The sequence below is a fragment of the Biomphalaria glabrata genome, chromosome 17 (assembly GCF_947242115.1).
Source record: "Biomphalaria glabrata chromosome 17, xgBioGlab47.1, whole genome shotgun sequence".
Lineage (NCBI taxonomy): Eukaryota > Metazoa > Mollusca > Gastropoda > Planorbidae > Biomphalaria > Biomphalaria glabrata.
The window spans coordinates 3,181,898-3,314,358 of record NC_074727.1 but is presented as its reverse complement, the minus strand read 5'-3'; the positions used below and the strand labels follow the sequence as shown (position 1 = coordinate 3,314,358).

Genomic DNA, 132,461 nt, shown 5'->3' with positions numbered 1-132,461 from the left:
AAACCTTGCTTTTTAGCTGCCTGAGTGAATCACTTCAGGGAGCCGATTCTGAGTGTTTCCACACAAACTATCTGCAAATTTGTCGATTTTGTTTCTAGCCACATCAAACTCTGGTGATTTAATAATAATAATAATATAATAATTGTTAATTATGATCTAGGTTCACAGTCAGCAATAAACAAACAACAACCATTAGTGTCATGGCGGAGAATGATACTTTATTATATTGAACGCGTGCACCTTTGCGCACCATATCAACATCCCCTTTTCTTTAAAAAAAAAATAAAAAAAATAAAACATTTCGGGGAGTATCATAGAAAAAAAAAATCATAAAAAAAAAAAATAAAAACAAAACCACAACATAAACAACTAAACATAACATACATGTATACGCTTCAATCAATATGAAACATATCACATTTAAAAATCAACATTCATTAGTTCATTAAGACACATAGTCATTGAATCTTGTCGGTTTCTTCAACTGATCCCTTGGTCGCAGGGAATGATGAGTTGATGAGTGGCGAACGTGTTGATCCTGAGTTCTATTGTCCTGTATGTTGTTATCAGTATCGGGAAATATATCTTCTTCTGTCTGAGACAGAAAGCTAAACTAAAGGGAGCTAGGTTAAAGCGCTACAACGAAACCACCAAAAGAAAGGAGCATAACGCTTTATTTCAGCACACGAGAAAACAGTTCTTCCGTAAACTAGCTGATAATGGTGCTGACAAAATTCAAACCATTGATAGCACTAAACACGGCTCCTTTACCGACTACTGGGCGGCGCTTTGGTCCGACCCGCTACATTACAATGTGCAGGCTGACTGGATTGAGGAAATCCAAACTAAAAACAACCTAATACCAGAAATGCCTGATGAGGATTTCACAGCTGAGGAAGTCTCCGCAGCTATTTCAAAAACCCACAACTGGACTGCTCCTGGACCGGACAATATACACAACTTTTGGCTGAAAAAACTTACAGCCGTACATGCACCACTAACATCAAGTTTTAACGAGCTAATTTCAGAACCGTCTTCAATGCTGTTAGAACTCACTGAAGGGAGAACATCTCTCCTCCCCAAAAAAGGGGATCCGAACCAACCATCAAACTATCGCCCTATCACTTGTCTGTCAGTGGTGTATAAACTATTAACTTCACTTTTAAAAAGTAAAATGTATAAATTTTGTTCTGCCCATAAGCTACTAGCAGATGAACAACAAGGTTGCATTGAAGAGTCGATGGGCTGTAAAGTACAGCTAACTATAGATGGTATTATATTGCATCAAGCTAATAGAAGAAAGAGAAATTTATACATGTGTTACATCGACTACAAAAAAGCTTTCGATTCAGTTCCGCATGATTGGATATTAAAAACCCTGGACATCCATAGAATCAACTCAAGAATAAAACAACTATTAAAAGTCTGTATGAATAATTGGAAGATAAACCTGCACCTAAATCGTGATAAACTAGGTTCTGTGCACATAAGAAGAGGTATATACCAGGGTGACTCACTATCTCCACTCTGGTTCTGCCTAGCGATTAATCCTCTATCTACATTACTCCAAGACTCTACAAACGGTTTTAGGGTTGACACTAAATGTACAAAATGTGTGTCCCACTTATTATACATGGATGATCTAAAGCTATATGCAGAAACCGAGCAAAAATTACACACCTTAATCAAAACGGTAAAATGCTTTAGTGACGATATCTGTATGTCTTTTGGCCTTGATAAGTGTGGCATCATAAGCATTAAAAAGGGCAAGGCAACGAACACCAACATTGCATTTGAAGGCATCGAGGAATTGAACTCCGCCTCTATTTATAAATATCTTGGAATAAACCAGAATGCCAAGATAAACCATAAGAAATTAAAAGAGGACTTTCTTGGCAAATATAGGCAAAGAGTTAATAAAATCCTCAACACCAAACTGTCTGGCAGTAATCTCATCACTGCAATTAACAGCTGGGCCGTCCCTGTGCTCCTTTACACGTTCGGTGTGATCAAATGGACTGACACCGACCTACATGACATTGACAGACTCACTAGAAAATTACTAACCAAGTTTCGATGCCTACACCCCAAGTCCTCCACCATAAGGTTATACCTGCCCAGGAAGGATGGGGGTCGTGGATTGCAGAACATCTTCAAATTGTGTAAGATGCAAGTTTTAAAAATACGATCAAAACTGCTCGCCTCCAGCAACAAATTAGTTTCCTTCCTACGGAAATACGACTCCGATGCAACCCCTCTGAACCTACACAATGCTGATGTCAATATCGGTTTGGACGACGTAGGGCATGAGATTCGCCAATGGGAAGAAAAAACACTCCACGGAAAATTTCCGGCTTCATTACATGGGGACAACATCGACAAGGCTGCTTCCTTAACATGGCTCAAAGCAGGTCATCTCTACCCTGAAACAGAAGGCTTTGTTACAGCAATACAGGACAGAGTAATCAGGACAAAAATTTACGAGAAGCATATCCTGAAACTCAATGTTGTCGACAAATGCCGAAAATGTGGAAATGTGGGCGAGTCGATTGAACACATTATGGCAGGATGTCCAGCCCTATCAGAATCAGCCTACCTAGGTCGCCATAACCAAGTTGCAAAGTTAATACACCAACACCTGGCTTTGACTTACAAATTGATCGATAAGGACACTCCCCCTTATTATAAATACTCTCCGCAAGAGGTTCTCGAGTCTACTGAACATCTGCTGTACTGGGATAGGCCTATTCTGACCGACAAAACGGTAGATTTCAATCGCCCGGATCTGCTGTTCATCGATAAAAAAGAAAAAACCGCTACCATTATCGATATCGCCGTACCACTGTCTCATAATTTAAGAAAAACTGAGATAGAAAAACAAAGAAAATATGGGAACCTAGGCTTGGAGATTAAGCGTCTATGGAAATTGTCCAAAATAACAATATACCCCATTGTTATATCAACCGAGGGGATAATAACAACTGACCTCACAGACACCTTCAAGGCCCTTAACATTCCTAGGAACATCTTCGTTGCCTGTCAGAGGGCGGTACTGCTGCAGACCTGCCACATCACCAGAAAATTCCTCAGTGGAAACTGTTAAAGGGACTACGATGAATTTTGTTTCTCTTTAGCGAAACTCGACCCTGGCAGCGCCAGAGAATGACTACTCGTTCATTTCTAACATAATAATAATCTTTATTATCCGTAAGGAAATTTGTCTTACAATTTGTGCATTACACCAAACAAAAAACATTATAACTATAAGAAACCAAAGTGTGTGTTGTTTGAATTTTTACAAGATGCTATGTGTCAACCAACCCCAGTGTAACATCATTTCACAACCTTTAGGCCTACACAAACACATTTTTAAAAAAATTTTGAACTTAGATTAAATGAAGATATTCAGTTTATTTCATTTGTTCCACATGACGTTTGAATTTGAGTTCGATTTGTGAAGTCAGTTAAAGAATCTTATTATTTTAAATAGGCAAAACTGTGTGTAAGAGCCCGGCCACCTTCACTTACTTGTAATTAACTTATAGGCCAAATGAAAGGCCCTCCTTCAAAGAAGGAATAATTGCGTCCTACGACCAAGTATTCATGTGCTAATCTAGTTGTGCATCCTAATTAAAGTCTACTAAGTCATTGGTTTTCCTGGCTGATTCAGGAAACCCATTCCATGCTATAATGGCACAAGGGAAGAAGGAGCGCTTGTATGTATTTGTCATAGTAAATGGAATAAGAAATGTACCTTCATCTGGAGGTCACTCACAAAGGCCGCGGGATACACATTTGAGACCAAAAGAAAATCCGCTGCCGAGGACAGACGCTGTCGGCGAAAAGAAAATCTAAATCGACCACCTGCAGACAATGGTTATGCTTGCTGGGGCTGCGCAGCCACGGGAAATACTGCATTCTTCACTAATCATTGGACTCGAAGACAAGCCTTATTATTATTAGGCTATTTTGGGTGTCTTACTAGGTTGTGTTTTATTGTAATTGGGGGATATCGTATGCCAAAAGTAGTCTTTTTTGGTGAGATGAAAGGTGGTCGACGTAACAAACGCTTTAAAGACCAGCTTAGGAACCAACTTGCTTTAATAGACATAGAAGAGAGAAACTGCATGGTTGCATCCGGCTTCAGAACGAGACAGCTGGAGGTCACTCACGAAGGCCGCGGGATACACATTTGAGACCCAAAAAAAATCCGCTGCCGAGGACAGACGTAGACGACGAAAGGAAAATCTAAATCGATCACCGGCGGACAGTGGTTATGCATGCGCTGGATATGGCAAAATATGTAGGTCCCAGCTGGGACTAAGTAGCAAAGGGAAATAATGCATTCCTAATTAATCTTCGGACTCGTAGACAAGTGTTATTATCATTTCCCTTTTTTTCTTATATTTAATGTGTAATTTGTTAATAAATTATATGTTTGAAATGTGGACAGTGTATGTCCCAAAACGAGCCTGGCCCTGCCACTAGCGGATCCAGAACTTTGGAGTGGGGGGGGCGATTTTTTTCCAAACCCTAACCCTAACGCCCAGTAAACCCTAACCCTATGCATAAACTTGTGTACAGAACACACACACATACAGACACACACACACACACACACATATATATATATATATATATATATATATATATATATATAAGCAGCATTTCTCAACCCCTAGTGGGGTTTGGGGCAAAGCCCCGACGACAAAAGCATATTCTTGTATTCTACACTGCAGAAACGCATTCTCCTGACATCTAAAGCTTATTATTCATCAATGAAGTTCGGGGCGAAGCCCCGACGACAAAAGCCTTTTCTTGCATTCTTCACTGCAGAAACGCATTCTCCTGACATCTACAGCTCATCATTCATCAATGAAGTTCGGGGCGAAGCCCCGACGCCAAAAGCGTTTTCTTGCATTCTTCACTGCAGAAACGCATTCTCCTGACATCTACAGCTCATCATTCATCAATGAAGTTCGGGGCGAAGCCCCGACGACAAAAGCATTTTCTTGTATTCTACACTGCAGAAACACATTCTCCTGACATCTACGCTTATTATACATCAATGGAGTTCGGGGCGAAGCCCCGACGACAAAAGAGTTTTCTTGCATTCTTCACTGCAAAAACGCATTCTCCTGACCTAAAGCCCCGACGACAAAAGCATATTCTTGTATTCTACACTGCAGAAACGCATTCTCCTGACATCTAAAGCTTATTATTCATCAATGAAGTTCGGGGCGAAGCCCCGACGACAAAAGCATTTTCTTGTATTCTACACTGCAGAAACACATTCTCCTGACATCTACGCTTATTATACATCAATGGAGTTCGGGGCGAAGCCCCGACGACAAAAGAGTTTTCTTGCATTCTTCACTGCAAAAACGCATTCTCCTGACCTAAAGCCCCGACGACAAAAGCATATTCTTGTATTCTACACTGCAGAAACGCATTCTCCTGACATCTAAAGCTTATTATTCATCAATGAAGTTCGGGGCGAAGCCCCGACGCTAAAAACATTTTTTTGTATTCTTTTATGCAGAAACGCATTCTCTTGACATCTACGCTTATTATTCATCAATGGAGTTACAGAAATACAGAAACGCATTCTCCTGACATCTACAGCTCATCATTCATCAATGAAGTTCGGGGCGAACCCCCGACGACAAAAGCATTTTCTTGTATTCTACACTGCAGAAACGCATTCTCCTGACATCTACGCTTATTATTCATCAATGGAGTTCGGGGCGAAGCCCCGACGACAAAAGAGTTTTCTTGCATTCTTCACTGCAGAAACGCATTCTCCTGACCTAAAGCTCACTATTCATAATATTTAAAAAAAAGGACCTTTTGAATAATATTGTACTTGAAAGATATTCTAATATGAATTTATAGGCCCTTAAAACATTGCAAATAAAACCGATTTGTTCCTTGAAAAGATAAGATACCCCACATATTTAGATTTTGTCTTTGAGGATCGCCGCCGAAAAAAAAATTATTCGATAAATAATATTCAATAACATTGTAGTATAAGTTGTGAGTTATAGTCCCAAATTTATTTAACTAGAAAAATATCCGATTGAGTAAAGGTTGGGAAAAGGCGACTATAAATGTATTTTTTTCGGTTTAGAACTCATCTCAATCATGATTCTTATACTGAAAAATAAATTTCGTTTGAATTCTAACTTTTCCAATGCAAAGTCTTTCTTAAAATAATTATGATAAATTCATGTGAAATTACATAAACTCTGGAAATGGGAGGGGCGGTAGAATGAAAACGATTAATCCTCGCTCCTTTAATAATTTCTGCTAAAGATTGCATTTGGCATTAAAGAATAAAAAAAAAAAAGTAGGGCGACTCGATATAAGAATTTAATTTATAGTATATATAAATTATATTAGTGGCAGATTTTTTACATTTTGTAATTTCCAAACTATAATACTAAAAGAAAAAGTATTGGTTTGTCCGATGGGGGAAATGCAATTGCATATATCGCCCTTCCCACCTATTGCAACCTTTTCATTTAAATTTACTAATGATACAATTTGAGATTAGAGTATGGTACGACATAATATACAATGGGTTCACATATCAATACGTAGTTTATATTATATAGATATTCAACTAATTTTGTTCACAAACTATGATTCTCCATAAAAATAGGACCGCCCCCCCCCCCACTCAGAGGGCTAGAGTGGGAAGGGCAGTACTTGCAATCGCCCTCCCCCCAACCCCACCGAATCGACCAAGATACCAGAAAGGGAGCGACATAATATAAAATTTATAGATTAATTCAACTAATTTTGTTCACAAACTATGATTTCTCCATAAAAGTAGGACCGCCCCCCCCCCCACTCAAATGGTTTAGGTGGGAAGGGCAGTAGAGGTATTCGCCCCCCCCCCCCAAACGGTAAACAGGGAACGACATAATATAAAGATCGGTTAAAATATCAATAACAAGTTTTAATCATATAGATATTTAATTGATTCTGTTAGCAAGCTGTGATTTCTACAAATAAATTGGACCGCCCCCCCCACTCGAAAGTGTATGGTGGGGGGTGCGGGATTGATACCATTGCCCCCTCCCGACCCCACCAAATCGGTCAACATACTAGAGGAGGGGGCGAAATAATAAAAAAATAGGTTGAAATATAAATAATTAGTATATATTATTAACATAAGTAATAAATTTGTATACAAATTGTGTGAATTCTATACTAAAATTCGTCCGCCCCCCCCCTTCGGGGGGGGGGTCGTCCGAGTGGGGGGGGCGATCGCCCCTACCGCCCCCCCCCCCTGGATCCGCCAGTGGGCCCTGCTTTAAGACATACACTGGGTCATTGTAAAAGAAATAAGCCTACTAGATGAAACTACATGCATGAAAAAAAAAAAAAAATATGCTGGTATAGGTAGGCCTATATATAGGCCCTATTTTTATATTCTTTGATCTACGAGCCTGGCCGATATTCTCTTTAACGAGCACCCACTGAGAGTGTTTATAGCTCCTAGCTCTAAATATTGTAATGTAATGCAGACCTGCCAAACGTTTTAACAAATGATCAGGGAAAGGAAAAAGTGCTACCAAAGTATTTATCATGAGCAGACATATTTGAGTAATGCCTGTATGCTCTCAATTCTGGACACGCCCTGGCCTATATAGCTTGAGAAATTACTTCCTTGGGATATTAATGTTATGCCGGAAAACAGTAGCCTACATCGGGCTAGATTTATCATTTACCTGCAGGTTTTTAATATATTAGCACGTGACGAGATTTAATGAGAGTTGAAATATATATTTGATTTCTTTTAGTCTCTTAATGTAATGACACTTGGGATTCTTCTAATACCGGTACTAGCCTACTCTGAAGTGACACTTTATCCATACCACGTTCCAGATAGAGTCACAGAAAACGATTATAAATCCAACGATGAAATAGGTTACAGTGAAAAACTAGTATAAACTTTACAAAAACCAATATTAAGATAGCAGGACAATACAAGTAATGACCAACAATGACCCTAATAGCTTGTCCCGGCTTCCTTTAATTTCTTATGTAGGACCCTCTAGAAACTGCATTGATGTTTCACTCTTTCTTTGAATATACATTGTTTGCTGCTCAACAGATTATTTTATAACAACATGTGTTGAAGGTCTCGATGCTTTGATGGACATCTAGAATGCAACTTAAAAACAATATTCGGACGTATTTAACCAGTTTACTGGTCAAAATATGCGGCTGAGTGTGACATAGCACATCATTACATATATGCATTGTATACGCGTCTTTACTGTCAAGTAGGCCTATTTTTGATATTTTGGTTTTTTTTGGCACATCGGCACAATTTAGGCCATGTCGTGTCCTTTACTGTCAAGTAGGCCTATATTTGATTTTTTTTTTTTTTGGCACATCGGCATAATTTAGGCCATGTTGTGTCCTTTACTGCTTGGAGAGATGTGTGGGGCTAAAAATAAGTCAATTTGTGAATTTATTCATGACAAAACTTTATCCACTTTATGACACCTCCCCGTTTCTTTTATTCATACAATTAACTAACAATGTTTCCCGTTATCTCAAAATGACCCTAATATCTTGTCACTAAATAACGGAACATAGGATTTAAACAAGTTTCAACCATTTCAGAAAAATGAATGAATTTGTATATTTCTGGACTAGCTTGCAGCTTATTTTATACTTCTATGCTTTGAAAAGTTTTACACTCGGGCTACATTTTGACAAAGTATGCTGTCCACAAAAATAGTTCATTTTGTCCTTATTGAAAAAAATCTTTAAAAGCTTTAAGCCTAGTGCTTGACAAAAAAAAAATTTGAATAGTAAACACAAACTAATAGTTTTATAATGAGGACAACAAATTTAAGTAAAAACTGTAACAAGTTTGTCAAGTTTTTAAATGTATTAATATAAATCTATACAGGAACAGTCAAAGTGTCAAAACTAGCTGTTTGCATTTTGACTTTTATGCTAATCACATATATAAGATATGTATATACTAATTACATATACAAGAACACAGGATGTTTACATTTGTACTGCAACATATAAATAATCATAATGACTTCATAACATAACTATAACACAATGTTATAAATCTGATACAAACTCCTATTTAGTAAACATACAAATTGAAAATGAAAATCTGGCACATAAAACTTGGCATTTCTATAAAATATAACTACATTTATTGAATAGTTAAAGTGTTCTGTAAATCTTAAGTACATTTGCATCAACAGAATGTAATCATGAATTAACAAGTGAAACACTAAGAATTAATAGAATATTTAAATATTTAACGCAAGATTTCTCACAAGATTTCAGTTTTTGATTTTATTATCATTTTACCAAAAAAATTTCACAAAGCACCAATGTATATTTTTGTTAAATGTCAAAAAAAAAAAAAAAAAAAAAAAAACACTTTTACTTTGGTACACCCTGGGCATCCCTATGGTTCTTCATGGCCCAAGCCATCCAGTCCAACTGTTTTAGCAAGGTATCTGCTCCTTTATCTAAGTGGTCGTTCAGAGGTTTGCCATTCTCATCTAGGGCCTTGTGTACTTCAGGAATGCCAAAGATGTTGGAGACGCTCAGTGTGCCCAGTTCACTGAGGAAAGCCCTCAGTTGCATGGCTGCCCTCATGCCGCCATAGATACCTGGAAAATAATGGGAAAATAAGAAACAAAACTCAAAGTAAAAAAATTTAAAATATAAACTGTATAGTTCTCCCTTTCAGACATTGCGATTTATGGGGCAGATGATGTAAGGTCAACTGTTTCTTTGGACAAAGGTTAACAAGCAGGGTGTTATGTGGCCAGCACAATGACCAACCACCTTTACTTTCCCAATCCTGTTATGTTGCCAGCATTTTGACCAACCACCTTTACTTTGCTTAACTAAGGTCAGGTACGCATTAGAGTTGGGTGGACTTAGGAGCATCCTAAAAATCTCAAATTAAAAATCCCATCCTTTGCAGAGATTCTAACCCAGGACCTCTCAGTTCAGAAGCCAAGCATTTTACCACCCAGCCACCATGCCCCTTACTCAAATAAATAGATGATCTAAATAGACAAGCTAACTTAATCTACATTAAATTTCATTTAATCTTGTTAACAAGATGGAGGGGGGAATGATATACCCCGACAAAAAGAATAAAGGGAGACAAGTAAATAATTGTTACAAGCCAATTAGGCAAGTGCTAGAGCCATGGTACTAAACTTTGTGTTTACAGAGACATTTTTTAACAAGTATCATGTCATTTACCCCATTTTCTCATGTGCTCGCTGTTCTATTTGTTTTTTGTGGAGGACAGCCAAAACAGATTTTTAAAAATTGTGTATATTTCCATAATTAGCCTCAAAATTGTGAATGGAAAAATAGTATCAAGAAGGAAGAAAAATGGTTTGGGGCGCATTTCCTTGGCACGAGTGGGACTATAGATTGAATTTTGTAATGCAAAGACAACTGTACTTTTTAAATTACTTCAAGTGTTTGAGTTGGTCAATTTAAACATGTTAATGTGCTTTGTTCTTTAAGGATTTATATTAAGCTTGTGTGAAAAAAAATCCAATAGATCCATTCATATCATCATAATTAATATCTATGCAACATGTTTGAAAATTAAAAATTGTAATACATCAGTTAAAACATTCTACACATTCAATCAAATTTCAATAGATTTAAAATAAAAATATTTGATTTATCTATTTCATCACGCTTGCTTTTTTAAAAAATTTTAATTTTATTTTCTTTACGAAAAAGAAAAGCCTTAAACATGTTTTGAAACTTTGAGACTGAAAATGGAGAAATTCCTCATCAGAAGCAAAGATCTACACCATTGAAACAGTAAAGTGACCTTTATGTTTATTGAAAAAAGCTATCATATTTAAACATAAAATGTTCATAACTCTTGTTAGATTTCATAATTTACAGATTCCTAACATAACATGCTCTTTACTTGTCTTTTCATTTCCTTAACCCTTAAAGTGCTGAGCTGTTGTACAATGAGTTCATCCAAAATGGAATTATACTTCTGATATTTAGAGGCTAAACTATCACACGCGTTTTAAGGGTTAGCCTAAGATACTATCATTTTGTGTTCTTTACAACCTTTTAAATGAGCACTCGTTCCACCAAAATATGACAGTACTGTGCAGTTCAATGTTGCCTGCCCAAAAGGCTTAACAAACAGTGATAACCTGCGTTATGTGTGGACAGAATGCCTCTACCAGCATATGAAAAGTGTTCTACAAAATGAACCGTAGTTCTTTTATGACTGAAGGAAGCCAACATTCTGCACATTCTTTCAAGTTTTATGGATTTTTATTAGAGTAATGTTTTATCATAGTATAGTACATTGAGGCTAATTAGTGAGTACTCTAAATAGCTTCATTATTATTATTAATTAGACCTGTTGAGGATTGACTTGCTTTGCTTGTATTGATCACCAATATTCAATCAGACTTACCCATAGAATAGGTCACTATTGCACTTGGCTTGTAGCTAAAGATGCTGCCAGGGAAGTGGTTCAGCATGTTGCTGAGGGCTGGTGGGATGCTGTGATTGTACTCTGCAGACACAACTACGTAAGCATCTGCAGCCTTTATCTTTTCTTCACACTCCAACAGCCACTTGGGAATTTTGCTCCTGTCTTGGTAAAAGTGAGTTGGCTTTTCCAACATAGGAAACTTCAAGACTACAGGGTCTGTAACAAAAATTTTTTTTAATAAGGTACATTTTTTTTTCTTATTTTAAAATTCCCATTATCTTTGAGCAACATAAAGGATGAGTAGCTCATATTGTTTGGCTGCCTAACAAGGGGGCCTGAGTTTGAATCCAGATTCAAGCTGTGTTTGAGTTGTTTTGCTTGGTGCCTAAACCTCCCAGATATTCCCCCATAGGTCCACGAGGATATAGGAGAATGTATAGTTTGAAAGAAGTGTGTGATATAAAATAAATTTTAAAGAATTGATAATGCATACTGTGTCTTATTTTAAATGTGTGGATTAGAAACCTACCAAGGTATTTAAAGTCACATAAAACAAATATATTAAAATAAGGCTTTCATTTGAGACCAACAGGTGTCATGGCACTGGTGAATTCTTAACTTTTTTTTTTTACATATGAAATCCTCTGGTTCATTAAAGCTAAAATAACTTACAAAATCCATAAAACCATGATAATAAAAAAAAAAATTAAAATTGTTTAAATCTTCTGCCTAACAGATGGCTGCCAAAAATGAATAGAACTAGAATGCTAAAAGAACTTGAACAAAATCAATAAAGCAATGTAAATAAAAGGCATCTAAAAAAATATATCCGATGGATGTCAAAAGTGAATAGAATTAGAATTATTCCATACATACGAGGTGAAAAGTTTTTGAATAAAAAAAGATGCCATAATTTCGGCATTATCAATAGTTTTCTGTTAATGAATAGGACAAAGCAGGATTAGATAAGTTATAAAAGAAAAATTAGAACCAAAATCATAGCTGAAATGTCAACTCATCAACTATGCCTGTAGGGATGGCCAAGGCACGACTCCAGGGTACGGTACCTCTAAAAGAGTAACTTTATGTAAAACTAGCAGGTTGGGCTATACCATGAGAAGTGTTATGACTGCATAGTGCTATTAGAGCATGGAATGGGTTGCCTGAACCAGCCAGGAAAACAAGTGACTTGGCAGAATTTTAGTCATTGGTTAACATGCATGACAAGATGCATGACACGTAGGACGTAATCATCTTTTTTGAAGTAATGTCTGTATTGTATAAGAGATAATTATAGTAATAATAATCTTAATTATCTTAGATTAAAAACTACAATAATTATCCATGAATTGTTTTACAATTGTACATTACACATAATACAATTGATGATAACAACAAAAAAATAAAACATGTTCACACAACAGTTTCTCTTAAACATACAATTACATCTGAAATTTACGACAGTTAAGGAACATCTGAAATTTTCATGATAAATATTAAGCAGTTATCTCTTCTTTATTAGATTTATTTAAAATTGGCTTATAAACATTATTTAGGCAATAAATTTTAGTAACAGAGGAAAAAAATGGAGCAATATAGAGGAATGTGGGTAACCTGAAGAGAAACATACGAAATTAAGATTGGGAGAGCTTTGGAAATGGATAAATTTAATGTCTGATAAGCTTTATCTAGACTATATTGTAATATCACTGTTGCCAAACTTAAAAGAATGTAGAGATTTATTTTTTTTCAGAGCTAAATAGTGGATATATATTAAAAAAATAGCATATATCATGTTTAAAAATACTAAGCTTATCAATACTTGTATTCTGTAAACCAGAAATCCCAAAATAGCTCTCAAATAGTTATCCATCATTAATGTAAAATCTCCAATCCAGTGCAATAGTAGGCTGCAGTTTTATTGCAGATGAAACCTTAAATTTATCTCTCAACTCATTTTAAAGAGGATTAAATTATAAAAAAAAAAAGTTGTCCCTGCTTTGCTAGCTGATATAAATAGTAATATACTTATTACTATAAAATAACTAAAAAATCATAATATACTATACTAAGTAAGTATACTATTATAGGTCTAAATTTAGACTAATACATTAATAAAAATCTAGACTTATCTAGCAAAATGTAGACCTAGATTCCAATTCTAATCTTTCTATTTAATGAGTAGATAGATCTATTATAATCTATATGATATAGATTCTAGGCATAGGATTGATTGGTAAATACTAAGACAAAGAGGTCTGACTTTTGGCTGAAACCACTGTCACTGTGTGGGTATACTATACTACTATAGTCTATAGGTAATAGGGGTGTAGCCTATGGCTATGCCTATTGAATTGTAGCATGTAGAACTAATTTAGGTGTAGAAATTAATACATACCAAATAATTCAACTTGATAATTCCTAGCTTCGAGTTGCTTTTGAACGAATTTGGCTACTCTCAGGCCAAATCGCCCCTCTCTCGTTGATCCAAGAAATAGGACAACGTTTAATTTCTTAGCTGCTTTGCCTGCCATCTCCTGTTCTGTGTATCTCCGATACATGCAATGGATAGAACCCTTTATATTAACTCTCGTTTAATTGAACGCTCGTCCGAATCGATGTTGCATGAGTCGGCAAAATAAATATAACGCGCTGATCCGATAACAGTGTTGTTAGCGGTATGCCGGCAAACTTAGTTTTGAAAGTAGATCGCCCCTCTCCTCGGATTTTTTTTTTTTATGTTCACCAAGCTGTATCCACGAGAAACACGGGTCAAGATGCTGTAAAATGTGGAATGTAACAGCGCAAATTTTTTAACGGAACAAACTTGTGTGTTAAAATTGTACGTGTCAGAATGACTAAGCAGTTTCAAATTAACGCACGGCTGATTCCTAAGGAAGTAGAAAGAGATCTAGAGATCTAAATTTAGATTTGATCTGATCACCCGAAGCATAAATATGTGGATATTTTGAACTGGCTTTCATTTAGATATTTAGATCTACCTCCTACCTACACTAATAGGCCTATATAGGCCTATATTGATACTTGATAATGATCAACATGCTCGCTTTCCCCTCGTAGCATATTGGATTGTAGGGATACGGACCTCTCTTCAAACCGTTTTACAACATATAGGCATACAATGGGAATGACTATGAAATATGTTAGTTAATATAATTGTGGATCTGAAGATCAATGCACAAATCAAAATAAATGTTGTTTTTGAAATTGTCCAGCTACTTTTGGGCTACCATGTAGGCCTATATTCGTACTGACACATACTAACAGCTACCTAAGATCTTTTTTATACTAGTGTCGCTCCAGGCTTCAGCTAAAAAAAACAACATGATAACACTAATAGGTGGGGGCTTTTCTACTTGACTGCCTCTTTTCTAAACAATGTACCAAAAAAAAAATGGGGACACAGCATAGAAGTCGTTATGGGAGAGTAGCAATGAGAATTTAACCCGTATCACAGAAAATAAGCCTGTTTAGCCTTCAATCGCTTGGAAAATAGAAATTTATTTAGCAGAATTTGGAATTTTTTTCGAAAATGTAAAAATGAGATAATATAAATGTGATTTGACAGCAAATATTCAGATCTTTGTTAGACATTTCCTCTTTACTAATGAGATTTAAGATTTAGAGGCACAGTTTTCTATAACTTTCCTCTCATTTTTTATTACAAATGCTAGAACAAATTTCATATGCGGGCTCCCCCCCCCCTTTTCAATGTTACGGGGTGCCTGAATCAGCCAGGAAAGCCAATGACTAAGCAGAGTTTAAGTCTCTAATTAACATGCATGACTAGATGAACAGTTGATATGTAATAACCATTTTTGAGTATCGTCTTTAGCAACAGACATTTTTACAAAGCTTACATCAACTCAATCTGTCTGGTACAATTTCTGTACAGTAGCCTACACGCTATTTCTCCCACACCCTTTCTCGGATCAAGTTCAATTTACACACATTATTAGTTGTAGGCCCTACCTTACAAAACATGAATAAATAAATAATAATAAAAAAAAGAACCAATTAATAAATAATTGGTAACTAGCTATTTTGATTGTTCGTGGGAAGCGTGGTTGAAAGGCTTAGTACGCTTGAACTTGGCTTGTCTTGGCTGCCTATGAAGGGGGCTCGAGGTTCGACACCCGACTCGAGCAGAGTTGTGTTTACTGAGCGCCTAAAGGTAACACGGAAAAACCTTCTCCCAGATACCCCCTTCCCCCCACCGGTCCACAAATGAGATTGGACCATAGCGCTCTGAGCATACAATAAGCATGAAAGTAGCGCGATATAAAAGCTATTATTTATTTATCAAAATGAGAAATAAAAGGTACTTGTAGAAATGTGTCTCTATATGCGGAGTTATTTTCCTTCTTACAATTTGTACACGTTTTTTTTTTTATCCCTTCTCCCTTTTTCCACGCTCGGATCGAGTTGAAATTTTGCACTATTTTTCACAGTCGATGACAATACACGAATCAATTTTTAAAAAATAACCGATTAGCAAGTAATTAATTAATTTTGTTTTATATAAAAATGGAGCTTAGTCCTGCAATATTGAGATATGTAACAGTTCTTCCCCTAAGATAAGTTATGTTTAATTTAAAAAAAAAAATTGCTTGTTTAATGTTGCTTAGTCAACAAACTCATTGTGTGAAGCGAAGAGGCACTAGGCCTAATAGTGACATAAACAGATAGTTCTGTGAACACCTAAAATATATTTTAAAATAAACAAAAAGTCAAGTAGTTGCATAGAAACAGAGATTGATAAAAGAGAAGGTAACCGTGTATACTTCGTTCTATCTTCCAACTAGCTACACCAGTTCCGGAATCTACTGATAACGAATACAGAATTATTGAATCCTCTTTCTCGATAGTAAGGCCTAAAACCTGCGTTTAATTTTTAAATAAAAAAAGAAAATCAATATAAAAAAAATGGGGGTATATGCTTTAGTATCACGTGTTAGGCCTAATTGTTTGGGAATGTATTTTTTTAAACATGTTTTATTACCCAAACAGGTGACATTCGGTGGCTTCCATGAGGGACCTATGTTTGTTCATCCATGACCAGTTATGCTAAAGTACAGTGACCTTGCCGTACTCATAGGACTATATGTGTTAAAAAAAAAAGAGTAAAATATGTTTTTCTTGACACCGTGTATAATGCCAGGTGTAACATAGACATTGGTACACTTGCGAACCCATCTATTTCTCTTGTTAGACATGGGGACCGAATATCTAAATTATCAAATTCCAAGTAAAAGGAAAAATGTTGTATTAATTATTTCATAACAATGCTCTATCAGTGTTCTTAGTTAAATATCCACCAACTGAATTTCTTTTAAATTCCAGAGTTTGTAGATAGAAATGATTGTTTTACATAATCCCTACCATGCACACACACCTACTTTCTACAATCACGACAAAGATTCCTGTTAATTAATTAATTATCTGTTGCATTACCAGGGCCGGGCTTAAGCATTTGCAAACGAGGCAGCCGCCTAGGGCCTCCAATTGGTGTGGGGGGAGGGGGGCCTCGCACAGGACTTTAAAAAAATTGAGTAACTTGGATCAGATCTCAAACATAACAGAGCATTATGATTGTCTCTGCTACGGAAATTGCGATACATGAATTTCAATTATTTGCCAATTTAGAAATAAACAGTTTTTTAAGGCAGGTTTTTAAAATAAATTACATTTTTTTTCGCTGTTTCTTTTTAATTTAAAGAAATCATTTGTGGCCACCAAATTCACTTCACCCAGGGCCTCCGCAATTATCCAAAGCCTGCCTTGTCATCCATGGCGCGAAGGAGTTCAATGAACTCGGGCCCACGACACAGCCAGTGGCATAGAAGCAGTGGTGCGAAAGGGTTCATTGCGCTTGGGCCCATGACTCATGACTAGTTGGGGCTCACACAAGAGCTTAGGATGACACCAAAGACACTTTTAAATCGTTAATTCTATTATGAAATTTGACAAACGTTTAAGGCATTATTAGTGGTTGTCCTAACTGAATCAAACGATATGACATTGTTACTTATAAAAAGATACACTACTTGCACAGGAATGTCTTTTAGTAAATGTACTTTCAGATTACTCAAAATTGTTTAATTAATTTGTCAGACACTACAACAAATTCCTTTCATTTGTGAAGGGGGGGGGGGGGGAGGGCACCAAGAAATTCTTGAACCCGGGCCCACGGGTACCTTGCTTACGCCATTGATTACCTATCGTGTGTTATATCTACACAGTGACAGAATTAGAAAATAGTTATATTTTGTGGGTATCAATCTTGGAACCAAATGAGTTGCTAAGGTTTGACAGGAAATGACGTCAGTTTAGGTTAGAGACTATTAGGAAAGTAACATCACAAACTGAATAAGAACAAGACACAAGATGGATGACATTGTCATTCATAGATTTTGATGGGTCGTCCGAAGAAAAGCTGGTTGGACAATGTAAAAGAATGGACCTGCCTCTCTCTTGAAACCCTACTAAGATCAGCTGCTGACAGGGAAAAATGGAGGGATTTGATTACGCGAACTGTCACAGTCAAGGGACAGACGATTATGATGATAGTTTTTAAAAAGAACGCCTTCTCTAGTTTCTTGTGTGTTCGAACAGATGTGAGGGACTTTCATGAGCTTGAAGTCTTCTTCAGATCATAACATCCATCCATCCATCCATCCCAGTGGCGCTACAGCCCATGGAGGGCTCTGGCCTGCTTTAACACATCCTTCCATTCAGATCTCTCCTGGGCCTTTCGTCTCCACGCCCTAACCCCAAGCTGCTTCAGATCTGCTTCCACATCATCTATCCCTTCAGATCATAACACTTCAAAGGAAACGCTTGCCCTCAGTTGCTAAGCTCACGTATATGTATTTAGTCTTTGCACAAAGATAACAAATGGCTAACGACGCGCACGGCTGATCAATGTCTTTAAATGAGAAGCCTAATTATAAGAACACGTCTAATCCTACCCTTTTGAAGCGCGGACCTAAATGACTTATGATCAAGTACATCGCAGCTAGAGATAAAAGATCACGCTTCAGTGATTTGACCCCCCCCCCCCCCAAAAAAAAAAAAGGACTCAAAACGGAATGAATAGCTACCTAAAAGTATACTATAAATCTACACATGACTGACTTGTACTATATCGCCACTTGTCGAAAAAACTATAGGTTAAATGCTACTAAGAGGTAGCGATTTCTACTATTTGACAAGAGAGTACCAAACAAGCTTTTGTTCATGTTTATACGATTTGAAGCACGCAACTGATCGCCGACAATTGTTGGCCGATTTAAGTTCACAAGATAATTAATCGTTGTCAAAATTTATAAAGATATCTGAATTTCATTTTTTTTTTCTAAATAATTGGCAAACATAGCCGGCCTTAGGCCGATTGCTCCAAATTGGGCGCCGCAATTTACATTTAGCATATCAGTCATGGCTCTTGTCACATGCGAAGATGTAAAACTCAAAAGGGTTAACTATAGTACGATTGGCGTAATTTTAATTAAGCCACTGGCGCCTATTACGTTTCAATGGCTTCCTATAAATGATATTCTAATTCAGTGGTTCCCAAAATGTTTCCTTCACGGGACAATTCGCACATTCTGAGTATTTAGCGGAACAGTTTGCTATTTTTTTTTAGAGAGGTTGATTCGCGTGGTGGCCAACTATTCCAGTAGTTCGTGAAACACCTATTCAGGCCTCGTGGAACACTAGAGTTCCGTTTTGGGAAACACTGATCTAATTAATAGCAATAGTTGTTATTTTAAAAAAAATTTGAAGAGGGACCTCGCAAGCCGCTGTTAAATTGGGCCCCGCAATTTGTAAGGCCGGCCCTGCTAAGCATATAGTAATAGGAAAAACAACAACACTGTAATCTTTCACCTAGATAATGAGGGAGAAGCCGATTTTTCTGTATGAATAGCTTGTCTTCGAGTCCGAAGATTAAGGACGAGTGATTTTTTTTTTTTTTGGCATGGCCATGCAGACTCGTTGTGACCTACTTATTTTGCCTTACCGATGCAGACAAAGCCAGTGTCAGCCGGGGTTGATTCAATTTATCTTTACGACATCTTTTCCTGTCTTCAGCGGTCTTCAATTTGGTCTTACGCGGTCTTTGTAAGAGTTCTTCAGCTGTTTCTTTGCTGGCAGGTGTTCTGCTGTTAAGACAATCTGGCGCCTGGGTTGGTCTTTAAAGTGTTACCTCGCACATCCTCTGCTACGCTAACCTTTTTTAAAGCTCCTTTCTCGCTGCAACAAATCATTATCTGGACGAACAACAAAACAGACAAACTTCTTGAAAACAACGATTCAAATTATTTCAAATACTGCAACAAGAGGAGAGTGATACGTGCGTTGTTCTATAATAATAAAATGGAAACCATTGTTTTGATAGCGAGGACTAGGGAACCCCTAAGCAATTAAACCTTCAGGACAGGTGAAATTGAATTCATAAATATGTCCATTTTCCCTTAAGTAGTCTACTGTCGGTCCATAAGGGTATAATGTGTGCCTAAATATTTGACCAGGTTTCATCCCAAATAAGGCAAGCATTGTTAACAATTTTAAGCTTTCCTTCCCCTATGCATGACTGGATTCTCATGTACACAAATTCATAATTTCCATGTTCTCCCTCTCTTCTCTTTCTATTAATAACATGTTTATTTCAGTTTCAGTCTTCAAGTCCACGAGCATGGTATCACCAACACTGGGGCTTCTATGGGTCTTTAGCTTTACCCACAAAGCATGTGTTGGTAGCTAGCGAAGAATCTTTCTGACAACTTAACCCATCAGAACCAAGAGCCGATCCAGATCTGTTTTGTTAAAGCATTTGTTTTCTTTTTTTTTTTTATCGACTGGTAAGTACTTTCGTCTCCTTTAAATTCTGCTTTATAATTAAAGAAAACAACAACGAAACAAAATATATTTTAAAATATAACACCTGTTGATAAATTAAAAAGTAAGATCTCTTTCTATTAGTTTTTTTTTATATAAAAAATCTATTAACATTTTTGGAAATTGATCACAGATTAAAAAAAACAAACTATCTACTTATTCATTTATTAGGTGTGCCGTAAGTGTCTCGGTGGTTTTTCAAGGCCCATGCCGTCCAGGTCAACTGGTTAAGCAAAACGTCTGCCCCTTTCTCCATGTGATCGTTCAGAGGTTGACCGTTTTCATCCAAGGCCTTGTCGACTTCCGGAATGCAGAACATATTGGAGACGCTGAGTGTGCCCAGTTCGCTGAGGAAAGGCCTCAACTGCATGGCCGCACTGACACCACCGTAGATACCTACAGGCAGGAAGCAGAAAAAAAAAACCTTAACGACCAATATAGAGTAGTATTAGCAGGACTTAGGAAAAGTGGAGGACTTTGTAATAATGTAAGCTACCACAGTGCCCATACGATGAAAGTCAAAGGACATAGGCAGAGGCGTAGTGAGCAAAACGTGTGCCCGGTGCAAGGTACATTATTGGCGCCCCCCCCCCATTTTCCATGAACATCAAATAGTAATATAGGTTGCGTGTGGCACCCCCCCCCCCCTGAAGGTGGCACCCGGGGCATCGTGCTTCCCTCCCCCCCCCCTTTACTACGCCTCTGGACAGACGATCGTTATGATTTTCGATAGATTAAATGACGAATGTGCGTCCCATCCCTTTAAAAAAATATAAGATGTATACAAGGTCTAGGGCGACGGGCCTAAAAAGACATGGAAACGTCTTCCGGTTTAATAGCGACATTCACTTATTCAGTCCTCTCGTGGACAACCTTAATTCGAAATCATGTCTCATGCCTCCTCAAGCCGACATACTTGCCACTTTGCTAGTGAGGTGCTTATGACTATAGAAGATTGTATAGTTATGTATTGTTTGTTTCAAACTCACTAGTTTACCTTTACTTATAAAGGGGACTAATTCAGCTTATACATTACTTCAGTCAAGTAGCCTACATTTCTTTATCTTGTTTGAGATACCAAACAAAAATAATGAATTACCGATAGTTAATTAGCTAATTGTTTTTTTTTCCTTGATTCTTGTGTTGTCAGGCAAAAGAAATAATTGTGCAAAACTTCAGCTTGATCCGAGATTGGGTGTTGGAGAAATAACGTGTACAAACTTATTACTAGACAGACAGACTGAGTTGATATAAACTTTGTAAAAAAGCAATTTCTTACCAAGAGAGTAAGCCACAATTGCACTGGGTTTATAGCTGAAAATAGATGGCGGGAAGTGGTCCAACATATTGCTGAGGGCTGGCGGGATACTGCGGTAGTATTCAGCAGAAACAAGGACATATGCGTCTGCTGACTTGATCTTCTCTTCACATTCCAATATCCATGGGGGGATGGCCGTTCTGTCTTGGTAGAAATGGGTGGGGTTTTGTAGCAGAGGAAATTTCAGGACTAGGGGATCTATAGGAAAACAAAGAAAACGCTTAGTTGACCTTTAATAGCTATGGTGTTGTGTGTCCAGAACAAAAATGTTGCTCAGCCCAGGAAATATCATAACACTAAGACTCCATAACAACGCTCACAGCGTTGATTTGACCAGGTCTTAATGTGCGTTATCAACGCTGGCAACGAAGAATTATTTCGCTCTTGGAAAGGGCGAAAATATTAATTCCGTCTAAATTTGAAAGACGATTCCGGAGTCAAAGAGTTATATCGCTAGAACTAAATCTATGGCTTCTTTCAATCGCGAACCGACTATGGGTCATCTCATAGAAATAATGAAATTAAAACCTGGGTATTGGCTATGGTCGGAACGATGTCGCCCACACAACAGTCCCTGTTCTCCACGCAGGAACGGCTGGTGCAGATACAATTTGGAATCAGCGGCGTCGCACGTTCTGCAAACTACGTAAGGGTCGCCGGCTCCTGATTTTTTCCTCAGGGTTGACTCCCGATGCCTCTCCCATGTTTTGGTATAGCTGTAAGGCAGCAGATGTTTGGATTTAGAATTTCCCTGGATAGCCAGCAAACGCTAAAAAGCCCCCTTATGCTTGAAGCTTTTTTAGGCGCCAGTTGCTTGTCGTTTCCCATTTTTATGTCAGTGATAACAGTTCTGCCGGAACCAATTTCTAAGCCACATGTGAAGGTCATGAGTTGGACTTGTTGTCAGACGCTATTCGATACGCATGCCATTGGAAGCGTAGTAGTTTAACCATTACCACTTCCGTCAATAAAAGACTTACGGAATCTAAACCAAATACTATCTAGTTAATAGACCAAGAAAAACCCAACAAAACCCAAGTACAAATTCCACCGTCTTCTTGAGTTCTCAAACTGCTATGAAGTGCTCTGTTTATTTTGGGGTGTATCTGTGTGTGTGTGTGTGGGGGGGGGTGCGAATGAAGTGAAGCGTGATGAAAAGGTTTTGATAGTTCAGTGAATACAGCAGAGGGTGACAAACCTTTTTAAGTCTGACGTCTATATGCACTTCCGACACGTGTCACAGGCCGCAGTACTGAATAATAATACAATGTTGAGGCCAATAGAACTGATTCTCTACGACTTCACTAGAGGCAGAAGTTCCCTTAGGGCACAAGTTACGTAGGGGTAGAACTTACGTGGGGTTAGACGTTTGCGGGAGAGGGGGGGGGTAAACGTTGCGTGGGGGTAGAATTTGCGTGGGGTAAGAGGTTCTCACTCAGAAGTTCCATGGGGGGGGGGGCAGAATTTTCGGGAGGGAGGGGGCAGAAGTTCTCACGCATAAGTTCCGTGGAGAGGAAAAGATCCAAGAGGTCAGAAATTCCGTGGGGCCAGACAGCACAGCGTCACGGGCCATAGTTTAGGCAAATAAAAAAAAAAAGTTTACCACTGCATCGCTTTTCATCCAATTTAATTTGAGAGAAATTAAGGAAACTGGAAGAAACAATAATAGTCGATGTCTAATTTTTGCTTAGTTTTTGATTATATGAAATCCTGAATGAATATTCAAATTAGAAAGATTCCAATAGCAGGGCCGGCTTTAGGCAGCCGACTATGGCCTCCGATAGATGGGAGCCTCGCACAGGAGACGAAATAGCGACACCCATGTCCCCAATGGTATTGTTGGAGTACACTAAGTGTCACAGTCTCAGTTGGCATTGCCTGATTTAATGTTCACCTCAGGTTAAGGCGTTGAAAAGACTCGTGAATTCCTGATGTAGAAAACAGGAAGTAGAATTAATAAATTTGACTTGCAGTTCAGGCAGCGCAGTCAGAAAGAGTCCTCTGAACGAGGTAGTTATGTATTATCCTAGTAGTAGCGACTTTGTTAGTCGAGTGGTAACATTGAGTCAAGTAGTATCTTTTGGTCCAGTACGGACTTAAGTATTTTGATAGTTTTTCTCTGGATTTAGAGAGTCAAGTAGTAACTGTGAAGTTTATTGTTACCCTCTGTGTTGCGGTGCGGACGTTACTTGTGATTTAGTCTGTAACTAATCCTCTTGGATATTCAATACCGCTGTCATACGGATGTAATTATGTTTCACATCGGAAGTCTTGATGTAACTGCCAATAAGGTGCAGTATTGTTATTATCGCCAATAAATAAACATTATATTTGTCTGCCAAAGAGAACTTGAGTCAATCTGTAATGTCTGCGTCTGTCACGTGTCAAGTGTGACTCCAGGAAGCACGAACCCAGCAGTCTACGCATTCGCGACACACTAATAGTAACCAGCCTCATGTGTGATATTATACTACTACGTCAACGCACATATAACCTTTACAAGAGGTTTTAAATAAATTGCGTTTTTTTTCGCTGTTTATTTTTTATTTTTCTATTTCATTTGGGAACACCAAATTAATTTCGCTTAAGGCCTCCGTATACCATCCGATTATCTAAGTCCGGCCCTGCTAATAGGCCTAATTAGGCGTTTTGAGAGTGGTTCACTTCACATATTAACATTAAAATAGTTATTCAAAAAAACTTGAAGAATTTAGTTTAGTTTAGAACATGCAGTAAACAAATAAAGTAATTGATGTCAAGCAGGACTTTAGTCCAGTGATCATAAAATAAATAGAACGCATCTTATCTTATCTTATATAATACAGACGTTACTTCAAAAAAGAAGATGATTACGTCCTACGCGTCATGCATTTAGTCATGCATATTAACCAATGACTTAAATTCTGCCAATTCTTAAGTTCTGTAAGTACTGCATCACAATGTTATTGTGTGGACTCTAGTTATAATTTTCGTCTAACTTTCATTCTGATTAACCAAGAAGTTTTAGTAAAGGATAGAACTATAGATAGATAGATCTACGAACTCATTCATTAAAAGCTGACATTAAATTTCTTCTTTTTTTTCTTCAAATATCGATAGAAGGTCAACCACTATTCTAGTTTGGCTTAGAAAAGCTTTTACTTTAGTTTAACAACGGTTCTAGCTTAGCGTGAGACTTGTTTCGACGATTCTTTAAACATTTATAATTAAATAAGCTTAAAAAAAAAAGACAGGGGATACATTCTTCAATTTTCTGACACTTGGCGAGTAACTTTAAATTTGTATGCGGTCAATGATAAAAATCGAATCCCAAAGAATGAAGTCAATAAATATTAATTTTAAAAATGCGAGAAGTCTGAGAGTTTTTAGTTGTTGTTTTTTTTAAACCACATCTGACGTCTAGAAAAAAATAAAAAAAAATATACTCATTGTGTAATATAATTAGCGAAAAACGTGTGATAATGTCGTAATTTAATAAACACTACTTTTAAATAAATATAACGAGACGACTTTATAAATGTTTTAAGGATCCCATAAGCTCACAGCTCAGCAGCAATAAAGCTGGCTAGAAGAGGAAGAAGAAGAAGGATCCCATCTCAAAGCTATCTCTCAGAACAAGCGGTGTTAAAAAAAAATAGTCAATAACTCAATACATAAACATTAAACCACAAGGGCTTTAAAAAAATGAAAACAAATAAAAATAAGACTAAGTCTGCTTTATTGATCCTTATTAGAAATTCGCTTTGTTACAAGGACTTTTTTTTTTAAATAAAAAAAAAATCCACAAAAAAGAACAAACGCATGACACAAGTCACAAAGAAATTCATTGAATGTCTACACACAGCCGTCTTGATCGCTTTCACGTTCCCTAGGTAACGAGCAGCCGCGTTTAAAATAAACAAGAAACTTACCAAATAATTCCACGTTGTAATTCCTAACTTCCAGTTGCTTCTGCATGAATCTGGCCACTCGAGTTCCCATTCTTCCATCGCGCGTGGACCCCAAAAACAGGATCACTTTCAGTTTCTTCTCCGCTTTCCCGGACATTTCTTGCTCAGTAAATCTGCGATACATGGAAATATTAAAAGACCAATTCACGTGTTAAAATATTTTCGGCTCGGACAGCGCCAGGTTTTTGGTGTCCGAGGAAAAGAAAACTTTTTCTGCTCTTTTAATTGCCTGATAAGCTTACCCCCTGCTGCTGTACGTCTGGCAACGATCTGTTGCAGCGGATGACTTAACAAGCTATTTCTTAATACTGTATAAAATGTATTTATAAATCAGGCAGTCAATCTACTTATAATCCAAGGAGTCTCACAGTGTGGTAAAAGCGTTTTCCTTTTTTTTTTAAGCTATGTTTCAAAATATTTCAAATTCTCTGATAAGCATAAAAACGCCACATTGCTACAAATGTACCGGTACATCAAGTGTTGGAAATTATTGGAGATTTTCAAGATAAACTTAACAAGCTATTTCTTAATATATAAAATACATTTATAAATCTGGAAGTCAATTTACTTACAATCCAGGGAGTCTCACATTGTGTTTTAAGCGCTTTCCTTTTTTCATTTTTTTTCCATTTTTTTTCAAGCTATGTTTCAGATTCTCTGATCAGCACAAAAACGCCACAATGGGCACCAATTGTTGGGAAACTGGAGATCTTCACGATAAACTAAACAAAGTCAAGACATTGCTGCCAACTTAGTTAAAAAAGAATTGTGCTATAAGTTTGACAGTTTCTCAATGCGTAGAAGTTGATATTCGAATCAAAACTCCATAACTGCCGCTAGCTCTTAGTCCATTTGTTTTAAATATCTTTTAACTCTTTCTCTCCTAACTGACGATACCAGCGTTGATTCCACCAGAATGTGGTAAATAATTACGGAGAGAAAGAGTTAAGTCATTGATTGAAAGTCTGAGGAGTTCCTCCATATTAAAATTATTTTGTGCGGAATTTAGAACACTTTATTTTGCAGTGATAAAAAAACATCTCACAAAGTTTGTTTTACATAATTCGGATGTTCCTTCAGAGTTGAAGATAGTTTACTTCCTAGTCCAAACCTCCCGCAGGACGACGGGGGATGGGAGCGGGCAGGGTTTGAACCCTCGACCGTCGATAAATCCGAACGACAGTCCAGCGAGCAAACCGCACGACCAAGTTATCCTATACCTCTTTTAAAACATACATTTATTTTTTTACACCGGATACACACAAAAAAAAGCTATTTATAGTTTTTTTCCCGCCATATTTGAAAATCTCCAATAGTTTTAATGACACTATTGTGTCATGACACAAAATTAAGTTGTTGTTTTTTCTCTTGTAAGAATGGGTTTATTTCTTCGGCTAAAAAAAAGATTCTTGTTACAAAGTGCGGTAATCATTGGGAAGAAAAGTTTACTCGATCGAGACCAACGATACATAATAGTCAATCACTAAATTAGAAATCTTCGACAGCTTGTACTTTTAATCCTAACAACGAATAGGTACCCGCGTGTTGCTATTAAGGACAACACGTGACCCGCGAGCCACTCGTTAAGAAACCCTGACCTCTTAACTGAAATACATTCGTGCCCTCTCACTTCACGCACTGAATATTTTACCATACGTCTGCCAGGGTGTAACCTATACAGAGTTGCCACTCCTTGTATTATTACAGGCCTATTATATATAAAGATACTATAACTAAAAACACATTACTGCTTCAAATAAAAATATTAAATTATACACTTATCAATATCATAATGATGTTCTTGATATGTTTTGTTAATCAGAAATATAGCAGTAGGCCTATATACTATAAATTGCGCAATCTTCCGCCCCCCTCCCCGCCCCGCCTAGACGCCGTTCGTGACTCTATTATCACTTCTGAGAACTCATTGAAACGAGAGTAATGTCAAGCCAGACTGTGACTATCACCAAGGACAGCTTACAAAAAGTTTTCCAGTGCAAACATGGGTCAGACTAGGCTGTTAGTTGTCACCATTTCTCTACCAAAAGTCACAGGAATGGAATACAACGGCCATTATGGAACCAGCTCGAGGATCTTAGACCTTGCAGACGACAATGCACTTCTTTCCCACAGCCAACAGCAGATGCAGGAAAAGACTCCAAGGATGAACAGGTTACAATGGACCTCATTCAGCAATCGTAAACCAGCAACATTTAGCCACGTGGTGCTCTATCTCTTCTATATAATTTACGATCTCATGTTTGATTCATGATGGTTGTCACGTGACCGTTTTTGTCGTTGTTTTATCAATAAGATCACGTGACTAAATGTTGTTTATTTACGATTGGTGAATGAGGTCCATTGCTAGGTACAGAACGGGACATTGTCAAGTCGGAGCTTATTTTGCTAAATTTAAAGCTTACTTCGATTCACGTTGTAAAGACAATGCGGTTAAACGGTTAACCACCTGCTTTACGAGTGCTCGATAGTACACCCCAAAAAATGGCTTTTTGAGTGAGAAAAAAAAACAACTGGAACGCATGACGAGTTTGCTCTGTACGGAGACAGGGCAACTCTGCAACGAACTGCTGCTTTCCTTATCCGTGTTATCAGAGAATAGTGCTCTCAACACGGGTGCCTCAGTGCAACGAGACTTACACGGAAAAGACAAACTTAGTGGCAGACACGTCATTGAAAACTGGGCTAGTTATTAACAAGGATAAGACCAAAGGTAATGAAGATTTACCTCAGCTACCACAGAACTCATCACTTTGAATGGCTGTCCCTTGCAGAAAATAGAATTCTTCATCTACTTGGGTAGCATCATAGATCGAAACGGGTGGAACACATGCTGATGTCAACCAAAAATTCGAAAAGCAAGGGTCGCCTTCATGCAGCTTAAGAAAATCTGGATGGCATGAGAAATATCCCTGACAACAAAGATTCATCTCTTGAACTAAAATATTAAGGATGTTTTGCTTTATGGAACCAAAACCTGGAGAACAACTAAAACTGCCATTCGGAAAGTGCAACCTTTCAAATGCTGCCTACGAGTGACCTCTTGAAAAAAAAAAACAACAACCAAACTCCTGTAGAAGAAGAAATCAGAAAGAGAAGATGGGGCTTGATAGGACACACTTTGCGCAAATCGCCAACTAGCATCGCAAGGCAGGCATTGAAGTGGAACCCACAAGGCAAGAGAAAGAGAGGGCGTCTTAGAAGCACCTGGTGACGCGAACTAGAGGCAGACATATTTTAGTTTGGTTACACCTGGAACAAGATGGAAAGGATGGCCCAGGACAGGGAACTATGTAGATCTTTTGTTGGCGGCCCATACACTGTAATCTGGATTTAGATCTAGATATAGTTAGTGGCGTACATCGACATCATGACATGAGATTATTTTCCTTAATAAATATATGTCTAAATTTCAGTTGGTACAGTAAATACTTAAGATAATAAAAAAAATAATTAAGACTCTCTTAATGAATAATGCCGTTGTTTATTCGCGAGATAATTCACAAGTGACAAATCTCAATTCATATCGCCTTACCTCGTGCTTTCTGTGCAACAGAGGCATCTATAACATCATCTAAATTAAGGCTTTCTAGTATTTTTGACTCCACGTGAATAGCAAGATTACCAGAAAGTGGCGTAATATTTAATGTAAAAAAATACATACATTTGGGGTCCCCCCACCCTCAAGTGGGGGCCCTGTGAGACTTTCGAATTTTGACCCCCCACCAGGACTGGGTGTCAAAATCGGCCCGGGCATTTTTATATCATTCGGCCCATAACTTCTATATCATATGATGGGCTTCCAATTCTAGTTCTACTTGTCCTCAAAATCATTATTTTAAAAGCTTGATAATGTATCGATAACTTTACGCATGCATACAGTGAACTTTATATCTATATAAGAAATATAGACAATAAGCTTATGTGTGTAGCTCCTTAAAGGATAAAGCCTTCTAGTAGCACTATCTACGGGTGTAGGCTATAACATTATTTCGGAAAATGTGATAGATTAAATTAGCATTACACTGTAGAGTCTGTTAAAGGTTGTTTGTTTTTTTAACACGACGCTCAGAGGGCCCCTTTTTCAACAGAATACTATAAAACCTTTAACAATCTAATACTTACTATAGTGGCATTCATGAGGCCCTTTAGGTGGCCCTACCGGCCCTTTAGGGTACCGGCCCACCGGGAATTTGCCCAAACGCCCATATAGCCAGTCCGCCCCTGCCCCCCACCCTAGTTACGCCACTGGATCTAGACCGATTTCTAGATTTATAATGCAGGGTCTGGTTAATCGTTGAAAAATGTCAAGATTCTAGAAATAGAGTGGATCCTATCTTATCTTATAAAACACAGACGTTAGTTCAAAAGAGAAGATGATTACGTCCTACGCGTGTTCATATGTCAATCTAGTCATGCATGTTAATCGATGACTTAAATTCTGCCAAGTTATTGGTTTTCCTGGCTGACTCATGCAACCCATTCCATGCTCAGCACTAGTCACTAAGGAAGAAGGAGCATGTGTAGCCTACACATTTGTCCTAGCATATGGAAAAAGGAATCGGTTATTCTAGATACATAGATCAACTATAAATATAAACTTTAAAGCGTATAATAAACGGACGACAATCAAAAGACTACCCTCTAACCATGTCAGGAAGGTGTGTCATATGTTTAGGCTTAGGTTTTATGGGCCTATGGCACATCGGCACAATCAATGTAGATACTAGATAGATCTATACCATGTCCGGTGTCGTGTGTCATATGTGACATGGGCAACTGTTTTGTTAACACATTGACAACGTACGTGATACTGTCTGCATTGAACTCCATGTTTCCAAATATAACTCTTTATTCTTGTCTCGATTGAGCAATCAACGTGGGAGGCTTGAAGTAAAGCTGTTCAATCAAATGCATTGAAATGTTCAAATTCAAAGGTCTGTGCATGGTCTGTAGTTGTAAGCCAAAGAAAACTTTTGTTCTGGTGCAGTCTAGTGCGAAGCCTTACGTTGTTTGTCTTGGTGCGCAATGAAATAAGCCTAACATAGCCTAAGGTACTAATATTAACGATAAGGGACTACATGGGATTACAGCGTGGATCTCAAACCATTGTACGAAGAGGGATAACAATGAAATTTTTTTAAATAAATATCCGGTGGTATTTAAAAAAAGCTTATATTGAAGGAAATTGCATCAATGATTTAGAATTAATTATTTAATTAATTTTATAATATTAATGATAAGGGACTACATGGGGTTACAGCGTGGATCTCAAACCATTGTACGAAGTGGGACAACAATGAATTTTTTAATATAAATATCCGCTACTATTTTTAAAAAAGCTTAAATTGAGGGAAATTGCATCAATGATTTAGAATTAATTATTGTATTAATTTTTAATTGCTCTAGAGTTCTAGACTAACAGTAACAAATTTGCGCGATTGGAAATATTTTTATTATTAATTTTTGTTTTGTTTAGCGCAACTTTCTTTCTCTGTGTTGATTACAGAAACTTTTCTAAATATACAAAAACAAGCGTTTACAATGATAACAATAATTACTTATTTGTGAGAGCAAACCTTTTCAGGGATCAATCAGGCGAAACCTACGTGATCGTCTCACAGAGTACTAGATTCAGAGCTTCAATTCGGCGTCTCATTTATGCAGCCTGATATTTAAAAGTTGGTTTAGGAAAAACTTTCATGAATCACTGTAAGTACTAGATTCACTGGTTTCTAATAAAAATAGTTTATGGTCTTTTTTCCTGTGTTTTTTTTGTTTTTGTTTTGCTGATGTGGCCCGCGACACGACTGTTGGAATTTAAAGTGGACCGCCGACTAAATAAGGTTGAGCATCACTGCTATATAAAACAAAATTAATTAATTTGACTAATTGATTAACTAATTGATTCTATTTTTAAATCATGTGTTGGCATCGGCAACTTGACCAGATAATGGGAAGTGGGAGAAATGAAGTGCACAATATTTTTACAGACGAAGAGAGTTAATATGAAAGAAAAGTAAAATTCCCCTCTAAGACCTTGCGATCTGTAGGACAGTTTATTTAAAGGTCATCTGTTTCTTTGGCCAACGTTTTACGAGGGTGTCACATGACCAGCACAACGACCAACCACCTTTACTTTTCCTCAGCTAATGTCAGGTAACTATAAGAGCTGGGTGGACTCAGAAGCGCACTAAGGATCGCGAAAGTATGAATCCCAGTCTTCGCCAAGCGCTTTACCACTTAGCCACGGCGCCTCCTGAGTTATAAGCTTTGTAATAAACATCCATTCTTCACCTGCGACTGTGAAATGGGCGGAGGGCTTTCTTCTAGGCGAAATTACTGGTACATTATAATATGAAGAAGATCCCTTGATGCAGAGGATAGTGGGGGAGGGGCAAAGGGGGAACAATGCCCCGGGCGCCACCCTCGGGAGGAGGGGCGCTATTCTCAGAGAGGCGCCAGAAAAAAAATATTGAAGAAATTTTAGTTAGGCTAATACATTCTAAGATTATTTGTATTATGTTATTATTAAATACTTTTATTTATAAGCTTATATTTTTATTTGATGCTCATGTTTTACATGTTTCGGATGTTCCTTCAGAGTTGAAGATAATTACTTCCTAGTCCAAACCTCCCGCAGGACGACGGGGGATGGGAGCGGGCAGGGTTTGAACCCGGGACCATCGATAAATCTGAACGACAGTCCAGCGCGCAAACCGCACGACCAGGCAGCCATCATGGAAAATGGAACGTGGGGGGGGGGGCAATAAAGTTTCCTGCCACGGGCGAACGTTTTGCTCACTACGCCTCTGCCTTGATGTAGGCCTAATCGGCATTCGAAGTTGAGGACCAGAGTCTGCCACCCAGTGGAGCGTGGAATCTATTGATATCTGTGGAGATCTTCAGAACGAGAGTTTGGTTTACATTTCTTTTTCCTGGCCATCAAAAAGAAATCCTTCCTGTTAGCCAGTTGTGAGTTTGGTTTACATTTCTTTTTCCTGGCCATCAAAAAGAAATCCTTCCTGTTAGCCAGTTGTGAGTTTGGTTTACATTTCTTTTTCCTGGCCATCAAAAAGAAATCCTTCCTCTTAGCCAGTTGTGAGTTTGGTTTACATTTCTTTTTCCTGGCCATCAAAAAGAAATCCTTCCTGTTAGCCAGTTGTGAGTTTGGTTTACATTTCTTTTTCCTGGCCATCAAAAAGAAATCCTTCCTGTTACCCAGTTGTCCCTTTAGAATTTAGAATCAGCCTTATACTTTTATTAGATAGGCCTATCTTTCGGGGACTAAACCAGCTTCATAACGAACTTAAAGGCACTTGTATTCTCGAATTCAAACTCATAGCGCTAGGTTCAGCATGAAAGTCCGCCACCACTTGGGCACTTCCTCTTATTTTTTAATGACTTCTAGTATTTTAAACCAAATTTGAAATAATCATGTACAAAAAAATCGTTTTATTGAAATCAGGGTTTTAGGTCCAATTTAAAAAAAAAAAAAACACTTACTTCCCTTAATTGAAACTCTTCTTCACTTTCAGTATGCACAAGCCGTATTGAATGTAGTAAGTAATTACATGTTTTCACAAGGGGCGAATAGCAATTAGAACAGCAGTGCTTCTCAAAGCTATTGAATATTTTCTCTCATATTCACAGTAACTTGATTCTACGGCAGATTTTGCGTTTTCGTTTGGTCTCAACTGTGTATCCCGCGGCCTTTGTGAGTGACCTCCAGCTGTCTTCTTCTGAAGCCACATGTAACCAGGTCCTCTCTTAAATTCTATGTCAGCTAAAAAAAATTAAACTTGATCCTAGAATGGGAAGTACGAGGAATAATGTGTACACCATTTCTACTAGACAGACAGACAGACAGATGGAGTGAAAGAGAAGCTTTGTAAAAAAAAATTTAAAAAAGCAGATTACTGTGATTAATTATGTATATATTTTATCAATATTTTCGTATTTATTACGCTCCATAAACGAATTCCTCTATAGTCTATGACAATCTATAATCTTGATTCGAATAGTACTTGTAGTGTAGTCAGATTTCCGGAATTCAAGCGTTTAAACTGCTTTAAAAGTTAGCAAATGTTTTTATTTCCCCCTCCCAATCTCAAGGCCCAGCCTCCGGCAAATGGAAACCCTAAGCGAAGTTAATAGGGTGGCCCCAAATAAAACAGAAAAGCAAAACAAAAATAAGGCCAAAAAATACGCAATGAATTTTAACCCTTCCTGTATCTATATCTAAATCAACAAATAAGATTCACGAATGTACTTCGTGGACGATTCATGATCACCAGACTATAGACATAACGTTTCGACATTTCATCAAAAGCAAGAAACAAAGGTCTTATAACATCTGTAGTCTAACAAGTAGATCTAAGCCTTTGTGACTAGACCTAGAATCATAGCAGAGACTTAGAGCGAGGCTTGTAGACATCGAGTTCTGCTGTTTGAGATTTGAATCATGTTTCGCAATTTTCTAAAAAAAATAATTTTCTTTGAGCTCTGTGCGAGGTCCCCCCAATCAGAGCCCCTAGGCGGTTGGCTAGTTTACATATGCATAAGGCATGCCCTGCCAACTCAACCAAAATAGGTTACTTTGTTCCTAATTTCAAAAGATTAAGAACCAGCGGGTCAGCACATTCTTTATGTGGTATGTCGGGAATAAGGCTAAGTAGTAGGCCTATAAACCGTGGAACTACAGACTCTGTAGTATTAGTTGTTAAATACTTATTTCTATTTATGATTGAGTCTCGGGATTTGAGAGTTAAATCAGCTATCCCGTTTCTGATTAATGATAAATAAGAGGAGGTTGTCAGCAGATTTTTACACACCTGCATTATACAACTTTTTTTTTACATACATATAAATACTCACGCACGTGCCTACACATATTGTCACATATACCCTCACACTATTCTCATTTACAAATTAGGCTGTAACATGAGTTGTGAATTAAAATGAGGCTGAAAACTATGAGAGAAATTCTAGTAGAAAGCTTAAGAAAAATGCCGGAGAACTCGTCTGGAAATCTGTCAGATAACAAAAAGGATGTCACGTGAGAGATGACATGCCCACTGCTGAAGGGTGGGACAAACAGGACTAGTCCGGGGGGTGGGGGAGAGAAAGGGAGGGTCACTACAAATAGGAATGCACCTTATCGTAAGTTGATCTAGTTTAAGTAGTTCATATAGGTACCAAGTGTAATCTATTTGTTTCGGATGTTTCTTCAGAGCTTTAGATGATTACATCCTAACTCAAACCTCCCGCAGGACGGCGGAGGAAGGCAAACGGGCAGGGGTTCGAACCCTAGACCATCGAGACAACAGCCCAGTGCCACGCCCACATCTAAACTCTACTAAAAAGAAGCCATCTGTTTTCCTGGCTGATTTAGGTCAATTGTTGCCATGCTCTGACGTCACAAGGGGAAAAAAAAGAGCACTTATTTAAAAAAAAAAAGCGATGTGAGAGGGTGTTATAGCATAGGCTATATAAACTTATAAATATATAATAAATAACTCAAAAGATGTTTACTGATATACCGGTACCATACACTATACAGATTGTTATAAGTTATCAATACACCCTTAACGAAGTAAGCCAATAGCATTTCTTGAAATCATAGAGTGAGAGAGAGAGGGGGGGGGGCGGTAGGGAACTGTGCATAAAGCACATACACGCCTACAATTAGTCTAATGATAAGGTTGACCAGATCAGACAATTAGTCTAATGATGTCGCTAATGGTTTAAAGAAAAAAAACCTCCACAGTGCTAACGTGAGTTGCAATGACAATGCTATTCGATCCTTCAACTCAATCAATGCCATTTCTGGACATGACCTGCTAGATCTCCATCGAGCTATTGTTAAATCCATTTTTCTTTTCAGAGTTTGAGTTTGAGTTTTGAGTTTAGGCACATCGGCACAATTTAGGCCATGTCGTGCCCGTAATCCTTTAAGGATCACTCTCCCTTTACATAACAAGGGCTAAATTCTATACAGTTAAATCATTAAAAAAAAGGTCTATTCAGAAAAAGGTCACAAAACACCTACCAAAACCCAAAACACTATAAAATGTTTACATACAATAGAACGTAGATTATCCAGATTAATTGGAACAGGGTCTGTCCGGATTATCGATCGTCCGGATGACCAAATATGGAATATTATAAACGGTCCGTTTCACTAAGACTAAAAGCACAAAATTCAAGTAAAATATGTAGGGAAACAAAGCGTTATAACCTACACAACGCTGTTACATTATGGAGAGAAATATTTGATCGCTGAATTTTCGCAGCACAGACCACTTAGATACCGTACTGTTAAAGAAAACAAAGAAAAAGGCAGACCGGATATTTGACGTTCCGGATAAACAACGTTCTACTGTATTGGGTTAGCCACACAAGGTGCCCATGTGGAATTAAATAAAAATAATAATCAGTGTTCCGAAAGCTAAACGTCGGGACTAGCGATTTTTGCCCTTGTGGAGCATCACCAGAGAATGCTGACCATGTCCTTCAAAGCTGCATACTATATCAAGAAGCCCGAACAAGACTTTAGCCCATAAACCACTAGTTCATTTCAGATCACTAGCGGATCCAGAACTTTTGAGTAGGGAGGAGCGATTTTTTTTAAAACCCTAGCCCTATGCATAAACGCACACACGGCATATATATAAGCCCCGACGCCAAACGGCGTTTTCTTGCATTCTTCACTGCGGAAACGCATTCTCCTGACATCTACAGTTCATTATTCATCTTATTTAAAAGGCAGGTCAAATTAAGTAGGCCTAAAATAAAGTTACATGGGAACAAGGGCCGATCTTGAAGTGTGACTAACAGTCAAAGCACAAGTGGCGTAAGTATATCTTTATTAGGCGTATTTATCGTAATACTATCTTCATGTTAAGCAAGACCTCTTTGGGTCAGCATAAGACATCAACAGAACGATGTCGACTGAGTGGGAGGAGCGATCCCTCCCTGGATCCGCCAGTGTCTCAGATATAGGATTACTGATATAAACCCTCCAATCTGAAAAATGAGAAAGAAGAAGAAGTGTACGTAGAGGTCTTGGGAAGGATTTTTGTGGAGGCCCATAAACTCTTCAAGCTTCAATATGAATGAACTTAATAATGTAAATAATAATATATGCTGCAGCTTGCTAGACTTGGGCGCTGACTGCAGAGCTAGAGAGGAGGGTCCTAGCAATGGAGTTAAGATGCTACAGAAGGATCCTAGACAACACATTTAACTCTTACAGTGCGGCGTTACTCTCAGCAAGTAAATCCCGGAAAGCTTCATTTTTTTTTCTATCAAAATAATTCGCACTGAAAGAGTTAAACATCACATTACAAACCAAGAGATTAGAGACACTTACTACAGCTTATGGACCCCACGATGACCTGCTAACTATTTAAACAACGTAAAAAACTCTGTGGCTTTATTACAAGGTCTTCGGAGCTCGTAAAGACCTTCCGTCAGAGAACAGGAACAGGAAAAAAAGAAGAGGCATACACAGAAAGCTATGGGAAGCGAATGGGCCTGCCATTAAAAAGGTTCTATTCGAGGCAAAAGACAGAGAGTAATGGAGAAAGACGGTCAACAAATCAAATGTGGTGCCCCAACGGTCCAACATGCTAAGGTATAGGTGAAAGGTGAAGGCATGTCCTATTTGTGAAGTCAGAACTAAAGTAGGTCTAAAATTGACGTCCGGTCAATTAATCCCAAATCAAATATTATTTTGTCATCCATTGTGTCAAGGTGTCATTCAGGCTTTGACTGTAAGCACTCATGTAATAATCTAAAATGCGTCTATTTTTACAATATTTTTGACCTGTTTACCCTCCCCTCTCCATTTAGCGCAAAGAGAATTTCGGGATTTTTAGGGCGCCGGTGAATCTACCCAACTCTAATGGGTAGGCTACCTGATATAAGTTGGTGAAAAGTAAAGGCGGTTGGTCGTTGTGCTAGCCACATGACACCCTCGTTAACCGTGGGTCACAGACACTGATGACCTTGACAATATCTATCCATAGGTCGAATGGGCTGAACTGGATACACCCCCATCAGCGGGAGATGCCGGATGATTAAAATATCTAGCACGACAATCCTTGACATTCTACTAAAGATTGAAAACCCGAAGTTGTATTCATATTGATAAGCTTTTGATCGATGTATTGATAACCTCCTTTCCGTGGTGATGTTAACAGTAGAAACAATCATTAAGGAACTCCCACATACAAACAAGCTTGCCAATATTAAAAGGGGGGATAATGCTTAAAAATCAAACAATACTTAATTCTATTTTTCTATTACTCCCCTTGTTATTCTAAGCGGAAGCCAGTAGAAGATAGGAGAATGCTCTCGTCTGGCTTAAAGTATTGGACTTAGCGTTTACTTCCCTTGCTATCCTAAAAAAGGCAAAAGACAGGGAGGAATGGAGAAAGACGGTCGACAAATCTTGTTTGGTGCCCCGGCGGTCTGGAATGTCGGAAGTTAGGTAAAGGTAAAAATAATTTAATTAGTCATTTTTTTAATTGATTAAATTTCTGTTAAGGGAAAATGAATAATTGTAAACAAATTGAACATGTTCCAAGAATGGGAAGTGGGAGAAATATTCTAAACGAAATGTGTACTAGACAGACCGAAGTGAGTTGATATAAAGCTTTATAAAAAGATATTGACTAAATCAGTACCCGTACTTATATATATGTTTTTTCCCGAGCATTTATTTTAGTAAAAATGGTTACTGACAGATACTATCTGATCTATCTCTTGATCCTTTCAGTTTAGATGCCTGACGTAACAGACTCCCAGGATCTTTTGGTGTCAACTGGTGGAGATTGGTTGTCAAGGGAAACAAATCATTTCCAGATCAGACATGATGAAAGCTGGTTATATGCTCTTATCAGATTGAAAAACACTGTGGGAACTGCTTTTTCGTGCCCTTCTGTGGCATTTTACGTCTCATGTGACAATCTTTTCCCTTTGCAAGTTCTTGTGTGTCCTTGATACACAGCTGTGGTCACAGGTTGGGCATATGTAATCACCAGGCGCCGTTGCATTTTCACCCTTCTTTCTGCTGCTGTTGTGTATGGCATCTGCAATCCGAGACCCTTCCTTTATGCTCTCTCTCCATGTGGATCTCTCCAGCGTAGATTTTCCACAGCTGCTAGTGTCGATTTTGGAGAGCTTAATGTCGCGTTTGTGTCAGGTCTTAAGATTTAATTTACTAAATTATTAAATTGTCTAGGTATTAAAAGTAAAATTAATTGCAATGAGTATGTGTGTTATAATTAATTTATAATTATTATTAATTTTAGTCCCAAATTTTCAGCCCAACAGACACACCATACACACCCAGTTGTGCAAAAACTAATAAACGATGTGCATGATGATTTAAATAAAACTACAAATTTAATTCAATGAGATTTATACAATGAAATTTACATATGACTAATGGTAATGATACATGAATACAGTACATATAGTATGATATGAGAAATAACTTAATCATAGTCTAGTTTCATTAACTACTGAATTATTAGTTCAAATACAATGATAACCACCTTGTAGTATTGTGCTCACCATATTTCACTCCAAGACAAAGATTCTGTAAGAGGATCAATCACTACATATGAACTGTTCAAGGTAACATAAGTATCTTCTAGCCACGACGAATGTTCACCCACGATGAAGAATCAAAGTTCAGAGTAGTACCAAAACTCACAACGTCACAATGTAACACCAAGTCTGGAATCTGGAACCTCAGACTCGAAACCCAAAACTTGAAACCTCAGACGAAAAACCTGAGGCGAAACACCTATAAAAAGACAAAATGCAGATTCTTCTAACCCTCTAATCTAATTACAAAATATGAATGTGAGCGACCGAATACATATTGTTATAACTCTAATGTAGGCAACTCAAGGCAGTTCAACAGGAAATAAATACGTGTGTTAATTCACTAGGACAAACACAAAACATCCTTCAGCTTCCTCAGAGTCTTCCACTAACTATACCAGTCCTTTGCTACTGTTATGACATGATTAGGATTTAGTTATTTGTTTCGGGAATAAGGGGAAAGTTTTACTTAGCGACAAATGACGTGACAGATCTTTAAAAAACTAGAACTCTCTAGGCGACGATTTAGAATCAAGACGTTTTCTTATTTTACAGTAAGAATAAGAAGAATGATATAGACGGCTAGTAATAGAGGACATCGGACGGTGCCCGTATTAAGTATTAAAAGTGTTTGCTGTTTCAACACCAGCGTCGACTCTAGTTATCGACTGTTGGCCTTTCGTCGGTGTTATCTGTTTCAGTATTGAGTTCAGTGTTACCTCCAATAGGGCTTAGATCTAGTTACATTTTCAAGTACTAAACACCGCGGAAGAGCATAACACTACTTAACCCGAATGTGGACCAACGACAGCCTTCCCCGGTTCGCTCTAGGTCTCTTCTACAACCTTCAGGCAGCACAAAAGCTGGCTTCGTAGTTTCCAAACATTCAGACTCTTTACAATGGTAACAATCACTGATGCACTGTTATTTTCTCTAGCCTAGTGTCTTCCTGTTTACGTTCAATAGTGCGCTCGGACGCACCTCAAGCACTGGTGCAAGGCAGGATTACAACAATATTAAGAATAACGTTACAAATTGTGAAATAAAACTCACCCTAAAAAGGGGTCAAGATAATCCTTCAAGAATACATACCAAGGCCAACGCTAAGGCTATCCAGTACCGAAGACACAATGAGAATGGACCTCATTCACCAATCGTAAACAAACAACATTTAGTCACGTGATCTTATTGATAAAACAACGAAAAAAACTTCACGTGACAACCATCATGAATTAAACATGAGATCGTAAATTATATAGAAGCTATAGAGCACCACGTGCAAAATGTTGTTTGTTTACGATTGGTGTGAATGAGATCCATTCAAGAACTCAAAAGCTACAGCCTGCTTCAGTCGAGCAATATGGCGGGAATGCACCAAACGACCAAAAAGAAAAGTTGTTGACGTCATATGAACAATTACGACGAAGCGACAAGTGGAGAGCAGCTAGTACACAAAAAAGAAATAAAATATCAAAATGACGTCATCGCCTATTGATGAAAGCGGCGCCCTTAGATAGACAACATATTTACTATGCAACTAAATTAGCTGCGACAGTTTGCATACATCCGTATACCGTAAAAGTGGGCGACCAGCGGCTCTCCTGCCTTCTGTTAAATCGCCATCCTGAATGTCTTGTGGAAGTCGACCTACTGGCATTCTACGAACGTGGCCAAGCTAGCCAAGGCGTCTGCTGCTGATAACACAGCGGATGTCCTGGCACCCTGCTTTTCGTAGCACTTCCTCGTTGGTTATTTTATCTTGCCATCTTATTCTAAAGATCCGCCTTAGGCATCGGAGGTGGAAGACACTCAGCTTTTTTTTCCTGCCATGAGTAGGTGCCCTTATCGATTGAAAAAACACGGTGGGAGCTGATCTTTCATGACCTTATCGGATTGCAAACATTCTGCTTGCATTAGTCTGAGAAGAGGTAGGCGTGGTAAAGCGCTCGGCTTCGAATCTCGGTGAAGACTGGAATTTTCAATTTGGAATTTTAAGGGCGACCCTGAATCCACCCATCTCTAATGGAACCTGACGTTAGTTGGGGGTTAGTAAAAGCGGTTGTTCATTAAGCTGGTCACATGACACCCTCGGCCATAGAAACAGATTACCTGTACATCATATGCCAGATATAAGGTGAAGTACTTCAAAGTAAGGGTTACTGTTGTGACACGGTTACTATGTGTGGTCAACCGTGACACACGGTCAAGTGTTGGGTACCGGGGAGTTAGGGGACTTGCGGGAAGTCACGGGTGTGCTGTAAACAAGAAGAAGGAAGTCATCTAGTGGAGTTGTTCTGTATATAATGGAAATAATGTTAGCCTTGTATATATGATATGTTGAAATGCTTCACAATTAAAAGGCACTTTAGGCTTAAAGAGACTTGTTTCTTCACAGTTACTTTAAGTCTGCTTACATCCAGGTCGTCAAATGTCGTAACAGAATGAAACTGAGACAGTTCAGCAACAATCAGGGTAGCTCCATTAGAGGCTAAAACACTTATTTTAATCACAGTTTAACGACTACAGACACATTTTTTGTGGATCCAAAGTTTAAAGGTTACGCTGTTGGTGAACGGAACACGGTTGGACAATTTATAAAGTTTCTTTTTCTTTCAGTTAGAGATGTATCCAACTCTCATACATACACCGTAAACCCCGGAAGTCTAAAATTGTCGTCTCTTCTGTGACTTGGTTTGACCACATACCAGAATCTAGAATGTAAAATCCTACACACATCACGGTTGAACAGTAGGCCTATCTATGCCATTGCAGAAAGTCATAACTACGATGGGGCTGGATATTTAGTCCCAAAACCTGGTAGTCGCCTCCCTAAACTTTTTGAATTTCTGGCACGTTTCCCCTCCTCTAAAATTGATCACGTGCACGCTAGTCTACACAACACAGAAAATAAAACGGGGGAAAAATTTAAAAAAGACATCCTCCTGTTATTGTCTAATGACATATACACAACTTTATATAATTATCTCCCTTTATTGTTTTCTTGTATTTAAAACGTGAAAAAAAATGTGTTTTTCAATATATAAATATTCCCTGTAGATCTGGTTGTATCATGAATACAACAATCACCAGTCGGTTGAACTAAAAATACAAGCACTTAAATAATAGGAAAGGGAAATAACAAGGAATAACTGCACCGACCGAGGCTGACTGACTGACTAGACAAGGTATGTAGCTGAAAGTTCGACAACTCTGGAAAGTATATTTTAATTTCTGAAGTTTAAGAAAGTCCTTCCCCAACTTGAGTAAGTCTGACGGGTGCGCGACGTTTTGACATATGAGGTTCTGACGATCATTTATAAAACTTTTTATAATGAACATTATTGTTGTTTTTTTCCTTTATATTTCTTGAATAAATTTGAACAACCTGTATTTCATAAACACATAGTGCGAGCAATCGATTGCTGCCTGGTCTTCTAGTACGGTATGTACTTCGAACATGTTGCCTCGATGGCTCCGGGTTCGAGCCTTGCCCTCCGCTATTCCCCACCGCCCAGTGGGAGTTTTGAGGTTTCAGTTCTGAGGGAACACTCAAAACATGTAAAACAGCCAAACTATGAAAGGTCAGCTTAATACCTGAGACCATGATACCAAGGAAGGCCTACCGCCCCCATGACTTATAGGCCGAGCTGTGCGAAACACACGATCCTTTGGACAAATCAGCTGCGTGCCATAACATCCGACTCCCCCCCCCCCTTTTTTTTTCACCGGGTTATTAGATAGATTTACTTTCTGAGGTCTATCCCCTCGACCACTTGAAGCAAAATGTAACCAGACCCCTGTATCTCCCGTTACCGTACCGAGCTATACTTCTGCTCCACACTTTACGTCTCAGAATTATAGTTATTATAGACTAACTAGTCGACCCGCGGCGTAGCATACGACGTTATTTTGCAGGGCCGCCTTAGGCTCTTATGTGACCGAAGTGTGTCCCGCACTAATCATTTACAACTTATAACAAAATATACCTACGAAAAAGTCATGGAAATATCCGGAAATTATTAAAATCTTTTGAAAACTAAAAAAAAAAAAAATTTGCAGAAATAAGAGAGTGATCTTTCCTTTACTTCTTCTCGTCCAAACTATTGAGGGAAGAAGAGAATTATATATATAGATAGATATATTAGTAATCGATTTTTTTTAAAATATTTATAACAAGAATTCAATGTAGAGGCAAGTCAAGTGTTATGTCACTGTCAGCCTTTTTGTATTCGGTTTCTAAGTTGGCATGCACAAGTTAAATGAGGGGGTGGGGGTGGCACTAGAGGGGAGGAGAAGTCTGCCAGAGGATACGCATGAGTGATCATGTGCTAAATCTACATTGGAATGAATTGCAAGTCATTTAGTTATGTTTACACCCTAAAGAATGCATATCTTCGAAAAGGCTATTCCAAGTCTCTTCTGAAACCAGCTTTTCATTTTTAGAGTAGATCACAGAGAAATTGTGTAAATTGTTTAAACCACTGCCAGGGTTGTACCCCATTGACAATTAATATACTTTATAATTATTACAAGGCTCATTTCGTCATTTTCAGTCCAATTGTTCATTCCTATTTTCGTAACGCTGCTTGAGTGTAGGGCTCTTGCTATAGTAGAGACAAGGATTTTTATTTCAACGTTTATAGACATCCACGTTTCTAATTGTACCGTAATGAGAATTTAGATTGTAGAAAGGTGAGCTTGTTCAGCCTAATAAATCATACAAACACATGTACTTGTTCAGCCTAATAGATTCACTGTGTTTGTTCAATGTTTTATTCTCTATAGCCTATATTCTATTCTTTTACCTTCTAACCTGAAGTGTTTTTAAATGAACCAACGGTGCTTCAATCGTATGGTAGACATTTTCTATCTGGTGCATTTTTTTCTCTCTGGTCTTTTCATTACGTTTATCAGCACATTTAATTACCCAAGGAGCCATAGACATATTACAGACTAAATAGAAAACGTGTTATAGTCTCTAATCCTTAGTGCAAGACATGTTTACTAATAGTCTCTAATCCTTATCTTATACTTCAAAAAAGAAGATGATTACGTCCTACGCGTCACGCATATTAACCAATGACTTAAATACTGCCAAGTCACTGGTTTTCCTGGCTAGCTCAGGCAACCCATTCCATGCTCTAATAGCACTAGGGAAGAAGGAGCATTTGTACAAATTTGTCCTAACATATGGAACGAGGAATGTGCCTTTAATATCCTTAGTGCAAGACATGTTTACTAATAGTCTTTAATCCTTAGTGCAAGACATGTTTACTAATAGCCTCTAATCCTTAGTGCAAGACATGTTTACTAATAGTCTCTAATCCTTAGTGCAAGACATGTTTACTAATAGCCTCTAATCCTTAGTGCAAGACATGTTTACTAATAGTCTCTAATCCTTAGTGCAAGACATGTTTACTAATAGTCTCTAATCCTTAGTGCAAGACATGTTTACTAATAGTCTCTAATCCTTAGTGCAAGACATGTTTACTATTTCAAATTCACAATGAATGGATGTCTTTCAAGTACACCAAAAAGACCTGAAATATATTTCTAATCAAAAAGGTCAAAGAGGGGTGCATTGAATAACATTATGTGTGGATAAAACCTTAATTCTAAACTGCACTTGCTGCAACACAAGCCTGCACCAATATTCAAGGCAGTACACAGTCTAATGCCACTATTGAAGACAGGTCTCACTAAACATAATTAGCCCCTTGACTAAATGTCATTAGACCAATGGCTTGTCCAAACTAGACCAGAGCCAACACTGTGTTGGGCTTAGTTAAAACTTTTAAAACCTTGTCAAAGTGTTATTTAGCCTGGAGTCAAATGTAAACTGACTGGGAGCCTTGCCTTCATTCTTGACATGGGATAGATTAGGTAGACATAGCTTACAAGTCAAACAGGGGACACAACTGCACAAAACGAGTTGCATCCCTTTGAAAAAAAAAATGGCAATATGAAACACATTTTAAAAAAAAGAGAAAAATTACAGCTTTTAATAGTCACCAAAAACATTGACATTGCATGCCTGACATAAGAAACAATATTTGAAGATCTTAGGAATAATCAATTGTTTTAATTTCGTAACTAAATTTTTTTTTTCAAGAAGAAAAAAAAACACAGTAAGTCTATATAAGTACTAATTGTATCATATATCCAAATCTCGTTGCAGTTAGCTTATAGAAACATTATAACCAGCAGAGAAGTCAGCTATACAGTTTTAAAAAGTTTTGATTTCGAAGTCCAGTGACCCAATTATTAACAAGAACTGACAAATATTTTTAAGTTCAGGAGAGTTCATGTCAACGATGATCGACATTAGACTTTTCCTCTAAAAGTATGCTTAGCCTAGCAAATGAAGTTGCCCTATATTCATTTTTAAATTTTTCACGTTTTATAATTTGATGTCCTTAGTTACAAAAGATGAACTCATCAGAAAATCATATTTAATATTACTGATAAGAAATATTTAGATTAAAAAAAAATTATTTTCCACTTGATAAACATACAGTCAAAACATGACTCAGATGAAATAAAACCGTATGGGTTGGGTCGACGGGTTCACAGTGTGGTTAATGTTGTTATGACACGCCACGTCACCGCATGTCAGCTGTGTGTGAGACCCTCACACTTTACATCTTAGCATCAGAACAAAACATCATGGCAAACAACATTAAAATGTCAACATTGTGACGCAGATTTGAGAGAGACATTGTGTTAAATCTAGGCAGTAGTGTCTTCAGTTGAGACCCAGATAAGACACTAAACATTCTTAGCACAAGTACACTATTAGAAAAATATATATATATATGTATGAAGACATGGTCTTTACTTGAGACATGTCTTAGCCAACTAATACTTGCATACATTCACATAATATCTCGACGGCTACAACTCATGTAATCAGCAACGGTAACTCTTTAATACCATAAACTTACTTAACCAAGACCCAAATTTTAAATGTGAAAAAAAAAAAAAAAAATTAATAATAATAATAACAAAAGATTATGGACATCAATGTTGAATTTATGTAAAGCAACTTTTGCCTTGACAAAACTTGGAATGAGGCATACGAAACAAAACAAACAAATACATGTGCATTGGAATTCTATTTATAGAAGCTGCAATAAAGATAAATGTTAAACCTATGGGTTTTTTTTTTTTTTTTCAGATCGAAATCTTTTCAAAGTGAACAATAGAAAGAGAATGAAAACTGAAAGTGATCAGAGACATTGAATAAAACACTGACAGAAGGACAACACTTTGTTAAGTTCAACAAAATAGCTCAGTTTCTTTTTTCCACATACAGATGAAAACAAACAATTCTATTCGGATAACTTGCTGACAAGACAGAGTTGCGTGTGCTGCTTGATTATACTCTAGAGAAGCTTTCAACTTCCTGGTAAAGAAAACCAAAAACAAAGGCTATTATAGCTAATAAATAAATTATTTTTTTTTGCTCTGTGGTTACACTAGAAACCCAGATATTTTTTTTATGCGATTCAGAAATATTGAACCACAAATCTTCTGTCAGTGCTGAGGTCTACATTTTATTTCATTTCCAATATTTATCAGGAAAAATGAATTTCATGTGCTAGTATAAAATTAAAGTAACGAGTTATCAAATAATATCAACAAATATTCAATAACTATGGTTTCGATTAGCCAATGTTTTTATTTAACCAGAAATAAACATTAAAAGCTAAAGATTTCTATTGATGAGTTGTAAGCTCTTTTGCAGTCAGTGCAATGAGAAAGTAACATACTATTTTTTGTCAGCTGTTTTACACAGGGTGACTTGCATTGGGATTGGACAAACCTATTACAATAGTCTTTCTTGCAACTGATATTATATTGGTCTTGACTCAACATGTTAAAAGGTTAAAATATGCTGTTTAAAAATATTGAATTAAATTTTAATTCAACAAGATTGTCAAATAATAAAAGTTTCACTCCTCCCTACCTGTCACACATCCTTCAGTTCATCAGGAAGTGGATTTTTGGGATGTTTATTCTCAAAGTGCTGCTTGAATGTCTTGGGATCTGGCATCTGAGCCTTTAAATAGACAGATGTACATTAGATCTTTCTGACCACTGGTTATGTCAATAAAAGTCAATAGAAAAAGTACAATTATACCAAGTAAGAAATCAAGTTTTTTTTCTTCCCTTTAACATTTTGAATGAAAAATTAAACTTAAGTAACCTTTCCCTGATTTCCTTTTTTGGTATTTCATTTTAGTGTCCAGATAAACGAAAACTATCACTATCAAAAGAACTCACATTTTTTAGTGCCCCTTTCTTAAAATAAATTAGTCTTACCCCATTTTTCTGAAAAGCATTAGAATTGCAAAGGAAGGATTGTTGAAATAAAATAAATAAAAAAAAAAAAAACAGTGATTGCTGCTCTCAGACTAAGATTGTTTATAATTGCCCAGAAAATTGTCAATAAACAAAAGAGACAATGTAATTTACTCTATATTATATTATATGTGGTTAAAAATGTAAAGTAATTATTGAAACTTATAGTTAAAGCTACCATGCATTGTAATGTGAATCACTGAAACTTTTCGTTAAAGCTACCATGCATTGTAATGTGAATCATTGAAACTTAGTCAAAGCTACCATGCATTGTAAAGTAAATCACTGAAACTTTTAGTTAAAGCTACCATGCATTGTAATGTGAATCATTGAAACTTAGTCAAAGCTACCATGCATTGTAATGTGAATCATTGAAACTTAGTCAAAGCTACCATGCATTGTAATGTGAATCACTGAAACTTAGTCAAAGCTACCATGCATTGTAATGTGAATCACTGAAACTTTTAGTCAAAGCTACCATGCATTGTAAAGTAAATCACTGAAACTTAGTCAAAGCTACCATGCATTGTAATGTGAATCACTGAAACTTAGTCAAAGCTACCATGCATTGTAATGTGAATCACTGAAACTTAGTCAAAGCTACCATGCATTGTAAAGTAAATCACTGAAACTTAGTCAAAGCTACCATGCATTGTAATGTGAATCACTGAAACTTAGTCAAAGCTACCATGCATTGTAAAGTAAATCACTGAAACTTAGTCAAAGCTACCATGCATTGTAATGTGAATCACTGAAACTTAGTCAAAGCTACCATGCATTGTAAAGTAAATCACTGAAACGTAGCCACCTTGCAAACAGGACACATATGGACCAGAGCCTTGGCTGCTGCCTTCTTTTGTTCTTGGAAAGTGGTGCTGCTTTTCTTGAGATCAGCTGCTTTTTTGGCTGCTTTCTGCTGCGACTGGATCTTCTGTTGCCCGCGAGCCATTGTCCTGTCCAAAAAAAAAAAAATTCATTGTAGTTAATAAAATTACAAAATAAATGATAAATATAAAAAATTATACAACTGTAAATGTCAAGTGATTAGAAGGATTTGGATTCTCTCTTAAAAGTCAACACTAGTAGTTAGGTTTGAATACTTTCAACTACTGGTACTTTACTATCCTGTTTGACCTAAGATGCAAGAACCTTTATCTTGATGCATAAATTCAAAAGAAATATCCTGACATACCAAATTTAATAATCATATTATACATTTATTAACATTACAAATAAAACAACAAGCTTTTAGATATAGTAGCATTTAGTAGAAAACAAACTCTGGGAGATGGGGGAACAGAGAAATATGGTGGTTTAGATCTTAGAAGGTGAAGCTGATTGGTCACACCAAGAGAAATGATGGAAACAACAGACAGAGCTAGAAAGGTCTTAGATTGAAACCCCACAGGCTAAAAGATGCAGAGAAAGACCAAAAAGAACATTGCCATGCGGTGAACTTGAGAAAGTGGAAAGGGCAGGGAAGACATTAAAAGACTTGCAAGAGACAGTAGCTTCTTTTTACTGAGGTCTTATGCCCCATGAAAAATAATGACCTTTTAAAAAAGTGTCTTGAAGGAAAGCATTTGAAGATTATATACTTGTTTTTTATAATGTTCTGCCCGTGTACATTTAATTATGTCATCAATTTTTATTCACACGCAAAAAATTGATTGTGAATTGTTAAGACCCCAACACAAGATTACTGTTAATTTTATTTCTAAATATCCTTAGAAGAGATAGAAAGCAATATGGTGGAAATAGATTCAGCTCTCAACAGTCTACCATGGGATGCAATGGCCTTGGCGAATCGCAAGTTAATTTCAATATCAGTGTACTCAAAGGTAGGTAAATCTGTCCACAGCTGCATTTATCTCATGTCCATTTTACTATTTATTTTGATGCTGGGATTCAAGTCTAGGTTTTTCCTGAGCTGGCAAGTACAAGACTTCAGTCTTTTTTGCATTAATACTAGATCTTAATACTTAATAATGCTCTTGGTAACATCAATGATAGAATACTAGATCAATTATTTAGTGAAATTCAAACATATCATGAAATATCATGCATTTTTGTGGACTAGATCATGTACTGATCCAGATTTAGTAGAACAGGTCTATATTAACTAAATTTTACTATATAATAGATGTAAAGATCTATATATTAGATTATAATCTAGATCTATATTTAATAGTGTATTATTTATTTAATATATCTAAATATGCCAGTTCAAAACAGAAGATAGATCTAATTTCATTATTTTTTTATAGTATTTATACTAGACTACTCCAGTTCCAGTCAGACTAGTTCTGACTAGAGATCTATTTAAATTTAATCTATTATTATACTTATAATACTAAGTTAATTAATAAGTTATACAAATTGTACTTTGTTGGTCTTTGTAGATTCTAGATATCATAAAGTATGATAAAGTCTAGACTCTAGACTATTAAAGTGACAGTAAAGTCTAGTAACTAGATCTAGTTTTAAGATTACTAAAAAAAAATAATTATAAAGCCAATAAAGCCATTATGATTATGATTAAACTCATTAAAGTAGTATCATATGTAGATTTCATAAGATATAATGATAATGATGTAATCTAGTTTAACTAGACTAAAATATATAGCAAAGAATGAATGATTATAATGATACAACAATCATAATAATTTGGTTCAAAGCAACATGAACATGATAAACAGCATCATGAGCATGTCATCATGAATTATCATCGGATTCATCCTTTAACAGTTACTTTAACCGGGTTGCGCCAGTTGTTATCGATAAATGGTATTTTAAGCTCTGAAATTATACAACACCTGTAATTTCAATTAGATATATTTCTTACGCTGGAAAGAAATGTATCTAAAGTTTAGATCTGTTTACAAAGTCCTAATTTAACAGTTAACTTTGAATCATTGAATACAAAAAAAAAGACAATAACCTGAAGGCAAGCCAACCAGAGAACAGATGCACAGAGAACAACAAATGTTGTTTACTTCGTTGACCGCTTTTGGATTTGCACACGACTCATTTGGGTGTAGAGAAAAAATAACTCCTTGTTTTATTTGACTAATGAATTATTAGGAAATTTGTTTATAAAAGGGTCTAGATCAAGGAATAGACTTTGATTTAAAATTTATCATGAAATGTTAATATACGTTAACTTAGGAAATCCAATTTCTCATAACTTTGTTTTATATAAAAAACTAGTAAAATCTAGAGTTTAGATCTGAAAAATTATATGGATTTTTATTAGCCCAAGCCCGCAAAAATTAAAGGCAAGCTAAAATTAGACATTGTTCATAGAATCAAGACATAAGTGACAAACCATTTTTATTGATAAAAATTTAAATATAGCCTAAATAGATCTAGACTCTAGTGTATTTGTTTGTATGAGCGTTGCACAATTTTATGCAACTTAATGTAATTAAAATAGATTTATTACACACCCTTTAGCCTTCTATTTTAATGAAAAGACTTATTTGAACAAAATTGTTCTGTTATTTTTAATGTTTCAATTTTATCAAGACCAGAATAAGTACAAAGTAGTCGAACGAATTAAATTATTAACTTCTGACGACAGGGAAAGTGAAAGTTAAAAAGATTTGATTTAGATCTAGTCTAGATCTAGCCTAGATTGTAGATTAATGTTTAGTACTACAACTAGAGAACACGAGAAGTTGTAGGACTAAAAAGTATTAATTTTGTAAAAAAAAGTCTTAGATCTATTTAATTTAGTCTTAACTTAAGTTTAAGTCACTGTGACTGAGTCAACTGACTTAACTGAGTGGTTCAGTCAGTTCAGTGTGTCAGTGTGACTGACTGAGCTGGGGTGAGCTGAGTGATGATGACTGAACTAGTCTAGACTAGGCTCTACTCTGTGACACTCTGTCCGTCTGTGGCCTCAGACTTAGTAACCTTTGTTGTTGTGGGCGAGATGGCAGGGAGAGAATGGATAAGTTAAAGTGATTCTAGACAATCTAGATCTAGAATTTGTGAGCCAAAACTTTGACAAAACTATACAAAAGTGTGTGTGTGGGGGGGAGGCAGATAAAATGGGGGTTCCAGAGTACCAGAGAGAGGGAGAGAGACTGTCGATTAGACTAATTTACATTTTATTTAAATCTGATAAAATAGAATGATTCAAATATCAAGATATGTTCTCACTTCCATTTGAATAGACTTTATATTCTAATATACTATAATATATATAGTTTCAATAGGTTTACCCTAGTCAAAATTTGATATCAACTGGATCTAGATCTAATAAAAATAATTTAATTTATAGAGCACTGTTAACAAACATATAATTGATATAATGTACACTCAAGGCGCTGTGATAACATTACCATCATAAACACGAGAGCTAAAATGACAAATTAGTCTAAAAAGGTTTTGATAGATCTTCTATAGATCTAGGTCTAAATGTTCTTATTAAATTAAATGTAGTGAAGCATGTTGTCTGTCTGAGATCAATGGGTAGTGAGTTCCAAACCTTTGGTCTGTGTACTGAAAAAGCCCACAGACTGTAATTATTGAGGGAGAAACGTGGCGTCACTAGAAGCACTGAGACATAATTGAGTCCATGGAGTGCAGTGCTCTCTGAGGGACATAAGTAGTGATCAGTTCATTAAAGTACAAGGGCATTTCTGTATTGTAGATGCTCTGATGACAAAGTGTTTTATTTAGTATCTTTGGTAAAATATTTTTTATCCTTGTTAGGTTGTGTTTTTCAAATCAAAGTCATTATTAAAAAAAAATAATCTGCAGTTGATGATCTAAGGATACATTTTAAAAACAAAAATATACATGTTTCAGATCTAGAGATTCATAACAATAGTTGAGATAATGTTTGTACAAACAGCTGAAATTGGTCATGATGTTTTAAAATAGAGATCTGCTAGAAATTCAGCATTAATAGAAGAATTAAATTTTGTACTTGTAGATGACTATGACACTTCAAAAGCTGTGCAATCATTGCGGCTCATTTCACAAGCTTTTCACAGTTCCATCAGCCTCATTTCGACTGATCCCACAAAGAAACAACTGGCGTAAGAACTATGCCAAACGTGAAGCTAAGAAACAAATAGTGCACGAATATGTTGGGGACAGTGCCAAAAAAACTCCCATCATTTATGCCTGGGGGACTGCATCTTCTGGAGCACTTGGTAATATTAATAGATTCATTGAAATATTTTGTTAACCTCCAAGTGCATATTAGCACTATTATAGATTATAGCTAAGTTTATTTATGACCGACTCCTCCCTGCCACCGCTTCCAACCTTACTCATGGACTTATTGTACGATACCTTTTATTTTTTAGGAATCGCAAGCTATGTTCGACCCGAATTGAAGTTCAGAGGAAAAGCATTTTTTCTTGAAAAAATTAACCGACCAGCTAGAGTAAGATTCTTTGACATCCAGGAACTTAAGGTAAAACTAAGTTCAACATTTAAAAAAAAAATTCTTCTTAAACTTTACAAACCATTGCTTAAATTTCTTTTTTTAAATAAAAATAGTTTTTGATTACAGGTAATAATTTAAAAAAAAAACTACAAAGTATACTACAATTTCTAGTTTTCCTCAAATTGTTTTATTTCTTATCTTACAGCCTTATGACATTGCTTGTGGCTATGGGTTCACTGTTATAGCAGTCAAATTTCATAGCAAGAAGCTGGTCCTGGGAACTGGTATTAACACAGACTCTCAAATTGGCTTTCATGAAGTGCCAAAGGGATCAGGTATTGGTTATATCTTAAACTGGCCATCTTGCTGGAAACTGTTTTTGTTGTACCATTTTGTTGAGTCTCAAAAGATTCTTCTTGTGATTTTTCAAAAACCTTGAGATAAATACCCTGCTAGTGTGTTTTGTGCCTCTGTAGGATAGAGAATCAGAGTTTGTCTTTTTTAACCATTTCTTAAATAAATTTAAACAAACGAAAGAGCTAAAGCTGTTATTTTTTTTATGTTTGATTAGTATAGTTTTTGCAAAGATAAAAAGATGCCTTGTCTTGATTTAATAGCTAGTTCATGTCTAGGTCATTTATTTAATCTAATTGTATTTATATATCTATAATATGTACATTTGGTTTTATAAGTATGTTATAAATATTATACATTATAGACTTTCCTTCATCATAGCAAAAGATAATTACGCCCTAGGCGTATTCATGTGTCCATCTAGTTGTGAATGTTATTTAGTGACTTCTACTCTGCTAAGTCCATGGCTTTTTCTGGCTGATTTAGGCAACCGATTCCATGCTCTTGGAAAGAAGGAGCATTTGTGGAGCAGATGTGGGAAGCGTGGTCGAGAGGCCAAGTGCGCTTGAACTTGGCTACCTAGAAGGGGGCTCGAGGTTTGACACCCGACTCGGGCAGAGTTGTGTTTACTGAGTGCCTAAAGGCAGCACGGAAAACCAACTCCTAGATACCCCCTCCCCCCCACCGGTCCACAAATGAGATTGGACCAAAAGCGCTCTGAGCATGCTATAAGCATGAAAGTAGCGCTATATAAAAGCTTTAATAATAATTTGTATGTATTGTTTATTTAATTTCGGCCAAGATACAAAAATATTCTTTGTCCTCAGGTAGAGTCCTGGATCAACTCATAGAACCAAGCCAACTGCGTCTGCCTCTTCAAAAACCAGACGACTGTAAGGTCACCACCTTGGCTTGTGGGAGAGCTCACACAGTTGTTGTAGTGGAAAATGAAGGAGGTTTGATTTAGATTCTCATACGAGTTAAGCTTCAAAACATTTCAACAAAGAAAAGTTCTAGCAATTCTAGAAACTAGCAGTTAAATTTGCTAGCAGATGAATAAATCTTTTCTATAATTATTGCACTTCATTTTGAACTGATTTTCATGGCTTCCTTTTTAGTGTTCACACTTGGGAACAATTCTTATGGTCAATGTGGGAGATCTGTTGTTGAAGCAGAAGACTACAGGTAGCTATGCTTTTGTTTTTAACATCTTATTAACATTATTTCAGGGTTTAATATAAAAATCCCTTTTTTTTTATTGAACCCATAGATTCCACTAATGTTTATTTGAAAAAAAAAAAAAAGAATATTTAAAAACATTTTTTTTTAGATTTTAGGGTTGGTAGGATTTGTCTTGAATAATTAGAAATAATTAAGAAACTAATAAAAACTCAATATTATCATGAGTGTCTGCAGATCTTCACTATAAACATTCCTGTTCCCCTTTCTACAATTATGTTGTTATTTTCTTCTCTAACTAAAAAGAAATATCAATTTGGTTTTATTAATTGTAATAGTTTATCTCACCTCTTTTGAATGTAGCAAAATGACAATAGATCTAGATTTATCTTTTTAATGCTATTAGTTGTTGTTTTTTTTGACAGTGTTACAAAGTACCATTAATTGCTCTCTCTCTAGAAAAGAAAAAAAGACTCTTCTAGTCTCTAAAAAGGAAAAAGACTCTAGATCTATCTTATTCAGGTTATTAGGATTGGTTTTGTTTTTTATTTAGACTGTGTCTACAAGGAAATGGAAATTACCTAAGGCATATTAAAAATAAGTACACATAGAGAAAAAGAAAAAAAAAATTCTTTGAAAATATGGAATTTAGGGTAGGTGAGAACCTAGGAGGTAAAAGGAACCTGTGTACGAAATTTGATGCGGATATGTACAACAGTTTAAGAGATCTCATGATCAATGAGTGCTATTTTCGTGTATATACACATACTTATATATATATTATTTCAGCAAGAACCAAGCAATCAACAAAGTGACAGAACTGCCAAGTAACATCATTAAGGTAAAGTATAGTTAAAATAACAGTGTATTATTCACTGCACCAAAACAAAAAATTTTATACTTCTAAAAATACTACACTCTAGATATTTTTTTATATTCAATTAGCATAATTAAAAAAATGTAATTGTTGCCACATGTGGATCATTAGTTATGTACATCTTGGCATCACGTCTGGGGATGCGAGGGGAAGGAATGTGGGACCTTGCTTTCTATTGAGACGCAAGTCCGAAGTGCATACCACACAACAGCAGTGCCATTATCATAAAAATCAATGTATTCAGTGTTGTTTAGTTCAGTACTTCGTTAGCTGATTACACTTTAAATCGTATTAAAGGTTGTTTGTGGCCAAGACCATACTCTGTTCCTGACAGACACAGGTGAGGTGTACAGTTGTGGCCTTGGGGCTGATGGACAAACAGGTGAGAACTCACAGGATAAAACTAATAACAAAACTTGTATATTTTTTTTATTTTTATTTCTGATACAACCAGTCCATCATCTGTGACCATTAGGATTCACAACCCAATATCAATATTTTAAAATTTGTATGTTGAAATTCAATTGACTAACTCATCACTGTCAAAAGATAATTCCTCACCATTTTATGAACATGTAATTAATTATTGCTATGTTGAGTAATCTATTGAATCTAAGCTGTGCCTGAAGCTTATCTATATTTGGGGGTTGAATGTTCTAAAAAAAAAAAAATCAAGATGCCATTCTTAGCTTCTATTCCATCATTTGTCAATCAGATGACAAAGTGAAATACAACTCTGGACAGCAAGGGTGCAAGAAGGGATATTTTAGCACAATCTAGTTCTCATGCCATCCACAAGGTACCCCTTTCCCAGCCCAGGCGAACAAGCCTTCCAAACCAATAGCCATCGCATCATGGGACAAATAAATAGGTAGCGGAAAAACAGAAGATTCAGGCTCCAGGGAATAAAAGTATATTTTGATATTCTATTCTTATAATGTTTAGTTTGCAGTAATGCACAAATTGTTATACAAATTTCCTTATGGGTAATAAAGATTATTATTACTTCTATTATTATTCAAAGTAGCAGTGGCAGCATTAAGTGCCGAAAAGTTCTTATTAGGCAGTGGGGTGGGGGGGGGGGGCACAAGATAGTCATTTGTCAATGTTAGTCAACACAAGAAGTTCATTGGACCACAACGTAGAAAATTCCCTGAGGTAGATCTTTGAAGAAACGTGCTCGCAAGGGCAGTTAGTGCAAACGGGAAATGTAAGCTGCGTCTCCATTGTAAACTGTACTCAATTTCAGGCCTTTCAATAACAGATAGATTTCCTAGACTGCAATAATTGTTCTTCTTCGTAGCTTCATATTCTTAAACATTTTTGTTTAAAATTTCTATTATAAAACTATTCAAAAGTCAGTCATACAAATGAAATTGCTATCCTATTTGTTCATTGTAACTAGAGACATCTCATTCAATTATAACTCTTTGTTTTCTCTCTCAGGTTTAGGGCATTACAAAAACACTGGGAAGCCAGAAAAGGTCAAAGGTGACATAGAAGGTGTTAAAATTGTATCACTTGGCTCTAGGGGAGATTGTACACTAGCAGTATCTGGTATGTCATCTTTAAGGGAATTTTGCACTAGCATTTCTGGCTAATAATTTTAGTTTTTGGACTGAACATCAAAGAGCTGTGTAAGAAATGTACACTACCAATATTTTAAAATTTTTATGTCAATAGTTAAACCTTTTATATTGACTATTTATTTTTTCGTCAGAAAGTGGAGAGCTGTTTGGATGGGGTAACTCAGAGTACAACCAGTTAGGTCTTGTCACCAATGAAACACAGGTCAATGTACCGAGGCATATCAACGTGCCGCACTGTGGTAAAGTAGTGAAGGCTGTTGCGGGTGGATCAATATGTGCACTTTTAAATGGTAAGTTCTACTTAATGTATTTTTTAAAATTCTTTCCTTGATGATGAGAATCAAGTCATAATCTCTTATAATAACATCCTCCTCTATAAGAAATGTTTAAAATTTCAGTGCACATAAAAGTCTCTTGTTTTAATTGATTTTCTACTTTTTTTTATTTGCATAAAAACATTTTTAGATGTGAATTTTGTGGATTTTTTTTCCCCCTATGTATTATGAACATTTTAGACAATGAGACCTAGTAAACATTTGAACCAAAATTCAAATTTCATTAACATTTTTTTTTCCCTTTTAGATAAAGGGCAAGTCTTTGTTTGGGGATATGGAATTCTGGGTAAAGGTCCCAAGCTGGAAATAACCTCATCTCCTTCGCAGATTCCTGAGCCTATTTTTGGATGTAATGAACTGTCCTCAGACACCAAAGTTGTTGACATAGAATCAGGCTTAACATACCTTGCGGCGCAAAATGGTAGGCAATTAATTTGATGTTAATTATTTTCTTAAAGGCTAATTAGATAATGGCTGCAGGCATTACAGACATTCCTTGGAAAGAGAAGATAATTATGTCTACCAGAGACATAACAAAGACTGACTTGTGTAGATTTTTTGTGAGACTAGTATAGTATGCTCAATACAAATGGGCATAGCGGGATACTTGAAATGGTAAAAAATTCAACAGAGATCCTTTTTAAGAAGTGTTCAGATGACTAGACCAATACATGAGATGAACTGTGCAGTGGTTTCCAAATCTCCATAAAGTTTTCTTTCTATTGGGGTGTTTTGGGGCCGGTGTCTTATACGGCCTCTTGGTAAAGAGAGCAGTTTTGGAGGACGTGGTCGGCATTCTCCGGTGATACTCCACATGGGCAGATTTGAGTGGTTCCAATTTTGAGCTTCCGGTACATGTGTTGTCGCATTCTGTTGTGTCCGGTCCTGAGTCGAAAGATTAGATGTTGGTCTTGTCGGGATAGCTTATAGTAAGCGTCATCTTTCTTGTGATTTGGATGAGAGCTCGTCCATTTCTTATTTATTTTATTTACAATTTAAGAAATTGAATCCTTCAGTATTACAAATTCAATATCACAAAATAAAGAAGGGCTCCCAATATTTTAAGTAAGAATACACTTTATAAATTAATTTGAATAACAAATCTACAGAAATAGATTCAAGCTTAAAACTTTAATTTCGGAATCTTTAGAGCGCCTCTTGAGTCCACCCAGCTCTAATGGGTACCTGACATTAGTTGGGTGAAAAGTAAAGGCGGTTGGTTGTTGTGCTGGCTACATGACACTCTTGTTAACTATGGGCCACCAAAACAGATGACCTTTACATCATCTGCCCTATAGGATGTAAGGTCTAAATAGGTGAACTTTTTAAAAATTATGAATTTTCCCAGTTTATAATTTCTCACCTTTATATATATACTAGCCTGACATTACCCGCGGCCTGCGGGTGTTTACTAATCTAGTGGATTGGATTTAGATGTATGTTAAACTTAGCTAATGATCCTTTCAAGTTTTTTCTCTTTCGCTACGAAAATAAAATTAGGTTTGCCAAAATGGGTTTACCCGAAGCCGATACATTCATATCTATTAAAAACGAAAAGAGCGATAGCTTTGTTAAATGAATGGGATTATAAAGTGAACAATTAAACGAAATTTATTTTAGTATGCGATTCATGAATGAATATAGATCTAGGCCTATCTCAACTCGGCTTCGTGGCTTTCGTAAATGTATGTAGCTTTAAAAACCAAATTTGAATGTTTATTTGATCAAAATATGAAATGAATGGACTTCAATTGATATGTTTATGTGTTAAAGTATAAAACTATCTGTGCGAAGAGAAGTTTTATCATCTTAGAGTTGAATTAGAGTTTTAGATCTAGGGATGGGATTATAAAGTAAACAATTAAACGAATTAATATTTAGTACGCAATTCATTACGGAATTGTCTAATGAAAGAATGTTCGTCAGGAAATCTGTAATCACAGATATAAGGAACTAATTAATGTAAAAAATGCTTTTGAAACACAAAATTGAAGGTTAATTTTATTATATAATGAAATCAATGGATCTTCTTTTGTCTTTTCATGTGTCAAAGTAAAAATTTATATGCGCAAAGTGTATTTCTTAAAATTAGATCTAGGTCTAAATCCTTTCTATCTTTTCTCATGTCAACATTGTAGACATGGCCTAGATCCATAAAATACTATAGCTGTAATAGAGTCGGACAACTTTATTTTTTTTGAGGGTCTTAAGTTTGTTTTAGGGCTACGATACATACACTACAGTCTAAGTTGGTACCCAAGGAACATTCCTGCCTAGTTTTATCAAGATTGGTCAAGCGGTTTTGATGTCTATAAGTAACATACATACATACACCACACATTCTACTTTATAATATATATATTAGGGGTGCACCGGATAGTCCCTCCGGCTCCGGCTTCTGCCGAATATCCGGCATTTTTTACTATCCGGTGCTATTCGGCTCCGGTCGGATATCACTACCGGATAGTAAAAAGTACATAATTTAATATGCATAAAGTGGACCTCGTTCCATTACATTCGTCCTCGGCATCTGACCGTTTACATAACCTACAGAGCGAACTCGACCTTCCACAACATCAGTTGATTCAAGACGTCAATACCCGCTGGAACTCGACCTTCCTTATGTTAAAGAGGCTGTTGGAGCAACGTCGAGCCATAACACTGTACTGTGCAGAAAATGAAAAATTAAGCAATTTATCTCCAAGCCAGTGGTCTGTTGGTGAGAAAGTGGCTGTTCTTCTACAACCCTTTGAGGAAGTTACCCGTGAAGTAAGTGCAGCTGCAGCTTCTATTTCCATTGTAATTCCATTAGTACATGTTCTGAAGACATTCCTGCAGCGTGAGGGTAATGATAAAGGAATTAAAAATATGAAAAGTACATTACTCGAATGCTTGAACAGCAGGTTTGAAAACTTAGACAACAACCGTCTGTACAGCATAGCAACATTGCTTGACCCTCGTTTTAAATCTCTTGTACTAAATGAGAATGCATGCACTGAAGCAAAGGCAGGAGTCCTAATTTGTGCAACACGTCACCAAAATCCTGTCACAGAAAGTGTAACACAAGCACACCTCTTCTCTGAAGCAGTTGAACCGCCAACAAAAAAGGCCAGGTTAGCTGAATCCAGTTTGTGGGACTGTTTTGATGAATTGGTGGCACAAGAAGAAGCTAGTGTACCAACGGTCGTCAAAGTACAAAGCCAGCAAGATATGATTAATGAAGAGCTGTCCAAATACCTGAGTGAGCCACTGATTCATCGAAAAGATGATCCAGTTTTATGGTGGAAGGTTAATGCCAGTAGATTTCCTGGATTAGCAAAGGTTGCTCAAATCTATCTAGCACCACCTCCAACCAGTGTGCCATCGGAGAGACTGTTCAGCGTCGCTGGACGAATTATCAATGACTATCGTACGAAACTTATACCAGACAATGCTGAAAAACTTATTTTTCTAAAATATAACTCATCTTTAATATAACAAACAACTAATGAATTCATTTGAAACCTAGTTCTTGTCATATAGATTCATTTTCTTTTTGCTGTGCTTTAATGCTTTAACTTTTAAAGGATGTGTATATGTTTATTATATTAAATTAGCATTATGTATTCTTTTGTAAATAAATAAATAAATATTACTGTTGAATTACTTTTTCTAACGTGTTAACTTTAAATCTTACTCTTGTGTTATGCGTGTCTTGATTGAATCACAATATTCTTAATAATAATTTAAGAGTGTTAAGTAACTCCTCGTTATTACTGAAATTACTTAAGATATTTACGTAGCCACTATCTGTATTAGGTACAAACCAGAAGCGGTTTGTGGCCTTTAAAACACGAGCCTAATGACAAGTTGATGGTGTCATATACATGAACACAAACATCCACCCACTATACAACTTAGACTGTACTTAAGAGAGATTAACGCTATAAAACCAAGATTGAACTTTACCTTTACCTTAGTTACATATAAGTTTATATATTCTGCATGAGTTATCCCACATTCTACTTTACAATTAGCGGCCTCATACATACGCACACACCATCTCATGTTACAAAGATTAGTTTATGATAAGCATATCTGTAAAAAAAATGCTCAATCAGTGATAGAGTTTAAAGTAAGAAAGTAAATAACAAAATAATATGAATATAGTTATGTTATATAGAAGATTTGCAAAAACTTCAGTAAAACGAGCTGTTTGAGTCATGTAGGTATCCGGCTCCGGACGAATATCTAATTTTACTATCCGGTTATATCCAGCTCCGGCCGGATATCAAAAAGTACTATCCGGTGCACCCCTAATATATATATATACATATATATATATATATATATATATATATATATATATATATATATATATATATATGTACACTACCTAAAACAACTTTCTAGACTTAACTGGACTATGGTCAAGGCAATTACTGGAATAAAAAAGTGTAAACAATTTGATGATGCTGTGTAGTCCTTGACATGTATAATTTATGTTATTGTATATCTGACAGATAAAGGTGATATTTACACATGGGGAAGAAACAACAATGGAGTGCTGGGTCTTGGGGAAAATAAGAATCAATTTTTTCCTTTACGGGTAGGTTATATAATGTTTATGTTTGTTACAGTTTACTATACATCATACTGTGTTAGATAAAAGGAATCAATCTCAACTATTGTAGCCTCAGCATCTTGTCTCACATTGATTCAGGACATGCGTTGCTTTCAGAAAATATCACTTTTTTGTCTTCTGTATCATAGTTTCTTTATTAAATATTTTGTGTCATAGTTTCTGTATAAATATTCTGTATCATAGTTTCGGTATAAATATTCTGTGTCATAGTTTCTGTATAAATATTCTGTCATAGTTCTGTATAAATATTCTGTCATAGTTCTGTATAAATATTCTGTATCATAGTTTCTGTATAAATATTTTGTGTCAGTTCTGTATAAATATTCTGTGTCATAGTTCTGTATAAATATTCTGTGTCATAGTTTCTGTATAAATATTCTGTGTCATAGTTTCTGTATAAATATTCTCTGTGTCATAGTTTCTGTATAAATATTCTGTGTCATAGTTCTATATAAATATTCTGTGTCATAGTTTCTGTATAAATATTCTGTGTCATAGTTTCTGTATAAATATTCTGTGTCATAGTTCTATATAAATGTTCTGTATAAATATTTGGTGTCACCCTTTTCTATTTAAAACAAAATGATACAACCATTTGATAAACTAAATTGTTAATTTTTTTTCATTGATTTAAGTGTTGTCATTGTCAATGAAGGATTGTACAAAATTTCAACTTGATCCGAGAATGGGAAATGGGAGAAGAAAAAAAAAGTGTAAAAGTTAGTGAATAATAGCTTTTGTAATAAGTATGAAGGGACATTGTAGTCTTTGTTTTTCATTGAAATAGAGAGGAATAATGTTGCTATATATATTGTAGTTTAACTTGTTCTTTTTTTGTAGATCTCTCTGCCAGCACAAGCAGTCAAGATGGCATGTGGTTTAGATCACATGGTAGCACTGTGCAAGTCCTTCACATGAAAACATTCTGACTCTTTAGCTTTTTTGTAAAACTGTTGTGTCTAAAAAACATGTTATTGATAATAAAAGAATTTTAAATTAAGATTTGGCTTGAGCTGAGATGTGTTAGCTGAGTGCATATAAGCAACTTGGAAACCTCTCCCCCCTGTGATGTAAGTGTACGTGTTTTGAGTGGCTGGTAGTGCAGTGTGTGTGCCTGTGTATGAAATGACCAGTGGACCTTGAGTGTACATGGTTGAGTGAACAGCAGTGTGTCAGGACTGTGTGTAAAAGGAAGTCAGAGTATAGAGAACAAGTGGCTGGAGTAAAGAACATAAATAGAGACGAATAAAATCATTGTGTTTATTGAAGCGCATGTTGTTATAGTGTGTATTACACCCCCCCACACACACACACACATACACACAAGAGATTGGACCACTGAGCATGCTGTATATAAAAGCAATTCTAAAGATATAAAACTAGATGGTTCTTAATTTAAATGTACCTCTGGGTTTTGTAAAGCCAACTGACTTGAAACTATCCATTACATTCTGTTACTTATTGCATAAAATAATTTGAAATGAAATAATCTTGTCTGATACATAGAAAACAATATAACTATTCCAGATATTATTTGGGAGTATATAATTGAGTCTTAATTCTTAAGTTGATGCTGTAAGTAGTGGGTTTCAGTTTCCTGATCCATAAATGCCGTGCTATAAGTGGCACTCGGCTATCGCAATGTTATCTATCTGGCACATACCTACACTGGGAAAATCTTTCATGTTTGTCAAGTCTATGTAAAATTTTTCTTGGTTCTTATTTAACATGGAGAGTTCAGATCAGTAATCCTATATCTGAGATAAACCGCGCAGTGGTTTTCAGATCAGGCAAATCCAATCAATAACCCTATATCTGAGACGAACCGCGCAGTGATTTTCAGATCAGGCAGTTCTCAGAATATTTTTTTTCTATAAAAATTTACTTTAGGATACTTGGAAAGAAGCTTTACAAAGAATGATCCCACCTGAGATTTGGTTCGGTAATCAGTCATGACAAACGTCAAGGGACAAATGATATTAGCATTGAATGTTCTAATGAGAAAAGACTTAACAAATACCGGTATTGTATATTTCAATGTATTTCTAAGGTTTATTTCTGGTATAATCATCTTTATATACAATTAGACAATGACAGATGAATGGTGGCTAGAACATTATCTTCTTTCAACTAAATAAAACCCAAAACAAGAACCAGAACAAAACGTAACTATATAATGCATAAAGAATGTACATAGTTTAATAAATAAGAAAATAAAAAAAAAAACTTATCAATGTAATTATTAAAGCTGGCATCATATGAACAAATGAAGCCAATTAGAAATAGCTGATACATATACATTGTGACATTGGGTTTTTAAACAAGTTTTTAATTGTTAGAACAAAAGGCAAAAAAAAAAAAAAAAAAGATGATACATTGATTGAATGTTATTTCTAAAGCTAAAAGAAAACAACAAATTTTTACAATGTAATTTCAATACATTTCAGTGTTAACATTATTAATTAATATTGGAAGGTTGGATACTCAGAATCTCTACAGTTCAAAAAAAGCTATCCTGTTTAGTTCCATAAGAAAATTATTATTTTTTTTTTAGATTTAAGTCCTGATGTCAACAAACTAATCAAACACCAGAGCAATATAGCTATTCAACATTGTCATGTCTACAAATCAGAACCAGAAGAAGGTTCAACACTCGCCCACCCTCCCAACAGAAATTTTTGTTATTTTAATGTTGCACAAGCATAATAAATATTTATATTATTATTTATGAATTTAAGATATTTATCTGAACTATTATAATACGGTATAGGATCGACTGAAATAGGACACTGAGAAAATGTATTTCAGATAAATTTACTCTAGTGGATTGTAAACGTTAAAGAATTATGAATTACATTCCTTTAAAGAAAAAGAGATCCTGCACATATCCATACAAGTCTTTTGTTACAGTACTAAAGAAATTAATGTTTTTTTCAAGTCAAGATTAAAAGTTAACAGAGTTCTAAACAATCAGCTTTTGTGCTTTGATGTAAAAAAAAAAATATGGCTCTGACCAATATGAACAGTAAACGGGAAAAGAAAAAAAAAGGATTATGTAAAGTGAGGAATGGGGTCAAGGACTAATGTGAAATAAGAAGATCAAGGCACGGCATGAATGTTTTTACAAATAAAAAAAATAAATAACTAAATGAAACGCATTTGGAGTACATTTGGAGTAGGTGTGCACTTTGACATTTGTTGCAAGGACAATAACAACAGAATTTAATAATGTTTAGTTGGAAACAAGTAAGATGGTCGCTACTTGTATGCACCAGGTATCAGACACAATTACTTTTATTTACAAGAATGGTTGTGAATGCTGAAATGTTTTGATGTGTTACTTTTACTATTAAAGAAAGTAATAAAATTGGCAGAAGATTTTTTTAGATAACGGAGCATTTCATTTGCTCCTGAAGTACTTATAAATTGAAAACAGCAGAAGACTTCTTTAACTACTTGCCCATGTCATTCTTTGACCACTCTATCCTGAAAGAGTTGTGGGAATTCTCAAATCTAAGACTAAAACTAAGACTGCTTTATTGATCCTTATGGAAATTTGTTGTGATTACAAGGACTCTTTTTCTCATATAAAGACAACACTACTCTCACTCAACCATCAGGTGGTCATGTGCAGTGCCTCGAACTGAAATTTTTTTTTTTTGTGAAAACAAAACTCAAATATTTGGCCCAAAACAATTTTCACCAAAACTTTGACATTTCAGCCAATTCATAAAGTTTTTTTTTCTTTCTTCGTATCAGAATAGAGAAATGACCACTACAGATTTTCTACGAACTTAAAGCAAGCAGAGAGGAAAGGGGACGTGTCAATGAAATGGTCAGTTAAGAAAACAAAGTTTCCCTATTTGAACAATGAGATATTGTCAACATGAACCCTGTGCAGGACTACAGCCAAAGTGGAGGATCTTATTTCTTGAACTCTATAAACAAATCTGTTGAAGCTCATTTCTTGCAACAAAGTCCTTCGTGTTCACAGAGACAGACAGAAAAACAACTTCCTAGGTCTTGGTACAAGATCAAAGGAAATACAAAGACATAATCATCAATTTTTTTTTTTAGGAGGGGAAGCTTTGTTATTGAAATTTTAAATGAATCTTGAGATTTACGCCCATAGGAAACACAAAGCAGACTTTTGCTAGGTTAAGAATGAAAAATTGTGTGTCTAAACGAACTGCTGATCACTGTAGCTCAGTCCAACAAATATCAGGTATTCAGGATCAATTAAAACTGCTGAAACAGAGCCGAGACCTGCTCCTATAGGCTCAGCCGATTCTTAGGCTGAATAAATTGAAATAGTTACAATAGTTGAAAAACAACATGATTTAAATGCAAAAAGTCACTGAGAAAGAAATGAGGGAGGGGGGGGGGGGGGGGTGAGCTTGTAGGCATTAGCCATCCTCAAATACCATTGAGAAAAAAACACTATTGATTATGTCTCAAAATCCCAGCATATATATATTTATTTTATTTTTTTTGTTATAGAATTTTAAAAAATTGTGTACAATAGAATAAGTTTAAAACGATAAATGTAATTGTCTCTCTTACATTTGAGAATCCTATGAGGGGATACACTTATAGTCCAACTAGATAGCAATTCAATGTTAAGATTATTGTATACATATATAACAAAACACATTAATCTAAAAACAAAATTGAGGAACCAAACACATCTTTTGATCTTTTTCCTATGTTAGGATGTTCCTTCAGAATGGAAGATAACCACACCCTCATCTCCTACATGGATGGCAGCAGGCAGAGTTTGAACCAGGGCCATCAAGACACATCCATGCAGCCATCATATATTAACATAGGGTTGTGGGTAGGGAGAAAAAAATATTAAACTACACAGGGTTCATCCAGATTGGTTCCAATAAAAACAAAAATGAATCTACACAGGGTTCAGCCAGAAGGGTTCAATCAAACAGAAACCCCAATTGCCATTTCTTGCTGAGTTCTTCAACAAAACAAGTCAAGAATGTTTATGCTAATCAAAGTTGTCTCCCTTCGGGCGAGGGAACATACAAATAAATTATCTTTAAAAAAAATGTATACTCTTGTATTATGGTCACATCAGAATGGATTCACAAGGCAGTCACTACCATTCTACTTGTCAAAGGTAACGCAATCATGCAGCCGAGAAAAGAAATTGTTCCAATGTACTATAAGTAAACTTTAGCATTTCATTTTAATTTAAAATTTTGTAATGTTGTATATTTGTACATGTCTACTTAACTCTTTCTCTCCATAATTATTTTCTATGTTCCGATGGAATTATTCACTATGCTCATTGGTATTTCACTACCCTGTTACGATTAAACTTCAAAAACTTTTTGTATGTCATCAGGAAATGTTATTTTAGGTATATAATTGTAAAAAAAATGCATGCACTTTTTATATAACAATGATTACAGTTTATAAAACCAATAAATTATTTAATTTCATGGGGTAATATCAGCAATGGAATCGTTAGTTAGGAGAGAAAGAGTTAAAAATGATGTTTTATAAAGTCATCTTTTCTAACAAACTTCAGTGCCATATTCAAATAAAACTACAAAACATTTACTCACTCAAGAATGAATAGATATACAACATAAGTAAACGACAGGCGACATCAGCTAATGATATGTGAGTGCTGATAGAAAATGACCTTACAATATTGGCATACAACATTTGCTGCTCATTCAGAATTATTTTCTGTTCTGGGTGCTATAAAAATAAATGCTTCTGTTTTTTTTTTGTTTGCACAAATATATAAGGGCCAGTGTGAACAAATATTTGAGCTATTAACACTGTCGTAATACTGTTCTGGGAATAGAACGGGGCCTGTGGTCCACAGTAGCGATGAAGTGTGGAGAGCTTTAAGCAACAACAATGGCGGTCAAAGGGAAGATGAGAACAGCAGACGTGAGAGGCTGCAAGACAGCAACCATTTTTTTTATGGTCTGTAAAAGATTTACATGTTACATTGCTAAAATGGATTAAGATAATTTATTGTTTGTCAGGATAATTTATTGTTTGTCAGGATAGTCATTTTTAAGCTGTTATGAAATATGATTAAAAGCAAGAGTATACAAAGATACAAACATTCTATGACAATGTTTTAAGAAATCTATAATGAGGTCAGTCGCTCATGCTATATGAGTGATGGAAATATTTTAACTTGAGTTTTTAAGACTTCCTTTTTAAATAAGCAGACAAGAACAAAAAATTCAATTATTTAAATTTGCGTTCAAATGCTGAAAAAAAATCATATCATTTGAAGACAGTGAAAACTTCACTATGAGAGTCAACTTCTATCTGGCATTTAATCAGCATCGATAAATTATGAATATATAAAAAGAATTGTTGTTTTTTTTCAAAAGAGACTGTACAAGAAGTGTGCTCGAAACGAAATCTTTTTTTTTTCTTGTACTGTCTGATGCATCCAGAAGTGACGGTACTAAAATTATCTTACAGTTTGACTTTAATTTTAGATTTTCTTTGTTACATACTTGACTGAAGGTCATTAAAGGAGTGTGAGTCAGTGTCGAAACAGAGATGTCTTTGTGAAGATAAAACCAAAAGTAAAATAAAAAGTCTTTTGTTAAATATGGTTTTTACAACGGAGGTAATTATTTACTCTTAGCTTTTATCACTTGATTGATGCAACCCAAATTCCTATTAGTTTTATGCATGACAATTACTTAACAAAACTTGCTAAATTTACCACAAATAGTTTATCAATAAACATTCTTTAAAAAAAACAACAACTAAAAAAAACTAACAAAATCTGTTTGTATGCCAATGACAAGTTATTTTTGTTATGTCATAACAAAAAACAAAAAGAGGATCAGTTTATAAAAGAAACAAAAATTACTACTGATAAAAGAAAAACTAAACACTTTGTTTGTAAATGCTTGTGAACTAACTGCAATTCTACATTTGCTAGACTATAATGCAGTACCATTAGAAATGAACATCATATATGTTGGAAAAGGTTAATAGATTACAATATTAAAACAAATGAACTAACTAGATAGAAAACTTCATTCAATCTATTTTTTCCCAGTAGATTACAATGTCCATCCAAAATTAAGATCATTCAAACAGCTCTGTCCAGATTTCCAAAACACTGAATGCAAGCACACACACACACACATTCTGTCACAAGTCAGACAATGAGGTGTTGGAGGCCTGTAAAAGGCAAACACTCACAGATTCTTGATTACAGCATATAATGTTATCAACTAATGAGAGTTTCATCGAAGTTCAAGAGGCCAACAGATCGGGAGAGAGAGAAACGCCTGGCCATATTGATAGGCTAATAGGTTGGTTATAGCAAAAGGGGGCCAACAGACTCAACTTGTTCAAATAAAGCATGCAGGCTGCAACCTGCCAGCCGTTCAAACCTCTGAATTTCTATCACTGTATTGTAGGGCAACCTTTTTTAGTTTGTGCAAGTAATATTAATTGTCAGTATAAATGCAGAGAACCACTGGTCTAATCTTGAATCTACTGCAACCGAAAGAGTATGATTTACTGGTCTGACAAATTACTGTTATAAAACCACTTAATAAAGAGCTACACATTTCTCTCTTTGAAAAGAGTAAATTATTCTACATCCCTCGTAATAAACTTTTTTTCAAAATTGATTTTCTTATTATCCACCTAGCAGGAAAAGAAAGACCCCGTCCCTTTCCAAACTCCCAATTCCCTAACACTGCATTAAACAGCAGTGGATTCACAGGACCAGTATTAATGTTACATAAGCAATAAATAGTACTTTAGCCCTCAACCATTCTATCACTATCAAACTAAGAAGGGCAGTCACTGTTGTCAGACTTTGCAACACAGGCAGAATTCAACACGGGAGGAATCATTTTGTCCTCCATTCAAACAAATCCAAAGAAATAAAATAAATATGTTAGTAAAACATCAGTCTGCAATAGGAGTTCTATTGTTAGTAACAGCGTCAAATCACTTCAGGGGAAACAATGCACATCCTGCTCAAAAACAAGTCAGCCTCTTCGTCATTTCAATTCGTCAAAGCACAAGTTCATGGTTAAGTATTTTCGTCAGCCTGTCTCCACAACAGACACTTAGGTCCTGGAACTTCAGAATACAGTCTCAATTAAAGGCGCCTAAATTTAAAAGTTCTGTTGCCTCTTTTTCTTAGCGTCAATGGCTTCTAAAATGGGCTGTCTTTTGGCCTGGTACCTTGCTCTTAGTTCCTCAATCTCCCTCTCCATCTCGGGGTCTAAATCAGCGAGCCTACTTTCTATTTCTTCAAAAGCCAAGCTCCTCAACTGAAACCATACATAACATTGGTGTCAGAAGTGCCAACTATTAGAAATATTTATATTTTTATTACTATTACTTTTTCATTGGAGTATAATGTCTATTCATAATAGGGTTTAGTTTTTAATACCTAAATAATAAAGATTATTATTATATCTATGGGAATCTTTCTTACAACTTTTTCGCAACACTTACAAATTCAAAGTCTCCATCAATGAAGGACCTCTGGAAATGATGTGGCGGGGTGATTTGCTTTGGCTGGGCCTGTTGTTGGGGCTGTGGCTGCTGAGGGGCTTGGGGCTGGCTGGGCGCTTGCGCAGGAGGGTTGCTGTTACTAGTGGGCGCAGGTGCTGTAGTCTTCAACTTCTCCCTATCCTGCTTGTCAAAGTGGTCTAAGAAAGAAGGACGATAAGGATCTTTGCCACCTGTGGCTGTATCATGCCCTGAGCAAATAAAAAAATACAATTCTTAATTCTAACTCTTTAATTCTCTGTAAAAAATTAACTACTTTCATAATTGCATATTAATTATAGATACTTGGAAAAACAAAAGAGAAGATATTGGGAAATGTGAAAAATAATTGTTTATGATTGGATTGTAGAATAGTGGATTAGATCACAATTATAAAAAGCCAAAGATTTTTTTTTCAAGAATCTTTTACACTCAGCAAACAAAAATTGTACTAACACATTTTAAAATTAAATACTTGAAGTGATTCTATAATCAGTTTAAATTTTTTTAAAATGTGGCCAGCACAACAACCAACCGCCTTTACTTTTCCCCAACTAATATCAGGTCCCCAATAGAGCTGGGTGGACTCAGAAGCGCCCTAAAGATTCTGAAATTAAAAATCCCAGTTTTCGACAGGATTCGAACCCAGGACCCCTCGGTTCAAATCAAAGCACTTTACCACTCATAAACATAAAAGTAAAGAAAACATAAAAGTGAAAAGAACATAAAAAAATGTTTTTAACTCTCCCCTTTCTAACTTACTTTTCATGGTGCCTGCAGAATCATCAGAATCATCATCGTTGATGACCATTGTCCCCAGCTCAGACTCCAATGTGGAGGCCTCACTACTGATTACAACTGTGCCACTAGGTGTCAGTGTACCTGTTCAAAAAGTAGAATCATCCAATCAGATTTTAGTTGAAACTATTCATTTCTATTACTTGTATTACATTATTTATATAACTTTTAACATGTACATCCTGAATCATCATGACATAGGAAATACACAAGTTGTAAGAGAACTTGACCGAGGAGTGAAAATTATGTATGACAACAGGCTCATGTACAATAATTATGAAAATAAAATATGAATAATTTAGATAATGAAAAAAAAGTTCAAATAGTTGTAAAGGTATATCTGATAGAATATAATACCACTATACATCAGAAAGAGTTGATATAATATACACATTATCTTTCACATTTCAACTATCAAATAGCAGAATTTAAAAAAAAAACCAGCTTTTTCCAGATCCCATTCAGAGTCATGGTAGAACAATAATTAAAGAATTTCTGTTTAAGTGAATATTTTTTGTGAGATATTAATTTATTGAAAAAAAAAAATCCTTTTGTATAGTGTAGATTTCTTTTGTGGATATTTGGGGGGAAAAGGTATCTCAGAAAAGCTTTCCGTGGGGCCTTCAGGCGCTCAGCAAAAAAAGACTCAACTGAGTTCAGATTTGAACTTGTACCCCTCTGATAAGTATGATCAAGCCACTCAGCCACCCAACCCACACCTTTAATAGTTGTAAGCATTCAGTTCGTTTTGTTTATTTGTGATTTTCTAATACAATGAAAAGGGGAAAATAATGCTTAAATAAAAGCTTAGTGGTTGGGCTGGAAATCTTCAAAGATTTTCTCACTTTCTGGTCGAGGTTTCATGGTTCCTTCTTGGTCTGTTTTTCTCACAATGGTGCCATCAGTATCATCTTCATCTCCCTGTTCAAAATATTAAACATTGCAGTTATTTTCAATACTATTTACTATTGCAGTAAATAAGTAACAAATTATTTTTTTGTTTGCCTGCTATTAACTAGCCTGTTAGCCTCTCTCCCACTGCAGTAAATAAGTAACAAATTATTTCTTTAATTTAAAGACCTAGCAATCCATGGGACAAATGATGTAAAGGTCATCTGTTTCTAAGGCTAACGAGGGTGTCATGGCCCAAGCCCAAGCCTTCACTAGGAATTAAACCAGAAACCACAGAGTTCATAAGCCAAGCACTTTACCACTCAGCCACCAATCCCCCCAATAAATAAGAGCAATACAAATGAAAGTTTCGTTAAATCTCAGTGGCCTCTAGCAGTCTTATGAAATCACCGCTCACATCTCTTAGTGGTGTTTATCACAACCACTGGTACAACAAAACCTATGATGGGGGACAGCATGGAAGAAATAATAACAAACTTTCAGCCTTTTAAAAGATGACTATTGCTTTGTAGTTGGATAGCAAATATTCTTCAGAATATTCACCGATTCATCCCCGTTGACCACTATATTGGCCTGAGCTAACAAACAAATATTCTTCAAAATATAACTGAGCTAACAAACAAATATTCTTCAGAATATAACTACTGACCGATTCATCCCCGTTGACCACTATATTGGCCTGCGCCTCTTGAATTTCTTTGGCTTCTTGGATCATGCTGTGCAACACAGAGCAAACATCTCTGTTTTGGATGAAAGGATGCTGCAAAAGCAAACAGTCATTTTAAAAATCATTTACACTGAACGAAATTAACGTGAACAAATCCTACCTAATTCTAAGCTAGATATACACAGGATCAGAAGAGGAACAAAACAAAAACTAATTGAAAGTCTGTTCAGCATGAAAAAATATTGTCGAATCAGTTACTGAAAGATGTAGTTTTAACCATTTACGCAGTATAGTCGCTGATTTTAGATTATTTTGTTGCCCAATTCACTACAAGTTTACTATTGCATATTTGATCAGTTAACTAGCTTTGAACTGGGGGGGATGATAATGAGGCTTATTTGATCTGTGACTAGCTCTGACTTTTAGGAATGATAATGAGGCTATTTATACAGGTTTATTCGGTATTACCAGCATGTTGGAATAGATTTTATGATCTTGTTAATAATGAGTTGTTTTTATTTGGCTAGCCTACAGAAATGGAACACATTTGGCTAGTACTCGAGCTATAATCAGATTTGATTAAGAGGGAAGGTATTAACCGTTTCAACTGTAAAATAAAGAAATATTGATGAGGGTAAGTAATTTAGAGCCAATTGAGCACAATAGTAATGATGGTGAAGATGAATTCAATGCTATAATTTATTTTGATAACATTTGATCTAGTCCAACTGGAGAGTAGAATGCAAGTAAATCTGATGTGATATTTAAAATGTTAAGAGCTCTGTAGACCTAATCATGACTTGAAACATGATACTAATTCTATGACTATGAAGAGATTTTAGTTTATTTTTGTGAAATTAGTAAGAAAACGAATTGTGTATTATAAAGATATGGAGTTTTACCCTTACTCTAAGGCACTGGTTGGCTGACACTGCTTAGTGTGGAATGGGTTAAATCAAACTTAGAGATTATGATTATTCATATTATATTATATTACCTATTATTTCACTTACTATATTCTAATTTTATTGTCATGCAATAAAAAAGTTCAGTCTATATATATGTAAAGTAGTATATATCACACTTGATAGTTTACAACCTAACAGGTTTACAGCCTAACAGGTTAAGCAATGATTTCAATTACCTTTAATAGCTCAGCAGCTGTAGATCTAAGCTCTGGATTTTTCACCAAACATTTAGAAACAAAATCAATGAAATCTTGTGACCACTTGTCTGGCTTTCGGAAAGACGGGGGCGGTTTGGTAGGTATCATAAATATTGCCTGCAAAAATGAAACAAAAAAAAACGTAAACAACAGAAAAATTGTACATCCACACCTATTCATGTTTGGTCTATTTATGACTTAAACATAAAACAGAAATACAAATGTCAACTCACTCTCATAGGATGTATATCTCCATAAGGAGGTTTGCCTTCTGCCATCTCAAGAGCTGTTATACCTGAAAGAAAAAAAAGTGTTGAATCCATTGAGAACATTTTATAAAATACAAAATTCTGCAAAGTTTCATTTGGAGTTCTATTGTTTGGTTGGTTTACTGCGATAGCAACTATACCTTGACACAATTAGGAAGCTTACATTGATTGAGACAAACTGAAGATCAGATATAGGTAGATAATAGTAAAAAGAAGGTAGAAGTGTATTAAATAAAAGAGAAGAACCTTTTCAGATCTTCCGATCTATAGGGCAGATAATGCTAACAAAGGAGTCATGTGGCCAGCACAATGACCAAGAAGTGTGGGTAAAACAGAAAAAAGAGATTTGTAAGTTTTGTTTGACCTTGAGTGTTATTTGTTCACATTGGGTCAAGAAGGTGAAAGCATGGGAAACCTCCGAATAGAAAGAGGAAGTAAGAATGACTAAATTCACCTTAAGTCAGTGATGGTTGTGTTCTGTACTTGGGACAGTACACATATTTTTGGAGTTGCCTTTCTTACCCACTGTGATGCAGACATGATGTATTATTATAGCTGTACTTAGTGTGAGATAGACTTATTCTAAAGGAATTACTATTTGATACCACTGTGATGCGGATGTAACTGTATTTCAATATGTTGGATTATGTTTATGTAACCATTTTGAAAGACATCATGCCATTTATCATCTAACCAGTGATTTGTAACCAAATGCTTGAAGTTGCAGTATATTACTATTATTAAACAAATATTATCTTGTCTGCTAAAATTGGACTCAACTCAGTGTGTACTATATATATTTGTTACATGCTGAGTGTAGCTCCAGGACACACAAACCCAGACCATTCTACATCTTGGTGACCAGTATTTGACTACACACATAACATCACATCTTGATGACCAGCAAGTTCATGTATAATATTTACATTTGTCACGTAACATTTACAAAATTACAAGTTCAATGATTACTGATATGTTTGACTTCCTCTAGTTTTTTTTTTTAAAACATGGAAATAAAAAGAAAAAGATTTTAGTGATAGTAAATAATACTTTCAAATTAACTAGGTGGTCTAAGATGGAGGAGACAGATCGAAAGTTCTCACCTAAACTCCAAATGTCTGCTACACAATCATAACCAATTTCTTGTATCACCTCTGGGGCCATCCAGTATGGAGTCCCTATCACAGTATTGCGCTTGGCCATGGTATCCTGTTCATTTGAGTTGAGAGACACAAAATTAAACAATGATATGATCTTAAGATTACAGTTTAAATAGCGAAGTAAAACAAAATTCTTTTTTATTTGCATTTTAGTTTTTTTTTTTGTTTTTTGTAAAAATAAGGGAATATTTTTCTTTTAGACTTCTAAGACAATATAAAGTAAGAAAATGGTTGTTAAATAAGGTATGAGTTGAAGTTGAAAGATATCTCACAGTTAACTGGCCAGCCACTCCAAAGTCTGCCAGCTTGGCATGCCCTTCTGTGTTCAGCAAAATGTTGCCAGCTTTAATGTCTCTGTGAATCTTCCTCCTGGAGTGAAGGTACTCCAGGCCTTTGAGTGTGTAAAACAGTATTGTTGAGATCTCTTCCTCTGTTAGCTGTCAGAACAAAGAAAGATAAGATGTCTGTACTACTGGAAACATATGAATCATCTTTTAGTATCATGTTTCATTTTAATGCTTCAACTGAAAAAAAATTGTGTTCAATAGTTCTTTGAAGTGCAGATCTATTTTAATAAAAACAGAAATTTGGTCTCATTATTTGTAAGTATGGTTTCCCTTTCAGACCTAGCGATGATGTAAAGGTCATCTGTTTCTTTAGTCCAAGATTAACGAGGGTGTCATATGGCCAGCACAATGACCAACCACATTTACTTTTCCCCAACCTTACCCATAAGAGCTGGGTGGAATCAAGAGACAGCCAAATGATCTAAATATTCCAAATCCCAGTCTTCAGCAAGATTCGAGCCCAGGGCCCCCAGTTAAGAAGCCAAGCGCTTTACCACTCAGTCACAGTGTCCCCTATATACACCAATGCTTAAATCATGATGAAAAGCATGTCTACTCAATCAAAACCATTACTGCTGCCTCTATCAAGCTTATGCACCAGGTTAAACCTATCACTGCTCCAAGATAAATGTAAAACTACCTATTGTCTAAATGATGAAAAGTTGTATGTACAATGTCTTCACAAGCAAACAAACACTTAAATCTGACTCACTGTTTTATTCCTGAGCCTCATAATGTCAGACACTGAGCCGGCACCACAATACTCCATCACAATCTGTAGACAGGGAGAGAAACACACACACAGGTTCATGTTTTGTAAATCAAACACACAAGTTAGACAGCCTCAGAATTATAATTAGACCTAGAGTTTTAAGTTCAGACTGATACCATAAGATATATATATAAGTCCAGTTGGCAAAGGAATATTACCATAGAAATGAGATGAAAGACTGGGTATTAACTATGGTTAACCACACAGCAGTTACACCTCTCCATGCAGCTGATGTGTAAAAAGGAACAGCATTTGCCATTACAGTTTGGGATCAGCAGCGCAGCAGGTTCTACCAAGGTACACTAATGGGTGCTGCAAGCTGCCAAATGGTCACCGGCTTCTAATTTTTCATCAGGGTGGGCTCCAGAAATCTTTCTCATGATTGGGTATAGCTGCAAGGCAGCAAAAGTTTGCATTCTCTCAGGTAGGTAGCCCACAAAGGCTAATGAGCCCATCCTACATGAAGCTTACTGGTTTAGACATCTGTTGCTTGCCTTTGCTTCTATACACCATGAAGATAATCAACTTTAGATTATTTTTAATATCAACTTGTCAAGAACATACCCACAAGTCTGTGTTTTTGAAGTAACTTCCATAATACTTGACTATGTACTGAGAGTCACACTGTTGCATGATAGAGATTTCTTTGATAATCTCTTGCAGGTCAGTGTCCACAGGGACTTGCTTAATGGCCAGCACTTGACCAGTTTCCTTATGGAGTGCTTTGTACACGCTGCCATAGGAGCTAGAAGACAGGGAAAGATTCTTTCAAAGAACAGGTTATCATAACATGCATATTAAAATATTTTTAATTAATTTAGTCAAACCTTCACAATTCTACTTACAATACAATGCAATTGCTTGCATGGAGACTTTTCAAAATCTAATCAATGTAAATAATAATGTATGGCGACTTCACCACCCCCCCCCCCCCAACTCTTTACAGATCTGCTGTACTATATTTCAAACTATTTAGAGTCAACAAATAAACATAGTAAATACAACCATTTTGTGCCCATGAGGCATACAATAATAAACTTGTATTACTTCTTAGTAATAATGTCTTTAGCATGACCAATTTAACTCCCTGAAAGGCTAAATCTCTCAGCTGGGCTAAAACGAGGGATATACTAGTATATGCCGCTGCACCAACAGCTTCAACTTTGAATCCTTGTGGAGGCTAGGACTGTATAGGTTTCTCATTAAACATCCCCAACACCATCCGGTTTCATATAGGAATGATCAGAGGTGAAGTTTACTTCAACTGTCTCAACAAGAAAACGTTTAAATTTACAATTATATATAGTTTGTCCATCGTGGTTCGATGATGACCACTTTTGTCATCCATTGCGCTGGAGTTTTGTGCCTCCTCATGTGGCTGGTGAGACCTATGTGAGTCCGGCTGCACACTGGGCAGGTTATTCCAGCTGGAGCTAGTGTCATCGGCCTTGCTTTTTTCTCTGATGCTTTTCTTCAGCAAGCGCTGTTCTCTTGTCCTCTGCAATTTGTGCACCAGTTTTCAAAAGGGCGACACTATGATGCATTTCTGTCTCCAAGGTGGCTGGATCAATGCTGAAGGTTTCCAGACTATTGCTTTCCTTCCCTTAATTGGCCATACAGGAGTTGTTTAGGTCTTCCATTCTGCAGATGTGGCCTGCCCATTGCAGCTGGGACTGCATAAAGATTGTGTGGATGCTTTGCAGGCCCACTCTTCAAAGGACTTCAGTAACAGGTATTTTTTCTTGCCATTTAACATTCAGTATTTTTCTGAAACAGGTCATGTGGAAGTGGTTCATTCTTTGTGTGCATGTTTTCTATATACTGTCCATGCTTCAATTACTACAACACCTATCTATCCTATCCCCAGTGGCGCTACAGCCCATTGAGGGCTCTGGCCTGCTTCAACACATCCCTCCATTCAGATATCTCCTGGGCCTTTCATCTCCACGCCCTAACCCCAAGCTGTTGTAGATCTGCCTCGACATCATCAATCCATCGCATTCTGTGTCTGCCTTAGGGTCACCTGCTTCACTAGAACTCCAACATATTCATTTGTAGGACTAGGAAAGTAACAATGGCTGTAAGGATATAAGAATCCTGAAACTAACCAAACATGAGCAGATGCTTCTCAAATAATATCTTAATACTACGATCAATTAAAAAAAAATGATTGCCAACTTTTATTCATTTTGCTTGTTTTTAGAATGCAATTTGAATTCTATGAAACATAAATCTAGTTTTTATATATTTCAAAGTATATAACAATAATATGGCATAAAAATTTAAATTAACATACTTTTAATTATTTATTTTTTTATTCTGATGATTTATCTTTTCTCTCTCTTAAGAATAAATAAATAAATTAGAAGTTTCTTGACTTAAATCTGAATAAACTGTACATAATATCAACATCTATTCATTAGCATATTGACAAGCAAAGCATTTTTAAGCGTCTATTTCTAGAGTGTACTGCTTTAGATTTAATTCATGCATTTCATTAAAATTAGATAAAAACATAGCATAGTATAAAAAAAAAAAAACTAGCTACAAAGCAGGAAGAATGGCAAAAAGCTCTAAGCTGAAACAGCATGCAACTAACAAAACAAAACAAAAAGTAAGTGCACATGCAGAGAAACAAATCAACCAGAGAGACAGAGATGGAAACAAATGAGAAGCAGACGTTAAAAAAGCTTAAAGACATTAAATTAGACTAAGACTGCTTTATTGATAAAAAGCTTAAAGACATTAAATTAGACTAAGACTAAGACTGCTTTATTGATCCTTATGGAAAGTTGTTGTGGTTACAAGGACTCTTTTCTCATACAAAGACAATACAACAGAAACATTCACATAACAGAGACAACATAAAGAGTTCATCGAGAGACTACACACAGGCATCTTGGTCCTTTTCCTGATCAACGAGTGGCGTTGATATAGTAAATTACAGACACAGCGTCATTTCACGTTGGGAAATATCGACAAAAAAAATGTTTGTTTCTTCTGTCTTAAATATTTTTACAGTATGGGAAAAATGCTAAGAAAAAAAAAAAAAACTATTTTTTTAAAAGAAACTCGAGAAATTCATAATGGATGATGTGCAAAATAGACAAAGGCAATAATGCCAGTTCCACCACATGTATGTGTACTTTTGGTTAATGAAAGACATTTTATAGAAATCTATGATATATATATTTTGGCCTAAGCCTAATATAGTCTCATTCAAAAAATAACTAACTAAAAAAAAAAAAGCTAAATATTGACTAGAACTAATGTATATTACATAATATTGTTACTGATGCTAAAAAAAATAGGTCAGCCAAATCGCAAAAATGGCAACTTAGGATACATTAGCAAAAGAACACAATGTTATGTTACTAATTTGTAATACTAGACTCTGGATTAATGTTTCTCGGTTACGCTATCATTGTGTACATTGTCTTCAACTTAAGCTGGTGGGAACTTCGCATATAATTTTAAAGCAATTTTCCCCTAATCTTCTGAATCAGCACATTGTGTTTCGGCCAAAGAAAGAAATCACAAGCACTTTATGACTTAGCTGCCAATGTACAATATACACAGAGGTGGATTCAAGAATATCTAACTTTGGCCATAAAATGTATATATATATATATATATACTTCTTTTCCAACCTGATGATTAGCAACCAAAATAATGGCACTATATGGTCTTAAGTTGTTCTCAGATTACTATTGCTTCTGTTGAAATATTTTTTAACTTTTTAGCCAGACTATCCCTATTTAATAGATGGCATCACTTTAGGGGCAGGGAGGGGTCCTCTTTTGACAGTGTTAAATCCCTTGTTAACTGTTACACTGACCTATATGTTGAGTTACAAAAACGTCTTACCCCTCTCCTAATTTCTGGAGTACTTCAAACACTTCCTCTGGCGGTCTGGTCAGATTTTCTTCACTCAACTTAGTTAGTCCATGACTAGCAGCCGTCAAGAAAACAACAAGGTTAGGAAATAAAGAACAAAAAAAAAATACAACACACACACAATTATTTTATTATTATACACGTCTCTTTGTTTTCCTTTGAAAGATTAAAAAAAAAAAAAAGAGCCAAGCGAAGAATGGGAAGCAAAGAACAAAGAAAACCAAAACCAAATATTTATGAAAGGTTTTAAAAAAAAATCACTTTCAATGTTTAAAAAGTCAGCTTTACTGGCAATCATGGTGACTGTGGGTAGAAGTTTTTTTGTTTGCAAAATGTTTGACATGTTTCGGATGTTCCTTCAGAGTTGAAGATAGTTTACTTCCTAGTCCAAACCTCCCGCAGGACGACAGGGGATGGGAGTGGGCAGGGTTTGAACCCGGGACCATCAATAAATCTGAACGACAGTCCAGCGCGCAAACCGCACGACCAGGCAGCCATCCTAGTCTAGAACAGTATTAATATGAATCCATGTCACTTCCTGTGTTAGGGTTCCACATGAAGTTCTATAAATTACCCAGGAGAGATGTCAACTAGGGCATCGTAGACAGAACTAGCTAATGTACCCACCAACTTATTTCCCCCCTTATAAGAGTAAAAACCTTTATGATTTTGAATTTAAAGATATTTGTTTTTCAATCGAGTGTGGAGCACAGCTTTCAAACTATTAATATATATATATATATGTGAGCTGGCTGTTTTGTTTTCATATTAAAATAGCTAGAACTATAATTCATCCAATAAACCCAAAACAAAGCTGATTAAGCCTATCAATGAATGCCAACTTTTGTAGAGACTCACACAGCCTTTTCTAAGGACAAACTATGAGGAATCTACCCCTAAAAATATTATAGTAATTCATCTTATTTAGTGCCAGAATTTTTTATTTTTTGTTTGTTTATTAGATAACCATTCTAATACGTTTTATAGTGCCCATGCCCACTCTGAATTGTCTGCCTCCAAAAGTGTGTGTGTGTGTTTCTCAGGTTTGGGGGTCACTGACGTTAAATGAAAATATCAGCAACAAACATAAAACAACATCTAGTAAGAACAGGCAACATGCAATAGGTAAGAGCACAATGCAACGACCTACAGACTCTAGAGACAAAAAAAGAATAATAAGCTTCTGCATGCTGTGACATTGAGAAAGGCAAGCAAATAGCTTTTTTCGTGTGTCCTCTTACCCCCTGCCAATTTTACAAATTATATCAAAGACCTCATCGGGTTGTTTGGCAAGATTGTCATCACTCAGACGTTTTAACTCACTAAAAGAATTCAAATAATGAGTGACATTCATTACTTACATAACAGTTGCCTATTGATACATTACTTATATAACAGCAGAGGATCAACAGACATGATTTATAAATTGTAAGCATTATAAAACTTTTGACTATATCTATACATTTAAATTATACCAATAATATATTAAGGGACTAGTTATTGTCAATTAGGTGGCAAAAAAAAAATATTTTAATATTTCAGGAATGATCAAAATCAACTTTTCCTTTGGAAAATAGTCGTATCCTTTAAAGGATTTGTCCAATAAATTGTTAGTTCATTCTAGAGATTATTTCGTTTAAAGTTTATATAGGAATATGGTAGAAGTTTTTAATTTCAATTTACAGAAAATTCAAAACCAAAATGAGCCTAAAAATAGAGTTGTTTTTTTTTTATGAATTATCATCATAGAAATAATTAAAAGAGAAATAAAACCCAGAATTCCTTTGATAACCAAAAGCTTCAGTTCTGATATCAGAATAGGAAATAAGAAGCTAGAAGATAGCTTCCAATACCTGACAGTCATGGGTGAAAACCAAATGAAATAAAAATAAGACTTAAAAACACAAATATGAGATTCATGCTCTCCTCAGTTAATGCCACATTGCCAGTTATAACATATGCCCATGACATGAAGGCTGGACTTCAACTGTAGAGACTCAAGTTAAAAAGAAAGGGTGAGATGTGATAAAAGCTTTATAGGCTACAATGATGACATTTGCAATTTAATAAGCCTGTGCTAAACTGGATCTCAAAAGATTTTAAGAAGTCCCTCGATGGCCTCCTGATTCCTAATGTTTACAAACACAAATTTATTAATATATTTGCATCTTTGTAATATGACAGACATCCCTAAAAGATACAATTTTTTTTATAACAGAAAAAGCCAAAAGTGGCAGTCAATAAAAATGAATATGAAAGAACGGGTGAAAGTCAACCCTAAATTGTGTTCACTCCAACAGTCCAAAAGATGACAGAACAATTACAGTGAATTTAAGAATATCTTGTAATATTTGTATATTTAAACTTAAAGGTAAATGTTTGGTGAAAAATTACATAATATGTTACAACATAACACTGTTCAGATGCTGTTTGTTTTTTCTTCTCTGTCCATCCATTTGTGTAAACCAAATTTACCTTTACTTCAGTATCTTAAGACTGAACTCGTCTGAACCCAGTCCAGAACCAAGTAAATAATAATGATCTAAATATAGATCTAGATCAGCGGTTCTCAACCTTTTATGCTCGGTGACCCCTTTTTACAATCCCCCACTCTGCCACGACCCCCCCACACATACAGCAATAGAAGAGTAGACAATAACAATCCGTTTTTTCTATAGTCTTAGGCGACCCACAGGTTGAGAACCCCTGATCTAGATCTAAATAGTCTTGAAGATTCCATTCACTTCAATTTTAAGACATGGTGAGTGGACTTCCCCAAACTTCCTACAGGACTGCAGGGGATGATCATGAGTAGGAGGGTTGAAACCCCAGGACCATCAAGCAAGATGACAGCCCAGAGCACCATTCGAATAGGCAGCCACACTCTATTTCTAATATTCTAGAAACTCTAGACTTAATCTAGATTCAAGTTAATAAGATATAGACTCTCTAGATCTATTCAACTCTCAAATATAAATTAGATCTAGAATCTAGATCTAGGACTTAACTTCAATACATGACAATTTCCAAGACCAAGTCGTCTAAGTGACATAAATAAGTGACTATAAGTATAAGTCTTTTACTCTAATTCTAAACCAACTCTTGGACTTTTAGTTTTCTAGATTTTGTTGGTAGCTTATTTCAAAGTGAATCAAAGTGAACTTCAAGTTACTCTCTGACTCTCACTACTCTCAGTTCCACTTGATTTTTGCGAGACTGAAAATGAAAAATCTGAAGAGCTTGATAGTTGAAGTTTGAAGTCAAGACACCTGACTTGTGACTTCACTTTGTAACTTGTTTGACTTACTAGATCTAAACTTACTTTATTATTGTTAGACAAGACACTTACTGACTTAGATCTAGTACTCATCTAGAATCTACTTCACTTCTTAGACTTAGTAAATTTTAGTAAGTTAGACTCAGAGTAACTTAAAAAACTTATAGACATAGACTTGATAGACTCAGTCTCATACACTCATAGAGTATCATACTAATGATACTAATTGTAACTAATCATAGAGTCTGTAAGACAGTGAATGAGTGATAGGTGATTCTAACACTAACACTAGTAACACTGTCAACTCTGACTCTAACACTACTAACTGTAACTAACAGAGTAATAGTCTTTAATTTTAATTAATACTAGATCTAGATCTATAATAATAATAGTTAGACTGGTCACAGACTCAGAGTCAGACTGTCACAGGCTAGGCTAGATAGAATATAAGTAGTAAGTTAAGTAAGTCAGTACTAACTTCATGAAGTTTAAGATCTAAAAATGTAAAGTACCGTAAAGGAAGACCTAAAATTACTAAGGCTATAGTCATTTTACCTTTGATTCGACATTTTACACAATTTTAGATTATCACATTATCTGGTATTTTTATAAAACATTAGACTCCAGTGCATTTTAGTTCTCTTTCTTTAGTATAGAGAGGTATAGAGCATCAAACAGGAAATCTCGTTTGTTATCTTTTTTTTACGAGAATTCAGCGAACAACTTTCGCATTTAAAACTAAGGCAAAATTTTTATAACATAATAATAAATGTAAATGGTTCAAAACTATGAGTCAAATAAAACGGAGAGAGAGAGAGAGAGAGAGAGAGAGAGAGAAATTGGAGGGCCGGCCTTAGGTACAGGCAAACAAGGAGGTCTCTCACATAGGACTCAAAGATTTTTTTTTGTTAGAAAATAAAATTGTGAAACATGGATCAAATTTCAAACAGCACAACTCGATGGCTATTAATTACCCCCGCTCTAAATTAAAGTACTACTAGATCTATATGATTCAAAGTTTATTCAAGAATGCTTAGATCTACTTGTTAGACTACATGTATCAGAAGACCATTGCTTCTTCCTTTCAATGAATTTTTTTTTTTATTTAGATAATAGATATAGATACGGTTTAAATTCATTGCGTATTTTCTGTCTTAATTTTTTTTTCTTTTTTCTTTTGGGGCTATCCTATTTATTCTCTTAGGGCCACCAATTGCCTAAGGTCGGCCCTGGAGAGAGCCGATTATTTCATCCTTTTCGAATTCATATCTTCACTTATCGTGAATAAAGTTAGAGATTTCTTTTTAGTTAAGTAGGCCTAATTGTTTGTTGTTGTTTTTTTCTTACGGATTCGGACAAATCCATTCCATGTTCTGTAGCCCAAGGGAAGAAAGAGCACACAATACTTGTAGGCCTACATTGGCTTGCATCATCATTGGCCTCCATCAGTCGTGAAACGACTATGGTTCATTTCGAACACTTTTCATATGGCTATGGAGCCCTATTTTGGAGAGACACGCCTGTCCACATATATTGCATGTCAAGGTGGCTTTCGCTTTGGTGGTAGAGGAACTGGCCATTTTCCGTGTGGCACGCTTTTCTTCAAGAATCGAGGTCCATGTTTTCTCGCTGTCTATAGCTTTCTTGGTCAAAGTCTCTCTCCAACTAGTGCGGTCTAAGTCTATGTCTTCCCAATGGTCAATATCAATGTTTACTGATTTTAAATCCCTCTTTGTCATATGGAATGTGAAATGTAAGCCCTACGTTTCTGTCTAAGTATTTGAGTGGGTCATTTATATCAACTCAATATTGTAAAAAGTTTGCACACGTTATTTCTTCCACACCCGATCCTAGATCAAGTTGAGGTTTTGTACAATTATTTCTTGTATATGTGTTATGTACTAGTTTAGAGAGTATGTAAGTTTCGGTAGACAAATGTATTGTGTATTAAATTGTTTTTAGCGACATTAAAAGTAGTGACGTAGAAAGACAGACGAATGACGTAAGAGAATAGGCGAACAAGAAGAGCAATATGGCGATAGTGTAGGTTACAGTGTAGAAGAAGGTTGTTTAGTATGATATATAGATAAATAGCGACGGTTAAGAAAACCAGACAGACTTCCCAGTTATGAATAAATGCATCATTTATAGTAATGCAAAGTGTTTATCAAGTGTATATCATTAACTGTAATGTTCTGTGGCTAATGTGGAAGATTTAATGAAACAGAAGTAAAGTTGAACAATTAAGATACTACCACTAGCCCACAACATATATGACAGAACAAAAATCGTGTTTGGTATTGAACAAAAACAAAGAAAGAAATTGTACTTGACAGATGTGGTGGTATAAGTTGAATTAGTCCCACTGAGGAGGCTTGGGCCCTGAGTTCGAATTCAAGTCGTAGGCTACAACTTAAAAAAAAAAAAAGAGCAATCACGGTAACCTTCACACAGATACCCCATTCTCCCCCCCCCCTCCTTTTTTCCCAACTAGTCCAGACAAGTGATAGGATCATAGAGCATCGAGAAAGCTAAAAGCATGAAATTGCGCTAAACAAAAACACTTGGTAAAAATATAGATTTGTTTGTCCAGCTCTATTGCAAATTTAATTACATGACTGATCCAAACTAATAATTATTGATACAATGACACTTATTATATGCTTTTTTAAAAAAAAGTATTTTAAAAAATTATTTTGCTTCTTTTTATTTTTGTTTCTTTGTAAATTTTGGTTTTAATTTTGGCGTTACAAAGGCCCCCCCCCCCCCCCCCAAACCCGTAAGCTCTATAAAGATCAGTTAGAAAAAAAGGAGTTCTCAACCTGTGATTCGCGACCCCTTTGGGGGTCCAATGTCCATTTGCAGGGGTCGCCTAAGACCATCAGAAACTGGGGGGGGGGGGGATTGTCAATTTTTTTATCGGAAGTTTTTTTTTTTTTTTTTGTGTTTTTATGTGTTGTAACATTTTTGTACCATAGTGGATATATTGTAAATTATAGCAATGGGACATTACTCAAATAGCATTATTACCAAATTAGAAACGATCGTCAAGTTTCAATTAAAAAAAAAAAGTTGCGGTGACAAATATAAACATAGATATATTGCAAGACAACAGAGAGAGCACTTTTAGTGAATGTAACCTCCTTGTTTGATAGTAGACATGTTTTGTTTTTATTTGTTCTTCTTTGTGTTTCTTTTTTTTTTTTAATAATTGTCATTTAAAAATCGATGTTGCAGACCACAACTTTGTTGTTGCAAAATACATTTTTCAACAAATAAATTTACTGTCCATCAAATGCATGATGTTACCACTTTGGGATCAAATATATTTCTTTGGTGAAGATCTAGTCGTGAAGAAAATTCAATTAACAATACGCCATCGCATTATTGTCAATGGAAATAAATTCATTATGTAACAACTCATAAACAGGTCGTAGTGCAACACAGTGTATTCACGTGAAACATTGCACTCATCCTAAATCTTTCGAATCAAAAACTTAAATGCCTTTAATTTTAGTGCTTTATTGGTACTTAAAAACAAAAATTATAAAAGTGGTACACATAGGTCAAAAGTTTGGGAAACACTGTTATAGATGAACTTAAGAAAACCCCTCCGACGAATCCTTTAGAGCTGCTCATCTTAAAAACATGGCAATGGCATGGGTTTTCCACAGTCACAATCACCTAAAATCTGAACTTGACAAAGTGTTCTTGCATTTTAGTTGGAAATGCTGATAAGTGTCAATTAAGTGATGTCGAATTCTGCGAAATAAACGATGAGCGTTCATAGACCCTGGACTCTAATTCCTGGAAAATAAAAAAGTAACACTAACCACTAATGTAGCAAACAAAATGTCCGAAGTCCTACCAAAATATTTACAGCTTTCTCAAAGAGTTATTAGAATTCTAGGTTGTAATCCAGGACCAGCCACTTTACAAGGAACCAATACTTACATTGTTGGAACTGGGAAAAGGTAGGCATATAATATATAGATCTAGAATTTAATAATTTAGACAATAAGACATTGGTGGTCTAGTCTCTAGACTCCGTGACACTCTGTCTAGTAATAGTTATAGTTATAGTAGTAACTAGTAAGTCTAACTTACTCTAACTTAACTACTTTTACTCTTTTTTGACTCTTACTATCAATCATGACTGTCACTATGAGTATGAACTATGATTACTATAGTAATAGTATCACTAGCAGCTGTGATGTGATTCAGCTAGATTCTAGCTAAAGTCTAAAGTAAATAATAAATACTTTTAAATAGATCTCTAGACTCTAGAGAGACTAGAGTTAGAGTCTAATACTAGATTAGCAGTAATAGTATTATTAGTATTGTAATACTATAGAGTCAGTAAAATGAGTTATTTATAGAATCTCTAGGGTCTATATAATATACTAGTAGATCTATATGGTATATTATAATATATAAATATTATATATATACTCATCATATAGACATACGTGACATAGATTCTAAATTAAATTTTTATCATTATAATTATATATTTATATTATTCATTTTATAATAATTATAATAATAATTAATAATAATATATAAATATATACATTCTATCATTATACTTATGACATAATTTATTTATATTACTTATAGAGTCTAGTTAGACTTAATATTTAATTATAAATTAGATCTACCTTTACCTATCCCTTAGTCTGTTGAAACGTTGGGGCACCAGGCTAGATTTGTCGACCGTCTTTCTCCATTCCTCCCTTTTTTTTCCTTGTTTAGAACCTCTCTCAATGGCAGGCCTCCCATCGCTTTTTCTGTCTGCCTCTTCTTCTTTTCCTGGCACTGTTCCCTGAAGGAAGGTCTTTGCGAGCCCCGTAGATCTTGTAATGTGGCCATAGGTTTTAAGCTTTCATCTTTTTACAATAGTTAGCAGGTCGTCATGGGCTCTGATCGCTGCAGTAACCCTGTATCTGATTTCTTGCTTTGTGATGCGCTCTTTGAATGTGATGCCTAGAATCCTTCTGTAGCATCTCAATTCCATTGCTAGGATCCTCCTCTCTAGCTCTGCATTCAACGTCCACGACTCACAAGCATATAAAAATGTGGCCATGACCAGAGAGCGCATCAGTCTGATTTTGGTGCAGAGGGCTAAGCCCTTATCTTTCCATATTATTTTAAGTTTTGAAAGGGCTGCTGTGGACTGTGCTATTCGGGCCAATAGTTCGGGTTTTGTTCCCTCATCTGAGACAATAGCTCCGAGGTATTTGAAGCTGTTAACACTAGTTAGCTTTTCACCTCCAATACTGATGCCTCTTATAAAGCCCTGATGGCTATGGTCATAATTTTTTTTTTTTCGGCATTTATTTGCATGCCATATGCTGTGGAAGTCTTGTCAATGCGCATCATCAGGTCAGCTAGTTCTTCTGTCCTTGCTAGGCCGTCAATGTCATCTGCGAAGCGCAAGTTAGTAATTCTTCTTCCTCCTATTCTAACAGTACCTTCATAGCCCTCGAGGGCATCTTCCATTATCCTTTCAAGGAAGATATTGAAGAGTGTTGGTGACAGTAGGCAGCCTTGTCTTACTCCAACTGTGGTTTTGAACCAGTCCCCAATATTATTGTTGAAGTACACCGCACTGGTGGCATCCTTGTAGAGGTTCTGGATAACTTTGATTATGTTTTTATTAATGTTGTACTTTTCCATTGTCGCTCAGAGTGCTCCCAGCCATACTCGATCGAAAGCTTTCTTGAAATCAATAAAGACATGGAAAAGATTCTCTTGGTGTTGGAGATATTTCTCACAGAGTATTCTGAGGTTTAGGATTTGTTCTGTTGTGCTGTGACCTTGTCTAAAACCCGCTGGTTCTTCTGATATGATATTGTCTGCTATCGGTTTTAGCCGGTTTAATATAATTTTTAACAGTACTTTACTGGGATGACTTATGAGGCTGATGGTGCGATAGTTTTGACAGAGTTGTAAGTTGCCTTTCTTTGGAAGGGTTATTATGAGTGATTGGGTCCAGGGTTTGGGCCATTCTCCTGATTGCCAGATCTTGTTGCGAATCATATAGAGTGCGTTTATCATAGTTTCTCCTCCCGCCTGAAGAAGTTCACCAGGAATGTTGTCAACAAATGCTTAACCGAGGACAAAGATGTGTTGAAAAGATGGACGGAATACTGTTCAGAGTTGTATAACTTTGAAATCTCAGGAGATCCAGAGATACTAAATGTCCCAGCAGTCTCCAACATTGACGACTATCTGATTCTTCGCTCAGAAGTAGCAGCAGCAGTAAAAGCCCTGAAAAAGGGAAAATCGGCCGAAGTTGACAAATTAGATCTAGAATCTAGAAAACTAAGAAATCTAGATTATTCTTATGTACGGTACAGGAAGAAAGAGGACTAAATCTATATAATCTTATTATAAATCTGAAATAAAAGTAACTAAGTTTCTAGATTCTAGATCCAATAGGTTTAATAAAAGTTAGGTACCCCTTTCTGACCTTTCTATATGTCAGATGATGCAAAGGTCATCTGTTTCTACGGCCAATGATTAATCATTAATGAGGGTGTTTGTGGCCATCACAACAAACAAACAACTATTACTTTTCCAAACTTATGTCATGTCCCCATTATAGAATTGGATAGGCTCAGGAGCATCCTAAATATTACAAAATTCAAGATCGTAGCTTTCACCAAGATTCAAACCTGAGACTTTACCACCAATCCGCCTCAGGAAGTCTTATACTAATTTTTTTTTCCAGGCGTATTTTGATAGACACAGGAGAGCCTAATGTACAAGAGTACATTGATCTTTTGAAGAGTTCTTTAGCAAAACATTCCATAGACATTCAGGAAATTATTATTACCCACTGGCATCACGATCATGTTGGAGGTGTTGATGGCATCTGCAAGGCATTTGGCACTAGTAAGTTCAATGTTGTTGTTTTTTCACATGCTCTGTCCTTTTATAATGAAGTTACTTTATGAGGTGGCTTGAGATAATAATGGATAAAAAATCTGGATCAGTTTGCTGAAGTATCATTTTTAAAAATGTCTTCAAGTCTTAACTTACAAACCATTTTTTTTCCCATTTCTGTTAGAATTTTGCACATCTAAAATTAAAAGGGAGTCTGCTGCAGATCTTTCTTTGCTAGAGACAAGCTATAATTTCATCAAAGATAAACAGATCTTCACCACAGAGGGTGCTACTCTCAAGTAAGTTGCAGAATCACAAATATAGTAAATGAAATATTCAGATTTCTTATGCAAGTTATTTGTTTCATTTTAGGTTGATCTAATACTTAACACTAAATATAAACTCTATGTTTAAACTAGATTTATGTTAAAGCATTTTTAAAACTATGCTATTGAAGTTTGAATTTCAGTGAAAACAACATGTTTAAACCATTTCTTTAATTCTGAAACATACTAATTAAACTTTAAAAAAAAATTAACATTCGATGAAGAAAAAATGGATATAAAGTATAAACTTTATAGTATTAATAATTATCATTTAGAAATCGTTGTTAACAAACATCATGTAGGCTTAAGGCGCTATAACAACATAAAAGACATGAATGACAACCTAATCTAAAAAAGTTTTAAACAGATAGGTCTTAGTGTTCTTCTTGAATCTTATCTTATCTTATATAATACAGACATTACTTCAAAAAAGAAGATGATAACGCCCTACGCGTCATGCATATTAACCAATGACTTAAATTCTGCCAAGTCACTGGTTTTCCAGCCAGTCTTCCTGGCTGAATTTAGTGAAGCATGTTGTTTGAGATCAATGGGGAGCGAGTTCCAAACATTTTGGTTCATGCCCTGAAAAAAGCCAGCAAACCGTAACTTTTGAGGGAGAAACATGGCATGACTAGAAGCGTTAAGTCCATGGAGTGCAGAGCTCTCTGAGGGACTTATGGAGCGATCAGTTCACTTTGACCTAAAAATATATAACTTTGGCAGTACTATAATTTTATTTTGATCTGCATCACTCTCACCCGCTCCACATTTCTGAAGTTAATTTTTATAATTTTTTATCAATTTTCCAATTATTTATAAACTATAGTACTCTTGAGTGATGCAGCCCGCATTATATTTTCCAAATCATCTTCTTGAACTAATTAGTTTTGCCTTTAGAAATGATTGTAGTTTATTTCCTTGCATCCAATAATAGAGTAGGTATGCATCCTCTGTTTGGGATCCCTCATCTCAAGAAAACATTACGAAACTGGAACAGACTCAAAATAGAGCAGTGAGATTCATAACAAACAAATATTCACATTTGACTAGATTAACACCTTTAGTAAAATCACTGAATTTAGAAAGCCTTCAGGATAGAAGACTTAAAAGTAAAGTAGCAATTATACATAAAACATTTAACCATAATCTTCAAATACAAAAACAAAACCTAATAAAATACTCAGAAAGACACAAAGATAAAGAAAAATTCCTTGTTCCATATGCTAGGACAAATTTGCTGTTAGAGCATGGAATGGATTGCCAGAGTAAGCCAGGAAAACCAATGACTTGGCAGAATTTAAGTCATTGATTAACATACATGACTAGATTGACCTAGGAGCATATGCTTAGGATGTAATAATCTTCTTTTTTTAAGTAAAGTCTGTATTTTTAATAAGATAAGATAAGAAACCTGCATCTATGCTCAAAACGTCTTTGACTCTCTCGTCTCACAGAGCTTACCATGGACCAGGCCACTCTGAGGATCACATGGTGCTGAAGCTGGAAGAGGATGGAGCAGTCTTCTCTGGAGACACTATCTTAGGGGGCTCCACTACAGTAAGTTGCATGCCTTGACTTGAACACTGTGCAGCCTTGAAATATATTTTAAAATCGTTTGACATCTTGTAATTTAATCTGTGTTTCCATAATTTCTACATTGAAGTTTGCAACTGTAAATATTTGTGAATGAAAGGGAAATTTATTTTGTTTAAAAAAGTTCTCAAACTTAATTTTAGTTTCTCTATCAAGTTAAGTAATACGCCTTCAAGGATGTAATTATCTTCAAAATTTGTGGGAACATCCAAGAGACATGAAAACAAAACAGACACAATTTTTTTCGCTATTTAGTCAAAATAGTTAAAATCTTTCCAATCTACATGGACTTTATTTTATTTTCAGTCTTCCCTGATTAAATTCCTATTTTGATGTTAATAATGTAATAAGATCAAAGCTATTATTATAACTTCTTGGTTTATGTGTAAGAACTATTTGAAAGGTCTGTACCTATTCATTATAGTACTTCCTAATACTGTTTTGTCCTATGCCAACAAATAATCATTACTTTAGCGATATGGTGTGTGTCTGATATCTTTCCGATGGATACCATTAAGACTCTTTTTTTTCATATCCACAGATTATTGAAGATTTATATCAGTATATGCAGACATTACAGGACATCCTTGGCCTTGAGCCCACTGTCATTTATCCAGGCCACGGACCAGTCATAGATAAGCCGTTGGAGGTGATTAAGTATTATATCAAACACCGCCACGACAGAGAGCAGCAGATTATCAAGTTTCTGCAAGAAAGCCCAGACAAGGAGTTCACAGCTATGAACATTGTCTTTGGTGTTTATAAGGTAAAAGGGGTTGGGAGTGGGAGGGGTTGGGAGCGTGCCTTTTATAAATGAAGACTAGAAATGTAGATTTAGATGATATAGAAAATGGAATCTAGATCCATTTATTTTATTTTTTTTTTTTAGATCTAGATCTATCTAGTCTTGTTATTACATTGTAAACATTTGAAAGGGATTTAGAATAATGTAGAATAAATAATGTAAAGAACCAGTTTCAGATCTTTGGATCTATAGGGTGGGTGATGTAAAGGTCATCTGTTTCTGTGGCCAATGGTTAAAAAGGGTGTCATGTGGCCAGCATAATGTCCAACTCCATTTAATTTTCCCAACTAATGTTAGGTACTCATTAGGCTAAGGTTAACTTAGGGGTGTCTTAAAAATCCTGAAATTTTAAAATCCCAGTCATCACAAGACTTGAACCCAAGACCCCCTCAGTCCAGAAGCCAAATGCTTTACCACTCAGCCACCACACCCCTCATTTAGGAAGAGTGTACAATATGGTCTGTTGCATGGAAAGATTGTTAGAAGTAAAAAGTGTTGTTGTAACTCTTGCAGGGAGTCCCAGAGAATGTCTTTGCCATGGCAGCTCAGAATGTGACTCTACATCTACAAAAATTACAGAAGGAAAATATAGTTGGTCAGTAACACTTTTTTTTTGTTTCTACTGTAAATGTAACAGGGAAATGAATCAAGATGGACAGGAATGTGCTTTTAAACGTATAAAAATTACTCTTAGTATTGAATACACATATTTGAATATACTTACCGACAAACATTTTAATTCCAATAATTGTATCTTTGAGGCACAGAATGGGGAAAAATTTCAAAAGATATTTCTTTTTTTTTCCCTCTCAATTAAACTGTAAAAGGAGTTTAGGTTGTGATTTAATGTATTGTAATGTGTAGCAGTCGACCATATTTTTAATGTATAGTCACACGATCCAAACAGTTGAAAACATTCTAAATAATTAATGCGTTAGTATTCCAAATGGTTGTCCTTGTCATATGGTCTTGAGTTTAGCCACCCTGTCACAATTAAGCAGGTTTTTTTTTCCGTCTGTGTTAGATCAGTGACATTCTGCATTATATAACAATGGTATTGTTATTTATGTTCATATTTTTTTCTGTTCACAGAGTCTTCAGATGGGAAACTGTGGAAAATTGTCTCCAAACAAAGTAATATGTGAAAGTCTTTTAACTGCAACATGTGATGTACTGAAGGTCAGGAGGAACAACTCTCTCAACATGTTTATTTATATGCTGGAAAGGAAAAGGAAAGGAACTATTGGAAATATTTGTTAGGGTGTTTTGTTTTGTTTTTTGTAAAATTTTACAATGTTTTAACATTGAAAGTGAAGTACACCACTATACTTTCTGTACCTTACGTTATTGGTAGATTTCATATTCAGATTTCTAAGTCTTTCATTGGAAGAAATTATTGAATATTCCAAGTGATGTAAGAATATATGTAATTTATGCACCTAGTGCCTGATGTTTTTGATTACCTTGACATTGTCTTCTTTGGATGGCTGCCTGGTCGTGCGGTTCGCGCGCTGGACTGTCGTTCGGATTTATCGATGGTCGAGGGTTCAAATCCTGCCCGATCCCATCCCCCGTCGTCCTGCAGGAGGTTTGGACTAGGAAGTAAAGTAGTATCTTCAACTCTGAAGGAACATCCGAAACATGGAAAACATTTTACAACAAAACATTTATTTGTGCATTTCGGTCAGTTGGTATTTAAAAAAAAAAAATCCAGTCTTATAAGCTACAGATGTTCCTTCAAAACCGAAGATAATTACTTCCTACTAGTATCTATGTGTCAATCTAGTTGTGCATGTTGTTGAAACAAACTCTGCTACGTCATTGGTTTTCAAGCCTGATTCTAGCAACCTGTTTCATGCTCTAATGGCACTTTTGTAGAAGGAGCACTTGTACAAATTTGTCTTACCGTATGGAATAAAAAAATGGTGCCTTATCTTTTTTTTTTATTTGGATTCATTTTTATAGTGAATAATGTTATAAATTCAAAACTAGTTTCTTTCTTTTGTGACTTGGCTGTTGTTTAACCAACATTGTAGAAGAATTCTGGGTATTTTCATATAAAAAATAACTGTAGTTCGTTCCCAATTTTTTGTTGATGTTTCTGTTGCATCATTGACAGAATATAAAACAGTGAAAATGCTTGCTTCTATGACTGTTATTATCAAGTTGAATGTTTTCTATGTTAAATGAACTAACCTACTGGTAAACAGGTTTTTTTTTGTTGGAAATAGAAATATCAAAGACATTCAACAGCTCTGAAATTATTGTGATAATTAGATCCTCCCGTGCCGTTCGGCGCATAGGGTGGCAAGTTATCTCCACAAAGATCTGTCACTGGCAATGTCTGATAAAGAAATAGCCATTTCTTATAATGTTCCAAAGTTGATTTTTCAGACCTTTTGCTCTTATTGCTGGATTGTTGTTACACTAAATACCCATTTAATTTGCTCAATTTTTTTGATACCGGGGTAGTTGCTAAGTATTTTTTTTTTAGAATTTATTGCACGTCATTACTATCATAAGATTTATTTGTTGTTATGCCAGCAATTTGGAAGGTTCTATATTCCCTTTGTAAAAAGAAGCATTTCTCGGTTCTCTTTCATTTATTCAACTTCGATAACGCTCATCGTCTTTGGCCTCCTTCAGTTGTAAGATGACTATGACTCATCTTAGTTAGTATGAGACAAGAGCCTCGGCATTAGCAATGTTCAGAACATTATCGCCCACACAGCAGTTGCCCCTCGTCCATGCAACTGTAGTGTCCAAAGGAACGGCAAATACCCAACACAGTTTGGGGTTGGTAGCATCGTAGGGTCAGGGGGTAACACAATGTGCGCTGGTCGCTAGCTCCTGATTTTTTCTCAGGGTTGACCAAAGCTTTCCTTGTATTTAGACACAAGGCTGCACATTTTTGTTTTATTCAGAGAGCACCACATTGTTCTCCATATGCCCACACACCAATCAGGTCATTCTAATGCAGCGGTTCTCAACCTTTTAAGCTCGGCGACCCCTTTTTACAATGTCCCACTCTGCTGCGAACCCCCCTCCTCCCTAGACACACACAGCAATAGAAGAATAGACAATAACAATCCTTATTTTTGATGGTCTTAGGCGACCCCTGGCAAAGGGGGTTGAGAACCCCTGTTCTAATGGAATGGTCACTGTCCAGTCAGATCATTGTAATAGACTGGTCACACTCCAATCCAATCATTCTAATGGACTGGTCAGTGTGGTGGTCTCTTTCAAGATTTCATCTCGTGCACAAGCCAATATATTAAATCAACTTGTAAGTGTTCATGTCAGGCCTAGTCAGTGAAATTAGTTGAACAAGTTTAAAGGCAGTTTGGGTTTTCAAGGAGTTGAAGTCCAAACGTTTTAATGGAATATGATTTGATGTTAATGAAACCTTTAAACATTTTAGTTATTTTTACAAAGCTTATATCAACTCACTCTGTTTAGTTAAAAGTTTGTGCACATTATTTCTTTGACACCCAATCTCAGATCAAGCTGAAATTTAGGCACAATTATTTCTTTTACCTGGCAACACAAGAATTAAATTTAACTATTGGTAATTAATTATTTTGTTTGGTATCTCGAACAAGGGAAAGAAATTGAACTTGACTAGCTGAGTGGTTAGAATGTCAGCTTGAGTCATGAGCTCGAATTCGGGTCATGGTAAAAAAATATTTATAATCACACAGATTTATTGTTGTTGGTCTAGGTCTATTACAAAATTAAATGACTGGTGCAAACTAATTGATACAACTACATTTCCTATAAGCTTTGTTTTTAATAGAAAGTATTTTGTATGTTTTTATAATTTTTTAAATTTTTGTATTGTTTTTTTGAAATCTTGTCATAAAATGGTCTGAAGTTTTTAACCCTTAAAGTGCTGAGCTGTTTTACAGAGTGCATACAAAATGGATTTACAATTCGTGATGTTTAGGGGCTAATATACCAGATGCGTTTTAAGGGTTAAGTAATCAATACCTTCGTCTTATAGAAACCTGAAAAGGATGATGTACTGGTGATCATAGATTTTGTGTTGAGATATTGTTTTCTTTTTATTATGTAACCTGATTTTATTAAACACATTTTTTTATTGAACAAGTCTTTTTTTTTTCTTTTTTTTTTCTAATTATTTTTGTCATAAAAAAAAAAATTTAATTTAAAATTTATTTTAGATATACTGCTACTATTAAGCAGATGGTGACTTGAGATTGCCTCAAATAAAAAATGCTTAATAGAAATTATGTCAGAACATTTTGATGCAGTGATCTAAGTTGGACAAAACAAGGTTACAAAGACAGTTTGTGTGTAAACAAACTCGAAATCGGCTCCCAAAGTGCTCCACCCAGGCAGTTAAGAAGGCAGGGTTTCTATATTTTCAGAAAGAACATCAGAATATAATTCTGTATAAATGACAGAGAAGAATGGAGAAAGAATGTTGACAGATCTTGTGTGGTGGTTCAGCAGACCAAAGGATAGGTGAATGTGAAGTTAAGATATGAACCTGGCCTAACTGATATCTTACAATGAATATCTTATTGATATAATTGTTTTGTAAATGGTCAAGTTCTCAAATCCTCCAGAAAAAAAACATTTGTTAAAAAAATAAAATTTCCTTTAGTTAAGTGTTCTATACCTACTGTGTAGTGCTGCAGTTCACACAATAATATGAAAAACTACTTTTTTAATGAAAAAACTGCTTGCATAAGTGATTAAAAAAATTAGATTTTTCGCTTTCAGAAAAGAAAAAAATAGCGTTGCATCAGAACTTTATATTATGTCGGATTTTCACTATCTTTTCTAGTTTATGAGATCTAAACGGGATGGACGGGTGGACAGACATTAAACACAAAACTAATATCATCTTTTCCCCTTTCGGGGTCCGCTAAAAATAACAAGTTACTGTGATACAAATCTGGAATAGAAACAATAAAACTCGAGATGCTATAATTTCAAAGATATTTTTTCTTTTATTTCATCAACTACATTGATATTGCAATACCAAATATGACATGGTGATAAGGTCAATGGACAATGTTGAAGTTCAACTCTCATTCATATATGTCTGAAACAAGAGAACTTCCTAAATGCAACCATAGTAGCCTAACATATATTTCAGTTCTTGAACAACAGAATTAGTGTAGTAGGAAATGTCTAGCAGAGGTTACAAGATCAGTTCATAGGACAGACAGTTACAAAGTTTACTATTACAATCTAAAAAAACCAAGAGAGATCTCGTTCTTCATCCTAAACTTTTCAGTCATCCATTTTATCTTTTCAGCCAAGCTGAATTGGTGGATAGTTTATAATTAGCCTGCTTATAAATGAACTTGAGTTCTTTTTTAACTATTTTTCTTCCACATCTTGAGGCTAAAACATCAGAATATTATTTTTGACAACAGGCTTTTAAAACATTCAATCATACTACAAAGTATCAATACATGAATAGATGATCTTAAACAAATAACTTTACAGACTTGTTTCAACACAGTATGTGACAAACTTTTTGTACTTTGCAATGCCAAGTTCAATGAGACTACAAAGCAGTAATAGTCATATGTTCTGAGTAATGTAAGTAGATAATGGGGGGTAATAAAAAGGATTCCTTGACCACTCTACACGATAAGCAATTCTTTGCACCTAACCCATTTTCCTAGATTAATATTAAGGATAGAACTAATCAACGTAGAAATATATATAAAATAAAAATCTCAGTATTGGAAACGTTTCACCCTGAAAATGTTTTATCCCAATTACACTGAAGCAAAAGTCATAATATCTCATCAATGCTGTCATTAGTCTAACTCTCTAGAGCACATGATAAAACCTATCTAACACTCACATGTAGGCCATGATTGGCTAATACTGTTTCCACACATTTAAAACATTATGTATAGGGGTCAATCAATACATACGTCTGACAATTATCATTACACAGTGCTTTTATTACAGTGCATTTATACACTGACCAAAATACTTTATTACAAGTACATTTATATTAAGCTAATGTTAGTTTTTTTTTTAAACAGGAAACGTAATTTTACAATATCTTTCAAACCAAAACATGTACATAGGGGCTAATAGCATTGTGGATAAAATACCAAACATTATCACCACTGATGGAAACAACACTCAAGAGTTGGTCCCCTTTGTGAACATTTTAAAACAAAAACACGCCACTCTCAACAAGTCAGAAGACAACTCCTCTGCCACAACAAAACACAAACTTATAATGAAACCCTTTCATCAGAAAGAGGCCATGATAAACAAGTCCTTTTTTTTCCCCAGCTTATCAAGGCAACAAATATACTATGCATTTTTGGTACATCACAAGTTAATCTTTTTAAAGTTCTTTTCCAGTAGAATCAATGAAAAGACAATAACATTATTGCAGAACTCTTGCTTGAAAAGACCATCAATAGACCAAAGCTTGACTGCTAACATAGTTCTCATGAAAGAAGTTGTAGTCATCCAAGGTTAGCCTGTTCTGCTTGGTTAGTCAAAGTTCAAACATATAAAGTATTGCCATTTCTTCCTCTCCTTCGTCGTTCTCATGCATTGCCATTAATGTCAGAGTCAAAATATAATTAACACAAAAAAAAAGTAATAAAAAAATAATCCTAATCCAAATATAGTTTTGAAAACTGATGCTTAACAGATATCAGTTACTGAAAGACTACATATAATGTTTCAAAAATACAAAAAGTTCTTCAAACACAATTTCTTATTGAGTATCAAAAGTTGTCTGCCTTCAGTCCTAAATTGAATTAGAAAAGTAGCTTGAGAGTTTTAATACCAAACAAATATAAAAAACAAAGAAAAAAAAAAAAGCTTTAGAGAGGTGTAGAACAGAATAAAGCTAGTTAGTATTTAGTAGCTTTGCCAATAAGAGAGAATTAAATTGTTGCTTGATAATGTTTTTTGGGTCCTTCAGGCCTAGAACAGCTATGGTTCATCTCATTATGTAATGAATCAAATGGAGACAATACTATTCTTTAATATCTGAACAACGTCAATGTTTGAAATGTGATGCCAAGAACTAAAGAAAAGATATTCGACAATAGAGTGTCACCTCTAGAGCCACACAACTCATTTTTGTTGGGCTTGCGGAGTGTCACCTCTAGAGCCACACAACTCATTTTTGTTGGGCTTACATAGTGTCACCTCTAAAGCCACACAACTCAGTTTTGTAGGGCTTGAGGATTGTCACCTCTCGAGCCACACAACTCAGTGTCACCTTTATAGTCATGCATCTCCAGACAACTCAGTTCATTTGGGGCTTGCATTGTGACCTCTACAGCCACGCATGTCCACACAACTCAATTCAGTGGGATTTCTAGAGTGTGACCCCTACAGTCATGCATCTCCACACATCTCAGTTCAATGGGGCGTGCAGAGTGTCGCCTCTACGGTCAGGCATATGCTCAAAACTCGGTTTTGTGGGGCTTGCAATAACTGTGACACTAAATACCATTATTAAAACAATTATAGAAAACAGTTTCTGTACAAGAAGTCTTAGGTTAAGAATAGTAAGTGAAAACATTAACACTTATAATAAATTCAAATTTTGATCAATTGATAAATAAAACATTCACAGGAAAAACAATGACTATTGCAACTAAAGAGTCTTTAAAAGAAAACTAAGCCTGTTTCATATCTTTCATTAATTATGAACTTTTTAAACCAAAAATGTGTATGGCACTCAATTATTTAGAAGTAATCTTAACTTAAAGAATGGCAAATCAATTGAACTGTAAAAAAACAACAACTACAAGCGATAACAAACTATAGAGAGCAGACGTCATGAAGTTTAAAAAAAGAAAGAATTTACTTTGTGTTTATTCATATATATATATATATAACATCACTATATTACATAATCCAGATAAATTAGAAATCAAATAACAGATCTGACAATAAAATACAGATAATTAGAAGAATGGTCTAATGCTCAGATATCAGCCTCTCTGCATGATAATAACTGTCTCTGATTCATATAAAATATTCTTTAATAGGCACCGGGTCTAAATGAAAAAAAGGAAATATCACAATCTCTAAAACAATTAGTGTTGAATTTGTATTTGTAGATAAAGGGAGATTATTTACATTGTAATGTCACCACCTTTTCGTAAAATTTATTTACATCATAATGTTTGTTATTATAAACGTCCTTATTTACATTCTTACAATCTCCATGGCGGACAAAAGTATTGCATGTGCATGTTCACAATTACCAAACGGCAGTACTACAGCTAATCACGGGAATGAAATTCTCAAAATGTTTGTTTTAATAAGGTTAAAAAAAAAAAATCAAATACAGTCAGATAAGTTATATTTAAACGAATATCAAAACACATATACATATTTTAGCAGTAACCATTGTACATTTGAAAAAAATATCAGTCGTTAAATATATTGAAGCCTGATATAACAAGGTCTGACAAAACTTACTTAAGTGTTCCAAAGAACAATATGAAACGAATCTACATTACGACCACAAGTTGATGTCTATGATAGCAAGCAGTAATGTAATAAAGTGTTGGCAGCAATACCACCAGGTTAAGAAACCAAAGTGAGCAGCAGGATGTGCCTATGATCTATCAGTTTATCAAAAGTGGCCTAGCCAAAAGGAGAGAATAGAAACCATTGGATAATCAGGGCAGTTATTTTTTTTTATCTTGAAACTCAAAAGAAGGATTTACAGTTTATGTATTTGTATGACAAAACAAACACCTATGATTTGTTTGTATGACAAACAAGCACCTATGATTATATACTTCCTGTACTATTTCCAATTACAATTTATTTAGCATCTTCTGATCATTTCATGTACAATATATACAAGCCTATATACATTTACAAGCGAATAAAATAAAAGTCTTCTGTGGTGTGTCAGTCTATTTCCATGGTCCAAAAATTCAATGAGTGGTTGAAGAGGGTCATGACTGGTACAGACAAAGATTTGCTGCCTGTGGTGAATGAGGTGGAAGCTGAGCCTGGCGGCGAGGTGGTGCTGGACGAAGAAGACGGCACAGAAAAGTTGAACATGTCTGAGAAAACGGCCGTTGACGGAGGTGTCATGTAGGGGGAAGGTGACATAACCAGCTGGGAGTCTGACAGGGACTTGAAGGATGTAGTCGAGGAGGAGCGTGACATGCTAGTGTTGGAAGTTTTCACAGGGTACTCCCCTGGTTCAAAGCAGTCAAAGTAATCATCATCTGTTACCCATTCCCAAAGTGGAGAGCACAGGGTTTCTTCCCTCAGAGGGTTCTGCATCGTTTCACACTCACACTGATGAGGACAAGAGGCAAGGATATCTTGCAAAACAGCACAACGGAGACTTGCATGAGCACCACCCAAACTACTATACATTTGTAAGTCTTTGCCACCGGCTACCTTGTTACGCGGCTTATCAGATAAGCTGTATAAATAAAAACATTTGTCTTTGGTATCTCTTGGACTGGCACAGCAAGCAGAGTTCAAATCCTGCATGTTCCTAACTGGTGGATGAAAGTGTGAGCAGTTATGATCTAATGGATGAGAGTGTGAGCAGTTATGATCCTGGAGATTATTCACAGGTCTAAAAGAGTGATTGCTTCTTTGGTGATGCTGAGTACCATGCTGTTGCCTATGTCTACAAATCTCACCTACATCACAAAAATCCTGTTTCGAATCTAGCCCAATTGTTTCGGCGACATCATCTAGAAAGAAAACTGGCTTTTCAGCGGAGGATGTAGAACTCTTTACCTGCTGAGAAGACGGGACAGAGCTGGCATGGCCAGTTTTTTTGTCAATTCTGCTGTCAGGAAGTTGTCTACTCTGGTCACTGATGAGACGAGGCCTACTGTCAGCACTGCTAGACCTCCTCATCGGATTACTGAAAAACTTTTGGACAGACCGTCTCTTTCGACGGGGCTCTTTATCAGGCATCATTTTTCCATCAGTTTGGTGTTCATCTGGGCTGTCTTTGCTGACTGCATCGCTGTCGCCAAGCCCTTCACTCCCTAGTCATTTTTTTTCCGGTTCAGGGGAGGCCTGACTAGAAGGAGTAACCAGGGTGGCAATCTCATCTGGCCCAAGCACTGGCAGTGGGCTGCGCCAATAATTGACAGGGTTAAACTCCACTAGTGTCCCCATGTCGACGTGATCAAGGGATGGGAAGAAATGATCCACAATATCTGACATCCCAGAGTAGCTGAAGACAAAAAAAAACAAAAAACCCAGCTTTGAAAAAGAGGCAAAATAGTTAATGAATAAACAATAAGATTGATAAACTTTTACCAACTATGGTCACTGTTAACTGGGTCCTTATCCTTCTAGATATGTTTGATTGCTCATATAAATCCTGTTACACATGGGAAATTTTAAGCTTAAGCAATGCCGTTCATTTCCATTTTATTTGTTTTTTTTTTTTTTTAAAAGTTATAAGTACCGGTAATTATTAAAATCATGTACGTAATTTAAGTACAAAAGAAAAGCTGCTGAAAAAAAAAATTAATAACTATTTTTATTATTGTTATTCCTGTTCTAGAAATCAATGGAATTCATTAGCTTTTGTCATTAGAGCAAATCCTTAATGATAGCAATAATGCTATAATCAAGTGCTTCAATGAATTAAGCTGCATCATCTCAAAGAGTTAAATCCTAAGCATATTTATAGACTTACGAAGACAAAAAGGTCAAGGACAGGTCATGCCTAAGCTGGCCTTGAGGATTGATTGTGAAGATGCGGAAACTGGGGATGTTTAGAGCCCTGTAAGCTATCACATCCTGAAAAAAATAAAAAAATAAACACATTATAAACATTGTGTTCAAACACCTGTATGAGCAATGACAACTTTTAAGTCAGGCATTTTTATGTAATAAACTATTTTTATAGGCATTTTGACTGTGCTATACAGAACAAGAATCAACTCATGAAACTATTGTGTGTCAAGCAACCATTGTCTTAATGCTCTCCGGTAACAAAGACATTGTGTGTTCAATCTTTTTAAGAGCCATCAAATGGCCAAATCCAACTTATTATGAATTATTACGAGAGTTTTTTTTTTTTTTCTGAACTAAAAACTACGACCAACATAAAGTCATGTAAATGAATGCACTTTTCTGAACTGAACACTTTAACTAACAGGAATGAGTATGAATAGCTCTAACTGAACAAATAACTCTTCCACCACAAGCTATTAAAATCAATGGGTTTGTCTAATTATTCTCACCAACATAAGAGTGTCAAAGATACACAGATATTAAATTAACTAATTTAATTAATATTATATATTTTAATATATACAAACTTTTAAAAAGGAATAATAATAAATATATGTAATACCAAAAGATTTGGCATAAATTAAATACTCTGTTTGTAAAAAATGTTTTGTTTAAAATGTTTTATATGTTTCGGATGTTCCTTCAGAGTTGAAGATAGTTTACTTCCTAGTCCAAACCTCCCGCAGGACGACAGGGGATGGGAGCAGGCTGGCTTTGAACTCTCGACCGTTGATAAATCTGAACGACAGTCCAGCGATCAAACCGCACGACCAGGCAGCCATCTGGCGAGGCTACATGATTATTTACAACATAGTGTTCAAAAATTTTTTTGTGTTTTAAACTTAATTTGCAGAGCCTCACATTAAATTTGTTTCCAAAACCTGCATAGAATGGAGAGACTGGGAACAGGTCGGCTATGTCTTTCAAGCAGCTGATTTTGAACTCTTCTGGATTCTTTAATATCAGCTCTCTGTAGAAAACCAATGAATTTGATCAACAAAAAGCATATTTGAAGAATGGGCTGTTATAAAACTAATAATGTGCGTCAAGACAAAATAACAGTTCAAAATAGCACGTGTTGCCAAATAACTAGAGTTCTTTCTTTTCATAGCATTCCTGTTTTATTGAAATCTTATTATCTTGCAAAATGTTATATATACTAGACTAACAAAGACAAATTGCGACAATTTTATTTTAACTTTAATTTTTCTAAAACAAACTCGATATCTGATTTTATACATTTATTTCATAATTTTCTTTTAGAAACACCAAGGGATTCTTTGCTTCATTTTTACAAAGCTTACATCAACTCACTGTCTGACTGGTAAAAAGTGTGTACACATTATTTCTCCCACACCCATTCTCGGATCAAGCTGAAACTTCTCACAATTATTCATTGACATTGACAAGACATAAATCAATTTAAAAAAAAGTAACCAATTAGATAATTACTTGTAATTCATTATTTTGTTTAATGGCAACAAAGGAATCTAATACTTCCGCATTCACAGAAAAAAAAAGGCTAAATTTGTTAGGTTTAGTCCTCTTAAATAATTGTATAATGGTAATCAAATGCCAATCAAATTGAAACTTTAAACATTTATTATACCTAACTAAACATTTATCAATAAACAAAAATGCTCAGTCAATTGTTGGTAATCATTTTGTTTGATATCAAATAAGGGAAATAACTTGTACATTATTGGTAGAAATAGTTTTAAGTTCCCCTTTAGATAGATTTGTTTTTCTAAAAAAAAAAAGTTTTTACGTTTTCCTTATTTATCACAATGCTTTTTAGAATATAACAAAGAATGGAATAACAACGCTACCTATGGAATGCGCTGAATAAGGATGTGGGGTTTAAGAAAAGAGGTCCATCTGGTAGGACCAGTTCCCCCTGCTTGATGCTCTTCAACATATCCTTGGTACTCCTGCTCTGACCAATGGCCCTGGCCGACAAGTAGATCAGTTTGTAGCCATTGTTGTGTATGCGAGTGAAAAGTTGGGCCACCCCTGACTGGGACCAATCACGGCCGATGATAGGCAAGATCTGACCCAAAGCATCCGATCTGAAAAGTAAAGTAAATAATAAAAATTAACATATTAACCAATGTAGAAAAGTTTAATGAATAATCAACTAGGCAATTATGTAAAAAAAAAAAAGAAAAAAAATTAGCATATGTGACCCTCTCACATGCAAAATATTGCAATCAAAATAAATGAAACAATAAACAAAAAGTTAACAATTAACGTATGAATTGAGTTCTTTAATATATCAAAAAAGCTATGGACAGTGAAAAAACATGGGCCTCAACCTTAACCTGCGATATATGTGGAAATATGTGGACAGGAGTGTCTCTCCAAAAAAAGGGCTTCACAGTCACACCAAAAAGTGTTCCAGTTGAACTATAGTCGCTCCACGACTGAAGGAAGCCAACACAATATATCAAAATAAAACATTACAGCCTATTTGTATGCAGGATAAACATGAAATAAAATGAACCAGAGACTTACTTAGTTATGGTCCCATCTATATCAGAAATAACAATCTTGTCGTAGTGGTTCCACAGGTAGACATGAGACACACACCTGGTAGTACCCTGATACTGAGTGGTCACCGAGAAGGAGATCTCATTGTGGCCTTCCTTAAGTTTCAGCTTGGCCTTCAAAGATAACAGAAATATTCATAGTTCAGTCATACAACACATAAGTCTATTTAGTATGGGAAAAAAAATTACTGGACACAAATAATAAACACAAACTATTGCTTTTAGATTAGTCACTGAAACATTGACCTGTTTTATATAAATAAATATAAAGAAAAAAAGGCTGCTTTTTGGGGGGTTTGTTTATTCTGAAACTTTTAATATTTTTTTTACTTATAATATTGCTTAAACCACTTTATTGCACAGTTAAATGAGAATACACAAACATTATGGTGGGTCAAAAGAATCCACTATCCCAAAACTATCTCAGAGATAGAAGACATTACCAAAAGGGGAATTAAGTTGGATGCCCCAAAGAAAATGAACAAAGGAATAAAAAGACATTAGGAGACACATTTCTTATTCCATACGCTAGAAATAATTCATACAAGTGCTCCTTCCTCCCTAGTGCCACTAGAGAATGGAATAGGTTGCATGAATCAGCCAGGAAACCCAATGACCTAGCAGAGTTTTAAGTCATTGATTAACATGCATGACTATATTGACACATGAAATGCGTAGGAAGTAATCATCTTCTTTTTTTGAAATAACCTCCATAATCTATAAGCTAAAGACACGAGAAAACAACAACCAAAGACTAAAACTGTTGGAGAAAAGACTATAGTGAAAAGCAAAGTGAAAAATGAGAAACTGATAACTTTGGTTTCAACTGAAACTTACAATTTGGTCAGAGGAAAGACGAAGTGTTTTGATGTATTTCTCCTTCTTCTGTTTACCCTCAGCAGACTCACTGGCTGACGAAGGATGCCTCTGCCTCTCTTCCTCCTCGGTTCCCTGCACTGCGATTGCCTTGGTGGGCAAGAGGGGAGGGGAAGAGGGTTTGGGCACATCTTTGTCCGAAGCATCAGTATCAGTCTCTGTGGAAGTGTTGTCCTCTTGCTGCAACCTAAGTAAAAACATTTTTTTTTTCATATGACTTTATAGACTAAAGATACTATGAAAGAAAAAATACTATCATGATTGCTACTATGTAGGCCTACTCTTGAGAACTAATTTCACAATATACCAATACAATTAATATTCTAGTTTCAGGACAAAAGTAAACAGCTAGATATCATTTGTTCTAGATTCTATAAACATTGGAGTTCAATAAGTCCAAACAATAGATTAGCTTGAGTGAGCAATATAAATGTTTTCATTCATATTAGAAACAATGGCTAGTGCTTTCACAATATTTATAGATTAATTAGTGCTAAAGTTAAAACTTAAATCTATGCAGAAGAAATTGTTTCTCACCTGACTATTTTCTTGGATTTCTTTTTAGGTGTGCTAGTATTGCTGGCAGGTGGAGTTGGGTGGGGACTTTCACCTGGGGAGCCGCTAGGAGGTTTCTAATCAAAGACAAAGAACAAAGGTTTTACTTTTTAAACTATTAAACCTGTATAAAAATGATAATGTTTTGGCATCACTGATAATTTTATAGTGTGGTGTGCCTGTTGTAAATGACTTTTCTTGTGGGCTTACCAACAAAACCTAGTTATCTGAACCTAAGAATCCTTATGGTATCAAAAATGTTTCATTACAGCAAATAATCCAACTTACTAGATTTATCATGTCTGTTGATTTGGTTGCAGGGGACTGAGTGTCCCCCAACACAGCTGGGGCAGCCCCAGTGACAGCAGTTTTAGTCGGGGCTGATTGGGCCTCGGAGGCGGTGGTGGAAGTGGTTGCACTGCTAGTGGCAGTCACGTCTGTCGCTCCGGCACCAAGCTCATTTTCTGCCTCAGCTGACCTGCCCCAAGAGAACCAACCTTTTTTTTTCTTCTTTTTGGGCATGTGTTCTTTCTCCAAGTCTTTCACCGCAGGCTAGAAAATAAAAAAACAAAATGCAATATGATCAACTAAGATCAATGAATAATGAATTCAATGTCTGTGAGTCAAGAACTTGTCTACCCCTACACTTTATTCTTTGAAGTCTTACAGATTTTCAGTCGGATATCATGTGTCCCAATAACAGTAAGTTTCAGTCCAACATCATGTGTCCCAATAACAGTAAGTTTCAGTCCAACACCAAGTGTCCCAAAGACAGTAAGTTTCAGTCCAACACCAAGTGTCCCAATGACAGTAAGTTTCAGTCCAACATCATGTGTCCCAATGACAGTAAGTTTCAGTCCAACATCATGTGTCCCAATGACAGTAAGTTTCAGTTCAACATCATGTGTCCCAATGACAGTAAGTTTCAGTCCAACATCATGTGTCCCAATCACAGTAAGTTTCAGTCCAACATCATGTGTCCCAATCACAGTAGTGTTTGTTAGTTTTTTAAATTTCAGCATTGTAAAATATTTAAATATAGTTGACTTCTTTGAAAAATGGATTCTTAATGCCATTCAACCAAATTTTGATTTTGATTATAACTAGGAATTATCAATGTAATTCAAGCTGCATTGTTCTAGCTAATAACTATAAAAATAAATCATAATTTTTAAATCATAAGGTAAAAAAGCAATGAAGGTATTCTTTCAAAGCCTAATTTTGTTTTTACAAATACTTTTAACTACTAAGATGAGGAATGTTTCACTGCTTGGATCCTAGAAGAAAACATAAGCATAAAGAAGCAAGGACAAAAGGAAGGTGAAGCCATCTTGAGTGCCTAGAATGAAATGGGGAATTAGACTTACTAAATCTCAATGATTGAAAAATGTTTCGTAAAAGTATCAAGTCCTGTACATATGAACATAAATCATCATAAATATGAATTTTCCATTTTGAATTAGGTGCATTATTTTTTTTTGTCTGATGGAACAAAGAAACGATTACATCCAGAGTCCACTTCTAGTAAAAGAAATACAAAGCAAGGAAGTCAGTGTTACAGAACAGAATGCAATGAGGTGGTCTAAGTGGCCAAGCAACACTAGAGAAAAATTCAGAAAGTGAACAATCGAAACAGAAGCAACATTTAAGGAAGTCTTTTTTTCCCCTTTATTTTAATTTGAAAATAACTTTACTAGGGCTGCTATGGACACTAAAAAGAAAGATGAAGATTTTATTCTTAAAAAAAAAAAAAGCTAAATGTCGGAAAAACAAAATGTATATTGTTAAACAAAAACATGAAGAGCAAAGCCAAATTTAAGGAGAGATTCGCTTGTGAATTATTTTTGCTTAGACAATTACTGTGGAAAGACAGGAGGCGCATAAGAGTTATAAACAACATCTACAATCAAACGGTGGATCTACGATGAAATGGTAGACCTGAAATAGCGTTAATCTTACCTCAGTGGGCTGCATAAAATAAAAGACAACAAATGGAACTCAATTATGTAATGGAAGGTGCTAGGTAATAATTTTGTTTTCTATACAAAACTTTCAAAATTAAAATTCTAGTGTGAACTGCTAAATATACAAATTATTCATAATGGGAGTATTACATTTTTGAAAAGATTGTGAACACAACATTTAGAAATAATTCAGAGATTTATAAACAAACACATGTTGATTCACTGATGTATAATCAGTGTGCTGAAACTTTGATCATGACAAAAATGACTGAACTGTAATTTGCATTTATAAAACATGTAAACCAACCTCAGGGAGCTGCTTGTGGAATACTATCTGGGAAAGCACCATTGGACCAGCAGTTGCCCAGTTGTAAAACCTGAGGAAGCAGAACATTGAAGACAATTAAAGATCAAATAGTATATTCATTTTTAATATAAAAAGGTATAAGAGTAATTTTTTTTGTTTGTTTTAATAACATTAATATACTATGAAAAACACTTAAACCAAATTCCAATTTTGGTTTCAATCATGATCATTAGTAAAAAAAATTGTCTAATGTAAATTGTTACTTTACTATATTATTAACTCCTTCTCTCCTAACTGACGATACCAGCGTTGATTCCACCAGAATGTGGTAAATAATTACGGAGAGAAAGAGTTAACACCACTAGGAGCAGCAAGTGTAAACAAATTTAACACTCACTTGTCATGTATTTTAACGACCAGATCTGGATTGAGGGTGATGTTGGGGTTTTCTGCTAAATCCTCGAATGTCACAACTTTTTGCATGAACTTGTCGAGGCTTATCGGCTCAGCTTCATTTAGGCCACCGCACAGAGAGAGTGCCACAGGGCCCAAGTGGCGCACTTCAGACATAGTAAAGCTCACTGGACCACCAATGGCTCCCTCTACAGAGTTTGGAGATTGAGGCAGAGATTGACCCCTTCCAGATTCTGTGTCCTCTTCATTCTCTCTGTTAAAACAAAAAAAACTAAACAAATCAACACATGCACTTTTTTCAAAAATATTTATACATTTATAAAAACAGATTTCTTTTAATGCACCCATCAAAGTAATTCTTTGCCTCATTCTGACCTGGTCTTTCCTAGGTAAATTTTGGCCATCTCTGGGTCATCCATGTTAGCTAGGTCGTCTAGGTAGATTCCTTCCTCTTTCTTACCAGATGAAGGCTTGCTGCTCCATATGGACATGAACCCACCACTGGACTTCACTGTGTAAGCAAACAATTATGCATGGTGAGAAATAATTAACATCGTTGGAAGCTGTATTTATTAAAGCTTCAAACTACAAACACAATTCTTTTTCCTTGGCTAAACATTTCTATTTTAAAGAGATTTCCTTAAAACTAAAATTTTACATTAGAATGATATTTCATTTGGATACTTAGCTTTTTCTCAGAATATTTTTTTTTTAATATTTCATTAGGAAATATGGGTTTTTAAATATTTCATTAGGAAATATGGGTTTTTAAATATTTCATTAGGAAATATGGGTTTTTAAATATTTCATTAGGAAATATGGGTTTTTAAATATTTCATTAGGAAATATGGGTTTTTAAATATTTCATTAGGAAATATGGGTTTTTAAATATTTCATTAGGAAATATGGGTTTTTAAATATTTCATTAGGAAATATGGGTTTTTAAATATTTCATTAGGAAATATGGGTTTTTAAATATTTCATTAGGAAATATGGGTTTTTAAATATTTCATTAGGAAATATGGGTTTTTAAATATTTCATTAGGAAATATGGGTTTTTAAATATTTCATTAGGAAATATGGGTTTTTAAATATTTCATTAGGAAATATGGGTTTTTAAATATTTCATTAGGAAATATGGGTTTTTAAATATTTCATTAGGAAATATGGGTTTTTAAATATTTCATTAGGAAATATGGGTTTTTAAATATTTCATTAGGAAATATGGGTGAAGTATTTAGTAAATTACCAAAATTTAAAATAAATTTAAAATAAAATCTGTATTTTCTACATTGCAATACTACACATCTACTGATGTGAGATTATAATGATGGAACCCTTTGACAAATGTACAGAAAAGTGAATTGAGGATTAAGCGGATTAAGCGACTTATTTGTCCACAGAAACTGTGCCAACCTGCTTCACCTTTTGTATCCTGTATTGCCTTTTCAGCCCGAGCAGCACTCTCCAGGTTGGTAGGCAGCTCTCCCCACAGCCATGTTGCGCTAGTTTCCATCAGAGCCGACGTCTGGCTGTCCTCCATATGTTGTTTGTCAACCTCAGTGTCACTTTTTGGAGTTGAAGGCCGGGTACCAATGGGACTAAAAACATTCCAAACAATTGTTCAATAATTATCCAGGGTAATCCTGAGATATCAAATCCTATACAAATAATGCTTTGGTCTAATTTCTAGATTTTTATACCATTAAGTCTACACAGTGTCAAAAATGATTTTTAAAATCTTCAACAATGATTTGATTTGATTTTTGATTTGAGGCACATCTGCACAATTTAGGCCATAATTGTTGAACCAGGGATTTGAAGTAAAGCAGCCGTGTCCTGTAGATCTATGCAATCTTATTTTACATAGCAGGGAAATATCAACTGTACAGTGCTAAGCTGCCTGATTATATTTTTTTAAATGTTTCTAGCTTAGTAACATTGGAAAATTATCTCAGCTTGTCACAGCATTGGCTAATAATTAAATTATCTCAAAGACAAAATGCATAGAAACTGGAGAATTCTAAAGACCCTTCTCTATAGACTAGTCTAAAAAAAACCTCTATACTTACTAAATGCTATATTATATATTAAGAACACTGAAATTCAAGACAAACCAACAAACCTTCTCAGCTTGTCACAGCATTGGCTAATAATTAAATTATCTCAAAGTCAAAATGCATAGAAACTGGAGAATTCTAAAGACCCTTCTCTATAGACTAGTCTAAAAAAAAAAAAAAAAAGAACTCTATACTTACTAAATGCTATATTATATATTAAGAACACTGAAATTCAAGACAAACCAACAAACCTTCTCAGCTTGTCACAGCATTGGCTAATAATTAAATTATCTCAAAGACAAAATGCATAGAATCTAGAGAATTATAAAGACCCTTCTCTATAGACGTCTAGAAAAAAAAAAGAACTCTATACTTATTAAATGCTATATTATATATTAAGAACATTGAAATTCAAGACAAACCAACAAACCTTTCAAATGGAGGTTTCCGGATCACTGAATGGAGTGACAAAAGAGCTGCCACCAAAAGAATTGATTCATAGAAACTAGAGAATTCTAAAGACCCTTCTCTATAGACTAGTCTAAAAAAAAAAAAGAACTCTATACTTATTAAATGCTATATTATATATAAAGAACACTGAAATTGAAGACAAAACAACCAACCTTCCCACTGGAGATGTTTCCGGATCACTGAATGGAGTGACAAAAGAGCTGCCACCAAAAGAATTGATTCGTCTGTAGCTTGTGGTCCCTTGCACCAAGATGTCCATGTCTTTCATCTCAGGAGAACTAGAGCTGCGGTTGCTGTACAGTTTAGATTTCCCATCCTCCTCCTCTGAAGAGTTAGTCACATCCAACTCAAACATGGCATCCTCACTGGCTGTGACGTTCTCGGGCAAAGACACTGACCTAGGGCTCTGGCGAGGACCCGAGGATTTCTGCTTCTTCTTCTTCAGCACTTTTCTTCTCGGCTTGCTGGAAGGCTTGGGCTCATCCCATGAGCTATCACTCCTAGGGTCTCGTACTTTTAGATGCGTGTCACTCTGGGGCTGGTCAGTCTTCTTATCGTCGGTTGGTACGGTGGGTGATACTTCTGCTCGCTTCAGTTCTTCGATTCCTTTTTCCATCAAAAGCAATGAAGAAACCAGAGGTGATGTTGCCAGATAGGCTGGAATATCCTGGTAAAAATAATAAAAGGTAATTTTTGATGCTTTTAAAACCAACCATTTGTTAACTTAGCTCAAAGAACAACAAAGACTATATATCTACCCACCTCTTCTTCTGACTCCACTTCATGAACAAAGAAAGCCTCCCCAGCCTCACCCAGTTTCATCTGGATATCAGTTGGCTCTCCATTCACTTCAATGTCCACCTAGAGCACAACGGACACAAGATTAATTATGAATGCACTAATAGGTACATGACTTAAGTCGGGGAAAGTAATACAAAAGAGATACAAGACACTGATAGCAAAGACAAACAGACACAAACACTCTTTTGTTCCCCTGGCAATCAAATCAAACCTTACGGACAATAAAAATTATTATTATTATTATTATTGTGCTGGCCACATAGCACCCTGTTCATTAACCACTGGTCAAAGAAACAGATGACCATTAACCATCATAATGCCCTATAGATTGCAAGTTCTGAAAGGGGGACTTTACTTTTTTTAATATTGATTGAGGAGGACTTTAATCTCCCACATCTACAGAATACACAATGTTATGCACATTCATCTATATAGAGTAACCTGTTCAGTAACCACTGGTCAAAGAAACAGATGACCATTAACCATCATATACGCTATAGATTGCAAGTTCTGAAAGGGGAAACTTTACTTTTTTTAATATTGATTGAGGAGGACTTTAATCTCCTACATCTACAGAATACACAATGTTATGCACATTCATCTATATAGAGTTAAGGTTGTGGCTGTACATATAACACAACCTTGTATAACACTGGTCACAAAAACATGAGTAAGGGAGAAGGGCTTCAATGTTTATGTCATTAAGTCAATTATTACGTGAAAAATGGCCATGTGAAAAAGTGATATAATAAAACAAACAGCAAACAAGATATGTGTATATTAACAAAATTGAATGGATTGTGTCTAAGTAAATATTTTAAAAAAATAATATTTAAAAAAATTCATTAAAAATGTTAAAAGTTAAAATAATGCAATGAAAATATAAAAAAGAAATGCTCACCACTTTCTCTCTGGATCGAAGGACCCCAAGTTTTCCAAAGCGTACATGGAAAGGAGATGAATTAAAAGTTCCATCAGGCTGCCTAATGATGACAACATCGATAGCACCAGTTAGTGTGGCAGGATTGATGCCATTATAGAATCCCTTGACATTTTGAAACCATCTAGTCACAAATCCAAAACTCATTTTTGTTTAGTGCAGAGTGCTCTCAGTAACAGACCTGAGCTGAAAAAAAAAAAATTTCACCCTACAGAAAGACAATCAAAATTAATTGTGATTCCATTTAAGTAATGGGCATTTAACAGATAAAGTCTTTTATATTTTGTCTTATAATTCTATGTCCAATATTATTCTTCAAGACTTCTAATGGCCCATACACTGCTGGAGACACAGGTTACAAATATGTTAGTATTCAATAGTGTTAACAAGATCAATATATTTATGCGAACAATCATTTTTTTTTTAGCATAGAATAAGTATCAAGAGTAAGTTAAAAATCAGTTTATACAACAAACAAACCTGACTTACTTTCCAATGAAATGCAAGACAATTATTCACATAAGTGTAGTATTTGTAAGGACACCTTTAAAATATTATTAAATTTTCTACATTTGTTAAATAAATATATCTTTACACAAGTATGATGTTAAGTTTTTTTTTCTTTCTATGTTCTGTTAGTTAAACAAACATACATTAGGAAAGAGTTGAAGTTTTTACTTTTAATTATCTCCATTAAAATGTCTGTACTAGAGCAAAGCTTAAATTAAAATTATCCCCCTTTCACACCTTGCAATCTGTAGGGCAGATGATGTTAAGGTCATCTATTTTTTTGACCAAAGGTTAACAAGCAGGGTGTCATGTGGCCAGCTCAACAACCAACCGCATATACTTTCCCCAACTATTGTCAGGTACCCATTAGAATTGGATGGACTCAAAAGCCCCTTAAAAATCCTGAAATTCAAAATCCCAGACTAATATTTGAGCCCAGAACCCCAGGTTCAGAAGCCAAGCGCTTAACTACTCAGCTATTGCCCCCCCTCTCCAACTAAAGCTTAAATTAGTTAGTTAAAAAATAATGCTCTTCGAATCAACTTTAATTATAGGAAATTTTTAAAATTTGGCTCTTTATGTGATGAGTTTGGAAACCACTTCTCTAGACCATGTTTTGGAATTCATATATAACATTTAATCAGGCTCTATATTGGATTGATAGTCCCTATCTGAGTTTAAAATGCAAAAGAAAAAATGCTTTGTTACAGAAGTACATTTAATGCAAACCAAAAACTTCAACCAAATAAAAACAAACTAAAAAATGAAGGGATTTAAGTTTCCAAATAAAATCAATAGCATTTGACATATATTATTTATGAATTCAATAAGATTTAATTAAAGCTAATACAAAAATGTAAGTCTACCACTATACAGTGAATAATGAGGGATAAAAGAGTCCCTTAGTCATAGTACTCATAGTCTATATACCTTTATAACAGTCAAGAATCTGATTTTAATGTATCAAGAATTAAATTATTATGTAGGTCTAGCAGCTAGCTATGTTATGTGCAGTTAAAAATGGACAATCAATAGCCAACAAAACAAAACAAAAACAACTCATGACCGTATCTTCAAAGTCTGAGAATTGAAACAATAACATGGAGAAGCTATTTTTAACATCTTATTTCATTTACAAAAATAGTAACAAACACTGGACAGTCTATACTCTATAGTGACATAGTCAATATTGTCTAGTGAGTCTAGTCTTGATAGTCTCAGTATACTGTGATATGTGATAATGGTGATAATGGTAGATCTAGAATAGCTGTAGTAATCAGAACATATTCAGATATTGATTGATTGTACTTTGCTCTCTCTCTGTATCTGTGTTAGTCTTACATGCATTTTAGATCTGGAAAGCTCTCTATTTTCTAATTTAAAGTCCATAACTAGTTTAGTTCTAGATCTATGTAAATGTAGTATGGCAAGGCAAAGGCTCTACTCTATTCTCTATTTGTGCTACTTTATCTTTCTATTAATTCTATCAATCTTTTTTATTATTAATAATAGATCTAGACTAGTAGTGAAGTACAAACATAGACTAAGTGTCACTAAGTGACTAAGACTGTAAATTAGACATCACATAGACGTCATAGAATCACAATAATACTAATAATAGTATTATTATTATTAGTAGTAATAATAGTGACAGTCAGACAGTCAGTCACAGTGATCACAGTCTAATAGGGTTTATAGACTCAATCATTATAGAGTTAATAATTAACCGATAATAATAATGGATCAAGTCATTAAACTCATTTCAAGTCCTAATTTTAAATTTAAGTCCTAGGCTAAGCCTAAGGCCTAAGTAAGTCACAAGTATCTAGTAATCTAGACAATTCTAGACTGTCAAGTCTATACAAATTACATATTTACACTTCACAGATCTAAATTCTAGTCTAGATTTTAATTAATAGGTCTAGATCTACCTTTGATATTGCACGTAGCTTTAGTAATCCAAACAGCGGTCAGTTGTTTTATCATTATGATTATGAAACGTCTGCTTTTCGTTGTTTATCGTCTAGATCTATTAATGAAGTCTTATTTTCATGGTTTTCCTCTCGGCTCATATCCAATCAGCCGATCACCCGATCATGTGACTTTACTTCGCAAGACGAAGTCTTTGGAGGCTGAGCCCGTTAGCCGTACAGCGATTGGCTAAAAAAGAGGTACGATGGTGCTATTTTTGGCTTAACGGCACGCAGTCGGTTGTAAAGTAGGTCAACCGAAGACCTGGTGAAAATATTGGACATGTGATTATTGATAAGTTACATAAACATAAATATTTATGTACCGATATAGAAATAGATCTATATTCTAATACGCGTAAAGTATGTTAAATATAATTATTGGAATCTTAACTAGGTCTATATTTAATTTAAAAAAATATATTTGGACGACGTGGACTGATTTAATTTAGAGGTATTGCGTCTACTAGGCTACAGGATTACAAGAAGTCTGACAAAGAGAGGACATGTCCTCCGTTTAAAGTTCGCGTTGGACTACAGGTCAGTTGTTTGACCAGGATTTAAGGCTACTGCAATCTGAAATTATTATTATGAAATAGACCTTACTTTAAAAAAAAAAGATGATTACGCCCTACGACGATGACAGGGTAGTGGTTGTGTATTAGTAAATTTTTCATCTGAGAAAAAACGTTTTCGCTGGTAAACGCACAACGGACTAATAACTAGAGAAAAACAGTGGCATTCTCATAAAGCAATCTGAAGCAATGTCGTTCTAAGCTTATGATTTCGCGCATGATGAAATACTGCAAAAAGTTGCTTTGTCTGAGAAATATTATATTTAAATTAATTTAGTCGTTTTACAGCCTTTGATTATCTGATATATCGTGAGTCTATACCGGCGTTCGCAGTACTGGGGACTTCTTATGGTCCGACAGTTACGCTGGGCAGAGCACGTATCCCGTATGGGGGACGAACGTATGCCAAAGGCAATCTTTTTTTGGTGAGCTAAAAGGTGGTCGACGTAACTGAGGCGCCCCACGGAAACGCTTCAAGACCAGCTTAGGCGTCAACTTTCCTTGTCTGACATAGTAGAGAGCACCAGGTTGCATGCTGCCTCAGAACGAGACAGCTGGAGGTCACTCACATAGGGTACACATTTGAGACCAAATAAAATCCGCTGCCGAGGACAGACGCAGACGGCTAAAAGAACATCTAAATCGACCACCGATGGTTATGCTTGCCCTGGGTGTGGCAAAATATGTAGGTCACAGTTGGGGATGAGCAGCCACGAGACATACTGCATTCCACAATGATTTTCGGACTCGAAGACAAGCCTTATTATATCGTGAGTCTAGTTTTTACAATTTTTTTTTGTCGCCCCCCCCCCCCCATCTTTGTTCTTCTCTGTATTCTTCTTTGGGGAGGGGGGGGCAATAAACATATATGGTAGGCCTAACCCCTAGAAGTAAAGAAGTAAGCTACGTCGATTGTAAGTAAAGTACTCTTTTCAGACCTTGCGATGGGTAGATGGTATTGTTGTAACTCCGCTCCCGAGCCACACTGATGGTGCGCATCAGAGCACCATTCAACACAAGTAGCGGAAGACATGTTTAGACAGGAAGGACTGTTGTGGATCCGGCTAAATGTCATGGGAGTCTGGACATTCTGGGGCTAAATTCTGTCCTGTGTGATACTAGTGAAGTGTTCGGAAGACCTGGAGCGACACTGGGAAGTGTGTCGGTGGGTCTGTTCTGTGTTCTGGTTAGGACTCTTAGAACTTAAGGCATTACTCCCGGTGGTTTTATAGCGGAAGTCCAAGTCTAACTATTTGTTGATTCTTGTAATAAATTATAAATCCATCGTTTATTATTACCTCCTGACTTTCGTTGAGTGTCTGCCTTAGAGTTACAACAGTATAAAGGTCATCTGTGTATGGGCAAATGTTAAAAAAGGGTGTCATGTGACGATAGCATAACGACCAATCGAATTTACTTTCCCCCAACAACTGTCAGGTAGCCGATATGGTTGGCTTGGATTCAGGGGCGTAACAATCCATGTCTTCGTCGAGGTTTGAACCTTAGACCCATCAGTTCGGTAGCCACGTATTTACCACATAGCCTACCCACCCTCAAGCTACGTCGCTATGATTTTATTATTTAAGTCTGTATTTAGATCGTGGGGGGGGGGGGGGGCGCTGAGATGTTAAGCGTTTGGCTTCCGATCCTGGGGTCGAATGTCGGTGAAGACTGGGGTTTTGAATTTCGGGATCTTTGGGCGCCTCTGAGTCCAGCCAGCTCTAATGGGTACCTGGCATTAGTTGGGCAAAAAGTAAAGGCGGTTGGTCGTTGTGTTGGCCACATGACACCCTCGTTGACCGTTGGCCAAAGAAACTACTAGGGATGTCCTAAAACGTTCTCTAATTTGGTTGTTCAGAAGTACAAAACTATAGGTCTTTGATAACATTGATAATGTTCTTATCTATGTTTAATTCCTTCATCACTTGATACAGGTCTTCATGCAAAACCCGGTCAAAAGCTTTCCTTTGAAGAAAGTTGCTTGCCAATTTCATTCGGTGTTGAAGGCATGTTTCCTTTAGCAGTCTGATGTGAAATATTTGTTCACCAGTGCTTCTACCTGCTATGAATTTCGTACGAAATACTTCCTTTTATATCGAGGCTGTTGAGAATTATTCTTAGCATGCAGGCAGGCTTTTGTATTAACGGCATGATTTACCGATTTACCTAACTGCTCCAACAAGACCTTGACCTCTGTAGAGTTTATTGAAGGGACTGGTAGAAAAAAAAATCGTTTCTAAAGTAGATAAACAATGTGTAACAAGTGTTACCGGCAGGCCTACTAGTCTACTAGATCTAGAGTTGTCAGGGCATAGTGGCCTACTGAAAAGATAGCTTACTGTGCCTATTTATAGACGCTCTTTAAAAAAAAAAAAAAAAAAAAAAAAGACTTTTATTACGCTTTCCTCACGTTTGTAAGAAACGAGTCCTTTCAGAGTTCACAATAATGTATTAATCACAGACCTATGTATTAATTCATTAGTTTATAGCACTTAGGAACAATTTTTTTTTATATAGTAGGCCTATATAGACCTAGACGACATCTAGATTCTATATGTTTGCATTAGTTAATGGAAAAAGAGATGTATATCGTAATTTCTGTGAATTTTTGCGTCCTAAGGGATATTTGGACTATGACGAAGGTGTTATGGAGTGTGTGTTTCTATGGTTACGGTGGAAAGAGGTTAGCGATTGGCTGTGAATGATGCAAGATAGGTGGCATTGTCGTCATTTTGGTCTTTAGGGGAGACGACTCCAGAATGTGAGATGGAAAGGCTGTGTTATTGTAGTGAGTTAGATTTTGTTTAAAAAATATTACATAAAAGTCTAGTACATGTATTTTAACTCATATCAATATCAACTTGATTTCGTGATTAAAATAAAAGTTATATTTAGTCTTGTTCATAAAGAAGTTTTTCAAGTTATTTGAAGTCTTATTAGTTAAGATACAATATGCCTACAGCGGTTCAATTGTCTTCCAGCAGTATCGTGCTACAAGTCAAAGACCGTCCACAACAGTAGGCCTAAGAATCTTCAATTCTAAAGGGATATAAGAAACATGTACACAAAAATCTACATTTTACAAATACTTTCTCTTCAATTCCTACTAGATATATTATCGCTCACTTTCTTCCTAGTATTCGTGTCTATGTTCCAACCACCCAGGTTCCATGAAGTTGTGACTTGAAAAGAGGTATTGTAGAAACAAAAATTGATGTTTGTCGGTCAGATGTTCTGGTTTTAATTTCAAGCACAAGTAAAAAAACAACAACAACAGAATCCTTTATTTCAAGCTAAAGTTTAGCACTTGTAGTATGGCATGAAAGTTAAATTTACAGAGTGTCGTGCTAATAACGCGAATGTTGTGCTAATAACGCGAATGTTGTGCTAATAACGCGAATGTCGTGCTAATAACGCGAATGTCGTGCTAATAATGCGAATGTCGTGGGTTTTAAGTTCTATCCCCATACTAACCTTCCCCCCCCCCCCTTTTTTTTTTTTTCAATGTCATGGCTTGGAAAACTTAACGACTTAACAGAGTGTAAGTCTGCTTAGCATGCATGATTACATTGACACATGGATACTAAGATGTAATTATCTTCTTTTTTAAAATAAAAGAAAAAGAGATCTTACGATCTACAGGGCAGATGTTGTAAAAGTCATCTGTTTCTGTGGACCACGGTTAACGAGGGTGTCATGTAGCCAGCCAACCCAACAACAAACCGCCGTAACTTTTCCCCGACTAATGTCAGGTACCCATTAGAGCTGGGTGGACTCAGCTCTATAAACTCAGAGACGCCCAAAGATCCCGAAATTAAAAATCCCAGTCTTCACCAGGATTCGAACCCGGGATCTCCCAGAAGCCAAGCGCTTTACCGCTCAGCCACAGCGCTTCACTTTTGAAGTAACGTCTGTAAGTCATAAGCTAAGACGAAGCATAGTTTGAGATACTTTACTTTGAGCCGGATACACTTCTTCAAAATCTTTCAAGCTCTTTTATTAGTGAAGCAAAGAATATCACAGCAAATGTTTATATCGTATTTACACAATGCACATACGTAAACATAGTGAAGTATATAGGCCTAGTCATCATTTCCCTCGAAAAGCTTACCAGTAATATGAGCTCTGGAAATTCCTTCCGTCTATTCTAGATCTCATTAAATATTATGGGCATTGGGAATTCACTAAATTATCACCACCTACAGATATTGAATGAATAACTTGATTGTTGAATAAAAAAAAGTAGTTTTAAAAAAGCTTATCTTAGGGAAAGAACCACAACATTCCTGCCATATGTATATATATTTAATAATGCAGTAGTTAGCTCCCTTTTTCTTTATAAAATAAAATTAATTTATAACCACTGATTGATCGGTGACCGGTCACTTCATCCCCGGTCATTTCATCCCCGGTCACTTCATCCCCGGTCACTTCATCCCCAGTCATTTCATCCCCTGGTCATTTCATCCCCTGGTCACTTCATCCCCCGGTCACTTCATCCCCTGGTCACTTCATCCCCCGGTCACTTCATCCCCTGATATTTTCATCCACTGATAATTTTATCTAACAAATTGTAATTTTAAAAAGCATTAAATGGGCAATATTTAATGTATTCCTTTTTTATTTAAATGACAGAGAGAGAGAAAGAGATAGAGAGAGAGAGAGAGTCACACCCTAAATATACATGCAAGATTATTTCCAATAAGCACTCAAACAATTAATTTTAAGGCTATAGGAACCTCATCATGACGGGTATGTTCACAACACTAGAGGCCCCCCAACCAGTTTCAATATGTAGAATAAATATCAATAAACAAAATACATACTTACATATACGTGTAGAAATGAAATATCGATAGAAATAAAGTCCTATAACACAATTTGTAACTTTAATGTTTATAAGGAAGTCCGCCTTTATTAGAAAAAAATAAAACCTTATTACAAGGCTAAAAATGACTCGCCCATTTTCAAGAAAGAGCAATTGAAAAATCAAATAAAGTGAAACATGGTCGTACTTTCACCACAGCTTGGCCTTTGATGATAAATTATCAGCGGCACGGTCATAATTATTGTAATCGCACTTCTATCTCTCAAAAGATTTCCACTACTTCCACCACACCTTGGCCTTTGATGATAAGTTATCAGCGGCACGGTCATAATTATTCTAATCGCACTTCTATCTCTCAAAAGATTCCCACTACTTGCACTACACATTGGCCTTTGATGATAAGTTATCAGCGGCACGGTCATAATTATTCTAATCGCACTTCTATCTCTCAAAAGATTTCCACTACTTGCACTACACCTTGGCCTTTGATGATAAGTTATCAGCGGCACGGTCATAATTATTGTAATCGCACTTCTATCTCTCAAAAGATTCCCACTACTTGCACTACACCTTGGCCTTTAATCATTACGCTATAGATAAGTACACATCCAGATTTACCATATAATATTAGATTTCTCATTAAGAATACAAAGTGGAAGAGGAAACACTATAAACGTATTAGTAATATGTCATAAAATGTAAAAAAGAAAGCATTCTGCATAATCATATTTATATATAAAATATTTAATTGGGGATGAAATGACCGGGGGATGAAGTGACCGGGGGATGAAATGACCAGGGGATGAAATGACCGGGGATGAAGTGACCGGGGATGAAGTGACCGGGGATGAAGTGACCGGGAACCGATTGATCAATAATTGGAAAATTATTTTAATTCATGTAGGCCTATTGTTATCGACTATGAATAAATATGCGAAATTTCAACTTGGTCCGAGAATGGAAAGTGTGACGAAAAAAACGTGTACAAAAGGCAGGCTAATAAGGGAAATAACTCCACATATACAGCTACCTCTCTCAATAAGTAGCATTTATTTCATTTTTCGATACAAAAATAAATTACCAATAATTAATTAACGAATTGGTTAATTTACTGATTAATTTATGTTTTGCTAGGTACTAGGGTATTATTTGCTAGGAACTAAAAAAAATTGTGTAAAGTTTCAACTTGATCCGAGAATGGGTGTGGGAGAAATAACGTGTACAAAAATTGTACCAGACAGACAGACTCACAGAGTGCGTTGATATAAGCTTTGTTAATATCAACCCCCTTCGCTTGGAGTCTTACAAATCAGTTGTAGTCTGGAGACAGGAGGTGGGGGGGGGGGACACTGGACAATAGGGCTTCTGTTAAAAGTGTTCGCATGTTGTTTTTGTTGCATATGTCCTATGCTGAATAATGTTATATACTTCCTTGTGTTCAGTGCTAGATTTACATATAGGCTAGTGAGGCTACACAAGCTGTAGCTTCGTCACCCACTTTCATGGTCTCTCCCCCCCCCCCCCCATCAAATAATGTTTGAGTTTTCAACTGTCATTGACATGTTTACTTTACTGCAGTATTATTTGTCCCTATGCCGAACACCAGAGGCGCGGTGCATGAGGGCTGAAGCGCTTGGCTTCTGACCATGGGGTCTTGGGTTCGAATCCTGGTAAAGACTGGGATTTTTGAATTTCAGGATTTTTAGGGCGTCTCCGAGTCCAGCCAGCTCTAATGGGTACCCTGACATTAGTTGGGGAAAAGTAATGGGCGATTGGTCGTTGTGCTGGCCACAAGACACCCTCGTTAACCGTAGGCCAGAGAAACAGATGACCTTTACATCAACTGCCCTATAGATCACAAGGTCTGGAAGGGGAACTTTGCTTATGTTACTATGCCGAACACCATACGCTTTCCCCAAGTTAGTTAACACTTCTTTTCAAAGAACAAAGCGCAATGGACCTGATTCACCAATCGTAAACAAACAACATTTAGTCACGTGATAATATTGATAAAACAACGGGAAAAAAACTGTCACGTGATAGCCACTGTGTAGTAAAATTAGATCGTAATTTGTATAGAAGAGATAGAGAATCACGTGGCTAAAAGTTGTTTTGTTTACGATTGGTGAATGAGGTCCACTGTGCTTAGATTTTTGCATTACCGATAACCTGTTAACCCGTATTAGCTTTAATGAACTCTTTATGTTGTGTCTGTTGTATTTATGAGTATTTTTCTGTTGTGTTGTCTTTATATGAGAAAAGAGTCTTTGTAATGACAACAAATTTCCGTAAGAATCAATAAAGCAGTCTTAGTCTTAGTCTTATGACAACAGATATATTCAAAAGCTGAAAAGTGTGTGGTGAGATGATCGATCAATTGGAGGATGTTTAAAAAAAAAAAATAAATAAGAATTGTCATTGTAATAAATAAAGGCTGAAAAGTGTGAAAGAGGGCGGGTGTGTGCGTGCGTGCTCGCGAGCGCGTGTGTGTGGCGCCTTTCCGATCAAAAAGCAGCATAGAGTATATTAAATATTTAGATATTGAATTGAGAAGCGAAGAAAAGTCAGTAATCGTACGTAGGACTAACTTTTTGTTTTGTTTTGTCGCGGGCGAGTGGGCAAGTGGGGGGAGCGGATAAGTTAAAGTGATACTAGACTACGGGTCTAAAGCATCTGTGCATGTCTGTGTCGGGGGGGGGGGGGGCGTGTGTTAAAAAGAGGCTCGTTCTAATTCAAGTCAAAGGTCAATGTCAGAGAACATGCGAGGGATGAAAAAAAAAAGTGGGTTCCAGAGAGATTGAGCGAGAGAGAGAGAAAGAAAAAGAGAGAGAGAGAGTGAGAGAAAGAGAGAGAGAAAGAGAGAGAGAGAGAGAAAGAAAGAGAGAGAGTGCGAAAGAGAAAGAGAGAGAGCAAAGAGAAAGTGCGAGGACTGTGTCACTTCATTATAACATACAATAATTTAAGGGCTAAAAAGTATGTTAGGGGGGTCGATAAAATGGGGGCCCGTTTATCGGAAGTTTGAAACAAAAGATATGGGGGGTTGTCCGGCAATATAAAGCTTGGGGACAAATCCAACGGGCGTAGCTGATTTGTGTAATGCTAGTCAGCTATTCTGAGACCAAAATAAAATCCGCTGCCGAGGACAGACGCAGACGGCGAAAAGAAAATCTTTGTCGACCACCGTCGTACAATGATTCTGTTTGCCTTGGGTGTCGCAAAATATGTAGGTCACAGCTGGGGCTGCGTATCCACGGGAAATATTGCATTCCTCATTAATCTTCGGACTCGAAGACAAGCCTCATTATAATATAAGTATAAATCAAGTACTGCTGGTGTTATTTGAATATATTGTGCTAGCAGTGCAAATAATTTTCAAAGAAAAATAAATTCTACTATCCACGCGTTCGCCCCGCTACCAACCCATGAAATACCTCAATCCTGACACACTCATACACCTACACACACACACACACACACCAGGGGCGTAGCTAGGAAATTTTCATCGTTTGGTGGCCCGGGGGAGGGGGGGGGCTTGACCCCTGCATTTTTCGTTAATGCACTCATTTTGGGGCCCTCTTCAAGTGGGGGCCCGGGGGGCTTTTCAAATTCTCCCCGTTCCTCATCCACGCTAGATACGCCACTGAGAATGTCTATAATGAATATAAGACGTAATCATTTTGGCGTGGTTCCACCTATTTACTTATTAAAAAGATTCGAACTTCAATAGACTGTGGAGGAACACCGGGAATTACCCAAGCCAATCAACAAGTCATAAACAAATAAGCGTACTGCTTGCTTAATTTAAGTGTGTGTGTGTGTGTGTGCCTGTGTGTTCGGGGTGAAAGGGGGGAGGGGAGGAGGGGACATTTCCCCATTTTTCGTCTTGTTATTCTTCTGGCCACACACTTGCTACAAGCGTTGATCAATGACTGGTGCACTTCCTTGCACAGGATCTCGGTTTACCTTCGTTTAAGTAGCGTGCCAACCTGACGTCAGCTCTGCATAGACATGTGATACGTCACAGCAGGGCTACACAGGACAAATGAATAATTTAGATATTCTTCTGGATCGACACTCGAAATCGTTTGCTTTTACTTTGATAGGCCCCAGCTTCGGATGAATGAATGGTTCATCTGGATGGGATGCTTTAACATTGCTTTATTGTGTTTATGAGGTCTGAATGATACACTTCAATGATACACTTCAATGATACACTTCAATGATACATAGCAATGATACACATCAATGATACATATCAAAGATACACATCAATGATACAGATCAATGATACACATCAACGATACATATTAATGATACAGATCAACGAAACATACCAATGATACAGATCAATGATACAGATCAACGATACACATCAATGATACATATTAATGATACAGATCAACGAAACATACCAATGATACACATCAATGTTACAGATCAATGATACACATCAATGATACACATCAATGATAAATACCAATGATACACATCAATGATACACATCAATGATACATATCAATGATACATATCAATGATACACATCAATGATACATATGAATGATACATATCAATGATACACGTTAATGATACATATCAATGATACATATCAATGATAAACATCAATGATACAGATCAATGATATACATCAATAATACACATCATTGATACACATCAAAGATACACATCAATGATACAAAGTTATGGCACGATTATGGATTAGTTATTTGTTTCGGGAATTGGGGGAAGTTTTTACTTAGTGACGATGTCACGATGACGTGTTAGATCTTTAAAAAGTAAGAACTTTCTAGGAGACGCTATAAACAAGACGCTTTTCTTATTACAGTAAGAATAAGAAGCATTATATAGACGGCTAGGAGTAGATGACATTTGACGGTTCTCTTCTTGAGTATTGAACGTGTTTGATGTTCAACACTAGCGTCGACTACCTATATTGATTGTTTCGACCTTTCGCTGGTGTTACTGAATTAGTTTGAAGGTTACTTCCTGTTTATTTCATTGGTTGTATTCGACACCACGGAAGAGCCTTAACAATACACATCAATGGTACAAATCTATGATACAGATCAATGATACACATCAATGATACAAATCAATGATACACCTCAATGATACACACCAATGATACACATCAATGATACACATCAATGTTGCATAGGTTTAGGTGTCAGTATTCTGATTATATGGATAACTAATAGCCCACTTGATAATGTTATTAATTAAATATTTATCATTGTCGATACGCAACACTACTTAGTTTAAAGTCTTAATTGTGCGCGACTGAGGATTGGAAATAAGTTTAGGCTTTGAAAGTCAAAAGAAAAACTTCATTTATCTGTATATTTACCTCGGTCTTGTGAAGTTGTTTTTGTTTTTTTTTTTTATCTTGGGTCTTATGTGATTTTTGACGACCAGGGATTTTTTTTTTTTTTTTTTGGGGGGGGGGGAGTTCAGTTTAGCGCCCTTGACATTGTTTACGTTATCGCGAAAATGTCCAATGAGGTAGGCCTAAGATAAGATGAAATTATGTACAGTAAAATTGAGAGAAAAGATGATAATTGAAGATGTAAAAAATTATTGTGAACATTACACTCACAATAACGTATGAAATCACGTTAAAGGGGTTAGGGAGAAGCTGTGTCCTTCGCAATAATCTTTTTATCCCACCGGCCCACCGGATAGCCTACCTTGCAACGCAACTGCGCGCGACATAATTTAAGAGTTTTTCCCTTTTTTTTCAGCGGACAGTCAGCTTCAAAGTCAGCACAGTTACTTTTCGTGTGTAATGTAGAATCTAGCTGTAGAATCTAGTTTGGTAGTTGGCAATTTAACTTTTTTTTTTTTGGGGGGGGGGGGGGGGCACCAATGTTCCATTGACGTCTGCATCTAATCCAAACAGTTGACTCCCCTTGTTGGTCCCTTTCTTCCTTTGTTTTGTTTTGTGTTTGTTATTGGAAAATTTTCACGATAAACTAAAGAGTGTCAAGGACGCTATACTATATTTGAACTTCAAAGTTGCCAACTAAAAAACAAAAGTTACAACTAAAAAAAAATTATAAAATAAAGGCAGAGCTAAAATATTCAAATGCAACATACCATAGACTTTCAAAAACAAAACTTTTACTTTAACCCCTCCTTCATTTAGTAGCCTACTCATGCTGTATCAAAGCATGCCATTTATAGTTTTTTGTTTCTTTTTTTAACTTGTATGAAAATCTCAAGACATTTGATCTTGCGATCTATGGGACTGATGATGTAAAGGTCATCTGTTTCTGTGAATCAGAGTTAACGAGGGTGTCAAGTGGTCAACACAACGACCAACCGCCTTTACTTTTCACAACTAATGTCAGGTACCCATCAGAGCTGGGTGAACCCATACGCGCCCTAAAGATACATAAACTAAAAACCCCAGTCTTCTCCCGGATTCGAATTCGGGACTCTTCGGTTATGGAGCCAAGCGCTTTACCACTCAACCACCTCGCCTCCTTATTAACTTGTATCAATGTTCTTATGGATCAGTTTACTGGAGTAGGGATTACGTAATTATGAAACATTAACTCTTTATCTCCGTAATTATTTTTCCATGTTCTGACAGAATTGTTCATTTCCTACATGTGTACTTTCTGCCCTGTTAGTATTAAACTTCAATAACATTTTTGTTTGTCATCAGAAAACATTACTTTTGGTATAGAATTATAGGAGAATGCATAGCTCTTTTCATATAGCACAAATATTAAATTTGATAAAAACAGATATTAATTTAATTTAATGAGATCAAATCAACGATGGTATCGTTAATCAGGAGAGGAAGAGTTAAACACAGATCTGCTGGATATAAGCGAGTAAATATAAACTGTGAAATTAATTCACACTTAACGGTGAACTAAAAATGTAAGGATAGACAGGAAAAAAACCTGTTAAATACTTTCACCATTCTAAAAGTTAATAAGAATGAATTTTTCAACATTCTTATGTTCTTTTTTGTTGAACGAAAATTGGTAGTATCTTCTAGTCCTTTAATTAGCACAAAGAGGGGCCACAATTAGAGCACTTGTATTTTCCCTACACCTTTGTAGTTACATCATTTTAAAGTAAGGAAATAAAGACTTGACAAAGACTTGACACGGTTGGCCCCGGTATTTAAACGACCCACTTTGCTGCACGAACACTTATAATTTTTGCATTGTCAGGGGAAAAAAATGTCAGCTTCTTTGAGTGTTGGCTGGCCTGTGCCTAAGCTATTTGAGATTAGGAGGGGGTCTTTCGGGGCCCTCTATAAGTCCAGATATTATATGTCAGTGCTAAATTTTGTTTAGGGCCCTTAGCTATAGTCTGTTACATATAGATAAAGATACAAAGATAAAGGGAGATTCCTTGTTCCATATAATAGGACAAATATGTTCAAATACTCCTTCTTCCCTAGTGCTGTTAAAGCTTGGAATGGGTTGCCTGAATCAGCCAGGAACATCAACGACTTGGCGGAGTTTAAGTCATTGGTAAACATGCATGATTAGATTGACCTCGGGACACGCCTATGATATAATTATCTTCATTTTGGAAGCAACGTCTGTATTTTATAAGATAGATCCGGCCCTGTGCCTAGCTCTTGTTAACTATACTCAGTGCTGGATTTACCTTTAAGAGGCAACATAGGCTATAGCCATTGGCGTAGCTAGGAATTTGCCATCATTTTGGGGGCCCGGCGGGGCTTGACCTCTTTGGGGGCCCCTGCATTTTGCATAATTTGTAATAAATAGTGTAAGAAAACACTCATTTGGGGGGGGGCACCCTCAAGTTGGGGCCAGGGGATCTTTAAATTCTCCTCCTCCCTCCCTCCACTCTAGCTACGCCTTTGGCTATATTCAGGACCCCCGCTTGCTTTGGGGGGGGGGGGGGGAAGGTTTCCAGAGATGTTATCAATTATTTTGAAGAAAGAGCAAAAGATAAATTACCTTATTTTCATCATTACAAGGGGCTCCATTTCTCAAAAAGCTTAGGGCCCTATCAAGTCTACATCCGGCCCTGCCTATGTTGCATCAATTTAAACTTGAGTAGTCTAATTATACAGTAGAGATGTACGAAAGACAATAGAGAACGCTTACCAGTTTTCTACCCAACACGAACCCTTCTCATGACATAAATGCACAGGTAGTAATGTAGACTAAATTATGGGTTCCACTTTCCTTACTAATTAAAGACAGAGAGTAATGGAGAAAGACGGTCGACAAATCTTGCATTAATGCTGTGCAGTTTTTTTTTTTTTTTTTTTTTACCTTTAATTACCTATCCCTTAGTCTGTTGGACCGTTGGGGCAAAATGCAAGATTTGTCGACCGTCTTTCTCCATTCCTCTCTGTCTTTAGCCTTAGTTTGAACCTCTTTCAATGGCAGGCCCGTCCATTCATTTATGTTGTATTCCCATCTTTTTCTCTGTCTGCCTCTTCTTTTTTTTTTCCTGGTACTGTTCCCTGTAGGAAGGTCTTTGCGAGCCCCGAAGACCTACTAATATGGCCATAGATTTTTAGCTTGCGTTTTTTTACGATAATAAGCAGGTCATCATGGGGTCCAATCGCTGCAGTAACCCTGTCTCTGTTTGTGATGCTGTCTTTAAATGATAGTTATTTTAACAATAAAAGAAAAAAGGCTTGAAAATGGTTATACCATGCTCTTTCACCTTTCCGGCCTAGTAAATGTACACACACGCGCGCATTTACAAACACACACACATATTCTGCTGTGTCTCACTACATTCACCCAGGTATAGACATTGGCCTAACCGAATTATTCTCGTTTTTTTTTTATATAGATCTAGTTCTTACCTCCCCCCCCCCCTTTTTTTTTTTCATAATTAGGCTTATTATTTCTCACCACATACACACAGCGGCACTAGAGGTTGACTTTGGTTAATATTTGGTGCTTTTGATATTATCTAAACATATTGTGTTTTTCGTTTCCTGGCCTGAAAGTTTTTGTTTTGATTCCTATTGGTCTGGTCTACATTGACTTGTCTTATCTCTCGAGTGACCGCATTGTTCATGAAAGGGAAACAATACACATTTCAAGGGCGTTAACTATTGATAACTTTAAAACAAAATTGTTTGTTAGTTTGTTTCTAGTGATAAAAAACAAAGCAAAAAGTAACGCTAAAAAAAAAAAAGACCTTCCAATGTACACCAGTTAAGTCACTAATAATTACATAATTAATTACCAAATCAATTCAAAACATAATATATTATTAAAATTAAATCATTCATAAATTATATTTATATATTAAAATTTTGGGAAGAGGAATAAGTTTATTCCCATACTGCGGTTAACCACTAAATTGTAGAATTATAAGTAAAGTTCCTCTTTCAGACCTTGCAATCTATAAGACAGATAATGTT

At 35.8% G+C, this 132,461-nt stretch overlaps 7 protein-coding genes and 1 long non-coding RNA gene across 15 annotated transcripts; 3 read left to right on the top strand and 5 right to left on the bottom strand.

Moving 5' to 3' along the window:
• Nucleotides 1-8,895: 8,895 nt before the first annotated feature.
• LOC106064104 (uncharacterized) lies at nucleotides 8,896-14,320 on the bottom strand. The gene is made up of 3 exons (XM_056016051.1): nucleotides 13,899-14,320; nucleotides 11,480-11,716; nucleotides 8,896-9,668 (listed from the first exon to the last, which is right to left on the bottom strand). The coding sequence occupies exons 1-3, from the start codon at nucleotides 14,059-14,061 to the stop codon at nucleotides 9,436-9,438; spliced, it is 633 nt and encodes a 210-aa protein (XP_055872026.1). The 5' UTR covers nucleotides 14,062-14,320; the 3' UTR covers nucleotides 8,896-9,435.
• A 6,148-nt stretch (nucleotides 14,321-20,468) lies between these two features.
• LOC129923636 (uncharacterized) lies at nucleotides 20,469-30,668 on the bottom strand. 3 transcript variants are annotated; one of them, XM_056015552.1, is made up of 4 exons: nucleotides 30,513-30,668; nucleotides 25,649-25,800; nucleotides 21,699-21,935; nucleotides 20,469-20,815 (listed from the first exon to the last, which is right to left on the bottom strand). In XM_056015552.1, exons 1-4 carry the CDS (start codon nucleotides 30,536-30,538, stop codon nucleotides 20,580-20,582), a joined length of 651 nt encoding a protein of 216 aa, XP_055871527.1. In that variant the 5' UTR covers nucleotides 30,539-30,668; the 3' UTR covers nucleotides 20,469-20,579. The 3 variants fall into 3 exon arrangements, with proteins under 3 accessions (XP_055871527.1, XP_055871526.1, XP_055871528.1); XM_056015551.1 differs by lacking the exon at nucleotides 30,513-30,668 and adding an exon at nucleotides 26,260-26,321; XM_056015553.1 differs by lacking the exon at nucleotides 30,513-30,668 and adding an exon at nucleotides 25,930-26,017.
• Nucleotides 30,669-39,093: 8,425 nt separating this feature from the next.
• Nucleotides 39,094-41,273, bottom strand: LOC129923637 (uncharacterized). Its single transcript, XR_008775616.1, has 2 exons — nucleotides 40,116-41,273; nucleotides 39,094-39,524 (listed from the first exon to the last, which is right to left on the bottom strand). It is a non-coding gene; the product is annotated as an uncharacterized LOC129923637 (long non-coding RNA).
• A 7,933-nt stretch (nucleotides 41,274-49,206) lies between these two features.
• Nucleotides 49,207-63,054, top strand: LOC106059439 (RCC1-like G exchanging factor-like protein). Of its 4 annotated transcripts, none has more exons than XM_056015545.1 (13): nucleotides 49,207-49,530; nucleotides 52,635-52,857; nucleotides 53,014-53,123; nucleotides 53,302-53,431; nucleotides 54,278-54,406; nucleotides 54,569-54,635; nucleotides 55,419-55,470; nucleotides 55,804-55,888; nucleotides 56,953-57,063; nucleotides 57,227-57,385; nucleotides 57,678-57,851; nucleotides 61,933-62,018; nucleotides 62,895-63,054. In XM_056015545.1, exons 1-13 carry the CDS (start codon nucleotides 49,438-49,440, stop codon nucleotides 62,970-62,972), a joined length of 1,497 nt encoding a protein of 498 aa, XP_055871520.1. In that variant the 5' UTR covers nucleotides 49,207-49,437; the 3' UTR covers nucleotides 62,973-63,054. The 4 variants fall into 4 exon arrangements, with proteins under 4 accessions (XP_055871520.1, XP_055871523.1, XP_055871521.1 ...); XM_056015548.1 differs by lacking the exon at nucleotides 49,207-49,530 and adding an exon at nucleotides 50,817-50,967; XM_056015546.1 differs by lacking the exon at nucleotides 49,207-49,530 and adding an exon at nucleotides 51,086-51,112.
• On the top strand, nucleotides 59,951-61,670 carry LOC129923635 (zinc finger BED domain-containing protein 4-like). The gene has a single exon (XM_056015550.1). It carries the CDS (start codon nucleotides 60,053-60,055, stop codon nucleotides 60,905-60,907), a length of 855 nt encoding a protein of 284 aa, XP_055871525.1. The 5' UTR covers nucleotides 59,951-60,052; the 3' UTR covers nucleotides 60,908-61,670.
• A 1,032-nt stretch (nucleotides 63,055-64,086) lies between the features above and the next one.
• Nucleotides 64,087-84,532, bottom strand: LOC106059440 (serine/threonine-protein kinase 3-like). Of its 2 annotated transcripts, none has more exons than XM_056015542.1 (13): nucleotides 84,400-84,532; nucleotides 80,538-80,621; nucleotides 77,235-77,415; nucleotides 76,611-76,673; nucleotides 75,824-75,988; nucleotides 75,495-75,600; nucleotides 74,356-74,417; nucleotides 74,102-74,239; nucleotides 72,940-73,050; nucleotides 72,224-72,299; nucleotides 71,343-71,462; nucleotides 70,545-70,792; nucleotides 64,087-70,357 (listed from the first exon to the last, which is right to left on the bottom strand). In XM_056015542.1, the coding sequence occupies exons 1-13, from the start codon at nucleotides 84,411-84,413 to the stop codon at nucleotides 70,199-70,201; spliced, it is 1,527 nt and encodes a 508-aa protein (XP_055871517.1). In that variant the 5' UTR covers nucleotides 84,414-84,532; the 3' UTR covers nucleotides 64,087-70,198. The 2 variants fall into 2 exon arrangements, with proteins under 2 accessions (XP_055871517.1, XP_055871519.1); XM_056015544.1 differs by lacking the exon at nucleotides 80,538-80,621 and adding an exon at nucleotides 81,809-81,889 and having other exon boundaries at nucleotides 84,400-84,521.
• A 3,126-nt stretch (nucleotides 84,533-87,658) lies between these two features.
• On the top strand, nucleotides 87,659-97,575 carry LOC106055896 (endoribonuclease LACTB2-like). The gene is made up of 7 exons (XM_056015549.1): nucleotides 87,659-87,818; nucleotides 90,581-90,744; nucleotides 90,920-91,034; nucleotides 92,519-92,621; nucleotides 93,199-93,423; nucleotides 93,976-94,057; nucleotides 94,555-97,575. Exons 1-7 carry the CDS (start codon nucleotides 87,697-87,699, stop codon nucleotides 94,605-94,607), a joined length of 864 nt encoding a protein of 287 aa, XP_055871524.1. The 5' UTR covers nucleotides 87,659-87,696; the 3' UTR covers nucleotides 94,608-97,575.
• Nucleotides 97,576-98,416: 841 nt separating this feature from the next.
• Nucleotides 98,417-117,845, bottom strand: LOC106055895 (phosphatidate phosphatase LPIN3-like). 2 transcript variants are annotated; one of them, XM_056015540.1, is made up of 16 exons: nucleotides 117,617-117,845; nucleotides 115,137-115,361; nucleotides 114,197-114,295; nucleotides 113,587-114,101; nucleotides 112,320-112,504; nucleotides 111,279-111,414; nucleotides 110,887-111,156; nucleotides 110,490-110,559; nucleotides 108,507-108,770; nucleotides 108,201-108,295; nucleotides 107,625-107,850; nucleotides 106,753-106,901; nucleotides 106,068-106,307; nucleotides 105,100-105,208; nucleotides 104,138-104,241; nucleotides 98,417-103,666 (listed from the first exon to the last, which is right to left on the bottom strand). In XM_056015540.1, exons 2-16 carry the CDS (start codon nucleotides 115,320-115,322, stop codon nucleotides 103,480-103,482), a joined length of 2,835 nt encoding a protein of 944 aa, XP_055871515.1. In that variant the 5' UTR covers nucleotides 115,323-115,361; nucleotides 117,617-117,845; the 3' UTR covers nucleotides 98,417-103,479. The 2 variants fall into 2 exon arrangements, with proteins under 2 accessions (XP_055871515.1, XP_055871516.1); XM_056015541.1 differs by having other exon boundaries at nucleotides 112,329-112,504; nucleotides 117,617-117,832.
• Nucleotides 117,846-132,461: the final 14,616 nt, after the last annotated feature.

Excerpts from the sequence above, each read along its gene's own strand:
- LOC129923635 (XM_056015550.1), top strand. The coding sequence starts at position 60,053 with ATGTTAAAGAGGCTGTTGGAGCAACGTCGAGCCATAACACTGTACTGT.
- LOC129923636 (XM_056015551.1), bottom strand. The coding sequence starts at position 26,306 with ATGAAAAAAGGAAAGCGCTTAAAACACAATGTGAGACTCCCTGGATT. Across the intron at positions 21,936-25,648 it reads TTACAACGTGGAATTATTTG|ATCCCCTAGTCCTGAAATTT; the intron begins GTAAGTTTCTTG and ends GTTTTCCTATAG. Across the intron at positions 20,816-21,698 it reads AATTGTGGCTTACTCTCTTG|GTATCTACGGTGGTGTCAGT; the intron begins GTAAGAAATTGC and ends TCCTGCCTGTAG.
- LOC106055896 (XM_056015549.1), top strand. The coding sequence starts at position 87,697 with ATGTCCGAAGTCCTACCAAAATATTTACAGCTTTCTCAAAGAGTTATT. Across the intron at positions 87,819-90,580 it reads ATTGTTGGAACTGGGAAAAG|GCGTATTTTGATAGACACAG; the intron begins GTAGGCATATAA and ends TTTTTTTTCCAG. Across the intron at positions 93,424-93,975 it reads TTGTCTTTGGTGTTTATAAG|GGAGTCCCAGAGAATGTCTT; the intron begins GTAAAAGGGGTT and ends TAACTCTTGCAG.
- LOC106059439 (XM_056015545.1), top strand. The coding sequence starts at position 49,438 with ATGGTGGAAATAGATTCAGCTCTCAACAGTCTACCATGGGATGCAATG. Across the intron at positions 55,471-55,803 it reads TGCCAAGTAACATCATTAAG|GTTGTTTGTGGCCAAGACCA; the intron begins GTAAAGTATAGT and ends ATCGTATTAAAG. Across the intron at positions 55,889-56,952 it reads TGGGGCTGATGGACAAACAG|GTTTAGGGCATTACAAAAAC; the intron begins GTGAGAACTCAC and ends TTTCTCTCTCAG.
- LOC106055895 (XM_056015540.1), bottom strand. The coding sequence starts at position 115,322 with ATGAGTTTTGGATTTGTGACTAGATGGTTTCAAAATGTCAAGGGATTC. Across the intron at positions 112,505-113,586 it reads GAAACATCTCCAGTGGGAAG|TCCCATTGGTACCCGGCCTT; the intron begins GTTGGTTGTTTT and ends GAATGTTTTTAG. Across the intron at positions 107,851-108,200 it reads AAATCCAAGAAAATAGTCAG|GTTGCAGCAAGAGGACAACA; the intron begins GTGAGAAACAAT and ends GTTTTTACTTAG.
- LOC106059440 (XM_056015542.1), bottom strand. Across the intron at positions 77,416-80,537 it reads CTCCAGAAATTAGGAGAGGG|CTCCTATGGCAGCGTGTACA; the intron begins GTAAGACGTTTT and ends CCTGTCTTCTAG. Across the intron at positions 74,240-74,355 it reads GAGATATACATCCTATGAGA|GCAATATTTATGATACCTAC; the intron begins GTGAGTTGACAT and ends TCATTTTTGCAG.
- LOC106064104 (XM_056016051.1), bottom strand. The coding sequence starts at position 14,061 with ATGTATCGGAGATACACAGAACAGGAGATGGCAGGCAAAGCAGCTAAG. Across the intron at positions 11,717-13,898 it reads TTATCAAGTTGAATTATTTG|ACCCTGTAGTCTTGAAGTTT; the intron begins GTATGTATTAAT and ends TTTTTGTTACAG. Across the intron at positions 9,669-11,479 it reads AATAGTGACCTATTCTATGG|GTATCTATGGCGGCATGAGG; the intron begins GTAAGTCTGATT and ends ATTATTTTCCAG.